Here is a 144,179-nt window from a genome sequence, read left to right as displayed (position 1 = left end):
AGTATCAATACAGGGGGCCAGTGATATTTAGAAATATCAGGTACATTAAGGTCATCTCTGTGATAGACAATAAAAATGTTTTTAGACAGATGCATGGTGAAAAAGAATTTGGTTTGGCCAAACCACTTAATCCAAAATAAAATGTAGCTCTAACCAACCAAAACACATCCATGTGGCGATTCGGACGTATGTCTTTCATGGAAAACATTCAGAGACACATTCAAACATTGTATAGTCATGTTTTCAAGAGAGATTTGTGAGTTGTCTTAATTATATTATGAATTATATTTGTTTAAAAAAAATAAGTGAATGAACTTACTTTTATAATAATAATTGATTGTTTTTTCTTTTACAATCGTGTATTAACGAAACAGCTGCACTACGAGTCACTTCAAAAGAAAAAATAAATGTTTTAAAAAAAAAAAACGAGGGCCAGTTGACGACCAACTCACCTGTCTCAATCTGAGGAGATCAAGGGTTTTCCACAGATCTAGCCTGTAGTGTCAGTGGCCGTCCTTTGGATTTTGTAAGAAAACAGTCCCCTTGCTGCAGTAGGAGTCATCTACTTTTACAAAGAGGATTTTTCAAAAAGTGAAAGGGTTTGTGATTAGACCAACAAATGCCCACTGACTTTTTCCTTTAATTTTTTGAAAAATGTATCTTTTTTTGGATTAAATTCCTCCTGCTGCTGCTCCCCCTTGTTTCAAATACTTTTCATGCTTCTTTTCTCAGCTACTCCCAACAGTGACTGTGGAGGTACCAGGCACCACAAAACTCAGTCAGACAGGGAAAAACCACAATGAACGGCCTTTTAAAAAAAGGGGGAACTAGCAGCAGCATCGTGAGTTATTCTGTTTTTAAATAAGGTGATTTTACGATAAACGAAAGGAAAAAGTCAGTGGACAGTGACTGATGACCCATGCGCTGCTTCCACCCAAAGAAAAACAAAGCTTTGTCACATATCCAGTCTGTAGCGCGAGTGACCATCCTTCAATGTGGGGGGGAAATAGTGCCCTATCAGCTTCTCCTAACAGCGTCTGCAGAGGTTACACAGTCACACCGCCAGACTCACCCAAGCAGGGAAGAATCATACCACAACAATTAAGGGAATTGGAAAATATTACAACCACAATCACATTTTGGAATTCTTTTTCTACAAAGAGTTTAAAAAAAATACCTAACACACTCAGTTCAGGCAGGATTCACTTGTGTAGTAAACTACCAGACAATGTACTGAGCGTGTGTTGAATCTTACTAAAAAAAAAAAAAAAAAAATAGAGAAAAAAAATATACTTGATTAGTTTTTATCAGGTGTCACTCAACTGAACAAAATGTTATTTAAGGAAACCAAAATTTGTATCACTCATTAGTATGTCATTCATGATATTTTATATTAGATGGGAGAGAAGCATTAATTTTTAACAAGCACATTCAACGCGTATCGGATTTTAATTTTTTTTTTTATTATTCTTAGTGTTAACATTTAAAAATACATTTGCATCTCTCAAATTAGTGTTAATAAAACACTCAAAGATACCTTGGGGAGAATATATTGCAATTATCATATCAGAGAAATAGCACCAATTTCTTCACTGATACATTTCTTCAACCAGGAAACATGTTTGCAATGCTAAAGTCTCTTTTTCATCAATAGTATCCTTTTTTTTTTTTTTCCGAAACAGAGCTGGAAGTAAGCAGATGTTTCCTATTACAGAGCTCAAAATGGTCATCTTTGAGAAAAGATGAATAATATGTTTTGTCTCTCGGCGGTTTGGCATATTATCTCCAACACATAAAGCGATAGACATCAAATACTACAATTGCATAGAAATTAGAGGTAACCAAATGACACATTTTAATAATAAAAAAAGTAAAAGTATTTATCTTGTTATTATTATACGTTTTATCAAGAGGTATATTTTTTAATTATGAGTGCAGTATGTAATATGAAGGACAGCTACACCAACTGCTTGATTAAGAATTCTTATTTTCATATACCCCTCAAGGAGCTTCCACTTTGCAATATGTACTTAATGTTTTTTGGGTCACAGTGTAAGTTCTTGCGGTAGTAAAAGGATCATATATTGGTGGGCCATTTCGCACAGCCACAAATGATCCTGTTTTATGAGGCCCACTGCACTGCATTTGGAAGGTAGCTTAAGTGTAGTGGTTTTGTAATCTCATAGTAGTGCTAAGGTCTTCTCATCCCAGGATTTCCCTTGTTGTTTCCCCATGCATGCTTTATTCAATGCTTCAATACATTGTTTTTAAAAAAAATTACCGGGAATCCCGATGTTGTGTGGGTCAGGGGAGTATTCCGTCCCTCTCAACTAAGTCTCTCCTGTTGTCCCCCTGTGCTGTCATTCGTATGGATTATACCCTTAGGAGGGGGCATGAGATTATTCCCGTCTTATATGAGAGTGGTGTGAATACCTCAAACCTGTGTGCCCTAGAGGATAGCCCCCAGCGTGAGTCCAATGTGTATTTCACCCACGTATCCAGTAATCTAGGCACACGAGGGAAGAGTGAAATATAGTTCCATTTAATTGCCTATTGATATTGGTGTGTTAGTCTTGGCTGAAGGGACAAGAAAGGTGGATGAACAATATTAGGCAAGTACAGTATGTTAGATCTGCTGTAGTTAAGAGGAGGAGAAGAAAGAGGAGAGAAAGAAAGAGGAAGGGGAGAGAGAGGGGAGAAGAAGAGTAGAGAGAAAAAATGGGGCGGGGGATTAAAGTATAAATAAATAATATGTAGGGGAAGGATGAAAGGGAATAGGTTCAGGGCTCGAGTCCTGCAGAAACGCGTGGGAACGGTGTTCCTGCAATTTTTCCACAGCAGGAACGCCGTTCCCATTAGTAGTCCTGCATGAGTCCCCTGAAGGGCCGGTGCTAAGTGCCTTTACAGACCAGTGAGGGAGATCAGAGATGTCCCTCCCCAGTCCACAGGCACTGTGCTGACAGCTGGCGGGAGGGAGAGAGGACCCGGGAGCTCAGCCTGCAGCTCCTCCGGGTCCTCCTCTCGCGAGCACAGAGTGTTGCCACTCTTACCACTGGGACCACCAGGGATTCTCCACCGGACCACCAGGGATTGAGAAAGATCCCCCCTCTCTGGCAAAGGTAAGCAGGGAGGGGGGATCTATAGATGATTTATTTATCTAACGTTATAAATTAGAGACAAGCCCACTTTGACTGTAGTGACTGCCACTCTCATTGAGTGGAATGGGAGTAGCAATGTGCAGCAGTGAATCTTTATATATATAAATTATTCATTCACGGCCTATTTAAGATTTAAATAGCTCATAAAGGGAAAATGTGAACACTTGTATATAATGATGAAGTGTTTGGATATATCTCTTTAACTGCTGATTCTTGAGGCTGGTGAGATACCAATTATATAGATTGTTTGCATTTTGTTAATCCTAAATTATATATATATATATACATATATATATATATATATATATATATATATATATACATATATATATATATATATATATATATATAAATGCATTTTGTTTACAAAATGTTCTTACCAACAAAACCCCAACATATATATATATATTTTAATCTGCCCCACACACTGTACCCCCCCACACACACTGTACCCCCCACACACACTGTACCCCCCACACACACTTTACCCCAACACACATACTGTACCCCCACCACACACACTGTGCCCTCCACACACTGTACCCCCCACACACTGTACCCCCACACACGCACACACACAAAGCACCCCACACACTGTACTCTTCACACACACACACTGCACCCTTCACACACACTGCACCTCTAACATACACAAACTGCACCCCTCACACAAACTGCACCCCTCACACATACTGTATCCCTCAGACACACACACACTGCAACCCTCACACACACACACTGCACCCCTCACACACACACACTGCCCCCTTACACACACGCACACTGCACCCCTCACACACACTGTATCCCCCATACACTGCACCACTCAAACACACACTGCGCCCCTCCATGCATTTTTTGTTGGGAGTAGGTGGATCTTGGGTGAGTTCCCACACTTTTTTCCCCAGGACTTGACCCCTGAATAGGTTTGATTGGTCTCATTCATGCTCAGAGCCAGTGTCTCCCGGTAGGAGACATTTCCATCCTCTTACTCAGTAGGTTGATTATCAGGTTCGCCTCTTGTGCATGGGTAGTACGTCCACGTCTTCCAGATCTCCTCATGTTTCTCCAGTCTTCCACTCAGCGCCGCTATTTCTGCTTCCACCTGCCTGATCTCCTCTACTCTTTGGAGCCAGGCTTGGTATGTTAGCTGCTGTGAGTAGGTGATGAGATATTGTTTTCTTATATGTCGATATGGGTAGGTCTGATCTGTTGAGTAAGACATTTTTTATTTTATACTTTTCAAGTAAGAGGACAGGGGCTGATAGTTTTAACATTAAGTAAAGGGAGTCAAAGGCCAGTGACTATAAAAAATTATCCATTTAATAAATAAAAAGGATTAACAATAGCACAAGTCCATGCCTTTCTGTTCACTCTATAGACCATTAGGTCAAACAGACTGTACATTTTAAAACCAGAAATAGGGATACTCAACATATTATTAATTATTATTATTATTATTATTATTATTATATTATATATGTCAGTGCCTTTTCTGCTTACTTATAATCATTATTGAGACAGGGATGCTGCCCACCATTTGCATTAAAAACCTTTCATTGTAAAATTTTTATTATTTCTACTATTCAATGTCTTTATCATTATCTGTTTGTTTGTTTGTTTGTTTGTTTGTCTTTTTTTTTTTTCAAAGAAACAGAGTATCAAAAATAATTAACACTTAAAACCCAACATAGAAGTCTATTAAAAAAATAAAAATAAAGAAAAACAATGGTCCATAAAATAGACCCCAACCTACCAGGGAACATGCAAGATTATACATCTTCTGTTTGGTCCTACCCTGCATAGTGATTGGCTAGATGAACATCAAGTCAATTATAGCATTGAGCATATTACACAAGGATTCCTGCCTGCACTCATTAAATTTTAGCTAGTTAGAAGAGGTTTTTCCCAGTGGAGCAATTTGCAGACAATAAGAAAAGTGTGGAAGATTGTATACATTGCTTCTCTGTATTTCAATTTTGTGAGTTGACTTTTTCAATATTGCATCTAGGTGATTTTGCACCGTCAGTGACATTGTGGAACAGTACATTAATAATCATTAGATTTGTATATAGCTGAAAAATTTGGTTTGTCCGAGTTGATCCATCTGAAAAACAAAATGTTTCAAAGGATTTGGATTTGGATTTCGTACTTGTGGCATTTTGATTCAGCTGAAGTTTGTATGCAATTGTTTCTGGACAAACCAAAATGGCACAAAAAATGCAAATATTGAGGGGCGGGGCCGGACCGCCAAGCAGAGTAGATGCATGGTACTCTAGCTCCTGCAATTTACAGGCAATTTGGTCCCAAAACGCAATTTCTGGCGCTGAGACACGCAAGGCAACTGCACTATGAGGTGCTAGCTCTGAAGATCAGCCAGTAACTCGATTCTTGACCCTTTTAGGGGAGAAAACTGAGCTCCGTGACCAAGGCCTAGTCAAGCCTACCTAGGTGGTGAGTAGGGTGGACGGCCGCCGCCCTGCTATCCTGCCTGACTGCAAAATGGGGGTCCCCTAATACAATGGGGTGATGGCCCTGCTTCCCCCCCTCTGGGCCGGTGGGGGTCATCCCGGCCTACCCTGGTGCTCTACTCTGATCGGAGACGTCGCCTAACCTATAAGATGGCGGCTGAGCCTGACCGGCACTCTGTGGAGAAGGTGACCAACCCCCTCTCAGGGCTCTTGGCGCTCACAGCGGGCAACTCTGGAAGAAATCGTCTGAGCAACTTACCTATCCTGAGACCCGGCCTGGGGTGCTACCAATCGACACTGAGTACCCTGTGCGGAGATCATCTGACTGACAGCTGGTACGGACCCACGATGCCGAGATACACAACCGATAGCTGCCTCTGCACATATCCAGTTCCCAACCGCAAACGGCTGATACCACCTGACAAGCTATACCACGGCATCAGGGAACCACTCGCAGATGGAGCCGAGAAGCGAATGACTGTGGCCTGCCAGTGATGGGAGCTAGCTGCTCTCTGCATGAGGACTGGGGTTGCCTACTCTCTGACTCCTGAGTAGTAATTATCAGGGTCACATTCACCTTCCCACTGCGAAGAGAGTCTCTGTTCAGGGGCCCAGGGGTCTTTAATCACTGTGGCATGATTTCCTCCATTTTTTTTTTTTTATGCATACACTAGCCATGCCATTTTGCTTAGCACACTTGCCATTCTCACCTAAACTACTTTAACTATGATTTCCTTTTTTTTGTTTTTCATTTCCTTTTCTCATGCCTGCTGTCAGGAAGCAAAGTGCTCATATTGTACCTATATAAAAGTGCACATATTATATAGTTGATTTCCTATTGACAGATGTGATACCTTGTCGTAAGCACCTACTACCAGCCTGCACAGCCACCTACATGCATGTCCTCTTGTCTGTCATTTAACTACCAAGCCTTGGGCAAGGATCATAATAATCTGTCACTGACAGTATAGATTGCACAGTATCTGATCCAGTATAAGCACCCTGACAGATAAGCAAGACCAGCCTGAAATAGCCTGTTTGTTATTCACTGTTTTTATTAAGTTCACTAACTCCGCTAATATAACTAAACGTAATGAACATGTTTACTATAACAAAAATGTGCATTCCAATTTTATGCCATGACAGTGTGTTGATTTAACATGCCTGCAGAGGCCTGATTTTGCTGTTGTGGCAATACAGGTCAGTTTGTATTTTCTTATATGCACCAAAAAGAAAGAATTAAAAAAAAAAAAAAATGCAAATATTAGTGTACTGCAAAATATATACATAATATAATTATTATGTATAAATTTTGAGGAACACAGATTTGGTTCTCAGAGTGGTAAACAAAATCTTTATTTCTATATATATTTATATATTTACATATAGCTATGTAATTATTACATATTTATTTAATAAATATATAATATGTAAAGATGTGAATATATATAATCTGTTTTAACAGGAGAACAAATCGGTGAAAATGGACCAATTAGTGTGCAGCAGAATATATACATAATATAATACAATGTAAATTATTTGTATCACGCTGATAGCTTTTTCCTGCTATTTGGTTCAAAAGTCAACTGAGAAAAAGTAACCAATATAGGTAAAACAGGAGGAACTGTAAAAAAAAATCTATATTTATAGATGTATATATTATATATATTCCTTTCCATTCCTTCAGTGAGCAAGCCTGATCGTCTGCAAAGCCTGATTCCCCAACTTTTCAAGCCCATTCCTTCAGTGAGCAAGCCTGATCGTCTGCAAAGGTAGCCTTCTGGAAGACCACACTAAGACTCTATCCTGCACACCTTCATTTATTTTTAACTTAACCACCCTGTACATTTATTTTATTTTTATTTAATATATCCTGTGTACATTGTATATTTTCTTGTATTTATATCTTGTCTGTTATGCTAAAGTGTAGTTTTGCTATCCCTGTATGTAATTGTTTTATTCACCTATATGCATTCCTCTATTTCCCCTCTGATTTGTGACTGACCTCTGACCCCTCCATGTTCTTATTGATATGTTTGTTTTTATTTGAATATCCATCTCTGTACCTAGATAAATTTCCCCCTCCCTTACCTTTATTGCAAGCTATCTGACCCTCACATCTCTTATTCAACAGCCTGATTCCCCAACTTTGCAAGCCCATTCCTTCAGTGAGCAAGCCTGATCGTCTGCAAAGCCTGGTTCCCCAACTTTGCAAGACCATTCCTTCAGTGAGCAAGCCTGATAGTCTGCAAAGCCTGATTCCCCAACTTTGCAAGCCCAATCCTTCAGTGAGCAAGCCTGTTGCTCACCCACCCCATGCTCATTATTACATTTATAGATTGTCTGTCACACCTACATTTTAGTTAGGTTACAAAAGAAACCCCCCAAAAACCTGACTTTTATTAGTACACTCCTGCACTTTTTTTTAACCCATAAAACATATTTTTCCTACCTTCACCTACTCTTGATATTCCAATTATCTCCAATTTTTATTTTTCACAGTTTAGCAATGATCTGTTTTCTCCTCCTCTTTATTTCCTCCTTCTCCCTCAGTATAAAAATCTCTCCTTACACCCACTTCACTCATCCCCCATCCACATTTACATATGCCCTTCACTCCCCCCATCTCTCATCTCATGCCTTACACTCATTTTTCTACTCTCTCACTCCGACCCACAATCGATCTCATCCTAGACCACATGCATACAAAACCCATTCACACCTCCTGTCACTTTCTCTCCTCCTGCTTCTAGCAGCTGGTGATGTCTCTCCCAATCCAGGGCCCTTCCCCTTCTCTACACACACTAAGACAACCAGAAACCCCACAAACCTCATCACAATACCCTGCCCTTTACCCTCACTTACCAAAATTCATTGCGCACTCTGGAATGCCCGCTCCATCTGCAGTAATTTAAAATCAACAACCATACACAACTTTTTCATCTCAAACTCACTCACACTGCTTGCACTTACAGAGACCTGGCTGTCCTCCTCTGATAGCGCTACTCCTGCCTCTTTATGTTTTGGTGGGCTACAATTCTCTCACACTCCCTGTCACGATACCTTACCTGACTTCCTCGGACCCACGCAGCACAGCGCCCTCCTTCACTGAGCGGCACGGCACTTCTGACGCCAGCCGCTCGATCAGCTCGGAATTTCTAGGTTCGGCGCATGCGCGCCACTGCCGTCGGCTTGAAGCCGACAAGGTCCTGACGTGGCCACGCCCCCGGACCTTTTGGGGGCGTGGTTTTAAGGCTACACACACCACACTATAAAAGGGCTGCCCTGACAGCAGTAAGACGCCCTAGTGTGGTTCTTGCTGGTTCCCCTAGTGCTAGTTTCTGTGATATTTGTATTCTACCCTGGTATTTGACTTTTGGCTTCTCTATTCGACTACTCTACTCTCTGGTTCCCTGTACTTTGGCTTGCTTATCGTTATCCCGTCTTCTGTTATCCCTTGACCTCTGGCTATCCCATTTGACTACTCTAACGTGAGTCCGGCCATTCTAAGGTCCGGTAAACGTTCTATAGTTAGGTTACACTCTGCGAGAAGGGGTCACTGTCGTGACATTACACTAGGGCCATGGACCCTGCAGGTGTTAACCCTCTTGGGCTTGGTACTGACAATAGGTTTGAGGAACTGGACCATCGTATGGACCAGATCGCTCTCGCCGTACAGACGTTAATTAACCGTACTGCTTATCTCCAGCCGGAGGAGCAGACTCCTAGTCAGAGACCCCAGCAACATCCCATGGAAGTGCTACCTACAGGCACTTCCAATCAGGCTACAGCGCCTCTCAGGTATGGGGGTGATCCTAAGGGATGCAGGGGGTTCTTGAATCAGATAAGCATCTATTTTGAACTCCATCCTAGAGCATACCCTACCGATAGGGCTAAGATTGGGTATGTTATCACCCTGTTAGTAGATAGGGCCTTAACCTGGGCTAATCCCTTGTGGGAAAATGACAACCCAATTGTCTTTAATTATATAAACTTTGTTGCAACTTTCAGGAGAACTTTTGATCCCCCAGGCAGAAAGACTAACGCTGCCAAATCCTTGTTACGTTTAAGACAAGGTACCCGTTCTCTAGTAGACTATGCTTTGGAGTTCCGTACTTTAGCTGCAGAAGTCAGATGGAACGAACAAGCTTTCGTGGATGTGTTCCTGAATGGAGTGTCTGACAGAATCTTAGATGAAGTGGCCACAAGAGATTTACCAAACACTCTAGAGGAATTGATAACATATTTGGCTGATATTGACGAACGCCTTAGGTATAGGCAGAATACCAGAGAGAGACCTAGGAGGGTACCGGAACGTCTTGCTCTGACTTATCCCTCGTCAGAAGCCCCAACAGTTACCCCTCCAGAACCCATGCAATTAGGGGCTACAAGATTGTCTGAGACAGAGAGACAATACCGTAGGAGGGAAGGTTTATGTTTATATTGTGTCAGGAAGGGACATACACGAGTGAATTGTCCTAGCCGGCCGGAAAACTCTCGCACCTAAGTCCACAGGGGGGACAGGCCTTGGGTGTTATGTGTATGTCCTCCTTCAATGATAAAAAAGATCTCCGGCTTCTTCTACCTATTACTCTAGAATGGGAGGGAAAGAAAGTATCCACCCTTGCTTTAATTGATTCTGGGGCTGCCGAGAATTTTGTGGATCACTTGTTTGGGCAGAAAAATACTCTCCCATTCCCCAAAAAATCTGCACCCTTGGCCATTGAGGCCATAGATGGTAGACCACTGTCGATACCTCTTATTACCCAGGAAACCATTCCCCTAGTATTATCTACAGGTCTCCTTCATAGGGAGGTTATCACCCTGCAACAGATAACATCCCCTATTTTTCCTGTAATACTTGGGTTTCCTTGGTTAGCCCAGCATAATCCTTCGATTGACTGGGAGAAGAGGGAGATTCTTAAATGGGGAGAATCTTGTCACAGTAAATGCATTACTCCTATCAAACCAGTGGGGTTGATCAATATACCTACTATGGAACCATTGGCCACCCAAATACCCAACCAATATATTGATCTTAAAGATGTCTTTGAACCTAAAGAGGCAGAAAGATTACCTCCTCATCGTCCCTATGATTGTTCTATTGAATTGTTGCCCGGCACTATGCCTCCACGAGGTACAGTTTATCCCCTGTCGATAGCCGAGAATAAAGTATTAGAAGAATACATTGCTGAGAACTTAAAGAAGGGGTTTATCACTAAATCTTCATCGCCTGCGGGCGCTGGGTTTTTCTTTGTATCTAAGAAAGAGGGGGATTTAAGACCCTGTATTGATTACAGAGGGTTAAATAAGATTACTATACGTAATGCTTATCCTATCCCCTTAGTGACTGAACTATTTGACAGGTTGAAAGGAGCTACTGTCTTTTCTAAACTGGATTTGCGGGGAGCATATAATTTAATCAGAATAAAAGAAGGGCATGAATGGAAGACTGCTTTTAATACTCGTTATGGTCATTATGAGTATCGAGTTATGCCCTTCGGGTTATGCAACGCCCCAGCAGTCTTCCAGGACTTCATTAACAATGTGTTACGAGACTTTTTACAAATGTTTGTAATAGTATACTTGGATGATATCCTGATTTACTCTAAAAACATGAACGAACACTATGAACATGTCAGATTGGTTCTTTCAAAGTTATTAGAGAATGGTCTCTATTGTAAATTGGAGAAATGTTTGTTCCACAAGGAAGAAGTGCATTTCCTGAGATACATCATTTCTAGTACGGGTTTCCAAATGGATCCGAAAAAGTTAGAGGCCATTCAGCAATGGCCCTTACCAGTTGGACTTAAAGCAATCCAACGCTTCTTGGGGTTTGCCAATTACTATAGGAAATTCATTAAAGGATTTTCTTCAATAACAGCCCCTATTACTGCGATGACTAAGAAGGGAAGGAATCACAGGGAATGGTGTCCAGAAGCTAAGAGAGCTTTTGATTCATTAAAAGAAGCCTTTTCTTCAGCGCCAGTATTACGGCATCCTGATCCTTCCCGTCCTTTTATACTGGAGGTAGATGCATCCGAGTCAGGGATAGGAGCGATACTATCTGAAAGACCTTCGGATGATCAACCATTGCACCCATGTGGGTTTTTCTCTAAGAAATTAACAGAAACTGAGAAAAGATACGATATAGGGGAGAGAGAGTTGTTGGCAATTATTTCTGCCCTTAAAGAATGGCGATTCTTGCTTGAAGGGTCACCCATCCCTGTTACCATTTTTACAGACCATAAAAACCTCTCTTACTTGTCTGACAGACAAGTACGTTGGTCTCTATATCTCAATCGTTTAAATTATATTGTTACATATAGGCCGGGGTAAAAAAATATTAAGGCTGATGCCCTATCCCGCCAATATGAACCTTTTACATCCTCCAACGAAGTTATGTCCTCTTTAATCCCTAAGAATCGTATTGTCGCCACTGTCTATGCTAGAGTCTCATCAGGATTAATAGAGGAACTCTCTACGTTCCAAGATCGCACTACCTTGACTTTTCCACAAGGAAAACTATATGTGCCATTGGCCTATTGGGACAGAGTACTATCCCTCATGCATGATTCCAAAATGGCAGGGCATCAAGGGATACATAAAACCACATCATTGCTGGTGGAACGGTTCTGGTGGCCTTCCTCCAAGAAGGATGTTCGTGAGTTTGTCCTTGCTTGTGGTATTTGTTCCGCTACTAAATCCCCTAAGGGTCGTCCTTTAGGTCTCCTCATGCCCTTGCCTATTCCGGAGACTCCGTGGTCGAGTATTGCCATGGATTTTGTAGTAGACCTACCTCCTTCTAAGAACCACACTGTCATATTAACGATAATTGACAGATTCTCCAAGATGTCTCATTTGGTCCCTCTTTATAAATTACCTACATCTTCTGAACTGGCTTCTATATTTATAAGGGAGGTGGTCCGTTTACATGATATTGTCTCTGATAGGGGACCTCAATTTATTTCTCGTTTCTGGAAAGCGTTTTGTGGACAGTTGGGTATCAACCTTATCCTTTCCTCTTCTTATCATCCCCAATCAAATGGTGTTACGGAAAGGATGAACCAATGCCTGGAACAATACATCCGCTGTTTCACTTCGGTTCATCAAGATGACTGGGCGGAGTTGTTATCATGGGCAGAATTTGCTCACAACCATCATGTCCATGAATCCACTTTACACAGCCCCTTTTTTTTATCAATTATGGGTTTAACCCTACGACTCTACCAAGTTCCGTCCCTTCTACGGGAGTGCCAAGTGTGGATGACACGTCCGGAATATGAGGGAGACTTGGCTAGGGGTTAAACAAATCTTGACTCAAAGGGCTAGTGTGTACAAAGTTAATGCGGACAGGCATCGGAGACCTGCTCCCACGTTCATGATCGGGGATAAAGTGTGGTTAAGTACCCGTAACATTAAACTTAAGGTCCCGTCTATGAAATTTGCTCCCAGATTCATTGGCCCATTTCAGGTCCTCAAACGTGTCAACCCTGTTTGTTACAGTCTTCGTTTACCCTCTAATATGAAAATACCGAATTCGTTTCATGTCTCACTTCTCAAGCCATTAATCTGTAATCGGTTTACTCGTAGTACCCCTCCTCCTCTTCCTGAAGTTGTGGAGGGACAAAACGAATATGAAGTGAAGTCTATTTTGGGTTCTCGTTTTTCTAGGGGTAAACTTCAATACCTTTTAGACTGGAAGGGTTATGGTCCTGAAGATCGTTCGTGGGTGGACGCTTCTGATGTTCACGCCCCTCGCCTGGTTCGTTTATTTGAAAGGAGGCGTTCTAACCGCCCAGGGGGTGGTCCTTGTGGGGGGGGTACTGTCACGATACCTTACCTGACTTCCTCGGACCCACGCAGCACAGCGCCCTCCTTCACTGAGCGGCACGGCACTTCTGACGCCAGCCGCTCGATCAGCTCGGAATTTCTAGGTTCGGCGCATGCGCGCCACTGCCGTCGGCTTGAAGCCGACAAGGTCCTGACGCGGCCACGCCCCCGGACCTTTTGGGGGCGTGGTTTTAAGGCTACACACACCACACTATAAAAGGGCTGCCCTGACAGCAGTAAGACGCCCTAGTGTAGTTCTTGCTGGTTCCCCTAGTGCTAGTTTCTGTGATATTTGTATTCTACCCTGGTATTTGACTTTTGGCTTCTCTATTCGACTACTCTACTCTCTGGTTCCCTGTACTTTGGCTTGCTTATCGTTATCCCGTCTTCTGTTATCCCTTGACCTCTGGCTATCCCATTTGACTACTCTAACGTGAGTCCGGCCATTCTAAGGTCCGGTAAACGTTCTATAGTTAGGTTACACTCTGCGAGAAGGGGTCACTGTCGTGACACTCCCAGACTCAACAGTAAAGGAGGCGGCGTAGGCATGCTTCTCCCCCCCCCCCCTCAATGTTCCTTTCAACCAATCATAACTCTGTCAGGATCGGGACAGGGATCCAACACGCAGAGTACAAACAGTAGCCAGATACGTATACCGGGCCTTAGAATGGCCGGACTAACGTAAGTAGTACCGTATAGAATGGTCAAAGACAAGCCGAGGTCGAGGGTAACAGAAGACAGGTAAGCGAGAGACAAGCCGAATCAAGGGTAACAGAGATAAGCAGAGTAAGGTAAACAAGCCGGGTCAAAACCAAAAGGGATAATAGAATACACAAGCACTGAGTGACTAGAACAAGCTAGAACCACGACAGGGCAATGAGCTAATGAAGGAAGCTCTGTTAAATACCCTGTTCAGAGCAGTAACCACACCTCCGAGACGTCCTGATTGGTCCTGCAGCAATTGACTGACAGGTCGATCCGGGGGAGTGTCCTGATGATGACTTCCTGCCTAGATGGTGTAAAAGGCAGTCACTCCCTCGCGGCCAGCCTTGCATGACCGGATAGACCGCTGGGAAGGGAGTCATCAGACCGTCTGGATGGTGGAACAGCTAAGTCTCTACCTCTTTTGGAGGTAGAGACCACAGGTACCCTGACAAACTCCCCCTGCCCTATCCTTTTCTTCTTTTGACGTTCACACTGTCCGCCTATTTAAACCCACTCCTTTAGGAATTGCTATCATCTACCGCCCCCTCTGGTTATCCTAGACTATTCATTGAGCACTTTTCTTCCTGGCTTCCCCACTTCCTCTCATCTAGCACTCCTTCCATTATACTTGGGGATTTCAATATTCCAATCAATAACCCCAATTGCACTGATGCCTCTCGTCTGCTCTCTGTAACCTCCTTCTTTGGCCTTACGCAGTGGTCCAAATTAGCAACCCATACAGCAGGAAACACTCTTGATCTTGCCTTCACCAACCTCTCTACTGCCTCTAATCTCTCCAATATTCCTTTTCCTCTATCTAACCACCATCTGCTGACTTTTGACATTGGCATACCTAAGACCCAATTGACACCACTGTCTGAACATCACTCTCACAGAAACCTCCAATGTCTTGACCTAGAGCATTTAATACTAATCTCCAAACTCTCCTTTTACCTATCTCAAACCTCACCTGTCCTAGTTCTGCAACCTCCTTCTACAATTCCACCCTCTCCTCTCAACTAGACATCATGGCACCTTGTACATTTAAACACCGCAGGCGCCCCCAACAACGACCCTGGCACACCAAGCTTACTCAATACCTCCAAAAATGCTCCAGAACTACTGAACGCTGTTGGAGAAAGTCTCACTGTGCATCTGACTTTCTCCACTATAAATGTATGCTGAGCTCATTCAGCCTGGCTCTTTCATCTGCAAAAGTTAATTACTTCAATACCCTCATAACCACACTCTCGCGCGAACCCAAACGACTATTTCAAACATTTAACTCTCTTCTTCGCCCTGCTGTTCCTCCTCCACCTACTAACTTGACCGCCTCAGACTTTGCAACTCACTTCCCTGACAAGATCTCTACAATCAGAGAAGAGATCTCTCATCTTTCTTCTTCTCCTTACAATACTTCCCCTAACGTCACTCCTTCTACTGTTCTATGTTCATTCGCACCCGCTACATTGGAAGAGGTTTCTGCTCTGCTCCAGTACTCCCGCCCCACCACCTGCTCCCTAGATCCAATTCCCTTGCATCTCATCCGTACTCTGTCTTCTTCTCTTTCTCCACCTCTCACTAAAATTCTCAATCTCTTTCTCTCCTCTGGTATATTTCCATCACCCTTCAAGCATGCAACTGTAACGATTCTAAAGAAGCCCAATATTGACCCTAACTCCCCATCCAACTATCGTCCTATCCTGCTACTGCCTTTTGCATCCAAGATCCTTGAAAGAATTGTGTATGCGAGATTGACAGACTTCCTCAAGTCCAACTCTCTGCTAGACCCGCTTCAGTCTGGTTTCCGCGCTAAGCACTTTGTGGAAACGGCACTGACCAAAGTATCTACTCTATCCTAATTCGTCTTAACCTGTCTGCAGCTTTTGACACTGTTGATCATCAACAGCTTCTTCTCATCCTCCGCAATATCGGTGTACAAGATATTGCTCTCTCCTGGTGCTCCTCCTACCTTTCAGTGTTTCTTTCTCCGGCTCTGCTTCTTCTCCCCAACTCCTCTCTGTTGGTGTCCCCCAAGGTTCAGTCCTTGGTCCCCTACTGTTCTCCATCTATACTGCCTCCCTTGGTAAACTAATTTGCTCCTTTGGCTTCTAATATCATTTCTATGCAAATGACACGCAAATCTACCTGTCCTCTCCTGATCTCTCCCCGTCCCTCTTGACTAGTGTCTCTGACTGCCTCTCTGCTGTTTCCAACTGGATGGCTGCCCACTTCCTTAAACTAAACTTGACCAAAACTGAAATTCTGGTCTTTCCTCCCCAAGTGTTGTTACTCCTGTGTCTGTCTCCCTCCAAGTCAACGGTGCTACCATCAGCTCAACCCCGCAGGCTCGCTGCCTAGGTGTTCTCTTTGACTCCGACCTCTCCTTCAAGCCTCATGTTCAATCTATCGCCAAATCCTGTAATTTCCATCTCAAAAACATTGCGCGCATCCGACCCTACTTAACGCCTGATGCGACTAAGGTGTTGGTCCATTCCACTGTCCTTTCTCGCCTTGACTACTGTAATCTGCTTCTCAGTGGTCTTACGTGCTCTCAACTTGTGCCGTTATAGTCCACAATGAATGCGGCGGTGAGGCTCATCTTCCTGTCTGCCCGCACCTCCCATACCTCACCCTTTTGTCAGTCCCTACATTGACTTCCTATAAAATATAAAGCTCAATTAAAAATTCTGGTTCTTGCTTTCAAATCTCTACATAATGTTGCTCCCACCTATCTATCCTCCCTTAAACACAAGTATGTCCCGTCAAGGCCCTTACGTCTATCTTCTGTCCGTACTCCCACCTCTGATGCTCGCCTTCAAGATTTCTCAAGGGCTGCACCATTCTTGTGGAACTCACTTCCCTCCTCCGTTAGATGCTCACCCAGTCTCCACTCCTTCAAAAAATCATTAAAAACCCACTTCTTCATAAAAGCGTATCAATTAAACTGTTAATAGCTCCCGACTGATTCCTCTTCTGCAACTGTCACTAGTCTAATACTATCCTTACCTTTTTGTGTCATTTTACCCCACTCCCTCTAGCATGTAAGCTCATTGAGCAGGGCCCTCAACCCCTCTGTTAATGTGTGTCCAACTTGTCTGGTTACAACTACATGTCTGTTCGTCCACCCATTGTAAAGCGCTGTGGAATTTGACGGCGCTATCTAAATAATAATAATATATTTATTAAATATATAATATAGAAATATAGAGTTTTTTACTACTCGTGTTTTTCCCTTTACTGGTCACTTCTCACTTGGTCTGTGAATAAAATTAAAAATCATCTTTATTTCTATCAATCATCTTTTTTTTCTGGGGGTTCTGGACAGAACGTCGAATCAAAAGAACAAACAAAGCAGCTCTTTTATTTTCACTTTATTTGTTTTGTGATTTGGTTATATGGCAATGCAGAGCTATGGAAACTGTGATTTGTTTTACATGAAATACACAAGTCTAATAATCATGACATGCATCATACGTAATAAAATGGAGCTGATAAATTTACCAAATATAACATTTGACTTCAAGGGACATTTTTGCCACGGCCAAAGTTCGGCCACATAGTTCTTGGTTGTGTTCACTGCTCTCAGGTGTCCAGAGTCATTACTTTCTAAACTCTTCATATCCTTAGTTGGTGGAGGCCTGCTTCTGCTGGGCCCACCAGTAGCCGAGAAGTAATTAATCAAAGATTAACTCAGGTAGAGGGTCAACTACCTTAGATTTCAGGAAGACTTCTATGGAAGCATCAAGGTAAAACCACAGCAATGCTTCAACTTGCACCTTAAGAAGGCCAAAACATTTTGCATGTATTTTACCTTGATGATTCAATAAAGGTCTAATTGAAATCTAAGGTAGTTGAGCATCCACCTGAATTAATCTTTGATGAATATGCCGGTTCAGCTGGCCAGAAGTTCTGCATTGAAAACTGATTGCAAAAGGAGCAAACATGGGTCAATCAGTATACTGATAGAGGCATTTTCCTGACATTTAGATCACAGATCAAGTGAGAAAAACAAACCAATATAGGAAAAATATCAGGATTAGTTTTTAATTTAAAGGCAACTTCTGGCTTTGTAATTCAATTTATCAAGATGATGGTGTAAATGTATGCAGAGCATTTGAGAAATAAAGAAAATGTAACTCCAGCAGAGATTGTGAGAGAAGGACTTACGGTGAACTGTGATAGGTTGATATATGTAGCTGATATATTAAGTTCATTAAGATTCATGATTTTTGAAATATAGTCTTTATCAGAATTTCTTTCAGAGTTCCCTTATATTTTTCCTGTTCAGAGTTCTTAAGAAATCTGGGCTCTCTAGTTATTTCAGATAGCTAGTAAAAAGTTCTACCTAGGGAGTATCAGAAGAGACACCTCTCCGTCCAATCAAGGTGGACACCATGGATCATTTCAAGAAAATCTCAACCTCAAATCATTGTTGTATTTGTGCTTTATTCAGTTATTTTTTCATCTCTGCTTGTATTTGCTTGACTTTCCAATGTTTTTTTTTTCTCAGTATAATTTGTATAATGGTGTGTCAAGTACACTCGTTTCATTTTTCCTGGTCCAATGTAGGCCCTGAAATGAAAGAAAGAAAAACAAAAAGGGGTCCAGATTATATAATCTATATACAAGATGAGCATATATTGGAGGGATATTGTCAATCTCTTACTCAGTTTTTTCGTCATCAGGCTTCAAAACAGTGGAGGTAAGTTGTAAACGAACAAAAGGCTACAGTTGCTTTGTGTGAAAAAGTTAAGAATTAGGCATATGCAAAGATTGCTATAAATAATCCAGTATCGCCAAAGGAACTTTCCCCCCAAATCAGACCAGAGCAATAATGTCCACAGGTTGATTCAGCCTCTCATCTGTGTGCACCAGCCCCAATGCCTATGTACTGCTTTTGGAACTTCTTATCCTGGAATAATCCCCACTTAATCATGGTGCATCAAGTAAGGAAGAAAAGGATCCAAACTCAATGATAACATTTTAACAACAATCTCTGCATCTACATTGATAAGTGAAATAGAGGGATACTACGTGCACACTTGTCCTTTCTTGGTTTGGGCCACTTTCAGATAAAAAGTCTGAAAGAAGAGCAATCAGTTTAAGAACCAATATGTTCACAAATTCATTTTTAAAGGCCACTGAGGGTTGTCCAACCCAGGAGCTTTAGAATTTTTGAATGCTTTCAGAGCCATAATCACTTAATCAAATGAAATATTTAGATCTAGGGTTTCAAAAGAGGAGTCAGGAAAGCTTGGCAATTATAGACTCTGCATAATCATTTGATGTGCTTGAGTTATCTGAGGAGTATGCTCAGCTTTCTTACCATCATATAAAGAGGCATAAAAATAGCAAATTCTACAGCCATATCTGAGGTAAGGTGGGGCAACTTACACAAGTGCCCTTAATGCCCACCACAGGTCTATTTTTAAACAGACACTGAAGGCACCCAGAACACGTTATCTCATTGAAGTAGCCTGATGCAGTATCCCATGTCCATGTCCCTTTAACCATGGCAGTGAAAACATTGCAGTTTTAGAGAAAAATGCAGGTTGCCTCTGGTGACTATCTCACAGAAAACCGCTAAAAAGCTTCCTCCAGTTTCACAGAGTCTAACTCCATGAAATTACACTGGACATCCCATGCTTTGCATGAGGATGTCCAGCATCTTGCAAACGCCCATAGGAAAGCATTGATTCAACGCATCCTATGGGGAAGGCCTAAGATGCCAGTCACTCACCGCGCATGCATATTAGGCAGCAATGACTACAGTACACATTAGCCCCAATATATAGTAAAAACCAAAGAAAAACAAGTTACCTGCACTCTCTCCTTAATCCCTATGTATTTTTAAACAAATGGAGGTTTTTTTTGGGGTTTTTTGGAGGTAACTAAAAAACCTCCATTTGTTTAAAAATACATAGGGATTAAGGAGAGAGTGCAGGTAACTTGTTTTTCTTTGGTTTTTACTATATATTGGGGCTAATGTGTACTGTAGTCATTGCTGCCGCCCAGTGATGGGAGTGAGCGCAGGACTTATCTGTCTGCATTTGTATCCATTTTTTGTATCACTCAGCCTTGTTACAATGCAGCTGCCCATCCCATGTGTTCCCTATTAAGGGTTAATATATAGGGGTGTATATAAAAAATACCCCTTTTTGTCTCATTAGAGATCTTTGCCATAAGCTCAAGGAAGCAAGGTGAATGGTTAATTAGGACCCACCCCGGGGGGGTCTGCCTTGACATCGGCAGGTAGACTTATCCTCTCATGGCCATTGGAGGTAACTAAAATACTTCCATTTGTTTAAAAATACATAGGGATTAAGGAGAGAGCACAGGTAACTCATTTTACTTGATGTTTATTGACACCTCTTTGACAACTAACTTTTTCAAGTATCACTTTTTCAGCATGTAGGTTTAAGTTAGAAAATTAATCTTCAAGCTTAGAACATCTGATTTGATGCTATTTTTTTTTACTTAATATTCTTTGAAATAGGCTGGAAAAAAAAATCACATTAATAAATTATTCTCTTTGTCTATTAGTCAGACTTTTCTAACTTTCTGGTTAAATAAGTTTCACCACAGAAGCAAACTTTTTAATTGTGAATTATGGTGAAGTGACAGCTAATTTAGGTCATAATATTCAAGTTAGGAAAATTCCTCAACTCCATCTGTTGTTATTAGTATTTGTAAAAGGCCAGCATTTTCCGCAGCACTGCACAATGTATACATGAGAAAAAGGCTTTTGCATTTTTAGAATATGATGCTATAAGTACCAGTTATGTTGCTAAGTGCTATAATTCTGTTTCATACATTAAAGCCAATAACATTCACCAGTACATAGGACCACGCTGTTTCACATACTCCCGCAGCTATCAAACACTTCAGATAAAAGTGTTTATGAACAAATGTATTTTACGAAGTTCTGTTGGTCATTTTCTGCTCCAGTTAATTTCTTTTTCTTTTTTTATTTAGAAAGTGTTAGATCTGGAATAATATATTCACATTGCTCTCGTTTTAGAGCACTGATTACTACAAACACGGCTATCAAAAGAGTTTATGTATCAATAGAAAAAGACCCTGCGACCAACCCCACCAACTAAACTTTAAAATCTGATAGAAATAGTGTCAAATTTAGATGTTACCTTCATTAATTCATGCACAATAACCACTACCCGTTGATAGGGTTAGATATTATTAGTTCTTAGAACACATGTATCTTTAGTTTAAATTCGGCTAAAGGGAAATCTTCGTACATATTTTATGAATCTTTCATTGTTAAAAAATACATATATATGGAGTTTACTCAATAAACAATACTCAATAGACACCAAACTGTAGTGACATCAAGTGAGCATTGATTACAGCTGGTGAGGGATAATCCTCAATTATAAGTTTTGAGTATAAGATAATTTTAGCACCTTAATATGACTGTGTAATATGCACTTTATTTAATTTATAGGCACTTTGAAACAACTTATATTAAGCACTTTAAGAGCCAATAACATTCTCATTAAAGTAGATGGATCTCAATGTATTCTCCTTGGCGAGCGCCAGGAGGTGATTGTCTTAATCGTTTGCTTACTCTTTCTGAGTTAGAACGCACAGCCATGTTGTACGGGGCAGACAGGAAGTAAGCACTGAGACGCACAGAAGTGCATTTTGGAAATCTTCTAATAAGGACTAATGGGAAATCGATCATGGCTGTAAAGAGGCAGTCGCACTTTACCGGACTGAAGGACACGTCATTTTATTACTTTGAGGACCAATAGAGGAAGAAGAAGAAAGGACGCCCCAACACTCCACCAATGAACTTTTTATGACTAGCCCTATTTAAGGGAAATTGTGGAAGGGAGGCATTAGGTTGTATTTTTTTGGTTCATTATTTATTGTGTTTTAAAATTTGTACCCTGATGAAGTTACATTGCAGGATTGAAACGCATAAGACCATGCCGCTTTTATTATAATTCATTTTATTATGTTATTATTGTTAATGCCAATAAAGCATCTACTATCCACACCCCCATCTGGTTTTCCTAGTTAACAGTGGTGACTACAAAAAGGGCAGAAGTTATTTTATGTTATTTTTTTTTTCTTTAGGTATATCAGCTGTATTCCGGTCTGTTTGTGTATATCTTTACTTGTGTTTAAGATCACCACCTAGGAGGTAATTGTTTGGGGAAGCTGATTGCATTTATCGGATAAAAAATTCATATTTCCACTTCACCTGTGTATATAGTGGTGTAGGTTTGTAGCAAATCCTCAATTTATGCATTGAAGCACTTAGAGGACGTGATCTCAGATCACTTCCTCCCAACACGTTTGAATGGAAATCTGCACTTGAGTAGACCAGCTACCAGCCCAGGAAAGCCAACCAAACTGCTAGATACACACAGTTGCAGAAGACGTCTCTCCCTCATATAAATAGTACAAACAGCCCACACACAAACACACACAGTTACCACAAACACAACACCACTGACAATCCACATAAACGCACAGAGCCCCACAAGCAGCCTCTCACATGCAATACCACAACTAACCCCACACTTATAGACACCACCAAACACACAATATAACATATCATCCATACACACAATTCCCCCATACACATCCCACATTCGTAGGTATCATACACAATACCACAAACTAATCATAAACATATACAATATAACAGCCCACATACGCATAAATACAACTTGCAGCAATCATAAATAACACAAGCACAATACGGTTACATATAAACATTGATTAAAAATAAAATAGGAACAGCACGCCAATTCACTTTAAGATCTTGTTTTGGCACAGTACTATTAAAAGGTTGTCCACCCCTGACATAGAGTGTTTTAAAATGGCCAAACCAGCTCTAGCTCCATAAAGTCTACAAGTAATTTCATTTCACTACAATTCTGTGTTGAGTGAATGAACCATAAATACTTTTTTTTTTTTGTTCTATAAGGGAAAACACAAAAAACAATGTGTTGATAGAAATGCAAACTACAAAAAAAAAAAAAAATCTGAAATTTTTATAGCATCTATTAGTGGGTAACTTATTAACAAATCATAGGATTAGCGAAACATCTTGACCTCAATACAGCGGACTGACATTTTTGTTTTTCCCCGCAGCCTGTCTGCAGCCTCTCTGTAATATTACTACAAATAGATAATGAAAGGCTGATTGGAAATTAGGGGCTGGCAAACTGGCAATATTTAAATTTGCCCAAACTCTGTATCTTGATCCAAAAATAGGTTTCTGTCACCTGAATTTGTAGATTTCGGGACATGTGGATCATTACTTTTTCCAGTTTGAAAGGTTATAATTTAACCATCCGGTAAATCCATCAGCTGTAAAGAATAGAAAAGGAATGCGAATGACAGGCAATAATAATGTAATCAGTAAGTCCCTTATATATGCCCTAATAGTACCATGACATATAATGGAAGTAGAGAGAAGTCAATTAACAATGTCCCCTTTAGAGAATTCAACAGTGCCAGCAGGAAGTGCCTACAATGTGTCACCTATAAAAGAAAAGCCTTTATACACAAAATACACCACCATGAAAAATATCAATCACATGAAACAGAAAGAACCTTGGTAAAATAGCTCGAAAAAGATGAATTCTTTAGAAGTCAAATATTAAACCATATCAATATTTGACTTGGGAAATGTAATTGTAGCAAAATATTATTAAATGAAAATTGCTGCATGTATGGCGTTCTTGCATTTTCTTTTTTTTACCTTTTTTTACTTTTTTTTTACTTTTTAAGCACCTATTAAGTTAGGAATATTATTAGTGTGCATAATTTTTTTTTTTTTTAATTCTTTATTTATAGCGTGCAGGGAATTACAATCGAGCATGGTGTGCCACGATAGCACGAACAAGAATACATATTATAGATTTCCATGGCTATTTGAAACAAGACTGCACATTTTATAGTTAAGATAGACAAGTTAAACTTAGCATTTATCATTTTTAAATGGTACATTAGCTGATGTTGAGTATGTCAGTTTCCGTGAAGTCGTACATTGATTGGGTCGTAGTGATAAGATGCATGAGGTATGCCTAGTCAGGATATGCACTTTAAACGATAAAAGAACAAGAATAAAAAACAGGCTTCCAACATTGTAGTAGGCTTGTGGTATGCACGTGAAGTTATGCTTCAGTGTTAAACTAAAGTGTGTACATATGTTTATATAAAACTACAGCTTGGTTAATAGAGTTGCTTAAATGAGTGATGTGCCACCAGGCGGGTTGTGGCATGCTGGGTATCTTCTGCGCTAATCTGGGTGGTAGGTCTGTCTTGCGCTGTATCTTCAACTGTGGCTTCGGCTGCAGACATGTCCATTAATTGTTAACCACAGCCAAGGTGTCTGCTGTGAAGGCGGTCGGTATGCCTTATATGCCGTCTGTCGTGTGGAGTTGGGGTACCTGTCGCTTTTGGTATCAGGAGTTGTTGGTGAGCGGCATCCCATTCTCCAGCAGAGAAATTACTCTTGGGGCATACCAGAGTCTATAGAGTCCCGAGGACCCACTGCTGGCCCAAGTGTCTGCGCATCTCTGCGATCCCAGTACCCGTCCGGCATGTGAGTATGGGGGTATGGTGCTTTACCGGCCACAGTGACCAGGTGGGGGAACGTGGCGATGAAGTCATCGTTTGGAGGTGACCTTCCCGGGCACTGCTTCAGTGTTGGTCTGTGGGCTGAGAGGTAGGGGACCCCAGCGAGACATTCTCAGCTGAGGCAGGCGCTGGATCAGCTTCTGGGGTTCGCCCTGCAGTGTAAGTGAGCAGCAGAGCCGCTGTTTCCATGTATGGAAGGTGCTTCTCTGTCAGCCATCTTGTTGGAGCCGCATGGCAGTCGGTGACTTTAGGCTGTAAGTCCCCCAGGAGCGCTGCCAATGTGTTGGTTGCCTGGTGGGGACCGGGATAACCCCCGCCGGCCCAGAGGGGGGGTGAACGGGGCCGGGGGCCCCCCGTGTTGCTGTGGTTCTCAGTGTTCGCCGGGCAGAGAGCGAGGCAGCGGCCGTCCGCCCCACTCGCCTCCCGGGTAGGCCTCAGTCCCCCAAGCCCCGGAGCATCTCACCAGGACCCAGTGCACCCGATATCAGGTGCCCCAGCTGCACCGGGACACTCCAGGGCCCTGTATCGCACGCTTCCAGGGGGTTCCAGGCTGATTGTGGTGGGTAAGTACCCATTTTTAGTTGATTTCCCCTGGAGCTGCAATGCCTTGCAGCCTGCTGGCATGGCCGCCCGGCCCCGCCCCCCGTGTGCATAATTTTTAAATGAACTAGATGCATCTTTTACAGATCATATCCCTGTCTAATGTGCACTATATTTATTTATTGTTATTTTAAGCCTTCCTTTACCAGTGATTTTATCAAAAAAATAAATACTAGAGCCTATTTGTGAAGAATAGAGACAGACTATATAGAGATTTATGCAAGGAAATGGTGGGTAACGCTTATAGAATTGATTCAATGGAAGAGGAAACAAAACTAAATCTCAAGATAGTATCTGTCTAAGTGTGAGCAAACAATGTATATTAAGACTTAACTTTTATTTATAGGTTAAAATAAGTGCAGTGAAAAAATAGTTAAAACATATAGTGAAAACGGATTTGTTTTCTCTGTCTATTTATATATGTGCTGGGCAGAGGTTCAAGGTATAGATTCTAAATCATTAGTTAATATTAAGATGAGGATAGGGGTAGCTAGAGTTTCTGTCACTACTTCTGTAAGTGCATTTAAGCTGACACCTATTGTAAACTTGGTGTACTACTGCAACCCCTGTCGGCCTGCAAGAGACATTTAATAGTATAGGTAAGGATATAAAGTAAATGGTTTATAGCAGCCTAATCTAGATAGAAATAGAGGTTACTGTGCCTTCGAGGGCACCTCTTACCCAAAGTTCTACTCTCAAACTAAGCAGAAATATATTTGCCCAGAAGAAATATATATATAGATATATTAGCAATATATTGTTTTGAATGTGTTTACCGTGTTATTTGGTAAGTTTTAATTACTTTTTGGTAACCTAGCTACGAAAGTCTGGAATGTGCATGATACAACAGTAAACATGGAGGTGAATGAATCGTTTCATGAATTATCATTTGATTGAAGAATCGTGCACATCTTATTATGCTCACAATGATTGCTTGAGTTTGTGATTATTGGGGAGTAACCTCTGACTGTTCTTTTTTGTTGTTGTTTTTTATATTTTTTAAGTATTACGTCACAACATAAATGACAAACCCTAGTCCACCTGTAGCGATAATGCTGAACCATTCTTTACTTATGAATATTCAAAAGATAAATTACCATTCACTCCAAGCATACATGCATTTAGTGATATTGGGTTGATATAAAAAAATATATATATAGTTTTTTGTATTTTGAATTGGAAGATAATTGGGATTTAAGGTTAAATCCCAGGAATTAATTTCTGATCTGTTCCAGCATATTTCAGCTCCAAATGAATGTGTTTCTTTTGGCTTTTTTTTAATTACTCTCACTTTATCAATACTGCAATTTTTTTGCTAAAACTAGCAAAGTTAATGTCGCTGAATGTTGGCACCCATGTTTACTTTGCAGCAGATTAAGCCTTTCATGACTAACTGTAATTGTTACGTGATTTAGTGAATAATTCCCAAAGTTGTTTTACTAATTCTTTAAAGAGACATTCCAAGTAACATAACCATAAATGCTGCAGCCCTTGTGATTGTTATGGTGCCAAGAGTGCCCTGCCACCCCCCACCCAATATTAAATAGTCAAACCATTTAAGAATAATGTGACAACTTACCAGGGTCCCCTTTAATGCTCATTGTCTCCTCCCCTTCTGCAATAAGTAGTGTCAGCCAATGAGCTCATCCCAAGCTTCACTCAGTGGCAAGAGCTTCTGGCAGCAAGGGAGACGATGGTGGGTGCCAGGCGGGACAATGTAAGTTGTCAACACATTCTTATATGATATGACTACTTACTCTGGAAGCGCAGCAGCTCAATCCTGGGACCATAGCCATTAGGACAGGCTGTAGTAGTTATGGTGCTTGGTATGCCTTTAATGCTCTCTGTATGTATAAATTATACATCACATATAGCTGTAAATGGGTGATGCAAATACATTTCTACACAGAAAAAATGGGAATGATGTGCCCCCAATTCCCATTTTTTTCTGTGTAGATTTGGAATCCAGACCTGATTCCTATTGGGCTGAGCACCCCACCCGTCCCCTACAGGTGCCCCCTTTGGAGGTGACCACAGGAAAGCTTAAATTGAGAAGTCTCTTGAAGCAGTTTATACTGCAAGTAAGTATTTGCTAAGATAAGTGATTTTAGGTAGCCTTGTTAAATGTAAAGCTGTATTTACCTCAGAGTAATCTGCATGTACCGTTCCTGGTTAAATACTTTGTTGTTATCATTATTATTTTTGTCTGTGTGTACGCTGTTCCTTTAACTGTATTTTGCAAATAAATGTCTAAACACATCACGGTGCTAAACACATGTAATAATGTTTATGGAGCAATGCTATATATTGAGTGCCTTAAACCCATGGATTGTTAACCCCTTAAAACCGGAGGGCGTGCTATTACGCCCTATTCTAAGCAGCTCTAAACGCCGCAGGGCGTAATAGTACGCCCTCACGATTTTTCTTACTTAACCGGTCGCCGGTCCCACGCTGGCGATCGCTGTCGGTGGACTCACCTGGGATCCCAGGGAGTCCCCCGTGGCAGATCCTGCCTCCTCCGGCCCCCCCCCCCCGGCCATGTAAGAGTGAGGTCCTTGCGAGGACCTCACATTCACATGGCTGGGTTAGCTGGCTGCTGCATTGCCAGCAGGGGGACTAACTGTAATGACAGTTATTCCCCCTGCTGGCTGAATTCAAATAAACAAAAGTTAAAATCAGTGTAAAAAAAATAATTATATACTTAGATCATATATATAATATATATATGATCTAAGTATATATATATACACATATACATACACACACATACACTGTCTAGGTGTATTGTACTATTAATATATATATACTTATATATATATATATATATATATATATATTAATATCAAATTACACGTAGACTGATACTGATTAAATATATATAAAAGTATCATTATATATATATTTATATATATTATAAAAAAATATGTAAATACATTAAAAAAGAAAAATAACAAATAATAAAAAATAAATAATAAAAAAAATATAGATATGTGTTATTTCGTTCTAACTGTATTGTGATATTAATATATATATATATTTATATCAAAATACACGTAGAACGAAATAATATATATATATATATATCTATATACATAAATATATACGTATATATCACTATATATACCTATATAAATAAAAATATTGTAAAAAATTATATATATATATATATATATATATATATATACATATATATATACACATACGTATATATATATATACATATATTAATTCTGCATATATATTTATGTAATATTTTTACATAATTATGTATTTTAATTAATTACAATAAGCGGGACCTGCCTGACAACCCATGCTGAAAGTATAGGGAATTTAATTTGCTATATTTAACCCTATAACTTTCCAAGACACCATAAAACCTGTACATGGGGGGTACTGTTTTACTCGGGAGACTTCGCTGAACACAAATATTAGTGTTTCAAAACAGTAAAATGTGTAACAATGATGATATTGCCAGTAAAAGTGATTTTTTTTGAATTTTTCACAAACAAACAGCACTTACACGGACGATATTATTGCTGTGATACTTTTTACTGTTTTGAAACACAAATATTTGTGTTCAGCGAAGTCTCCCGAGTACAACAGTACCCCTCCAGTACAGGTTTTATGGTGTTTTCAAAAGTTAAAGCGTCAAATATAAGGCTTGTGTTTCATTTTTTTCACATTAAAATTCGCCAGACTGGTTACGTTGCCTTTGATACCCTATGGTAGCCCAATGAAAATTGCCGAATGAAAATTACCCCTATGATAGCATACCATTTGCAATAGTAGACGACCCAAGGTATCGCAAACGGGGTATGTCCAGTCCTTTTTAGTAGCCACTTAGTCACAAACACTGGCCAATATTGGTGTTATTTGCATTTTACACACACAAACAAATATTAACGCTAACTTTGGTCAGTGTTTGTGACCAAATGGCTACTAAAAAAGACTGGAAATACCCCATTTGCAATACCTTGGGTTGTCTACTATTGCAAATGGTATGCCATTATGGGTGTAAATTTTATTCCTGGGCTACTATAAAGTCTCAAAGGCAACGTAACCAATATGGCGAATTTCAATTTCAAATGTAACGTGCTATATTTGACCCTGTAACTTCCCACAACACCATAAAACCTGTACATAGGGGGTACTGTTTTACACGTGAGACTTTGCTGAATACAAATATGTGTATTTTATTGCAGTAAAAGCAAACAGTATTATGACATTGACAGTTAAAATGTCATGTAGAACTAAAAAAATAACAAAAAATCTTATTTTCTCCCATTTTTTTCATATTAAATTATGTTTCATAGCTAAATATTTGATATTAAATGAAAGCCCTGTTTCCCCTGAATAGAATGATATATAATAAGGGGGGGTGCATTTCATATGAAAGAGGTGAATTACGGTTGGACAGACATGTAGCGCAAATGCCAGGTTTTGTTTACGTTTTGTTTTGTTCACAACGTGTACATTTGTCTCATTCTTTAAGGGGTTAAGAAAGGACATGAGCAACTTAACAGTGTACTACATGCATCTGGCACTGCTATAGTTAAAATATCTGACAGATTGCAAGTATATTAAACACCAGATGGTCTAAGAATTTTTTGCAGCAAAAAATTAAAAGGCGAGAATTAGACAATTAAAAACATTCTTTCTTAAACTTGTTTCCTTACTGATAATTTGAATGTTTAGATAAATAATTAAACTAGTACATCACCCATATTGCTTATTCAGATACAGTTTGTTAAAAGAAAAGTATTTTTGTGATACTAGCGTAATTTAGACTCTTACAAATATAACTGGATATTTTAGAATGTTATAGTAATTTTAAGAAGTAATTATTACAGTCTTTTACTTTATTTTATACTAATATAAGCTACTAAACAGTATACTACAGCAGTACTTCTCAACCTATTTCTCAGGGTACTAACACCATACAGGGTTTGTCAGAATAAAGCTGACAAAATTCTTCATCCTGTGCTGTTGGTGGACCTTGGGTTGGAAAACACTGGAGTAATATTGACAATGTAACATGTTCTTTTAACATTGTATCAAGTGGTACACTAACATTCCTCCAAAATGTCCATGAATATCACTTGCAATCTTAAGGGATTCTATAGTTTTAAGGACACAAATCTGTATTCCTAACTCTATAGTTCCCTCTAACCCCCACCCCCCCCAGCAGCCCCTCCCTGTCCAAAAAAGTGTTAAAAAAAACTTCAGTCATTTATCAGATTCCAGTGCTGATGTCCCCTGGTGCTCTCAGCATTCCTCCGACATCATCTGATGGGCTGGGGAGACTAATACGCATGTGCAACAGCCACTGCAATCGCATTAGTCTCTCCCCATAGGAAATAATTGCTTCAATGCTTTCCTATTGGGGGACTTACTGATGTGGGATGGCCTCATGCAACCCGTAACGACATCCATCATCAGTTAGGGAAACTAAAGTCCGGAAAAATCCCAGAAGCGTCTCTGGTGGCTGTCTGGTAGACTAGAGGTTTTCTTATTGCTGCAATGTTAACATTGCAGTTTCTCAAATCCTGTAATGTTTTATAACAGTGACAGTGCAACCAAACCACTTCAATACCCCTCTAATTTAAGACTATGTCCCCTTGTTGTGGTAGTTTTTCTTCTTTTATATATAGTCTCCTCCTTTACTGTGTTGATTCCCTTTATGTATTTAAATGTTTCTATCACATCCCCCTGTCTCATCTCTCAGCCAAGCTATACATGTTAAGAGCCTTTAACCTTTCCTTGTAAGTTTTATCCTGAAATCCATGAACCAGTTTAGTAGCCCTTCTCTGAACTCTCTCCAAAGTATCAATATCCTTCTGAAGATACGGTCTCCAGTACTGCGTACAATGCTCCAAGTGAGGTCTTACCAGTATTCTGTACAGTGGTATGAGCACTTTCCTCTTTCTACTGCTAATACCTCTCCATATACAACCTTTCCTCAGATGTTAACTCTATCAAATATTCTGTACTCTGCCCTTGAGTTTTTACACCCAAGATGCATTATCTTGCACTTATCTACATTAAATGTCAGTTGCCACAACTCTGACCATTTTTTCTAGTTTACCTAAGTCATTTGTGATTTGGCTTATCCCTCCTGGAACTTCAATTCTGCTACTTAATTTTTTGCTCTTACTGACAAGCCTAATGCAATTTTCTGTTGCTTTCAGTAGCACAGCTTTTAAATAATCCCATTTCTATTGGACCCCATTTAAACTGCTCCAGTCTGAAAATGACTCCTTTACTCATATTCTAATTTTAGAAAAGTCTGTTTTTCTAAAGTCTAAAACTTTTGTTTTTGTGTGGTGTGACTCAGTCACTGTTCTCATATTAAACTACACTGACTGGTGATAACTGGATCCTAAACTTTCACCTACAGTAATATCTGATACCAAATATCCATTTGTTAACACTAAATATAGTATGGCCTCCATACCAGTTGGCTCCTCCACGACTTGTTTTAGAGACAATTCCAGTTGGGAGTTTAGAATATGTGTACTCCAGGCACATTGTCATTTTAGCGATTTCCTCAACTATTAGATTATCTAACTATTCTATTTGTCCTAGAGTGTCAGGGTACCTGCGGTCTCTGTCTCTGAGAGAGACAGAGACTTAGACGTTTTTCCCTGCAGACAGCATGTTCCTCTCGTTCCTCGAGGTCCCTCCGCTTGTTTACACGCCAGCCGCGAGGGGAGGACGCCGTTTTGTGACGTGACGTTCAATAGTCGACGTCATGACGCAAATCCAGTCCGACATGTCAATCAAACTCCGGAGACGAATCAGCACTCGGCGGAGGCGTGATTACTCACCTATACAGGGTATTTAATGGAGCTTTCAGTATTTGCTCATTGCCCTGTCGTGGTTCTAGCTAGTCTAGTCGCACAGTGCTTTTGTATCCTGATTATCTTCGACAAATTCTTATACATAATTCCGTACTGTACAAAAAACACGCTGATAAACGCAGAAGGGCGGCTCCAAGTTTTGTGCCTGGGGATAGGGTATGGCTGAGCATTAGAAACATTCGTTTGAAGGTACCTTCTATGAAATTCGCTCCTCGCTACATTGGGCCCTACAGGATCCTGACTCGAATTAATCCTGTGGCGTATCGCTTAGCTCTTCCTCCTGCCTTGCGTATCCCTAATTCTTTTCATGTTTCATTGTTGAAACCGTTAATCTGTAACAGATTCTCCTCCAAGGTCTCATCTCCTCGCTCTGTTCAGGTTGAGGGCCAGGAGGAGTACGAGGTCAACTCCATCGTCGACTCTCGTATCTCTCGCGGGAGGATTCAATACCTGGTGGACTGGAAAGGATATGGTCCTGAGGAGAGGACTTGGGTACCTCAGGAGGATGTTCATGCTCCTCGTCTTCGCAGGGCTTTTCACTCCCGCTTTCCATCTCGTCCCGGTTCCTTCCGCCCGGTGGGCTTTTCTGAGAGGGGGGGTACTGTCAGGGTACCTGCGGTCTCTGTCTCTGAGAGAGACAGAGACTTAGACGTTTTTCCCTGCAGACAGCATGTTCCTCTCGTTCCTCGCGGTCCCTCCGCTTGTTTACACGCCAGCCGCGAGGGGAGGACGCCGTTTTGTGACGTGATGTTCAATAGTCGACGTCATGACGCAAATCCAGTCCGACATGTCAATCAAACTCCGGAGACGAATCAGCACTCGGCGGAGGCGTGATTACTCACCTATACAGGGTATTTAATGGAGCTTTCAGTATTTGCTCATTGCCCTGTCGTGGTTCTAGCTAGTCTAGTCGCACAGTGCTTTTGTATCCTGATTATCTTTTGGTTCTGACCCGGCTTGTTGTTACTACTCTGTCTCTCTGTGTTCCTTTGACCCGGCTTGTCTCTCGCTTACCTGTCCTCTCGTTCCCTCGACCTCGGCTTGTCTCTGACCATTCTAATCGTAGTTCTTACGTTAGTCCGGCCATTCTAAGGTCCGGTATATGTATCTATCTACTCTTTGTACTCTGCGTGTTGGATCCCTGTCCCGATCCTGACATAGAGCCCATATATGTGTGATTACCAAATTCTAACGTAACCCAAACTGACTCTATGTTCGCCTCACTAACTTTTATTAGGCTAGATTTTGTGCTACCATACAGGGCCTCCCCCTTTCTTGCCTTCTTTGTCTTTTTCTACATAAAGAGAAAATGTGTGTAGATCATGCCCCTGCAGTTTCACTGCTCAATTCTCTGCTATTTATGAGTATTGAAAATACTTCGGAGTAACCCTGTAATTTTATTTTACCCCAAAACTTTTGATAAAGCACTTATACTGGCACTTAAAACAATGGAATCATATATCAGAGATTCTGTATACATAATGGGTATGTTGAAGGAATTGTCTACCCTGTGGTGGAAACAGTACAAAAAAAAATAGAGACGGAATCTCCAGTCACAAATCCACAATGAGAACTGCCAAGACAGGTTTGCCAGTACCAAAACATTACCTTGAACCTCATCATCACATTGCACATCTACAGTGTCAAGTTATAGAGTAGGTTTCCGTCCCTAGGAGATGGGGTAATGGAATTAAAATATTAGCGAGAAGGGAATTGTTTTGGATGAACGAGTTTAATTTGTTTTAATTTTCCGGCATGAATAGTGATTGTGATTTGAGTATGTTTCGTGAATAGCTTTTTCTCCTTTGTTTATCTTTACAAATTGGACTATCAGGTGTGACACCAGGAAGCCTGGTAATTATGGCTTAACTCTGTGAACCCCTTTTTGTTTAGAGTATAATTTCAAGCACCATATACTCTGCCTTTTGCTTGATCATGTGCAACAGTTTATGTACTTAACAATGTATTGTCTAGCAGTTTTGCACAACTTTGCAATTAGAAATGAATTATATAGTAGTTAGTTTCATACAACATGTATCCGTTTATTAATTGCACAGTTTATATAGCCAGAAATAAATTATACAGCAATTTATTTTTGCACAATTCATAATATACTGTATTTAAATAGCAGTTTTTAAATTGGATGGTTTTTATTATGTGAATATATAAACATAGAAAATTTACATGAAAAAGAATAAGTAATGAACATTAATTATTTTTTATATTATGCACTTTGTTATTTCCCTTTTTTGATGTTGTACTTTATTTATTAATTGGCATTATGTTTATGTTGCCAATTTATACAGTCCACAGGTCTTATCACATGATCTGGCATATAATTGCGTTGCTAATTTTTATCACATGATCTCATGAGCACTTGTATACTTGTTCGTTACGGTAATGTTGAGACTGGTGCTAAATCCATTTGTCAATTAGAGTTCTATTTATCCCTTCACCTTTCAAGTTACCACTGGATTTGAGAAAGGTTGTATGGCCAAAATGTCAAGTGTTTTTTTTCTTTGGTACCTTAATAACGGATCTGTGGACCTACAGGTTTGTACTGAAGATTCTTAGTATTTCCCTTTATTACACCCTACTGCTAATAGTTGTCACTCATGATCACTCGTGACGTAGCTATTCAGAATAATGAATATATCACTGCTACAAAATGTAATTATTACAAATGTGCACAGAAATACTATCTAAAAGAACAATTTTCATACATTTTAACACAGTGTTTGTTTGTTTTTTCTACCCCAGTATCAGGCTTTTAGAAGCGGAATTATTAATTATACTCTTCAGGATATATTTGAACATATTATGTTTCACGTAAAGAAGGGTTCACTGAGCCTTTTTTCCTACCAAAAAGCACAGGTTGCTAAGCATTGATTAATAAAAGGTATTGCATATTTTCAAAGTATAAATATAGTTACTTGTCGTGTGGAGTGGTTCTATTCATGTATTTTCATCAATGAAAATCCTCAAAACCAGTGAAATACATAAACCATAAACCTGTGCTAAGCAGAGGCTTTTAAACTATAGCTATATTGCTACCATTGATAACAATGAGAGGGTCTTGATTTACTAAGAAATCTCTTCCTCTTGAGTTCTGTTTTATTTTATTATTTTTAGTCATTAGTCATTGTGTACAAAATCTTTTTTTATTGTATCTTATTGTATGCATTATCGCCACAACACCTTTGAAAGCGTGGTCCTATCCCGAGACGTCCCTTTAACACAAACGTTTCTGAAGATTCCAACTACCATCTTTTAGTTTAGAATCATGCCATGAAGTCTATTAGCACTTAAAAAAAAAACAGATTTATATCAATATTGAACTTTAACAAAACGAATTGCTGATCCATGCAGACGCACCTCATTTTGGGAAATCCTGGCGACAGATCTTGATAAACTAAGAGGTAAATGTTCCTTTTCATTACATTTATAAAAAGCATTCACTGGTTTGTAACTAATTTCATAATCATTTTGTTTTTCGTAACTCAACATCTCTGGTTCCATTCATTCTGTAGACCTCCTTTGAATAATGACCTCAATGCATAATGTTTTATAGACATAGCAATGAAAACAAATGCATAAAATTCTAAATACTTTTTATCCTAAATATATTTTTGAAATTATAGATCATTGTGCTAAAGCAGAATAATTGTTTCCTCGATGACCTTAATAACTTTGTTTACCCATGCCTGTTATTTATTATCCATTGTATGAACCAAAAAATCTGTTTAACATATGGTCCCTCCTATGTGTATAATACATGCATCTGATTCACTGCACCTTGCCTGAATATACTGTTGATTTATCCTATTAGTTTTTATTTTCATTTTGAACTATGACGTGGACACGGTTATTAACAAGGTTAATTCCTGTAGCTGCATAGGATCAAGATTTTTGAAACACATTTTAGGCCTGTATAGTAATGCATAAAACAGTGATAAATTGCAATGATTTTACTTTTAAATGTGGATTTGATTTAAAATGAGTCATTATGTTTATGGAAATATCATTCCTGCTTAAGTCTTTCATCAAAAGTTAACCAGTAAAATCGGTTCTCATGTGTTCCTAATAAATCATCTCTGGTATAAAAGTACAAACTGGCTGGAGAGACAGATTGATGCAGTATATGGCAAATCGAGTGTACGGACTCAATCGGCAATTATTTGGTTATTTTTTCCTTCAGTATCTACGGTAATCTAAAATAACTGTAACTGGAACACCAAATCACTTCATGTAAATATATATTTAGAAAAATACACTGCAACTCACTGTCCTATGAACCTCCGCTGCCTTGTAATCAATCGATGTATACTCTGTTTTACTCCTGAAGCAAACATTTTTTTTCAGTTACTTGGTTTGATTTGTGAGCAAAACTCAAGTTTCTGATAGATGAAGATAGAAACTCTAGTTCCATAAAATCCCAAACATCTTGGTATGAGTGGTATCTGGAGATGCTGAAAACAATCATGATCTATTGTGGATTCCTTGCTAGGTCACTGGATGTCTACAGGTCAAGCTTAACCCAAAGGCTTGTCAGATCAGTTGGCAGTCCCTGCTCAAAGTAGTTCAGTGGTGATCCAGAGGTCCAGGTTCCTGGTGGTTCTCTGGAAGAATCAATCAAGCAACAGCCATCACAAAACCAATATTGAAAACAAGCAAAATACATACTAAGTGTCCCTTTTTAAAATTGATCTTATTTCATATCCACATTTGGCATCAATTTGGCAAAAAAGTGCATGCTCTGCTTGAACATAAAATATGATAAATTGTTGTTAACTTCTGCAATATGCATGAACAAGCAAACTCGTCTGCACTTTCATTCATAAACCATAGCTATAAAGAACAATTAGACTCTATAAATAATGTTGTATATTGCTTATTTCTTTATCTAAGAAATGGCAGTAAAATGATTTCTAGAACTACTAAAAATAAAATTGATTCATTTTCTCTTTATGTTTCAAAGTTAATCATCTCATTTGTTTGGAAGACTAAATGTGTGTTCCTTCTCTTGAGCTCAGACAGTATTGATTGAATTCTTTGTGCCAAAAATATATTTATTAAATACAGCATCGAAAAATGCTCATCACAAGAAATAGATTTCCTGCTGTTTACTTTCCTGTACCTTAAAAGGTGCATTCATAAAACTGTGCCCTAATGTAAAATATGAACATCTGCCAATTTAAAGGACTGCGTTTTAGTAGTCTAGTGAGGTGAAACATTTTAAAAATTTTAACTTAAATAATGACATTTTCAATTTATAAAAGATCAAACACAGAGAAAATACAATTTTAGCTATTCTTCTTTACTTTCTCTACTCCACATCATTTATTATAAATGTAGTATTTACCAATTTGAAAAATATATAAAGCACAAAAAACAAAAATTAAGGAGTTTGTATGGCTAGTAAGACTTATATGTCATTTGCGTAGGTAGAGGGTAACTGTGTATGGGCATAAACCTTTACCACTAATAAACCGCCCCAACATCTTATTTCCCAAAATGAACCACAACAGACTTGCTTTGGATTAAAATAGGCCACAGCTTTATTAAAATATAAATATATACATCTTTAAACTTCAACTTTATAACATAAAAAACAATATACATAATTACTCAGTAAATAGATGTCACTGAGTACCACCTTGCCAACCAAACATTACTTAGGACAGCTGCCCCTCCCACCTCATTCCAACCAGCACAAGGCCATTTCTTGGGCCTTCCATATCGTAATGCTAACCACTAGCTGCTTATTGGCTCAGTGGGCACGTCCGTTATCCATAACTGTTCCTGAGGTTAGGGGAGGGCCACCCCTACTCATCCACTTTCCGCTGGTCCAACCCCTGGTTGACAAGGGCCATATACTGCCACAAGACCCGCTGGTTTACCCCCTAAATCAGCGGTGCCACCCCAACACCAAAGCCATATCCTCCTCCTACAGTGCATCCTGCAATGCCAAATCAAATTGATACAGTCCTACCTCCATCAGGTTCACCCCCTCACTCTTAAAATAAATTGCTGCATTACGCTTAAAGATGCGGTGATGAACCGTGAGCCCACACATTCCCTTCACAAACCTTGAAACCCACTTATTAAGTTTAATTCTGCTCCTTTCAAGAGCCCTGGGGTCTCTTGCCCCCCTCCAATAGTTCTGAGATAACACCTCTGACCACACTAGATACCCCCTCGGGAATCTGAGCCATAGCTCAGCCAAATCCTTCTGGATCATCTCCCCGCGATCCCACACCGGAATAGTGCCAAGATCGTTCCCCCCACCGAGTAGGCCAGACAAACTGACCAATTCAGGCAACAGGCGCTCCCACCACACCCCCCGGGTACCAAACCAACGGACTTCTGCCACCGCTGGCGTCACGCCCAGTTGTAGTCCCCCAGGATGAATTTCAGCATCCAATGTATATAAGAATGGCCGATGACCAATACTCGCTTTCCGGCACCTACAACAACAAAAGGGGAAATGGAAACAGTCCAGTTGGTCGAACATACAAGTGGAACCTCCCAGATTCCATCTCCCAATCCTCTGGATAACTTCCTCAGCCAACCCCAGGTGAGATACCTCAGTAGCAGCCCCTATCCGAAAGGAGTGTCCCCCAAACTCTGCGCTAGGCAGCCACAAAACCTCCAAAGCCATGCGGAAAACCCTGATAATTTGGAAACAAGATAGAAAACTGGCATCCCCGTGAACCAACAAAAGACCCACGCCCGCTGGGCAAACCTCACAGAAAGCACATGCCAAAGGACAGACCATACAGCCAGGGATTTTTTGTAATGTGACCCAAGTGACCCATCCAAGAACGTCCGTCTTGGATTTGCGAATCAAACACCTCACTGCATCTGCTTTGCTAAAATCATCCCCAAATAATAAACCCCACAGGACTGTTTTGGATAGGGTCACAAGCTCGCCCACCCACATGACCCCGAAAACCACAGAGCAGCTTCTCGAATTCCACCCACTCGCTCCATGTCTTACTATAATGCTGCCAGGTAGACTGCGAGACTGAACCCCAGATCCAAGACATTATTAGTTCAGCCTAACGCCCCACAGATCCGCTGGGCATGGAAAGCCCACCTCATCTGCCCGGGGCGCTGCTGCCCTGAATTCCCGCCACAGAAAACGAGAAAGAGCATCCGCTGTAACATTTGCAACCTCAGGCACATGCACAGTTCTACAATATATATTCAGAAGCAAACAGCTTCAATCTCAATCCCCATTGAAGCTCAGACAAGTGAAAGGACTCACCATCTTGTCTGGGGCAAGCAGGACCCCAAAGAACCAGGAGACCAATTCCAGGGTTCGAAGAAGGTGTGAACACACATTCGAACCAGCAGAACCAAAACAAGTCATCCAAATAATGTACTAAAACATTCGAAATAGAAGCAGGAAATTGAACAACCCATGGGTATACACCGTCCTGGAAGAAACAACCCTACAGGTGATGGCAGTCCTGGTGAACTGGAAGCAGCCGAAAGGCAGTCTCAATATCCGCCTTTGCCATAAGAGCTCCTGGGCCCGCAACCCGGACCATACGAACTGCCATGTCAAAGGGCGCTGAGGAACCAGGCAAGGCCTAGGCAGAACAGGGACATGTGAGTGAGAGGGGAGTGTATACAGAGGAATATGGTTAAGTGATATTAGGATGTGGGTGGAGTAGTATGGGGTAGATGGGTGGGCTAGTATAAGTAAAAACAGGGCCTTTTGTTTGCTGCATTGGTGGATCCAGGGGGGGGCAACGGGGCAATTGCCCCCCCTCCTGTTCCCCCCTGCTGGCTAATGCAGGGCTGGCCGTGTCCAAGTGCCAGCCCTGCAATGTGCCTGCGGACCGGGGGTGAGATCAGTGATCTCCCTCCCCAGTCCGCAGGCACTGTGCTGACAGCCGGCAGGGGAGGGAGAGGGAGGAGAGAGGACCCGGGAGCTCAGCCCGCAGTTCCTCCGGGTCCTCCTCTCGCAAGATTTGTAGCGTTGCCACGGTTACCACGGCAATGCTGCAAATCTCGCGAGAGTGAACTCTAGCCCTGGAGCGCGGGCTATAGTTCACTGTAACCACTGGACCACCAGGGAATCCCCACTGGAACCACCAGGGATGGAAAAATGTCCCCCCTCCTCCTCAATAAAGGTAAGAAGGGAGGGGGGACTTTATTAAATACATTTTTTATTTATTTATTAAAAAGCCTCCCTTCCCTCCTCCCTCACCCCCATACACACACTGCCCCACAAACACTGTCCCCATACACACACTACACACACTTCCCCCTTACACACACTGCCGCCCCCCATACACACACTGCCGCCCCCATACACACACTGCCGCCCCCTATACACACACTGCCCCACATACACACACTGCCCCACAAACACTGCCCCCATACACACACTGCCCCCTATACACACACTGCACACCCATACACGCACTGCCCCACAAACACTGCCCCTATACACACACTGCCCCCCATACACACACTGCCCCACACACACACACTGCCCCCCAAACAGACACTGCACACCCATACACACACTGTCCCACAAACACTGTCCCCATACACACACTGCCCCACAAACACTGTCCTCATACACACACTGCTCCACATACACACACTGCCCCACATACACACACTGCACACCCATACACACACTGCCCCACAAACACTGCCCCCATACACACACTGTCCCACAAACACTGCCCCCATACACACACTGTCCCACAAACACTGTCCCCATACACACACTGCCCCACGAACACTGTCCTCATACACACACTGCCCCACATACACACACTGCCCCACATACACACACTGCACACCCATACACACACTGCCCCACAAACACTGCCCCCATACACACACTGTCCCACAAACACTGCCCCCATACACACACTGCCCCACAAACACTGCCCCCATACACACACTTCCCCCTTACACACACTGCCGCCCCCCATACACACACTGCCGCCCCCATACACACACTGCCGCCCCCTATACACACACTGCCCCACATACACACACTGCCCCACAAACACTGCCCCCATACACACACTGCCCCCTATACACACACTGCACACCCATACACGCACTGCCCCACAAACACTGCCCCTATACACACACTGCCCCCCATACACACACTGCCCCACACACACACACTGCCCCCCAAACAGACACTGCACACCCATACACACACTGTCCCACAAACACTGTCCCCATACACACACTGCCCCACAAACACTGTCCTCATACACACACTGCTCCACATACACACACTGCCCCACATACACACACTGCACACCCATACACACACTGCCCCACAAACACTGCCCCCATACACACACTGTCCCACAAACACTGCCCCCATACACACACTGTCCCACAAACACTGTCCCCATACACACACTGCCCCACGAACACTGTCCTCATACACACACTGCCCCACATACACACACTGCCCCACATACACACACTGCACACCCATACACACACTGCCCCACAAACACTGCCCCCATACACACACTGTCCCACAAACACTGCCCCCATACACACACTGCCCCACAAACACTGCCCCCATACACACACTGGACCCATACAGACACTGCACACCCATACACACACTGCCCCACAATCACTGTCCCCATACACACACTGCCCCCCATACAAACACTGCACACCCACACACACACTGACCCACAAACACTGCCCCCATACACACACTGTCTCACAAACACACATACAGTGCCCCCCATACACACACTGCCACCCTCACACACACACACTGCCCCACACATACACTGCCCCCTAACACACACACTGCAACCCTGACATACACTGCCGCCCTTACGCACTCACACACACACGTCACCGCTCACACACACACTGCACCTTTCACACACACTTCACCCCTAACACACACCACTTCTCCTATGCCCTATATCCCAGCAGACCCCAGGTAAGTTGTCAAACTGTTCTTAAATGGTATGACTACTTACTCTGGGGTGGGATCCTGGCACTACTGGCACCATAACTACTACACTGAGCTGTAGTGGTTATTGTGCCAGGATTATTTATTTAAATAATCTACGAGTGCCCCTCCGGAGATCAGGCTCTGGATCCGCCAATGGTTTGCTGCCTTTGCAAGATCTCCCCTTTGTTCCCCAGCCCAGACTTTCTGTGGCTGTCCAATCACAGACTTCCCAATGCAGCTCAATGAGAAGTCTTTGCAAGGCAGGTGCCCTGAAACAAGGTTTAGTTATAAAAGTGCCAAGTTCTATTGAGAGTTACCAAAAAAGAAAAAAGGGGACACGCTATTACAGCAAACATATAGCATTACAGCAAGCTAAAGTGCTCTAGGGATCCAAAATGTCCCTTTAATAGCTCTTCCTATAATTTCCAAACCACAGATATTATGTTAACAAGTCTGTAGTTTTCAAGTCAAGCTTTTAAACCCTCTTCAAATATATTGCTATTCATCTGCTATTCTCCAATCCACTGGTATGATTCAAGAAAGAAAAGAATCCTGAAATATTTTTCTTTATTTAATTGTTATAGGAGTTAACCAATCACCTGTTCACTGAAAGGTTTTTGTAACAGGGATTTGCAAATCAACAGCCATAGATTCTTCTTCCGTATATACTGAAGAAAAAACATGATTTAGAATTTCTGCCTTGTCATGAGCCTCCATTAAAGGGAAACTCCAGTGCCAGGAAAACGATCCGTTTTCCTGGCACTGGAGGGTCCCTCTCCCTCCCACCCACCAATCCCCAGTTACTGAAGGGGTGAAAACCCCTTCAGTCACTTACCTGAGGCAGCGGCGATGTCCCTCGCCGCTGTCTCCTCCTCCGCGCCGCTCCTCCTACTGGCTCCGTCGGCCGGCGGGCGAGACTGATCCCGCCCACCGGCCGAGGAGACCTAATGCGCATGCGCGGCAATTCCGCGCATGCGCATTAGGTCTCCCCATAGGAAAGCAGGGAAAACAAATTTCAATGCTTTCCTATGGGGATTTGAGCGACGCTGGAAGTCCTCACACAGCGTGAGGACGTCCAGCGACGCTCTAGCACAGGTTTCCTGTGCTATGGACCAGGAAGAGACCTCTAGTGGTTGTCTAGTAGACAGCCACTAGAGGTGGAGTTAACCCTGCAAGGTAATTATTGCAGTTTATAAAAAACGGCAATAATTACACTTACAGGGTTAAGAGTAGTGGGAGTTGGCACCCAGACCACTCCAATGAGCAGAAGTGGTCTGGGTGCCTACAGTGTCCCTTTAATATTATTATTATTATTTATATTGCGTCAACAGATTCCGTAGCGCTTTATAATATTATGAGAGGGGGGATTTAACTATAAATAGGACAATGACAAGAAAACTTACAGGAACGATAGGTTGAAGAGGACCTTGCTCAAACAAGCTTACAGTCTATAGGACTAACACACCTATTTCTGATTCCAATTAACCAACACTATCACTCTTACATTTTCTGTCATTGATGTACCTAAAAAAAACGTTTTTTGGCTAGTTTTGCCCTCTTTGGCTATGAGCTTTTCGTTTTCTAATTTAGCCCATCTACTCAGCCTATTGCAAGACCTACTGGCATGCTTATATCTGTTATTTAATGATATTGACCCATCTGATTTAAATGTTTCAAATGCCCTTTCCTTATAATGTCTTGCTTGACTGGCCATCGTGCTAAACCACATTGGTTTTAATTTGTTTCCTTTATATCTGTTTCCTAATGGTATGTATTGAGAAATGCACTTTTGTAGAATTTGTTTAAAGACCTATTAATTCCTCTGTTCTTTCGCTAGTGAATAATTCCTGTCAGTCAGTTTATTGTAAAGATGTCATTATAATATTGGCTTTTTAAAATGAAAATGAAAAATTGTACAACCCATATATGTTTTGTTTAGTTAATCTCAAATTATACCTTATTATGGCCACTAATGTCCAAGTGCCCCCTAACTTGAATGGGTCACGATTATTAGTTATTACAAGATGCAGACAGATGCAGACAGGCATCTATTGTAGTTGGTGCTTCTATTAATTAGGACATAAAAGTGTAATTTTTAAGGTTCAAAATCATGTTTCCCTTAACTGTTCTGCTACTTGTCCCTCTGGCCCAATCAATGTCTGGATAATTCAAATCTCCAATGAGTAACAAATTACCCAGGTGTGTAGCCTTATTAATTTGAGATAGCAGTAGTTCTTTCCCATCAGAATTAATGTATGGGGGCTTGTAACATATTCTTACTATTAATGAATGGCCCCTTTTGCATTTTATGCATATTTCTACCCAAAATACATCCACATCCTCTCCTGTGCCATCATAATTTTTTTAACATTTGGCTTCAAATCTGTTTTAATTTATAGACAGTGCCCCTTTTTCTATTTTCTATTTTTCAATCCTAAATAATGTATATCCATTTAAATGAATAGTCCAATCAAGTGTTTTATCTCCCAAGTCTTGGTAATCCCAATACTGTCATACTGTTCACTGTATGTCAATATTTCAAGCTCTCCATTTTATTACACAAGCATCTTTCATTAGCAAGCAGATATTTAAAGTTACCATTTGTACAATAATCTTATCACTTGCACCCCACCACCACCATCCTGGACACATTTATCCTTCTGTGTATCCTCCCCTTACTACTAGTTTAAAATCTCCTCCAAGCATCTAGCCATCCTCTGCCCCAGCACAAAATAAACCCTTTTCCATTCAGGTGCAATCCACCAAGGCTACAAAGATTGTAGCCAAGCGCAAAATCATCTCACATGACTTGACCATAAAAATATAAATGTTTATTATAATATATGTCACAAATCTGCATTTACATATACACATGTTACCTGTATGAGTTAGTATTGATGCACATTTTCCCTTTAAGAAAATAAAATATTAATCTCTAATGACTAACACGCCTAAGGACAATAAACCACTTCTCACATTATATCATTGCCCGCTAAAACAATCCATGTACCAGAATCGAAAAATGAATTAAATACTTCTGAGTGCATTAGTGATTGTGCTGTGAGTGGGATCGAGCCTTCCTTTTACATTATTGATTACTGTATACTTAGAGCATCCTGTTGTTGTTTACTGTAGATACATTTACATGCAGTGCTTAGCCACCTCGTGTAAGATTATGCCAAGTTTCAAAGTAACATCTCTCAGAAGTCCTGGGGGGTTTAACTTCTATAACACTGACATGCTACACACTAAGTGTTCCTTGCGCTACTAAAATCAAATATTTTCAGTTATGTCTAAGACTTTCCTAAACCATATTTCCTTGTCATTTAAATTGGCACTATGGGATATATATTTTGAATTCTGAAATATCTTTTACCATTTCACATTGTTTGAGACTCAAAAGTAAAATAAAAAACGCTAACATGAGTATTCACTTGACATGGTTATCATTTATTAAGTGTGAATTGCCATGTATTCAAAGGGAATTGAAAGGCAACCTCAAACGTAAGGTTAAAATAGCAGAAATAAATCCTCCCATTTAGGTATGTATTGAATTTTGGACAAAAAAATAAAATCATTATTGAAATCACTTGAATATTCCCTCTTACAGGGACACTATAGTCACCAGAACAACTACAGCTTATTGAATTTGTTCTGGTCAGTGTAATCATGCCCTTCAGGCTTTTTGCTATAAACACTGTCGTTCCAGAGAAAATGCACTGTTTACATTACAACCTAGTGATAACTACACTGGCCACTCCTCATATGGCTACTAGAGGTGCTTCCTGGGGCAGTGCTGCACAGTGTGACTGACATTCAGTATCTTCACCCTCTGCCTGCCTTAATTCATCTCTGTGAGGAGATGCTGATTGGCTAGGGCTGTGTTTGACTTGTGCTGGCTCTACCCCTGATATGCCGCATGGACAAGCTCAGCCAATCCAATCCATTCCTATGAGAAAGCATTGCAGTTGGCTTTGATAAACACATCTGATGATGTCAGTCAAGCAGGCAGGTCATAGGTAGGATGATTTTTACTATATTTAGAACAAAGGGTCTTTGCTCCTATAGAAAGGAACTACTCCATATTTACAGTTTCTGATAAAAATTCATATATAGATGTAAACGTTTGTGTATAGATGAGTTGGAAGATTCATTGCCAGTGCCTTCTGTCAAACGTTCCAATAAAAAATATTATATATTGTAATTTTACATACAATGAGGTCAGTGCATTGAAAATAATGCATCGGAATGACAGCATAGTTTATAATTGCACAGAGAAGAGATTGGGGGCACACCCGAGAGATGCATTATGCAAGAAAGGTGCTGCCGCAGTGACCAAAATTCATACAGAAAAAAATTGTTACGGCGCACTCAGACTTGTAAAAATTCATAACTAAGAAGGCTACTATAAAACGCCTATCTAAGAGAATAAATATGGGGATTCATATGGCCATATGGTGGAACTAAATCCCCATATTTATTCTCTTAGATAGGCGTTTTATAGTAGCCTTCTTAGTTATGAATTTTTACAAGTCTGAGTGCGCCGTGACTATTTTTTTTTCAACATAGTTTTTAATGGCACTGTGGCTGGTGCTAACACAAGTTATTGGTTACTTTCCATATTTTATTGAATAGTGCAAACGCCAAAGAAGTGGCAGTTTAATTTTAAAGAAAGCTATCATTTTTTTGCATTATTTGAATGCATTATCGTTATACTGTATCAAAAGATAGAGGGTAATATTTCCCTTTAAGCTCTTTTTAAATTCTCTGAAAGCTTGTATGAAAGGATTTGCTTTGGGGCGGAGAGTGTTGGGTCACGGTTTGGGTTATTCATTTATCCTGTGCTAGTGTAATACATAGTCATTTTTTTAACAACTTGTTTCTGGCTTGTCTTAAACTCACAAAGTTCCCAGAAGTTTATTATCTATGATTCCAAAGTACGAGTTAGATCATGTGGTGGGAACATTTAGCAAAAGTCAATTAAGCTGGAAAGTATCTCAGACAGATGAAATACTTTCCATCATATTTCTCATGTGAATTTTGTGAAATGGGTACTGACTGTGCCCACTCCCACTAAATGACACTTCATAGCTCTATCCAAAAGTTTTGTTTAGTAAAGCAATATAATCTCAGGGAAATTCCCAAGTAAATATCATTACAACTCAGTCTAACAGAATATCAGATAACAATCGCACACGTGGAGATACGTTCATAATATGTAAGAAATTAAACTAAATAGTGCCATCATTATTTTATCATTTTTTTTTAAACATTGTTGTATAATTTGTAAAGACTCATTATAAATAAAAAATGGCATAATTAATTTGTCTTATTGTGTGCACTTATTTCTTTAAGGAAGTTTTATCCTGTATGAGTAAAATATACAGAAATGTTTGTGTATTTACAATGTGTATTCTGATTCATGTTTCTAAGTAAGGCTTGCAAATGTTAAAAACATTCTACATCAGTCAACGTAGAAAAAAAATCAAATAGAAACATAGAATGTGACGGCAGATAAGAACCATTCGGCCCATCTAGTCTCCCCATTTTCTAAATACTTTCATTAGTCCCTGGCCTTATCTTATAGTTAGGATAGCCTTATGCCTATCCCACACATGCCTTAACTCCTTCACTGTGTTAACCTCTACCACTTCAGCTGGAAGGCTATTCCATGCATCCACCACCCTCTCAGTAAAGTAATACCTTCTGATATTATTTTTAAACCTTTGTCCCTCTAATGTAAGACTATGTCCTCTTGTTGTGGTAGTTTTTCTTCTTTTAAATATAGTCTCCTCCTTTACTGTGTTGATTCCCTTGTATTTAAATGTTTCTATCATATCCCCCCTGTCTCGTCTTTCCTCCAAGCTATACATGTTAAGATCCTTTAACCTTTCCTGGTAAGATTTATCCTGTAATTCATGAACTAGTTTCGTAGTTCTAGTAGAACTCTCTCCAAAGTATCAATACCCTTCTGGAGATACGGTCTCCAATACTGTGTACAATACTCCAAGTGAGGTCTCACCAGTGTTCTGTACAATGGCATGAGCCCTCATTCTACTGCTAATACCTCTCCCTATACAACCAAGCATTCTGATAGCATTTCCTTTGGCTCTGTTACATTGTCTGCCTACCTTTAAGTCATCAGAAATAATTATCCCTAAATCCCTTTTCTCAGATGCTGAGGTTAGGAGTCTATCAAATATTCTGTACTCTGCCCTTGGGTTTTTAAGTCCAAGTTGCATTATCTTGCACTTATCCACATTAAATGTCAGCTGCCACAACTCTGACCATTGTTCTACCAAAATAATTTGCCATTTGGCTTATCCCTCCTGGAACATTAACTTTGTTACATATCTTAGTATCATCCGCAAAAAGACATACCTTACCATCAAGACCTTCTGCAATATCACTAATAAAAATATTAAAGAGAATGGGTCCAAGCACAGATCCCTGAGGGACCCCACTGGTGACAAGCCCATGCTTCGAATATACTCCATTGACTACAACCCTCTGTTGCCTGTCACTCGGCCACCGCCTTACCCATTCAACATATAACAAGGGTTATTCATTAAACCGACACTCTGCTGCCCATACAAATTAATAAAACTCACCGTTCAATATATATATATATATACCTAGTTCAAATATGCATGCATTTAATTATGCATTTTTGTAATCTAAAAAGCAGCTTGTAAAATCTGCAGATCTCTTGTCTGAAGCCTTTGCAAGCCCTCCCCTTCTAACCTCGCCAAGACATTCTGTGGCTGTCCAAACACAGGCTTCCCAATGCAGCTCAATGAGAAGTCTTTGCAAGGCGGTTGCTCTGGGCACTTGCTGCCTCTGCAGTCCAGTGCAACTCAGCTAATCAAACCAGGAAGTAACCGGACCTCTTGTCTGCTTGAAAATCCAGGAGGAGGTATCGTTGATAAAAATGTAACTTTCTTTTGAAATCTGCACTTTTTGCTAGATGAAAAAAGAGGACAAACTCTTCACACATAAAGCTTTTCAGCAAGCTAAAGTGCTTTGTGGTGTGAAGTGTCCCTTTAAACAGTGAATGGCGTTACATAGATATCTGCATTGTAAAGTTCTGACTGAAACAGTCAGGCTATGACTATAGATGAACTGGGGAATGTTTCCAAACCAGCTATTTAGGACTAAATGTTGCAAGTATATTTTCAGTTCTACAATTATTAAATAAATTGGGATTTTCTAAATTGGAGAAAGTTAAAGTAGGAGGACAGTCAGTGAGAAAACAAACAGATTTATTGTCATTGTATGTATAAACAAAATATACAGCAACCAGAAATAAATGGTGCTTAACTCCCAACGAAAGAGTTGCTTGAAAAAAATGGATTGTATTCAAGAAAAAACTAAACAAAGCAAAGTTAGAAGACGAGAACAACATGCTACCCTGCACCCAATGCTCTCAGACAATCATGGCCGGGTTTGGATGGAATTGGTATTTTTAATGCTTAATTGCAAATTCTAGAATCAATGTAGCTGGAAAAGCAGTGAGCTCAGGAATTAATTTATATCTTATAGGCATTAGACAGAGAATGCAGCGAGTGGAGATGCTGAACCCAGGAAATCCCTCTAGTCACTGGGAAGTGACTAGAGGGACTTCCTGGGTTCAGCATCTCTAGAGGGACTTCCTGGGTTCAGGATCTCCACTCTCTGCATTGCAAGGTTGAATGTTTCCCAAAGAGATGCAATGACATCTATTTGTGGAGATGCTGATTGGCATGTCTGGCTGTAATTTGGCGCACATGCAAAGGAGGAAGCATTGGATTGGCTGAGGTCATCAGGATTAATGATCTCTGCTGGGGTGGGGTGGCAGCATCGAGACTAGCACTGCTAGGGCAGAAAGGTAAGTAAATTGCTGTACTCCTTTAAGTTGTTGTTAAATAGTGATATTAACACACTAGCATTGGGAATACATGTTTGTATTCCTGTCATTGTATTTATTTTTTAAATGTTTGTAATAAAAAGAGGAATGCTTGTTTTATGTTGCTATGCAACAAAGTCTAACATATTAGTGTTCCCTGCTTCTGTCACATGAGTATAGGTAAGAATTGATCAGCCCTGACAAAAAATATGAATGGAAAACTATTTAACATAATTAAATATTTATGTAAAGGTGTAGCTATCCACAAAGCAATAAGTAATATATTCCTAATGTCAGACTCAATAATAACTTAACATCACACTAAACGTCACCAATAAACGTAAATATTAATTCTGGATTCCAAGAATATTTCACATTTTAAACATGGAATACATTTTACATAGTTACATAGTTACAAAGTTACATAGGCTGAAAAGAGACTTGCGTCCATCAAGTTCAGCCTTGCTCACATATGTTTTTGCTGTTGTTCCAAAAGAAGGCAAAAAAAACCCAGTTTGAAGCACTTTCAATTTTGCAACAAACTAGGAAAAAATCCTTCTTGACCCCAGAATGGCAGTCAGATTTATCCTTGGATCAAGCAGTTATTACCCTACATTGAAAAATTATATCCTTGAATATTCTGTTTTTGCAAGTATGCATCTAGTAGCTGTTTGAACATCTGTACAGACTCTGATAAAACCACTTCTTCAGGCAGAGAATTCCGTGTCCTTATAGTTCTTACAGTAAAAAAAAACCTTTCCTTTGCCTTAGACGAAATCTTCTTTCTTCCAGTCTAAACGCATGACCTCGTGTCCTATGTAAAGTCCAGTTTGGGAATAGATTTCCACACAATGGCTTGTATTGGCCCCGGATATATTTGTATAATATTAATAGGTCACGTCTGAGGTGAGGTTTTTCTAAACTAAATAGGTTTAAATTTGTTAACCTTTCTTTATAGCTGAAATGTTCCATTCCTTTTATTAATTTTGTAGCCTGTCTCTGCACTTTTTCTAGTGCCATAATATCCTTCTTTTAATAGTTCATTAAGATAAACAGAATAACTGCTTGGTACAGTGTCAGCATGTTTATTATTTGTGATTTACAAAATGTATACCTTCTTTGGATGACTCAGTTCTTAATTTGATTAATTAGTTGTAATCCGTATTACATTGATCATTACTGTTATTTACATTGTTTTGTCACATTAATGTAATGTTTTCTCATCAACTCAATTTAACATCTTGTCATTGCTTTATCTGCCTGCCTCTTAATAAGCTGTAAGCATTACATGTAATCATTGTCTAAATAAGCATGACATACCTGTTTGCTCTAGTGTTTGATGGTAAATGTGTGAGTTCAACTGGAATCAGAACAGATATCTTTTATTTTTGCAAAATTAATTTGAATTTCCCATTTAAAAAAGAAAAGTCTGATTCTGCTCATTTTTAATGATATACATGTGAGGTGAACTCATCAATATAGATTATTTTTCTGAAGAACACATACACATTTCCAGTTGTTTTTCTGAGGTTAGGGAACTTCATCTTGTGCATTACACTTGAACAGTGAGAAAAGAAACATGGGTAAGATTTAGCTTTAGGTTAAATGGTTACTCTAACCGTTTTGTGAAGGGAGGCTTTGTGACAGACCTCTCTGTCTTTGAATTAGTTGGAGTTAACCTTGGTTCAGTTATTGCCACTTGTCCGTACGGCCCTACGTTTATTCCCCTTTTCATGAAAGAACTACCGAATGGCAGGCCATCCAGCAGGGAAGTGTGCTGCTTTTTAACCTTTCTGCCCTCATTAACGTTGTGGTTAACCGCAGACACTTTTAACTCCCGAATGGTCGGCTGGTTGGTCGGCGTTCATATGAACGAACACATGGCGGCGGCCATCTTGGACATTTGAATGCCCAGTGGTGTTCGTCAACAAATTCATGGAACTAAGATTGGAAGCTATTTTCATACGAACACCGCTGAAGCCGCTGACCCTCCTTCATCCTGTTCCCGGTTGATACGAATGCCGTGTCATTCGGTATATTGACTATGCGAGCAGAACCACCCCAGATAGCCATCCCATGGAGCCCATTCATTTGAGGAATACACTATGTGCAAGACTTTAGCTCCATGGCGATTGAACTGTGTATATGGCATGAGCGCTATTCGGTGATATTGTGCGCTCAGATCTAAGCTATATGGGGATATGTTGAATGTGGGGATTCTGTTCGGTAGTTTGGGAATTATATATTTTTATTGTATTTCACTGTTCATATAAAATAGAGGTAATGCTCTATCCCTGGAGGTAATTGAGTTACTTCTAGCACTTAACCCAATTATCTCCAGGATAGTGGGAGTGTTTATCCATGTGTATGCTTTTGCTAGGTTACTGTAAAAACTTGTCCCAGTCTTCCCCCAGGTCCCTATGGGAGTGTCCCTGAGTGGAAGACCTGCATAAAAGACGGGCATGTAGCCCACATTAAACAAATCCTATTGGTTGGATTTAGCCCAATACTGATTAAGGAACCGAATCAAGACAGGAGGACAACCCAAAAAAAATGTCTAAATTGAGCCACATAGTGTACATGGAAGGTTGTTAGTCAGAAACTATCTTTTTTTTCACATCAATCATTTATTTTTTTAACAACACTGGCGGAATTTAGAATATTGATACACACACCACCGAACATATGCTGCATTTGGCATGTCGGTTTGTCCATATTCCTGCTCGAAATTCAGAAATTCTGCAGAACACCCGGTCAGTCAATCTACATTTCATTTTTTTTTTTTTTTTTTTATAGTGTCTAATTCTGGTGTTTATGTTGCCAGTAGTCCTCTCTGATTGCAATAGTAAGTTGTAAAAACATTATGAATGGTTTGAAACTTACCTGGCTCTGTTAGGTGCCCTAGGACCTTAAATTTTGTAGTAATGTGCTGAAACATGAGTTTAGCTTGATAAAGACCCCAGTATGGTCAAAACGTTGCTGCTTTTGCCCCAATAAAGCTGCTATTTTTTTTTAGCCCAGAGTGCCTGAATCATTATTTAATCTGCATATCTTGGAAAGGAGGCCTGGCCAGCCCTGGCTTCAGAGCACCTCGGTTATTTGGTGACACTTCCAGCCAGTGAATCATGTCCAAAATGCAGAAAATTAATATTGCTGAAGAATAAACTTCTGCAGTAATGTTCAGACCAGAAGGACATTTAGACATCCAAAAGAGATCTGGTAAGTGCAGCTACCATGGGAAGACACTAAGGAATTCCTGTCATCATAGCCAATACAGTGTACTGCAGTGGTTATTGTATTATAAAGTGGTTATGTTTTTTTGTATTTTGAGTATCCCTTACTGAACCAAGCAGTTCTTTCCAGGCAACCCATGTTTTGTTGTTAGTGTCAGACATATTCTATATTGTATTGTTCGCACCAAAATCCATTCCCCTGTTATTTGAAGAAACTCCTATTTTTCTTCTAATCCCATCCCATCGTTCATTAGATTTAAAAGTGGTTGACTGTATTGAACTATATCTGTTTACCATATTTCAGTCTATTATGTACATGAAACATCAATACACAATTTTAAAATTCTCACACTGCTCATCGTCTTTGATGAAACATTTGACTGAGCGATGCATTGGCTTTTAAGGTGAACAAATGTCAGATCAATAGTTTGCTGGATCTTCAACAACCAAAAGTGTTCTCTTTCGGGCAAAGGGGGGTCTGGAATTGAACATTAAAGTGTTATAAAGTCTGTGAAGTAGATTTTAGTAGTGGTCATACTCTGCGTTTTAAATGTTGCTTTTTGTTAGCTAAATCAGACAGCGTGGTAGGAAAAAAAAAAAAAAAACACATCCGAAAGAAGTGAGAAAGATTTCATACACCTACTAGGTGGTAACCCTGGAGCTAAGAAATAAAAAAAAGATTCTTTTAGTAACCACGGAACACTTGTTAGTACTTTAAAAGATTGTAGCAACATCAGGAAAAGAACATTTTATCTGGCTAGTTGAAAAAGGAACAGAAAAGAGCATGACATGACATCTGATCATTTTGATCATGAAGGATTCTGAAGTAAAATAGGATAAATGTGGAAAATCATTTTTTAGAGAAGAAGTATTTTATAGCCAAGGGGGAAATAATGTTTCCAAGAGTTTTATGTGTTGCACGATAATATATATCGTATGTATACATCTGTATTTAATATGATACAAGAATGTAACTTGACATATTTCATTTAACAAAATGCCGGGTGTCTTGTAGTAGGTTCTAGTGTTTGGTTAAAATTACTGAAATGGGTACAACATTTGCCTTTTATGATGTGCAATACTATATTTACACTAATCACGTGACCAGATTAATTGGAGGCATGTATTCTCTGAAATCTTAATGGGTTCTAAGCCTGACTGCTGCTAGCATGACAGCCTATCACAGGTTACTGAAGATAATTATAGTATTTGTCTAGTTGCAAGTCCTGTAATACATTGACATGCAAAAGCCTTTAGACCCCCGATGTACGATCAATTTACAGATTGTAAAATTTTGTTCTGTAATGTATTTTATGTTTGTGTTAGTATGCTGGAATTCCAAATAAATTATTTCAAGTTGACATTGGTAATATGTTGTATTACTCCATTTAAAAAAAAACACAAAAAAAAATGAAATATATCAATGCCAGAGTATTTAAACTTTGTTCTGTTGAAGCTCCGACTTGACTTGTTTTATTACAAACTGCAATTCGTCCGAATTCCTCAACTCCGAGCCGAAATGTAGCCATATCACAAGCCAAACAAATAGCCCAGTAAATGAGCATGTTCATTTTGATTCATGATTCGGAATTCTGCCTGTGGTGTCAAGAATAGAGGTGATTGATGAGGAAAAAAAAAAGATGATTGATGGCTAGGGACAGCAAATAGATGTTGATTTTAAACACAGATCAAGTGAGAAGTGACTAAAAAAGGAAAATGTGGAGCAGTAAAAGAATGTATATTTATATATTACAGTTAGGTCTGGAAATATTTGGACATTGATACAAGTTTTGATATTTTGGCTGTTTACCAAAATAAATTCAAGTTGCAGTTAAATAATGGATATTGGCTTAAAGTGCAGCCTTTCATCTTTAACTTGGATATTCACATCCAAATTGGAGGAAGGGTTTATGAATTATACAATGCCTTGCAAAAGTATTCACCCCCTTGACTTTTTACCTATTTTGTTACATTACAGCCTTAAATTCAATGTTTTATTAATCTGAATGTGATGTGATGGATCAGAACACAATAGTCTAAGTTGGTGAAGTGAAATAAAGTGAAAAAATATATACATAAAACTATTTTTTTGAAATAGAAAACAGAAAATTGGCATGTGCGTATGTATTCACCCCCTTTGTTATGAAGCCCATAAAAAGCTCTGGTGCAACCAATTACCTTCGGAAGTCACATAATTAGTGAAATGATGTCCACCTGTGTGCAATCTAAGTGTCACATGATATGTCATTACATATAGACACCTTTTTTTGAAAGGCCCCAGAGGCTGCAACACCTAAGCAAGAGGCACCACTAACCAAACACTGCCATGAAGACCAAAGAACTCTCCAAACAAGTAAGGGACAATGTTGTTGAGAAGTACAAGTCAGGGTTAGGTTATAAAAAAATATCCAAATCTTTGATGATCCCCAGGAGCACCATCAAATATATCATAACCAAATGGAAAGAACATGGCACAACAACAAACCTGCCAAGAGACGGCCGCCCACCAAAACTCACAGACCGGGCAAGGAGGGCATGAATCAGAGAGGCAGCACAGGGACCTAAGGTAACCCTGGAGGAGCTGCAGAGTTCCACAGCAGAGACTGGAGTATCTGTACATAGGGTGACAATAAGCCATACACTCCATAGAGTTGGGCTTTATGGCAGAGTGGCCAGAAGAAAGCCATTACTTTCAGCCAAAAACAAAATGACATGTTTTGAGTTTGTGAAAAGGCATGTGGGAGATTCCCAAAATGTATGGAGGAAGGTGCTCTGGTCTGATGAGACTAAACTTGAACTTTTCGGCTATCAAAGAAGACGCTATGTCTGGCGCAAACCCCACACATCACACCACCCAAAGAACACCATCCCCATAGTGAAACATGGTGGTGGCAGCATCCTGCTGTGGGGATGTTTTTCAACAGCCGGGACTGGGAAACTGGTCAGAGTTGAGGGAAAGATGGATGGTGCTAAATACAGGTATATGCTTGAGCAAAACCTGTACCACTCTGCGCATGATTTGAGGCTAGGACGGAGGTTCACCTTCCAGCAGGACAATGACCCCAAACACACTGCTAAAGCAACACTTGAGTGGTTTAAGGGGAAACATATAAATGTGTTGGAATGGCCTAGTCAAAGCCCAGACCTCAATCCAATAGAAAATCTGTGGTCAGACTTAAAGATTGCTGTTCACAAGCGAAAACCATCCAACTTGAAGGAGCTGGAGCAGTTTTGCAAGGAGGAATGGGCAAAAATCCCAGTGGTCAGATGTGGCAAGCTCATAGGGACTTCTCCAAAATGACTTGGAGCTGTGATTGCCGCAAAAGGTGGCTCTACAAAGTATTGACTTTAGGGGGGTGAATAGTTATGCACATTGACTTTTTCTGTTATTTTGTCCTACTTGTTGTTTGCTTCACAATAATAAAAAATAAATCATCAAAGTTGTGGGCATGTTCTGTAAATTAAATGATGCAAATCCTCAAACAATCCATGTTAATTCCAGGTTGTGAGGCAACAAAACATGAAAAGTGGGTGGGTGAATACTTTTGCAAGGCACTGTAGTTCTTTACTATGTTGCCCCCTCTTTTTCAAGGGAACAATTGACTCAAAAGCTGTTTCATGGACAGGTGTGGACTATCTATCTTTTATTTCTTCATTAATTAGGCAGGTAAAAGGTCTGGAGTTGATTCCAGGTGTGGCATTTGCATTTGGAAGCAGTTGCTGTGAACCTGTAACATGCGGTCAAAAGAGCTTTCAATGCAAGTGAGACAGGCCATCCTTAGCCTTCAAAAAAATGTAAAAGCTTCATCAGAGACATAGCAGGAACATTAGGAGTGGCCAAATCAACCATTTGGTATATTCGGAGAAAAAAGAAATGCATTATTGAGCTCTGCAACACAAAAGGCCTGGACGTCCACCAAAAACAACAGTGGTGGATAATCGTAGGATACTTTCTATGGTAAAGAAAAACCCCTTCATAACATCCAGAAAAGTGAAGAACACTCTCCAGGAAGTAAGAATATCATTATCCAAGTCTATCACAAAGAGAAGACTTCACAAGAGAAAATACAGAAGGTTCACCATAAGTCTCAAGAATAGAAAAGCCAGATTAGACTTAAACATGTCAAAAAACATGGAACAGCATTCTTTGGACAATGAAACTAATATCAGCCTGTACCAAGAAAAGAAAAAAGAGAGTATTTTTATAGATAAGTATTTTTTGTAATACTCAAACCACCACATTCAGTACCAACAATCATTCACCCAAACAATATCAGTTCACATTTTTTCCCCAGTCTCACGTTTGTTTTAAACATCCGTTGAACATCATGACGAGGTTTGCATGCTGTTATGCTTTGAGTTTCTTGCATAAGAATTGCTGATTAGATATTTGCATTCAAAAGCAGGTGTATGGACGTACATAGCAAAGTGGCCACACAATGTGTCAGTGTGTGTGTGTGTATATATATATATATATATATATATATATTATTGTCTATACAGTTTTAAAGGACTATGAAAATATAATGCTATCATGCTATTTTTATTTATTTTTTTATTTATATATTTCATGCCATTTCCACATATGTTTACCGCATAATTACATCATGTCCTGTTTTTCAGTTGCCACCATTCTGCCCTGGGCTGTACAAATAAGACAGTAATTAGTTATGAGTCAATTAAAATGAAGTCTTTACTGGGAAAAGTGTCATGGTGGACTCTACATTAAAAGTCGTGTTATGACAAGCAAAACAGTCATTTTTTAGTTAATGTGTTGACTAATTACTGTTAGAAAGCCCGCATTGATTGCAATATGTTATCACATTTACATTGTGTATAGCATTTTCCTTTTAGCACATATTTATTCTATGGAATATTGTGTTTCATTAATTTACACTTTTTTTTTTACTGGTTTTTCATCTACTAAATCACAAACCTTCATAGAAAGTCCTTCTTAATATGCAGGTTACAGGCCAGAGGTCTGTGTATGTTACATGGTACTTGGGACAGAATTGTGCAGTTCATCAGAACAACAACCCCGAAGCTATAGATTTTTTTAAATGTATTTATTTTTTATTATCACTCTGCCATCTTTGGTCTGCTACATTTGACTCAAGAACTTTAAGTTCATGAATGTATCCCTGGTACAAAATATTTTTTTACTTAAATTATGATTGAAGATGCTATTTAACTTCAGATTGTATATGACTCTGCATGAACTACACTCTGAGCAAGGTATAACTATGAAAGGGTAATATAGCTGTGCTCACTACAATGCTGGACAAAAGAAAATAAGGAACTTCCCTGACATACCCTGAATAACGCTAAGTTATATCGAGGACCCCAATACCTGTAGTACACTATCACCTCCTTCTATGTCAAACTAGCCCCGGCTGTTAATCCTGCAGCCTCTTGGGGTGTTACTGAGAGCAAATGTTTTAATAACAAATGAGAAATTCAAGCTTGATAAATAGCCGGTGGGGTCGAAACGTTGCTGGCTTTGCCCCAATAAAGCTGCTATTTTTTGTTATCCGTGAGTGCTTGAACGTGATTTTATTCTGCATATCTTGGAAGGGAGGCCTGGCCAGCCCTGGCTTCAGAGTACCTGGGTTACTTGGTGAGTGCGATATCGAGTACGTCTAGTACTAATATATTCCCAAACACATATTCGAAAAAAAACCTTGTTATTGAAACTAGTTGCATTGACTTTTTATTTTTTCTAAAAACGGACTTCAACCTTAGTTGAACTGAGGACAGGTAAGCAATTAATTATGCAGATTTGGCCCCACATGCCATTGAACTTGTGACTGCTGAGGTTAAATAGTTCTTAACATTTAATCCAAATATGTCTAAAATCTTTATGTGGATTGGAAAACAAAAAGCACATGCTATAGCTAGTATGATAAATACATTTAATTATGCTAAAAGCTGCGACAGGTCCACTTTAAGTGTTTTAAATGAGGGAGATTACTTAGGGAACTCTGCGTGAACATGCAACAATTAGCAAAATTACCGTTCCAAGGAAAAGCAGTGAGACAAGAAAATAGGCTAACTATACCAGAAGGTATCAATCTGTATCACGTATCCATACAATGTATAGAAGGTAGATACGTATTCAAAGAGATCTTCGACCTAAATGCTGATTTAAAAGTATATACATGTTTGAAACACTCAGTTTTCACATACACTATATGGATGTGTTAAAAAAATAATCAACGTAACACCCACCTATTGAAAACCGTGTAAGACAAATACAATTAGTAATGAAATAAAATATTACTTATTTTGTCTTTGGTAGAATAAAGGTCAGACAAAGAAAAACAAAAGAAAAGTGAAAATTCCAATTTATTTACCTAGTGTGTGTGATATATTGACCTTTATATTAAAAAGATGGTTTATCCATCTACCTTTTCCCATCTCATCAGTTTTTGTAAACTGGTCTCTAACAGAAACTCTCTTCTTGTCTACCAAGACAACTTAAAATTAAAGACCAAAAGGCCTAAATTTGCTAAGCGACAATAATACACTCATTCTAATATAAGTAAAAAAATAAAAAGGCAGGAGTAAAAAGAAAAACGTCAAACAACGTTCAGAACCTCAACTAAATCACATACATTGGAATATGTAATAATGTAATAGGACACCTCTTATCCACCACCCTCTGACCTTTACAGCAACCTTTTAGTAATTACATAATAATGAAATGATGAACAACTACAGACTTATTAAAAAGAAAAACACACACACACAAAAACAGGCAACACTCGCCAATCTTTTGGATATGGCATTCTTACTAAAACCCTTATTAATACAGGTTAACAAAAGAGAACAGTATCTCCAAATTGCCAATAACCTGATCAGCTCTCGATCTCTCATGAAACGGATACCATCAATTCCAAGCATCTACATAAAGAGTTCATATATCAGGTGCAAGAGCCTTCATAAGAAGCTGCCGAGATCCTGCCAAATGAATCACCTTAGGTAGGCATTCTGGTAAACCCACTCCTAATTCTTCTGCACTGGGACTAAACTTATGAAATTGGTTATCTGAAAACGAGAGACTGAATCAGCAACATCATTCATGTGTCCTGGAATATGCAGAGCACATAGCCAAATGTTAAACATCAAATTCCTTAAAAGATTAATAACAAACACACATTTAGAATGCATGGAATTGGTCACCTGCACCAGTGACTTACTGTCAAAATAATTTGAATTTGCAAATCAGCACCCCAAATCCCCTCCACCATTGGAAAAAGCTCCAACAACGTAAAATTCTCAGTTAAACTTCGCTAAGGGCTTTTGTCTAGTTACTGGGCAAAAGCTCATCTTTTTTCCCAAAATATTCCAAAACCAACAGAAACTAGAAGCATCTACAAATAACTGCAAATAATCCGTCTTTAAAATCTAAGTACAACAAAGAAATCCTAATACATTGCTCAGAAAAATGATTCCAAAATCTAACATCTATATATTTAGATACTGTAACCCTTGCAAAGCAAAACTGAGTTTTCTTTTTTTTTTTTTTTTTATACCTGCACAAATTAATGGCATCCATCTACAAAACAATCTCTGCCAACTAGCATAATACATACTGCAAATGCAAGCAAGCTCAGTAATGAATGAAACTGTTTTACTGCAGCTTTATTTAAAGTTAATAACAAGGAAATTTCACCTGCAGCCTCACAAATTTTTATAAAGGCAACTCATTCAAAAGCCAGGGAATCAATAGTAATCCCCAAAAATGATGTGCAAGTTACTGGACCTATTACCTTTCCTCGCACCACTGGGGCATGCAAAAAAACATGCTGGCTTGCAAAACAATGGTAGTTACCCCATGAAATCAGCACCAGAATTGGATCCCTCAAATTAAAAATCATCCAGGCAGTGAACGAATAACTGCAAACTGGATTTACACTTATGGCCAAAAAAGCCAAACCGAAAACTAAATAGACTTGGAGAATTTTTTAAATCTGGCTGTTTTGGCATCAATTTTGAAATTTACTTAGAATTCAGTTTGAATTCCTGTTGATTCTGATTTTAGTAAATAACCCTGTAAGAGACACCGGCTAAGAACTTATAAACATTTAATTTAAACTGAGTTGGTCAGGAACCTCATCTGAAAAAAATAAAATCAGTACCAATTACTGGTGTAGCAATAAAGTCTATACCTTTACCCCAGATGCTTCAAAGCTAAATGCAACCTTGCTGATAAAATATTTGAATAATGTTATTCATCCGATCCCAAAAAAGTATATGAATTTTCTAATGGGAGAAACTCGTTCGTGGTATACATGCATGCATGCATTTGAAAATTGTATAATTTGTCCATTTTGAAGGCATTCCCATCTATTTTCTAGCATTAAGACCGTTATTGGGATCCAGTCTAAATAGAGAGTTCTTAACTTTCACATAGTGAGAATGTTTCATGCAGTTAACTGCATGAACATAATAACTATAACTGTATTATATAACTATAACTATGTTTGTGAATGTAATGTGACAAGTCAGTGGATCTGACCTGTAGCCTACTCTCATCTGAGCTGTGAGCTAATTACTTTAATTATGTTCTTTCATTCCTCGAGTTATGCATCTTTCACTTTGCTTATACAGTAAGCATCCTCACTTTGAAACTGATTATAAACTGATCTACTAATTTCTGAGGAGTTAATTAGTAAGTTACAAAGAAATATCAAAATGGTAAAATTTGTATATCATAATGAAATGGGTGGCACTCAATTTAGATACTTACTAAAGGTAAGTCTAAAATTAATTGCCTTCCTGTCAATTTGGTGCATTAAAAAAAAAAATCAGCATTCCAAGCAAACTACAGGAATTTAAATAAAAAAACAGGGGAAGAAAAAACAGCATTTTTCTTATACGTGTGAACCAAGGCGCTTAGTTCTTTTACTATAATATCAAGTTAAGCAGCTGTTGCACTCTTAGGGTCCTCCTACTAACCCAGGAAAAACAGATATATATATAACCACCACTTTGAGTGAAAACTAAGTTTAGATAATAATCCCCTTAATGTGCACACAGTGGAATAGTACAGCGCTAGACAAAATTCTTACCCATACAATATAGGGCGTTTCTCATCGCCCTATCGAAAAACAAAAGGTAGAGAAATACGTGATAGTGCAATATTGTTATAGACAATTGATATACACACTGAAAACTAGAGAAATTTATGCTCACAAATCAAGAGCCTTTTAGATGCTATGGCTCTGAACGTATGTGCTTTCTGTGCCTTTAAGGTAGTGACAGTAACCTTTTTGTTTGCCTCCTTCACTGGTTCAGGTGGAATAGGTGTACATGGAAGACATAAACAGGCGGCAAGACGTAGTGCAGATAGTAATAAAATTTGTGGATTACCACTTGAAGGAAAAGAATGAAAGTTGCTCACCTGATTCTGGAGCCCATAAATGACTGGCTCCAAGTTTGTGCACTTACTTGTCAATATAAGGAGCGACAAGGAACCCCCTTTAAATCAGCATGGAACAGATGGTCCAAGAGGGTAGTTGTTATAGCAAAAACGTTTTATTACCGAAAAATATAAAAATGCCCCAAGATGGAGATAAAAGCAATTAGCTACATAAAAAGTGTATAAATATACAATAGTTCCTCTAGGCATCTGAGATGCGTTTTGCCTGCTGTGCAGGCTTTCTCAATCGGCATACTGTGTCCATCTTTAGTTCCACGTTTATAGGGCAAACCCAGCGTCTGTTTATCCAATCGGCAATCCGTTCGGCAAAGTGTGTGATGTCTCCTCAGCTGATTCGTGTTGTCATTCATTAATACGGATGCCGAGATTTTCCATACTTGTTTAAAACGCAAAGCACTTCCTATTCGCCTGCACGAACAGCATGGGGGGATAACCCAAACGCACATGTGTCCCTCTGTTCGTATAGACGGAATGGACTGCCCTTCTCATCACTACATGTGCTCTTATGTGCTGTAATCCTATTTACAATCTATGCACAATGATAAACATAAATCTGACACCATAATAATAATAAAGAACTGTTTGTGTATGGCTATATACAGTACATGCTGAATTCTCTAGTTTTCAGTGTGTATATCAATTGTCTATAACAATATTGCACAATCACGTATTTCTCTACCTTTTGTTTTTTCCGGTTACATATGAGAAACGCCCTATATTGTATGGGTAAGAATTTTGTCTAGCGCTGCACTATTCCACTGTGTGCACACAAAGGGGATTATTATCTAAACTTAGTTTTCACACAAAGTGGTGGTTATATATATATAGGAATTTAAATAAAGTTGGAGATTTGAGATTGTGGTCATATGTATATAATAATTCGTAATGCATTGAGATGTCTGAAAGTCCAGGTACAGTGTGCCCTGAATGTATTGTAGGGTAATCTTTAAGGGGATAAAAAGATGAAAAAATTAACTACACAGTCAAAACTGGCCCTTTGACAAATTGTTAGTGCCTTATACCAATGTTATTAAAAGTCTTATTATGAAAACAACACAACACTACACTGTGTGCAGAATTATTAGGCAAATGAGTATTTTGACCACATCATCCTCTTTATGCATGTTGTCTTACTCCAAGCTGTATAGGCTCGAAAGCCTACTACCAATTAAGCATATTAGGTGATGTGCATCTCTGTAATGAGAAGGAGTGTGGTCTAATGACACCAACACCCTATATCAGGTGTGCATAATTATTAGGCAACTTCCTTTCCTTTGGCAAAATGGGTCAAAAGAAGGACTTGACAGGCTCAGAAAAGTCAAAAATAGTGAGATATCTTGCAGAGGGATGCAGCACTCTTAAAATTGCAAAGCTTCTGAAGCGTGATCATCGAACAATCAAGCGTTTCATTCAAAATAGTCAACAGGGTCGCAAGAAGCGTGTGGAGAAACCAAGGCGCAAAATAACTGCCCATGAACTGAGAAAAGTCAAGCGTGCAGCTGCCAAGATGCCACTTGCCACCAGTTTGGACATATTTCAGAGCTGCAACATCACTGGAGTGCCCGAAAGCACAAGGTGTGCAATACTCAGAGACATGGCCAAGGTAAAAAAGGCTGAAAGACGACCACCACTGAACAAGACACACAAGCTGAAATGTCAAGACTGGGCCAAGAAATATCTCAAGACTGATTTTTCTAAGGTTTTATGGACTGATGAAATGAGAGTGAGTCTTGATGGGCCAGATGGATGGATTGGTAAAGGGCAGAGAGCTCCAGTCCGACTCAGACGCCAGCAAGGTGGAGGTGGAGTACTGGTTTGGGCTGGTATCATCAAAGATGAGCTTGTGGGGCCTTTTCGGGTTGAGGATGGAGTCAAGCTCAACTCCCTGTGGTCCATCATCAAATGAGAACCTGTGGTCCATCATCAAATGTGAGATTTACAAGGAGGGAAAACAGTACACCTCTCTGAACAGTGTCTGGGAGGCTGTGGTTGCTGCTGCACGCAATGTTGATGGTGAACAGATCAAAACACTGACAGAATCCATGGATGGCAGGCTTTTGAGTGTCCTTGCAAAGAAAGGTGGCTATATTGGTCACTGATTTGTTTTTGTTTTGTTTTTGAATGTCAGAAATGTATATTTGTGAATGTTGAGATGTTATATTGCTTTCACTGGTAAAAATAAATAATTGTAATGGGTATATATTTGTTTTTTGTTAAGTTGCCTAATAATTATGCACAGTAATAGTCACCTGCACACACAGATATCCCCCTAAAATAGCTATAACTAAAAACAAACTAAAAACTACTTCCAAAAATATTCAGCTTTGATATTAATGAGTTTTTTGGGTTCATTGAGAACATGGTTGTTGTTCAATAATAAAATTAATCCTCAAAAATACAACTTGCCTAATAATTCTGCACTCCCTGTAAGTGTAATATCGAATGTAAATGATAAGATTATTTGCTTCTATGTTTAATCATTAATGATTGAACTTCGCATGTGAAGGATTGGGTAGTCCCAAATAATCCAAAAGAATAAATATTAGCAGACTTATTGTTAATAATCATTCACATTGCATATTCATTGGTAAAAAAAAAAAAAAAAAAGGGGCAATGGATTTATACATTGTGCATGTTCATGACCTCTAAATCATTTAATAACATTTGGGATCGTTGGCTAAATGGGAAGCTTCCGTAGACTTTCATTTATTGCCTACTGGCTTATGAGACACTCTTTACTTTATTTTAGTCTGTTTTCCTGTTTCTCCTGCAGAGCCGGGCACTGCTCTCTTTTCTGGACTCTTTTTCTCTACTTTTCCCCTCTCTTGAGCTTACTCCCCCTCCAACTTTTTTCACTAGCTTTCTCATTTTCTCTTTCTCCTTCTTGTACATAGTTCCTATGCCCTTCATTCACCTCCCTTTGTCCCCTTACCGCTACTAATGCCTGTTCCATTTTTGCTCCTACTAGCTCATACCTTTACACAGAGAAGGGGCTTCCTTTGGGCCACACGCTTTTTCCTTATTCTTTGCCTTGATATCTTGCCCAGCCTTTTGGAGGCTCTACAACCATTAGGAGTGCCCCTGCCTTTCCTGCTCTCCCATCCCAGTCTTCCCCATGACCCTTGTCTTCACCTGGTGTATTTGAAAGGGCAAGAACATTTAATGGCATGTACATGATCATGCAAGATAATTAAGGGGCAATTGATGATCTTTTATTGTAAATTTACCTGCACCTGGTGTTTTCCTAGGTTATTTTCAAGTTTTGTTTTTGACTTTATTTGTATTTGCTTTACTTTTGACATTGTACTTTAAATATAAAAATAAAGAATTGAAAAAAAACAACTAAAACTAATTTAATAGTTACAAGTGCTTAAACATCAAATTAATATGTGTATGGCTACTGTAACCACAAAAGGTATATCAATGAGAAATCCCTGCAAATTTGAGTCAGAAAATGCTTCTTCCTAGCTTCGGTTATTGCAAATGACACCGACCATATTACAGGGGGCTACATTTCATTATCCCTGAAAGAATTAAGTGTTAAATCACAATGACTTTAGCTATGGATATGAGATTTATGGGTGTTTGTTTGTGTGTGTATATATATATATTTATTTATGTTAGCGTTTTTGAGTGTGTATCAATCCTTTTACATGTATCATTAGTATCGACTGTATTCCCCCGTTCCAAGCCATGCAGTTTTGCGTAAGAGCAATTGAATGCTGATGTATTTTAGATATGTGACTCGTTTCATGATAACCCCTTGAAGAAAGAGATATGAAGGGGACAGAAATAGGAATAAAGTTACAAATAAAATACCATAGAGACAGGGGTAGTAGAGGGGGCAAGTGTAGGGGTGGGGGGATGTACCTAACCAATTATTTATTTATTTAGAATTGTATCATATCTGGTAGTCGGCCAGTATGTTATTTCTTTTCCTCCTTGTGTATGATCTTAATTACATATGTTCATACCTTAGTTATGCCCAGCCTTGCCATTGTATTTCAAATCTTTTACAGGAATCATGTTGTTTAGTTAGAACTGTTTTGAATTGGAATGTGTTTTCAACTCTGTTAAGTACGTCTTTAGTGGAGGGGATTTTGTTGCCTTTCCACAAAGCACCACAACATTTTTATTATCATGGGCTGGAACCATTAAATTTGAAATCAGCTGGAATTTACCCATACAAAAAAAAAGCAGAAACCAGAAATGACCATCAGGAAAATGAGAACCAGAAGGAGAGGCTGCTGAACATATTATTATACCTGTCATTGTACAGAACATGAGAATAAGTGGCCATCAAACATCTACACTAAACTTAGTAAGTACAGAAATATTCTGTTTTACAGGTTATGGGTTTCTGAGGACTCCGATATGAGTATTTTAACATCTACCTATTAGTCTGTTTCTTTTTAAACTCCTTCACTATGTGCTTGAGAATTCCTATGGTATTATGCCCAAATTTACAACCTTCCATGGGCAGTTAAGCTTGGTTCAATTTAGAATTTAGTTTTGTCAATTCAGATAACAGCAAATAAAGTATGTTTTTTTAGAATTAGAAGTCTGTGGACAGAGTTGATGTATCCTACATTATATTAAATTAATATCTTATCCACACACCCTGCCAATCACCAGTTATTATATGCACAGAATTTTGCTATGTGTTATTCCGTTCTTGTAATAAATACCTCCCCCCCACCCCCGCATTAAAACCTATGGGGGTCACTATGATCCCCATACTAATATAAAGGAAGTTAAATCCTCCCGCATGCCCCTACTCGCGGTATGCCGCGAGCAGGGGCATGTCGCCTAAAACAGTAGGCAACCAGTGGCTGCTTGCTGTCACTAAAAACTACTAGTGACTGGTCAGAGTGACCCCATACTGATTTATATTAAGTTTAATGGACGAAAAGTACCGTATATACTCGAGTATAAGCCGACCCGAATATAAGCCGAGGCCCCTAATTTTACCCCAAAAAACTGGGAAAACGTATTGACTCGAGTATAAGACTAGGGTGGGAAATGCAGCAGCTACTGGTAAATTTCTAAATAAAATTAGATCCTAAAACAATTATATTAATTGAATATTTATTTACAGTGTGTGTATATAATGAATGCAGTGTGTGCGTATGAATGGAGTGTGTGCGTATGAGTGCAGTGCGCGTATGAGTGCAGTGCGTGTATGAGTGCAGTGCGTGTATGAGTGCAGTGCGTGTGTGTATGAGTGCAGTGCGTGTGTGTATGAGTGCAGTGCGTGTGTGTATGAGTGCAGTGTGTGTGCGTATATATTAATTGAATATTTATTTCCAGTGTGTGTATATAATGAATGCAGTGTGTGCGTATGAATGGAGTGTGTGCGTATGAGTGCAGTGTGCGTATGAGTGCAGTGCGTGTATGAGTGCAGTGCGTGTGTGTATGAGTGCAGTGTGAGTGCAGTGTGTGTGTGTATGAGTGCAGTGTGTGTGAGTGCAGTGTGTGTGTGAGTGCAGTGTGTGTGAGTGCAGTGTGTGTATATGAATGAAGTGTGAGTGTGTGTGATGCAGTGTGTGTGATGCAGTGTGTGTTTGTGTATGTGTTGGTGGGGGTGGGCATTTAATATATTATTAATTATTATTTTTTTTATATTACTTTTTTTCTTTGTATTATTATTTATTATTTAATTATATATATATATATTTTTTTATTATATTTTTTTTTCGTCCCCCCTCCCTGCTTGATACATAGCAGGGAGGGGGGCTCCTTCCCTGGTGGTCCAGTGTCATTGGTAGTTCAGTGGGGGGGAGAGGGGTGCTGGCAGAGCTGTACTTACCTTTCCTGCAGCTCCTGTCAGCTCCCTCCTCCTCCGCGCGGTCTGTGCAGCTCCCTCTGTCAGCTCCCAGTGTAAGTCTCGCGAGAGCCGCGGCTCTCGCGAGACTTACACTGGGAGCTGACCGAGGTGCTGAACGGACGGCGCGGAGGAGGAGAGAGCTGACAGGAGCTGCAGGAAAGGTAAGTACAGCTCTGCCAGCACCCCTCTCCCCCGGTCTGTATTATGGCAATGTAAATTGCCATAATACAGACTATGACTCGAGTATAAGCCGAGTTGGGGTTTTTCAGCACAAAAAATGTGCTGAAAAACTCGGCTTATACTCGAGTATATACGGTAATTATTTTCTAACGAATTTCTTTAGAAAACTAATGGTTTGCGGATGAAATTCAGGATTGACTAATGAATTTTTTTTTTTGTACGAAATAATTCGTACGAAACAAAAATGTCACTGGTGCACATGTCTAAGATATATTTTCAGTTGCCAAATAAAAATCTGTATTACCATAAACTGCCTAATGTACAATAGGTGCCATATGTCATATGGATACAACACAGTAACATATTAACATGCCTATTACTTTAGAACGAATGACTGACACATTATTCTAGAATACCATATGGCATGCAATGTCTGCCTCCTGGAATATGATAACATGTATTAAGCCATGAGATAAGTTATTATACAGTTTTAATTTCTATTGCATAATTATTGACATTGCTAACAGTTGTTTTTTTCACAATAGACTAAAGTATTGTTAAGTATTCAAACACCGCAGGGAGTTAAAAAAGAACACCTTTGATTTAATAGAGCGATGTATTTAGTTTAGTTAATGTCTTTCAACGGCTACGATATCAACACAAGGCAAACAAGTCTGAAATGCTTAAATAAAAATTCTTACTGGCTACTGTGTAACAAAAAGAGAGAGAGAGAGACTTTAAGGACCTGGACCTGTCTGCTCAAAAGCACTTTCAAATCAAAGATATTTCAAGAATAGTAAAAATGTCTTTCCTCAGATCTAAAACTGCTGATGTATAGTAACCGTTTTTCTGTGTCTTTGTAATGCTACTCCCTCTGAAGAGGCCCCGTAGCCCTCACAGTGATGTCAAGGGAGTACTGATGTGAGAAAAAACGTTGACTTAGAAGTCAAGTACATCTGAATCTGCTTTTTTATTTTTTGTTCTTCGATGTCCAATTCTGGTGAGTTTCAAAAACAAATTGCACAAAACACGAAGACATGTAGTGTATGTTCAATTTCTTTCATCGAAGAAACACAAAATATTTCTCCTTACTATGAAGGATTTTATTTTATAATGTTGTACTTTAGCTCTACGCTCGGTCCCGCTGTTGATTTGACATATGTGACAATGAAACTATTAGAGCCCTCTCTAGACCTACGTATAAAAACATTTCTTTTTAATTAGTTTACCAGGAATATTCCCTATATTTCAACTTTATTTAAAGTCATTGAACAATATTAGATTCTTGTCCGTGACAGAACATTCTATAAAACAGATTTAGAAAAAAAGAATTCGATAAATACAAGGAGAGCATTACACACGTTACTGGAAAATTGAACTTTTCAACTTGAGTCCAACTCATCCGTTGAAACGCTTTTACAGAATGCATCAGGACATTTTATTTTGTCTTTTTGTTTTGTTTTTTTAATTAATTCTTTAACCCGTTCAATATCAAAATTGTATATTAATATTTTTCACTTTTGCTTTGCATTAAAATTAAGTTTAGACCAATGAAGCCACATGAAATTCATCTTTGTCCAAAATTCTATTTCTGTTTATAGAGAAACAAATTCCTTTTGAATTTTTCTTTCATTGTGTAGAATTATAGGCAGTTCCGAAGATTGCCAAAAAAAAGACATGCTAACTTACATTTTGGTGTTAAAAGACATTTTAAGCACTCTTTGTGTTGTCTAAACAAAACTACTAAAACAGCCTGGAAAAAAAAAAAACATACACATAACTAGAGACCTTTGTAGTGTATTAGTTGAGTAACTCTAGCTAATATATGTAGACATTATACCTACATAAAAATATTATTTTATACAGTCTCTCTGTAGTTTTATGAGACTAAAATGAACACTATAGGGTCAGGCACACATGCACGAATTCCTGATCCTATAGTGATTAAACCACCATCTAGTCCACGTCACCCCCCCCCCCTTGCCCCCTCTAAATATAGTAAAATCTTACTTGTATTGAAGTCAGGAGCTGCTGTGTCTGACCCTGATCTACCTGCGGTCTGCTAACATCATCAGAAGTGGTGGTCTGAGCCAATCACAATGCTTTCCCATAGGATTGATTGAGACTGTCAAGGAGGCAGATCAGGGGTAGAGACAGCACAAGTCAAACACAGCCCTGGCCAATCAGCATCTCCTCATAGAGATGCATTGTATCAACTATGAGGAACGTTCAGTGTCTCCATGCAGAGGGAGGAGACACTGAATGGCAGTGCTGCACAATGTGCACCACTGCCCCAGAAAGCACCTCTAGCAGACATCTGAGGAGTGGCTTGTGGAGTTATCACTAGGCTGTAATGTAAACACTGCATTTTCTCTGAAAAGACAGTGTTTACAGCAAAAAGCCTGAATGGAATGATTCTATTCACCAGAACAAATACAATAAGCTGTAGTTGTTCTGGTGACTATAATGTCCCTTTAACTGCTGAATTGCCAAAAATGCCCTCAGACTTCTCACAAATATCAATAAACAGTTTATATTAAAGAGGGTATGCTATTATGGATAAATTGTTATTTTAAGTTAGCTATCATTGTCACATCTACTGTGTGTAGACAACAAATATTTTCCTACTTCTATTCAAATCTTTTCAGATGTCGTCTGAAGTGTTGCACGAAAGATATATTCTCTAAACATGTATCCCTCTGATATTTCTTTAAGGGATAAAAAAAGACAATAAAGTTATACAAATTAGCTTTTTAAAGGGACACTCTAAGCATGAAAAATACTACAGCTTGATCTAATGCTGTCCCTGCAGCCTCAGCAATAAAACACTACTTTTCCTGATAAAAGGCTGTGTTTACATTACATTATAAGACCACTGTATCTCACGCAGACAACTGGTAGACAAGCTTCCAGGAGCGGCCCTGCAATGTTTGCAGATCCAACATTCGGCGTCTTCACGCTCTGGAAAACGCAACCCATAGAGATGATTTAGGACAATGCTAATTTAAAAAGCACAGCATTTGAATTGCATGCATGCTAGCCTGATTACTTATGGGGGGAAGTGGTATTGACCAAGATCATCTATAATAATATGGCATGAGTGGGGGCCACAGGAAGACTGGCACACCGGGACACTAAAGATATTTAAAACACGTTTCTTTAACTATTTAAGAGAGGATCATTCTAATGTTAGAAATACATTACTGTATTCCTCATGTTACAGTGTTCGTTTAAGTTTTATTTATCATTATGTAAATTGAGTTTTTATCGTATATGCATGTGCTAACTATGTAACTATGCAGCCCACGTGTCAAATACAGTTTATGCTTATATTAAAACCAAACAAGTGCCACTCGCTGCCAAACACATCATTTTACAAGTCTACAGGTATAAATTATGGATACCTTAATTGAGCTTTTAAAAATCTACACTTTTCTACATATCCCGACTCTAACCGCAACCATCTAACATTACATTCACACATATTTAGAAAATGATACCACCTATATTATTCTAGATTCTCACATAATCTGAGAGAGATAATTGTTATCTCTAGGGACATTGTCCTCTACAATTGTCCCAACATATTTGGACAGATGGCGATAACAACTCCAACATTTCATAGTTAAAGTCCCACAACCATATTTACTATGTGGATTGACTTTAAGAATTCATATCCTTCTAATTTCCCTACTGGAGTCCCATCTGCTGACTTAGAAGTGAACTCGTTTTGCATCACATATCCTCAGTGATTTATGATACAATGATGGACATGTGACGCTACTCTAGCTAACTATACTCATCTTCAGAAATATTGGGGGAATATTTGGGGGAGAGATACAGACGATACTAACTAGTGCCCATCAGTTGTTGAAGTTCCACACCAAATAGACAAATCAATTAAAAGATATGAACATATTCTATTTAGACATTTGATTAATGCTACTAAGTTACTAATATCTTATTATTGGACATGAAATGAATTACCATCTCTACAGGAATGGCTAAGCAAGGTAAAGGAGATTAGATTCATAGAAATGTTACTTGCTGACCATAACGGTATAGTGGATAAAGTGGCCGAGTGTGGCATATATTTTAATTGAAACAATTTAAGCTTCTAAGTTTAAATATCTTGACCACAGGATAGATGAACACTTTTGTATTTATATCTCTTATCTGTCATTGATTTTCTTAGAGTTCCAACAATTTTCATTGCCAAATGTTAGTAGTTTGATCTGCTCCTAACATTCTTCGACTTCTCATTCAATAACGATATAGCCACTGATTATTATTTGAGACATATCAATTCATCATCTTGTGTAAAATTGGTCTCAACATGCAACTTAACTCCCCCCCTTTTTTTACTTTCAATTTTTCTTACCAGTGTATTTTTAGAAATGTTAACGTACACGATTCGCACCACGCTGTTTCCAATGTTCGACTTGTGGATTTGATGCAAAACTAAATTGGTGAATTGGTCGCAATAAATCTTTTGCTCTTTGAAATAAACTGATATTTAAAGTTATCTGTACTATTTTTCTGCTAAATTCAAATTAAAAAAATAAATAAGACAAATGCATTTCACGAGATACAATATGTATGTAAAGTGCACTTTGATACATGTGCAACCAAGCACATATGTTAAAAAAACATGTTTATTAATTATGCACGTGTACATGTCCCACTGCAAAAAGGAAGAAAAATATTTTTTTTATACACATACATACAAATGAGACAAAATTCATGTTTATTTTAAATTTTTACCAATCATATGAAAATATATCACAAAGGTTAACCAATGTAATACCACCAGTTGCATAAAAAAGAGAACATAAAAAAGAGAACAATTATCTGTTCAACCTTAATTTTTTGCCTATTATTATATATATTGACCATCTATGGGTGCTCTCTTAATAATTAAGCACATTTGTTAAGACTCCTTATCATTTCAGAAAAGGCTTACACATCCTAACACCTTCCAATAGTTTCAAATAGTTTTTGTAAGATTAATTGATCATATCAAAAATAAATGTATAGTTTACATCAAAAAAGGGTATGTTGTTCTGTCTTATATCTGCGCGGAAAAAAAGTCTGTTAAAGTTGCACTGTGAGAGTGTCATTATGTACAATTTATCTGATACATTTGTGCTATTTAATTGTTTAAGTGCAGGTTTTCAAATATATATAGACGACCTGTACACAATCAGATAAAACTCTACAAAAAAAATGAGAAATAAAATTATTTCGTAGCCAATATTCCATATAGATTTGATACTTATCAATAAAAAAATTAGAAACTGCTATGCTCTTAGGTATCTTTTACGTTAACTATTATATTCGACTAGGCATCTTTTCTTAAACTTGAATATTGGAGCTTTGTACAGCTAATTTAACTGCGGCAAATGACAGATGTACTGTATATTCGGCAGGACGTCTCACCAGCAGGCTATATGCATTTTCATATACGTTTGTAACAGTTATTATGCAGATTTTCTGTATTTCGTATTAGTCTTTTGAATTTATTAAAGCAGACTAATAGTTCCCCCTTCTGGAAAACAGTATTAATCGCTTGACTTATTTGAACACAGAAAATTATAGAGAAGAAGAATTTAATTCCTAAAGGATAGATAGAATAAGATGTCTAACATATAATATAATATGTGATATTGGTTATTTGTATTCGCTATTTAAGATGATTTTACAATGCTTGTGGGGGGGGGGGGGACTCATAAATCAAGCTCAGCTCATCATCGTTATAATCAATAAAAAGTTGATATTTTTTTTCCTTTTCATGAATTCACTGTTTCTCAATATAGATTATATAATAATATATAATAAACTACATTTTCCAGCTCCTTTGCACGCTCTGTGCTGATGCTGGAGCCGGGATGTGACATATCCTCAAACACAACAACAGTGCAGAGCTGCACAGAGCTGAGCAGTAATCAGTACTAAAGAGAGCAAACAGCTCCCTACTGGACACAAGGGATGAGGTTCCATTATATATCCCTTTAAAATTAATAAAAAGGAGGAGGGGGAGGACCTCAGTGTAAAAAAAAAAAAATAATAATAATATAAAATAAAATAAATTATTGTGTGCATGGCTATAAATATCTGTATATATATATATATGAGTCTGTGGGTGTATTTATGAATGCATGAGTTTATGATTCTGTGTAAGTATGTATAAGCCTGTGCACATGAATGTGTGTTTGTGTACATAACTGTGTGTAAATTAGTCTTCATGTGTATATCCGTTTGTGTGTATTTGAAAGTGTTTGTATGCGAATCTATGTGTATAGGAATGTCTGTATGTAAGAGCCTGTTTGTGTATGTATGAGTCGGTGAAGGTGTGTTTGCATACGTGATTGTGTGTGCATGAGTCAGTTTGTATATGCATTTGTGTACATGAATGTGTGTTTATGAGTCTCTGTCTGCATATGAAAATATGTATATGAGTTTGTGTGTGCATGAATGTGTCTATGTGTATGAGACTGTATATGTTTGTGTATAGTTATGTGTATGCATGTTTGCTGTATGTCAACATGTGTAGATTTGTATATGTGTCTATCTGTGTATATATGAATTTATTTGTGTGCATGAATATAAGTATGTTTGAATAGGAATGTGTATGTATATGACTATATATGGATATTTAAATTTTCCTATGTGCTTGTAAATAAGATAGAAAATAAGGATAGGGTGGTGCATATTTTGTTTTTAAAGTTTGACAGTTGCCAAAATACATTTCCAATTTAGGGGTCATGTAATCTAGGTGCACCTCTGTAAAACACCACCAATACTAGTTTTTTTTATTTTTTTTATTCTATATTTTTGCATATGATCGCTGAAATAGAGTGTGGCATGAAAGGCATTTAGTAACAAGCATGATACAGTAATAAGGTTTTTAGATCTCGTAGCTTAAATCCACACATTTTTTATTTTTGTGGCTAAGGTCCCCTCTCTTGTCAATGCACATTTAAGTGGTATGTATCTAAGAAGGTTGCTGGTATAGGGCTTATAGCACCTTATAGCTTGCTTTTGCAGCATTGTTAATCGTGGTCTTAGCTAAGGCACCTTAGGTGTGTATAATAGGCTTTCTAGGCATCATTAGCTGTGGAATACCGCCTGAGTAACAGTTACGTGTTCTGAAGGCCTAGGTCATGGGCCGAGCATCTCCAACAAAAGGAGAAAAAAAAAATACGTTCTTTTAAAAAGGGGAGGAGGGGAGGAAGAACTGAAAACTGGGCTTGACCAGCGGCTTACGCCAGTATATTATATGGAATATTATAGGAGAATACTCAGTGGGTGGTATGCCTCATACAACATTGTAAACTAAAAACAGTGCTAGCTAATGAGACAGATAGGTCTAGACTTCAGGTGAGTGAGATGCTTGTTTCACGTCCACCACTCCTGGGTACAAATGATGTCCATCCCTCCTGGATACAAATGGAGTCATTTATGCAACAGTCTAGGACGGGCGATCCATCTGTAATGTCTTCTCTGCCGTTATGCCCAGGGACAGGAAGGAAGCAGGTGCATCAGAAAGGTGTGTCAGAAAGTGTGACTTGCCAGCCTTGTCAATCAGCATTCGGTTTGGACCCCACTTGTAGGGGACAGAGTGCTCCTGCAGTAGCTGGGTGACTTGCTTGAAGGATCTTCACCATGTTAAGGTATGTCCTGAAAAGTCCTGGAAAAACATCAGCTGTGCCTCCTCAAACGACACCGTGGGAGAGCCTCTCACTGCCCCCATGATTGCTCTGTGGTCAGAGTCCAGATTGAATTTCAGCAGGATGTCTCTGGGTGCGTCTTGAGCTGTGTTGGACGATTTGGTAAGTAAGAAACAAGAGTCGACCACTATTTGTTTTGCCTGTTTGGGCATTAGCAGTGTGGCTATGAGCCTGCAACAGTAGTGAGGGAGTTCCGCTCCTGCTATCGTTTCCGCTACTCCTTGAATTCTTAAATTTGGTGCTCTGGCCCTGTCCCCCATGGTAGCTATCTGTGTTTGCTGGTCTGCACATTGCTTCTGTAGTGCTCCTACAGCAGCATCAGTGGCCAATTGTGCCAATAAAGCTGTGAATCAATCAGCACAAGCTGGGCAGCCGCAAGCTGTTTGAACTGTGTGACGAACTGTACCTCATCACAGGTTTTTGGAGGGGCCTGCTGGCCAGCCTCTTTCATCAGGACTATGGGCCCTGTAATATACCTTGCCCAATGCACTTTAAAAGGCTCTGTTCATAAGGTATGTACTTTTGTACTCCAGACAGAAAGACCGACAGTTAGCCCTAATTCACTGGAACTGTTTTGGGTATGGGAGCAAAATTAATACTTCCAGGAAATTCCTGAACCCCTGAACTGATTTTGGTGATTTTTGGATATGTTGGTCACTCAGATCATGGATATCAGGGGTGTTTGGGATAAAGTGTGTTTTTCTTTGCTTGGAGATAATTGGATTAGATTAGTACAGTTCCTGATTCCATTATCTCCCAGGCACAGAGGAGGGATTATCTGATTTTGTATGGGAGTATCCTGGACCTGGGAGCCAATGTGATTGTGTATTTATTTCTACTGTGGTTTATTTTCAGGTCATTGGGGGAGTGCCCCTTGAATGGGGACTGTCATAAAGGGTCAGTTGTGGCTACCATTAAACTGGAGAGCTATATTCACACTCTGTGGATTGCTATAATCACTATACTTCCTTGGATCACAACACCTGATCTTTTAAGAGCAGCCTGCTTCACTCTCTGGACTAGGAGAGGTCTACCCACTGGAAGCTGGACCCTGATCTTGGTCCAGGGTGGGTGGAGGACAGCAAGACTCCAACCAAGCTGCGGCGGTTTGTGGGGCTTACGGTGGTTATGGTGTTCCAGTGCAGTGCTCATGGTGTTCGCAAGTACTAGGAAGCAGCGGTTGACGGAGGTACCCGGTCGGGGTGCCAGGCAGTCCATCACATGCTGGCAATAAAGTTTCAAGGGTCATGTGGTTTGTTGAGTGTGGTGGATCTCCTGTACTCCGAGAACCTCTGACAAGTCTGCTTTTAAAAACCTCATTCTCTTCCCTATTTCCTTCTTATATTTCTTATATTTCTTTATCCTTTTCTTTCTTTAATCCCTTCTTATTGTTATGTATTTCCTCCTGTAATAGGTTCGCTGTGGAGATTCTCATATTACCACTAGAGGTCAAACCAAGAGGGGAATTATGCAGGTCACAGTTATAGCTTGATTAATAGTGATGTACGGCCTTATCAAGCTTATTGCAGCCACCACCAAAAATTCTTAAAAAAATGTACACTGCTCAGGGGAGGTAAGGGTGAAGTTAAGGTGAGGACCTAATGTAAACAAACTCAGTCCTTATATATGCTGCTAACGCTTAAAGATCTCTTTAAGTACTCCTCCGGCCACACTTCTTATATTATATAGATGGTGAGTAAACTGCTAAAGGACGGCCTGACAGCAACACTGTGTTTATGTCCGGCCCTCACCCCTTCGTATCCGTGTAGCCGCTTGTTTGTACACTTGTATACGCGAAGCCGTGTACACCATGTATCCTTGTAGCCGCCCATCAGGTTGCTTTAATTTTTAGTCGTGGGACCTTTTCAGAATATAATACAGCATTCCACCTCTTTACCTCCCTCTTTACCTCTATATCTCTCGGCTAAATTCCAACACCCTTTTTTGTGCTTAAGGGTTCAGCATCCCATGTGTTCCCTATTAAGGGTTAATAAGTATATAGGAGTGTATATAAAAAATACCCCTCTCTGTCTCATTAGAGATATCTTTTCCAGAAGCTCAAGGAAGCAGGCTGAAGGGTCAGTGTTAGGACCCGCTTAGGGGGGTCTGCCTTGACGTTGGCAGGCGGGCATTCCCACCAATGGCCATTGGAGCAACTAAATGACCTCCATTTGTCTAAATATACATAGGGATTAAAGAGGGAGCGCAGGTAACTTTTTCTTTTCTTTGGTTTTTACTATATATTGGGGCTGATGTGTATTGTAGTCCTTGCTGCTGGCCCAGTAGTGATGGGAGTGAGCGCAGGACTTCTCTTTTTGTATTTGTATTTACTTTGTATCACACAGCCTGGTTACAATGCTGCCGCCCATCCCATGTGTTCCCTATTAAGGGTTAACAAGTATATAGGGGTGTATATAAAAAATACCCCTCTCTGTCTCATTAGAGATATCTTTGCCAGAAGCTCAAGGAAGCAGGCTGAAGGGTCAGTGTTAGGACCTGCTTAGGGGTGTCTGCCTTGACGTTGGCAGGCGGGCATTCCCGCCAATGGCCATTGGAGCAACTAAAGGACCTCCATTTGTCTAAATATACATAGGGATTAAAGAGGGAGCGCAGGTAACCTTTTCTTTTCTTTGGTTTTTACTATATATTGGGGCTGATGTGTACTGTGGTCCTTGCTGCCGGCCCAGTAGTTATGGGAGTGAGTGCAGGACTTCTCTTTTTGTATTTGTATTTACTTTGTATCACACAGCCTGGTTACAATGCTGCTGCCCATCCCATGTGTTCCCTATTAAGGGTTAATAAGTATATAGGGGTGTATATAAAAAAAAACCTCTCTGTCTCATTAGAGATATCTTTGCCAGAAGCTCAAGGAAGCAGGCTGAAGGGTCAGTGTTAGGACCCGCTTAGGGGGGACTGCCTTGATGTTGGCAGACGGGCATTCCCTCCAATGGCCATTGGAGCAACTAAATGACCTCCATTTGTCTAAATATACATAGGGATTAAGGAGAGAGCACAGGTAACTTTTTATTTTCTTTGGTTTTTACTATATATTGGGGCTGATGTGTACTGTGGTCCTTGCTGCCGGCCCAGTAGTGATGGGAGTGAGCGCAGGACTTCTCATTTTGTATTTGTATTCCTATTGGCATGCCTTTTGTCTTGCCCATGGACTACCTCTGCACCTCACTTCCGGCGGTGAACGTGCGTACTGCGTGCTACATCATCTCTCTGCGTCTGATGTTGTGCCCCTGACACAAAGTATTTTTTAAGGTCTTATCCCTGTAAAAGGAACACAAATCTGTTGGTGTCACCATTCCTTTCTGTCCTTCACAATGTCATTTTTGTGAAATGATTTCAGAGGATATACTCTGAGGACCTTAGAACAAGCTGCGGATACTCAGTGCAAGAGACTATAAAACCATGCTTAAACCTTTGTTCTCAATTTATCCATAATTACACTGATTTACTGACAGTGTACAAATTGTTACCTTTCATAATAAACATAATGATTACAAGCAGCATTTATGTCTTTTATTATCTAATATAAGAGGAAACCTCTGATCTTTAACAATTGTATTAATGCATCTCTCTGGTTTGCCAAAAACAACCAGAAAACTACAGAAAAACAGTAGGGTACGAAAAAAGCACTTCATCGTAGAAAAATAACCATGTTCGAAACAAGTATTGTAAGAAGAGTCTGTTTTATAACCTTTAGACCAAGGGTGACCAATGGGTAGCTCCCCAGATGTTTTAAAATTACAGCTTCCATGATGCTTTGCCATTCTAAAGGCATTCCAAAGGCATGCAAATCATCATGGGAGCTGTAGTTCTACAACATCTACCTTTTGGACGCCCTGGCTTTAGACCAAAATGGCTTGCAATCTTAAAGAAAAATATTCAAAATTTTACTAGAAAATTCTACAGGATCATATCAGTGTCCTCAATGAGGTGAGGTTTAACACAATGTATGGCCAGTAATAGATTGATTGGAAGCCCCCCTCCATAAGATCTCTTTGACTTCCAATCTCAGTGTTTCTATTCTGTGATTGCCATCTGGTGCAGAAATACATGCATGAGTCATGGATCACTAATTCTGCAATCCAGCAATAGCTCTTAATGGGCTTCCAGGCTACCTGTCACTGTGCACTAGACTTGTGCAGGGTGCAATAATGTTTGTTCTTCCAATATATTTTGGCAAAAAAAATATAAAAATTCAGTCACTAGAATTTAGTTCACTGCAGTGGCGTAGCGTGGGTTGTCAGCACCCGGGGCAAGGCAAGTAATTTGCGCCCCCTAACCCGTGGAGTGAGGGGGTGATTAGTGACAGAGTGAGGGAGGGAATGGGTGACACAGTTACAGAGGGAGGGGGTGAATAGTGACAGAGTGCGGCAGTGGGTGACTAGTGACAGAGGGAGGGGGTGACACAGTGACAGAGTGAGGGAGATGGTGACTAGTGACAGAGTGAGGGAGGTGGTAACTGTCACTAGTCACCCCCTCACTCTGTCACTAGTCACCCACTCCCGAGCTCTGTTACTAGTCACCCCCTCCCTCTGTCACTGTGTCACCCATTCCCTCCCTCACTCTGTGTCCCTCACGCTAGTCACCCATTCCCTCCCTTACTCTGTCACTAGTCACCCCCTCCCTCACTCTGTCACTAGTCACTCCCTCCTTAACTCTGTCACTAGTCACCCCCTCCCTCTGTCACTGTGTCACCCATTCCCTCCCTCACTCTGTGTCCCTCACGCTAGTCTCCCCTTCCCTCCCTTTCTCTGTCACTAGTCACCCCCTCCCTCTGTCACTAGTCACTCCCTCCTTAACTCTGTCACTAGTCATCCCCTCCCTCACTCTGTCACTAGAGTGAGTGGGTGACTAGTGACAGAGTGAGGGAGGGGATGACTAGTGACAGAGTGAGGGAGGGGGTGACTAGTGACAGAGTGAGGGAGGGGGTGACACAGTGACAGAGTGAGGGAGGGGGTGACACAGTGACAGAGTGAGGGAGGGGGTGACACAGTGACAGAGTGAGGGAGGACGTGACACAGTGACAGAGTGAGGGGGGGTGACATGGTGACAGAGGGAGGACGTGACTAGTGACAGAGGGAGACTAGTGACAGAGGGAGGGAGGAGTGACTAGTGACAGAGGGTGGGGGTGACACAGTGACAGAGGGAGGAAGGGGTGACTAGTGACAGAGGGCGGGTGGGGGTGACATAGTGACAGAGGGAGGGAGGGGGTGACAGTTATGGAGGGAGTAACTAGTGACAGAGGGAGGGGTGACTAGTGACACAGTGAGGGAGGGGGTGACTAGTGACAGAGGGAGGGTGACTAGTGAATGAAGTGACAAGTGACACAGAGTGAGGGGGTGACTAGTGACACAGTGAGGGAGGGTGACTAGTGACACAGTGGGGGGGTGACTAGTGACAGTAAAGGGGGTGACTAGTGACACAGTGAGGGGGGTGACTAGTGACACAGTGAGGGGGGTGACTAGTGACAGGGGGGTGACTAGTGACACGGGGGGTGACTAGTGACACAGGGGGGGTGACTAGTGACAGGGGGGTTGACTAGTGACAGGGAGGGATGACTAGTGACACGGGGGGGTGACTTGTGATACGGGGGGTTGACTAGTGACACAGGGGGGGTGACTAGTGACACAGGGGGGATGACTAGTGACAGGGGGGTGACTAGTGACACAGGGGGAGTGAGTAGTGACAGAGGGGGCGTGACTAGTGACAGAGGGGGGTGACTATTGACAGGGGGGTGACTGGTGACACGGGGGGTGACTAGTGACGGGGGGGACTAGTGACACAGGGGGAGTGAGTAGTGACAGAGGGGGGTGACTAGTGACAGGGGGGTGACTAGTGACAGGGGGGTGACTATTGACAGGGGGGTGACTGGTGACACAGGGGGGGTGACTAGTGACAGGGGGGGACTAGTGACACAGGGGGAGTGAGTAGTGACAGAGGGGGGTGACTAGTGACAGGGGGGTGACTAGTGACAGGGGGGTGACTAGTGACAGGGGGGTGACTGGTGACACGGGGGGTGACTGGTGACACGGGGGGTGACTGGTGACACGGGGGGTGACTAGTGACAGGGGGGTGACTAGTGACACAGGGGGGGTGACTAGTGACACGGGGGGTGACTAGTGACAGGGGGGTTGACTAGTGACAGGGAGGGATGACTAGTGACACAGGGGGTGACTTGTGACAGGGGGGGTGACTAGTGACAGGGGGGGTGACTAGTGACACGGGGGGGTGACTAGTGACAGGGGGTGACTAGTGACACAGGGGGAGTGAGTAGTGACAGAGGGGGCGTGACTAGTGACAGAGGGGGCGTGACTAGTGACAGAGGGGGGTGACTATTGACAGGGGGGTGACTGGTGACATGGGGGGTGACTAGTGACAGGGGGGGACTAGTGACACAGGGGGAGTGAGTAGTGACAGAGGGGGGGTGACTAGTGACAGGGGGGGTGACTAGTGACAGGGGGTGACTGGTGACACAGGAGGGTGACTAGTGACAGGGGGGCGTGACTAGTGACAGAGGGGGTGACTATTGACAGGGGGGTGACTGGTTACACGGGGGGGTGACTAGTGACAGGGGGGGGACTAGAGACACAGGGGGAGTGAGTAGTGACAGGGGGGGGTGACTAGTGACAGGGGGGGACTAGTGACACAGGGGGAGTGAGTAGTGACAGAGGGGGGGTGACTAGTGACGGGGGGGTGACTATTGACAGGGGGTGACTAGTGACAGGGGGGGGACTAGAGACACAGGGGGAGTGAGTAGTGACAGAGGGGGGGTGACTAGTGACAGGGGGGGACTAGTGACACAGGGGGAGTGAGTAGTGACAGGGGGGGTGACTAGTGACGGGGGGGTGACTATTGACAGGGGGTGACTGGTGACACAGGGGGGTGACTAGTGACAGGGGGGTGACTAGTGACACAGGGGGAGTGAGTAGTGACAGAGGGGGCGTGACTAGTGACAGAGGGGGTGACTATTGACAGGGGGGTGACTGGTGACACGGGGGGGTGACTAGTGACAGGGGGGGTACTAGAGACACAGGGGGAGTGACTAGTGACAGGTGGGTGACTATTGACAGGGGGGTGACTGGTGACACAGGGGGGGTGACTGGTGACACAGGGGGGGTGACTAGTGACAGGGGGGGACTAGTGACACAGGGGGAGTGAGTAGTGACAGAGGGGGGGTGACTAGTGACAGAGGGGGGTGACTATTGACAGGGGGGTGACTGGTGACACGGGGGGGTGACTAGTGACAGGGGGGAATAGTGACACAGGGGGAGTGAGTAGTGACGGGGGGGTGACTAGTGACAGGGGGGGTGACTATTGAAAGGGGGTGACTGGTGACACAGGGTGGTGACTAGTGACAGGGGGGGACTAGTGACACAGGGGGAGTGAGTAGTGACAGAGGGGGGTGACTAGTGACAGGGGGGTGACTAGTGACAGGGGGGTGACTAGTGACACGGGGGGGTGACTAGTGACACGGGGGGGTGACTAGTGACACGGGGGTGACTAGTGACAAAGGGGGGTGAGTAGTGACAGGAGGGGTGACTAGTGACAGGGAAGGGTGACTAGTGACAGGGGGGGGTTATTAGGGACACAGTGGGAGGGGGGAAGGGTGAGCAGTTCCTACCTTTCTCTCGGCTTCCTCTTCTCTCCCAGGTTGATCGGGCTCTGTGTGAGAGGAGTAAACAGGAAGTGATGTCACTTCCTGTCCCGCCTCTCCCATCACACAGAGCCGCGAGGGACAGGAGAAGGAGACCTGGCAGAGAGGAGGCGAAGCTGCCAGGTCTCATTTGAGGATGGGGGGGTGACATGCAGAGCGGTAGCTTGTGGGGCCCTGCACTCCATCAGGGGCCCCACAACCTATCAATGAAATAGTTTTATTTTTTGCCGTTCCAGTTGGAGAGATCTCTGATCTCTCCAGCTGGAGCATGGCTGTGCGAGTGCGAGCGCGCCCCCCCAGATGTTGCGCCCGGTGCGACCGGCCCCCCCTGCACCCCCCACGCTACGCCTCTGGTTCACTGCGGCCTAATTTCGGTCATAGAAAATTCTCAGAAAGACCATACGGAAAGCCAGAAAGAAAAGGGGACTCTGACTGGGCTGACATGCCAAAACAGCGACAATTTTTTTTTTTTTTGCAAAGCAATAGCAGCCATTTGTGATTATTATATGTCTGGATTACAAAACAAGTAGGAAATGAGAGAATGATCAATTGTAATCTTTTTCCTTTTTTTAAATCCAAAAAGTAACAGGAAAATGTCAGTGTGAATTTTACCACAGACTCACACTGATAAGAACAAAGTTTTACCGCATATCCAGTCTATAGCGTCAGTGATCGTCCTTCAGTTAAAAAAAAAAAACAGCTTTGCCCTAGCAGCAGCAGGAGTTACTTAATTTAACAAAATGAAATGAGTGAAATGGGTGAGTGGATCATCAAATGCCTATTCATTTTTTGTTTTTTGAAAAATCACATTTTCAAATAAAATGACTCATTTTTTTCAAATGTTTTTCATTGTTGTGTTTTAGCCCTGCCTGGCTGAGTCTATCTGCACAGATACAGTTGATAGAAGTAATGGTAGGGCACTGTTGTTCCCACAGTATAAGACAGTCAGTCATGCTACAGACTGGATGTGTGGGAAAACTTTGTCCTTTTAGAGTGGGTTGTCAATTGCCCATGCCCACTTATGCTTTTCTTAAAAGAAGAACTGACCCTTCTTCAATGTGGAAATAGCAGTGCCCTATTAGCTTCTCCAAACAGGTAACAGTCACCACAAAACTCAGTCAGGCAGGGCAAAACCACAATGAAAGGCATTTTAAAAAGGGTGAGCAGGAGTAGTTAAAGGGACACTATAGCCACTAAAACAACTTCAGGTTAATGGAGCAATTTTGGTGTTAGATCATGGCCCTGCAGTCTTACTGCTCAATTCTCTGCCATTTAGCAGTTAAACCACTTTGTTTATACAGCCCTAGTCCCACCTCCCTGCATGTGACTTACACAGCCTTCCTGAACACTTCCTGTGAAGCGAAATCTAATGTTTACACTTTCTCTATTGCAAATTCTGTTTAATTTAGAAAGTTGTATTCTTGCTCTGTTAATAGCTTGCTGGATCCTGCAGTAGCCTCATATGGGCGTTTTAAGTTCAATTTACAGAGCAGGATATAAAAACTTCTAAAGTAAGTTAAGATCTAATTGACAATGAAACTTTTTTTTTTTATTCAGGCTGTGAGTCACTTCCAGAGGAGGTGTGGGTAAGAATGCATAAACAGTAACAAGAGTGATGAAACTCCTAAATGGTAGAGAATTGAGCAGTGAGACTGCAAGGGCACAATCTATACATCAAAACGGCTTCATTAAGTAGTTTTGATGCCTATAATATCTCTTTCATTTTAATGTTAACTATTTTTTTTTATTAGAAGGGGGAATATAGAGATGATCAACAGCGCTATCACTATATGTTAGAATATACTACAAAGAGTTTTAAAAAAGTCCTGCAAAAGTTAACTGCAGCCACACACTGTGTATATTTACGGGGAAAGAAGCTTGTGATTTCCAAAGCATAAACAGTGGCACAGAAGCACACTGCAAATTAAATAATATGTCTCCTACTAGAAATAAAACAAAAAAATCATCCAAAAGTATTAAAACAATTATAAATCAGTGGCTCAGAGTGTGTGGCAGTAGCAGGTAGACAAGAGGAACTTTAATTTTTTTTTCATATTTTGTGACTGTTCCTGTCCAGACTGCCTCTGTTCTGTCAACTGCTGGCACTATCTTAATTGTCCCCTCTGCTCTGCCTATAGGTAGTGGTAGTAATATTGGAGGAGGTTCCCCTGGTGGTAGGTAGTGACAACTGCACAGAATCAGATACAGTAATGGTGAACCTGTTGCCTGACCTAGTAGTAGAAGTTTCTTGTTCTCAATCTTCTCACAGTTATAGAGACTAGTGGTAGATTTGTAGATGTGGCTTTAAACTAGAACTAGGATTTGCATGACTTGCAGTGGAAACTGCTGCAAAATCAGATTGAACACTATCACTTGGTTGATTAATGCTAATGGAAATGTCAGTGGTGCTGGTACAGGGAATTGATGATGGCGGTTTTGGTGGTGGTGGCAGTAATGGTGGGGATGGAAATGGTGTCCATTATAGGTGCAGGGTGTGGATAATGTATTGTTCATTATTATAGTTTTGTGTGATCTCCTTTCCTGTTGATTGATTTGGTTGTGGACCCTGTACAGCAAAATCTGTTGGTTGCATAGATCTTAAAACAGCTACATGCACTACCTAAATAGAAAGGCTTTTTAATTTGCATATTCAGGTAGATTTGCATATTATGACTTCTGCAGGCAGGAGAGATAGTTTGAGTTTTTATCTTCACCACCCCTTTATAAATACGACATTATGAGTTGCTGTATGTTTTCCCATATGATTTTATTATTTGTATTTTATTGAAGTTGTCATCGTAAGTGGAATGCAATTTGCATATGATCTAGACCTGAGTGAAAAATAAAGCAGTGTGTGTTAGGCCAATTTGAAAATTAGTGTCTTGCTGGCTTTGTTCAGGGATCCCCGTTACAACATCTTTTAGCCTTGGAGAGTTCAAAAAGAACTGAAAAGGCCTGAGAGTCACAAGTGCATTTATAAAGACAGCATAGGCGTGCGCACGACTATGGAATGAGTCCTGCAGGAACCGAGTTCCTGCACTTTCTTTTGAGCAGGAACACCGTTTCTGCAGGCACTCTGCCGCCCCCAAATGACCCCCTTTCTCCCCCGTGTTACCCCTGTCATGGGGGGCAAAGAGGTGATGGACCCCCTTGGGTGCCTGTCTCCATATCAGGCGCGGCGAGGGAGCTGTGTGCTCTCTGCTCCCTCTCGCTGCGCGCCATTTGCTGATGCCGGGAGCCAGAATATGACGTCATATTCCGGCTCCCAGCTACTGTAGACAGCCCGCGCGGCGAGAGGGAGCAGAGAGCACAAAGCTCCCTCGCCGCGTCTGATATGGAGACAGGCGCCCGACCCACTGGACCACAGGGACATGTCCACGCCAGCTCTCCAGGTAGGGAGGCTGGGTGGACATTTTTTAATTAAAAAATAATAATTTGTAAGTGTGTGTGTGTCTGTGAGTGTATGTGTATGTGTGTGGCAATGCTCAGATCTCGCGAGAGTTAACTCTAGCCCCGCAGGACCACTGGACCTCCACTGGAATCTCCACTGGACCTCCAGGGAGGGCACATGGCAGCAAGGACCCCTCCTCCCTACATAAGATAAGAAGGGAGGGGGGATATTTACTAATCTGCACATACAGCACCCACACACACACACAGCACCTACACACACACAGCACCCTCACACAAACAGCACACACACAGCACCCTCACACACACAGCACCCTCATACACAGCACCCTCACACACACAGTACACTAACCGCACCCTCACAAACACACGCAGCACATTTACAAACACACAACATCCTCACACACAGCACACTAACAGCACCCTCACAAACACACACACACACACAAACAGCACCCTCACAAATACACAACACCCACACACATCACACAAACAGCACCCTCACACACACAGCACCATCACACACACACATCACACAAACAGCACCCTCACACACACAGCACCCTCACACAGCGCACTAACAGGACCCTAACAAACACACACAAACACCATCGCACACTACCAGCACCCTCACACACAAACAGCACCCTCAAAAACACACAAACACCCTCACCCTCATAGCACACTACCAGCACCCTCACACACACATCACACTAACAGCACCCTCAAACACCCAGCACCCTTACACATACTTCTCCTTCACACCACCCTCACACAGCACACTAACAGCACACACACACACACACACACAGCAGTGTATGTATGTGTGTATGTGTATATATGTGTGTGTGTATATATATATATATGTATATATATATATATACACACACACACATACATATACATGCAAGGTGTGTTTGTGCTTTAGGGTGCACACCCTAATGCAATAGGCTGCGCACGCCTATGAAAGACAGGAGTCAATCTGCAGCCCCGCTCCAAACATGCACCTTGAGGAGGACACGACCCCAACCTTGGCATACTAAATCAGCATGCTATTTGCAGAGTTGCTCCCATTGTGCTGAACGCTCCTGGAGGAAGTCCCGCACCCAGGCAGACTTTCTCCATTATAGATTCATGTTGCGTTCATACAGCGCAGCCCTTGCCCTCGCCAAGCAGTCATACTTTTCCTCTCTCATTAGTTCATGCTCCCACAATCCCAGACGTCTCTTTGACACCTTTAATTCCCTTCTCCGCCCTGCTGTGGCCACCCCCCAAACTAACCTTACAGCTGATAGCTTTGCATGCTACTTTACCAACAAGATTGAACAGCTAAGGAAACAATTCTCCCCTCCTTGACGTTCTCTTTCTCAACCACACATAAATCATGCATTCCCTACCCTTCAGACTTTCTCCCCGGCTACTGAACAAGAGGTGGCTATGTTTCTCCATTTCTCTCACTCCACCACTTGCCCTACTCGATCTTGTCCCATCTCACCTTGTCTTGTGCCTACCCTAATACACATCTTTAACTGCTCTCTCTCTTCTGGCATTGTTCCTGCTGACCTTAAACATGCCACTGTAGTATTTATCCTGAAAAAACATCTCTTGATCCATCCTCCCCTTCTAACTATCGTCCCATATCCCTGCTCCCTTTCTCATCAAAGCTTTTGTAAAGACTTGTCTTTACCAGTGTGTCTCGCTTCCTCAATTCCAACTCTTTCCTTGGCCCTCTTCAGTATGGCTTCCGCCCTCTCCACTCTACTGAGATTGCTCTTATCAAAGTTCCTAATGACCTAATCGCAGCTAAATCCAAAGGTCACTACTCCATATTAATTCTCCTTGACCTCTCTGCTGCCTTTGACATCGTTGATCATGCTCTCCTCTTTCAAACTCTTCAATCATCTCTGTGACTCTGTCCGCTATTGGTTTTCCTCCTATCTCTCCCAAGGCTCATTCAGTGTCTCCTTTTCCTAGGATACCTCCTCCCCTCATCCTGTCTAAGTTGGAGTTCCCCAAGGCTCTGTCCTTAGTCTCCTTCTATTTTCTCTTTATACTTCCTCTCTTGGCAAACGTATTGCCTCTTTTGGATTCCACTACCACCTGTACGCTGATGACACTTAGATATACCTCTCCTTCTCAGACCTCTCCCCTGGCGTCCTGCAATGTGTCACTGCTTGCCTTTCTTCCATCTCTAACTGGATGTCCTCACGCTTTCTGGAACTCAATCTCTCTAAAACTGAGCTCCTTGTCTTTCCTCCTCCTAATACTGATCCTCCTCTCTCGCTCTCCCTTCAAGTCAGTGATATCCACAAGTCCATCCTTGCAAGCACACTGTCTTGGCATCATACTTTACTCTGGCCTCACCTTTGAGCCTCACATCCAGTTTGTTGCCAAATCATGTAGGTTCCAACTCAAAAATATAGCCCGCATCCACCCCTTTCTTACACAAGATGCTACCAAGGAGCTTGTCTATGCTCTAGTAATTTCCCGCATGGATTACTGTAACAGTCTCCTGATTGGTCTCCCCAAAAGTCGTATTGCCCCACTACGGTCTGTAATGAATGCTGCAGCTAGACTGATTTTCCTCTCTAGTCTGTCCTCTCACACCTCACCCCTCTGCCAGTCCTTACATTGGCTCCCTGTATCCTATAGGAGTCAATTTAAAGTGCTAACCCATACATTTAAAGCACTGAACAATTCTAGCCCCTCTTATATCTCTTCACTGATCCATAGGTATGCCCCTCTTCGTTCCCTCCGCTCTGTCCGTGACCACCTCCTGACCGCTGCTCGTACCCGTACGGCCAACTCGCGATTGCAGGAGCTCTCGCGGGCTGCTACTTTCCTATGGAATAGCCTGCCTACCGCCATCAGACCCTCCCCTAGTCTTCAATCATTTAAGAAGGGCCTTAAAACCCATCTCTTCAGGAAAGCTTATGGCCACCCAGAGTAACCTCTACCTTACATACCTGTCTCTTGCTCTCTCCTATAGGGCAGTGCTTTACTCTCTCCTCCAGCTCTGATTCACTCCCACCCTATTTGATTGATATTTCCTGTCCTAAAGTGTCTTATACCCCACCTCCTATAGACTGTAAGCTTGTTTGAGCAGGGTCCTCTTCAACTTATTGTTCCTGTAAGTTTTCTTGTAATTTTCCTATTTATAGTTACACCCCCCCACCCATTATAATATTGTAAAGCACTACGTAATCTGTTGGAGCTATATAAATGGCAATAATAATAATAATAATGTGGTGTCGAGGAGGCAGTAGTAAGCCAAATGCGAGGTACCAAATAGGGATGAGACAATCTCATAGTCAGGGAAAGCCAAGGTCTGGGGCAGGCAGCATAAGTTCGCACTGATGTAAGGGTAGACTGTAATTATATAGGGGAGAGATATCCACCATTCACATACTATTGGCTGAAAGTGATAAGTCCCTTCAAAAGATTTCAGGTGTTCTGCCCCTTTAAGAGCTGTTGTTTGGGCACGTGTGCCTAGGGTCTTATGGAGTTCACACGTGGGTTCAGCTGGTACTTCCCGTGGCGTGATGGGGATGAGCTGCGACACCGCGTCCATGTGCCACAGGGATGTTGGCTGCTTATCCCTGCAGCTGAGCCCTTTGGAGTCCTTGGCTTGTACTGAAGTGGAGCCATTTCAGCCATAGACCGAGACGTGGCGAGGGACCCTCGGATAAGTGTCATTGTGACAGTGCAGGCAGAGGGGTGAATACCTCTCTGGAAAGAAAAGCTGCAGAGGAATAGGTACAGGGGATGATACCGGCCTGAAAGCTGCAGCCTGGTCAGGTGGAAGAGCTCCAAAGGAACCCCAGTAAAGCTTCGGCAGCTGGAGTTGAAGAGTTCCAGGGTCCCCAAAAGCAGAAAGGAAGCAGACTGGGCACAGGTACTAAGTCAGAGTATGGGAGCTCCGTCACAAAGTTAAATATTGAACAACATATAGACTTATCTGCATTCCTCTAAGGCTCCTGAAGGATCCAGCAAGTTATTGACAGAGCAAGAGATGAGAAATGCTAAATTAAACAAAATTTGAAATAAAGGAAGTGTAAACATTAGATGACTCTTTACAGGAAGTGTTTAAGAAGACTATGAAAATCACATGCAGGGAGGAGTGATTGTAGAAACAATTTGATTTAACTCCTAAATGGCAGAAAATTGAGCAGTGAGGCTGAAGAGGCATGGTCTATACACCAAAACTGCTTCATTAATCTAAAGTTGTTTTGGTTACTATAGTGTCCCTTTAATGCCTTTTTTAAACCTGGATCACTGCATCCTCTTTGTGGATAATAGATGCTCCATTCTACACAACTTATTTCCTAGTGGGCTTAAGCAACTTTACTTCCTCGTATTTATGCAATTGGTCGCCATAACACCTTTGATCTCAGAACTCCTTCCTAGATAACCCAGTGGGAACCGATTGGTGTTAGAAATGGTGAGTAAACATCCTCTATAAATTAAAACAAATACAAAAAATATATATATGCTATCATATCTTAATAATGTATTTATCGTCAACACAAGTCTTCTTACACTACCATATACAATATTCTGTAAACTGTGTCCCTTCCTCAAACTGCCTCAATCTGGAAGAAAGGAAAGAACTTTTTAATATACAATTAAGTCAGCCAGTTAGATGTGCTGCTGTTAAGCTGTCAAAACTAATATGTAATTAATAGGAGAAAAACATGAAAAAAAGCAATATTGTTCTTGGCAGTGCACTGTCAGAATTATACACAGGGAACATAATGTGCTAGATTTATCATGACGGGATGGTTTTCTATGTTCTTTGAATGCATTTGCAAGCACAGCCGTTCGGCTGAATTATTTATCTAGGGTTAAAATGAAAAGAAGAGAAAGGGATTAAAAGATGATTTAATATAATTGCATTGTAAACAATTTAGGGGTTCTCCTTTGCCCTCTTTGCATAATTGTTTTCCTAAATTTCAAGTTCTCCCAAAAATTCTGTGAGAAAAATATGTTTCGGATTAGTGCTGTGTATTCATGGTTATTTTCATGGGCAATCATAAATTATTAAAATTTATTATGTGTGAAACAGCTACTACAAAGTATCTTCTTAATGCCTTAAACTGCTCTATTGCCACTTAATAATGATCTCTTGTTTTAAACCTCCATGTGCAAAATAGATGGTGGAAAATAACATTTTACTTAACCCTTGCAGTCAAAATTACTTGATTGTCAACTTATTTCTTGGTGTGACAGGAGTGAGACGGGATGTTTAAGCACGGATTTAAACCCTTAGATGAATCACACAATGCTATTTATTTAACCCCTTAAGGACCAAACTTCTGGAATAAAAGGGAATCATGACATGTCCCACATGCCATGTGTCCTTAAGGGGTTAAACTTCTGTGACATGTGAGTTTTAAACCATGTTTTTATTGTATAAGATCAATGTGATTAGCTAGAATAGCCCAGTCAATAACATTGGCCTTGCGGTTAAATTGTTGGATTTTAAAGGAATGCCCTAAGCACCATAACCACTACAGTGGTTATGTTGCCAGAAGTGCCCTGGTGCCCTCCAACAGTAAGTATCCCAAATTTTTACAAACAGTTTGACAACTTACCTGGATCCCACTCGGTGCCCACCACTGCCTCCTCTCATTCCAGAAGCCCCTGCCACTGAGCTCTCTGTCTGAGCACCAATTTCAAATAGTAGGGTTTTATGTATAAGGAATTTCAACTAGTAGATTACAACACTCTGCTCAAAAACAAAGTATAACAAATAATTTGTCAAATAAAATTTTAACTCATAAACACGTTCAACAAGCATTCATTGTTTGTTGAAAAAAAAATAACAATTAAAAGTTCACGCTTAATAATATTTTAATGAGGACACCCAGTAAAACAAAGAAAGCATGATTTGATTTTGTTTGATAAAGTGATCAATTTGTCCATAGTTCAATTAAGTAATTAAATCAAATCCTACTTTTTTTTTAAATAAAAAAAAATGTAATATTTCACAAACAGCAATATGTTTAATTCCGGAGTATTGCATATTTTTTTCACAATTACCATAAGCAAAAACAAGAAAATTTTGTTCTCAAGCTGTGAGGTTGTTGATTTTCTCATACTAAGACGTTTAATTCCTGGGGAAGGTTGAGTTGATTACCCTGTCTCATGAAAAGACCTTTTAAACTGACGACAAGCGCAAATCACATGAAAAGACTTAATGCCCTCGGCATGGTTCCACCAAATTAAAATGCCTTCAAATGTTTTTACCCCAGAAGTACATTACTATCAGTTCTATTATATTACATGTCCTAATCATGTTTAAAGGATAACTACACTGGTAGGCTTACTCTATTCAACAAAAGAAGAATAAAAAAAAAAAAAAAACATTTGTTTTTAAGTGAATATTGAAGCCTGTTCTCATGAGTCCACTCTGTAAAATGTTTACAAACATAACCGACCTACGGGCAATCAAAAAGTTGTAGGATCAATGCTAACATGGTCAGACAGAAAAATGCACACAGTACACTGAAAGTCTAAGATCCAAAATACAAAAAAATAAATTCAGTCGTAATGAAAGGCGTCTTGTCACTATGTGTACTTAATATGAAGAACGTCATGCAGTTAGCTGTGCCTGGGTACTTACATAGTCAATGTACTTACATTGTTATAAATTACTGTTTCAAGAATGTTGTAATTATGTTTCCCAGGATTAACTTATATACATTATATACCCAGGAAACCTCTGTTTTTATAGAAGTTAGGCAAAACTGAAAAATGCATAGAAAAGGCAGCTGTGCCCTATTGAGAAGAGAAACACCGTACTGTCATTGGGCATTGCTAGGGGCTAGAGCCCAAAGGAAAACTCAATAAACCTTGCACTACCAGAGAGGTGGGGCTAAGTCATTAAAACATACATTCTATGTCATGTTCTCTCTAGCTAAAGAACATGGTGCTGAATGCTGGTTCTCTCTTAAATCTCAATGAGAGCATAGATGGAAACAACCACATGGGGCACATACGGCTATTTATTGTGATCCCTGCACACTAACTAACTACTAGAGGGGTGCAGCAAAGCTCTGTTTTCCAGCGCCCCCTCCTGACAGTTACCTGGGGGCACAACACACTCCACCTAAGTGGCTTGGTGGAGCACTGTCGTACTGATTTTTCTTTTTATAATAGGTGGCACCTTTGAGAAGTGACTAGTTGATGTAAAATGTAAAATAAAAAGTAGCACTAATATTCTCCTTTATCCACAGTAGAGAACTGGAGCCAAAGAGCCCCAAATAGAGGGATTGAGCCCCGAAAGTGCCCCGATAGCAACACCTATTCTTACTGCTAAGTCTGTGGAAAAACATCTACAAAACATGACTGTGTCCCTTATAAAGAAGTTGGCGACAGAGACCTTTAGCTGAGACACCAAAAAGTTAAGAATGCAATAAGTAACCTCTGTGGTTAAAGACAATGGTTTTATGTAGACCAAGAATAAAGCAGATCATGTTAATACAAGTTGGTAAACAGCGCTTTGGTCACTAATTTATTTATTTTTTTTGCTTAAAAATAAATAAGAAAAAAATCAGATAAGCATTTACAATGAACGGCTACCATATATCAGGTATGCTGGAAGTGTGCTCAAGTACAGAATCATTTCAGTTATGCTTTATCACAGAATATGGAAATACAGGTGTATTCATTATGAACTGTTGGCAGTTGAAGATACATTTTAATTGATTTTTAAATTTTAGGTCACATTAGTAAAACTGGAAAAATTCTCCAAGTGAGATTTACTCGCAGTTTGACTATTTTAGTCTAAAATCTGAAATTCACTTTGAATTCATGACAATTCAAACTTTCGCAAATAATCCTGACATAGTTCGAGCATCAATAATTGGTTTCCTAAATCAAGGACTTGGCATGTCACTGTTTAATATGTATCCAATTTACATGCAATACAGTACAATCACACTCACATAGAAATACTAAAGATTAAAAAGCAGAAAACAAACAGTGTCACGGTTTTCAAAGGTGAGAAAGTTTCCCAACCTTTAACAATACAGTAATATGAGTAATTCCAAATAGACTAATCACCCATGAATTTTTGAATGCATTTTTCATTTAATGTGCACTTGGGATGTGAATAAATGCAGTTCGAGTTACAGCAAGCGATAAGTAATCAGAGACACACTAGGAAAGTGGTCATATGCTGCGTGACTTACATTCTCAGATATAGCTGTATAGCTTAGCTTGTCACCACCTGTGGATCTGAAAGTACACAAAATACATGTCAAAGCAAGCATTTAAAGAAAATCATAAAAATGCATTTCGGTTTGTGTGTTGTGAGCAATTGCCCAAGAGAGATAGATAGATAGATAGATAGATAGATAGATAGGAAGACAGACAAACAGCTGTGCCAGGCTATTTATTAAACAATACATTATGGTTAAAAAAAAAAAAACATGTATTGAGCTATGTTCTAAATACCATCACTCTTCGATGGCTGTATTGGGTGCAGTATTCGGCCTCAATGTTTAAGCACAATTAAACAAAAGGTACTCCACACTATCCAACACAAGATTTTTTTTATTGTATAATTTTGATTAATTTCACAGAAGTTTGGTACATCACACAATAAGACCAGACAGTATATTGAACAGTGTATAACATCAATACATTGTAACAGGTAAATTGTGTCATCCTTAAACAAGCTTGCTTAACCATTAGTGCATGTACCACTTATGGTGATGTTTATGCTTCACTTCTTGGAACTAATTAAACTAGAAAAGGTAGGTGGGAGAGGAGTGGAGTTCAGCAGAGATACTTGTTTGATGTAGACATGCCATGATGCCCATACCTGTTAAAACCGGGAGTTTGCGGTCAACATTTGGAGTCTGTGCGACATCTTCTCAAAGTATCGGGTGGCTGAGAGCAAGGCAGTCATCATTTGGAGTCTGTGCAACATCTTCTTAAAGTATCGGGTGGCTGAAAGCAAGGCAATCATCATTTGGAGTCTGTGCGACACCTTCTCAAAGTAACGAGTGTCAGAGAGCAAGGTAGTAATCATTTGGAGTCTGTGCGACATCTTCTCACAGTATCTGATGGCAGAGAACAAAGCAGTCATCATTTCGAGTCTGTGCGACATCTTCTCAAAGTATCGGGAGGCTGAGAGGAAGACAATCATTTGGAGTCTGTGCGACACCTTCTCAAAGTATTGGGTGGCTGAGAGGAAGACAATCATCATTTGGAGTCTGTACCACATCTTCTCAAAGTAAGAGGAGTCGGAGAGCAAGACAGTCATCATTTGGAGTCTGTGCGACATCTTCTCAAAGTAACGGGTGGCAAAGAGCAAGGCAGTCATCAGTTGGAGTCTGTGCAACATCTTCTCAAAGTATTGGATGGCAGAGAGCAAGGCAGTCATCATTTGGATGGTATAGACTTTGCTTTCCAGTGTTTAGTTATAATGGTGTTTGCAGCAGTAAGGATACACAGGATTAGGTGTTGGATGGGACGTTGAAGGACGGTCGGTAACTGTCTAGGAGAAGACATTGTGGTGTGTGAGGGAAAGACAAGCGAATGACTTGCATAATGAGGGTCACCACAGCTGTACAGAAGGCTTTATAGTGTTCTAGGAGGAGTGTAGAATGGTTATTCTTTTCAAGTTATCTATCTTCAGTAAATGTCAGACGTGGGGGTATAAATGCGATCCAGGCTAGCTGCACTATGTACCAGTGAAAGAGCACTTTCCTGCTGGTCTCCCAGTGGGAAGTGCATCTTGAAACTCCTTGAATGTTGGTGGCTGCTCTTAACCAGTCTTGTGATTGTATCTTTAATTGGAGATCTCTCTCCTGTTTTGCTATGTATTTTGGAGAAGCAGAGTTGGCCACATTGGAGATTGATGAAAAGCAGAGGGAGAGAAACAGATTTCAGTAAGGCTTTTGACACTGTTGCACATAGAAGGCTCATCGTTTTAGGTGGACCAGCTCCTGGAACATTTACACCAACTTAGGTTGTTATTTTCACTATTGCACATTATTAAGTTATGGTTGCTTTAGGGAGGGAAGCCACATAAGATCCCTAACAGAATATGGAGAGAGGTAACAAGCTCCTGGGGAGGCTTACCATAAGGGCTTGGGTTTTGGAGCTATTTTTTTTTTTTTTTTGTAGTAGGGTACTGTCCCATAAGATTCCAGTAGGATCTGCAGGACTGGAAGGAATTAGTAAGTGTGAGTAGTACAAACAAGGACACCATGTGTTGTTGATGAGACAAGGCTCAGAGAGAAAGGCAAAAGTTAAAACCATATAAAGGCTAGATATGGTAGTTTTAAATGATGAGGGGATTCAGAATTCTGTTAGTGTGGTTGTGTCATGCCTTAACTAGGGTATCCTCGTACTTCCTGGTTCCACGGAGCTTAGCCACACCCCTTTATGACACGGTCTCCCTATTTAATCTGACCGCACCAGCTGATCGAGGCTGGATTATTGAACTACGTTCCGTACTCACGAACCGGCTGCAACATCGTTGTGAAAGCCCTCTGTTACCGGACCGGACTAGAAGACTTCAAGTTCCCTTCACCTCTCCTCTTCCACGACTAAAGCTGAACTCTCTCCTTCCAGTATAACCGCCTCTGAGGAGATCTCGGGAACCAGTGTTCTATGTGCCGGAAGCTAAGTAAAACCTCTGTGATAAGCGTTGCATCTCAAAGCTGTTATTTCCTGTCTCCAAAGTCCTTCGATAAAACAAACCCGTTACAGCTAACTTCAACTCATACTTTATCTCAGTTAGCTGCATCTATATCGCTTCAGTTAAAGTCTATGGAACAGCTATTGTAACTTCTTATCACCTAATTCATTAATACTACTAAGAGACTCTTTTGGATTCAGTGTTTGCTAATTACTACCATTTACTACTTAAAGCTACAGTGCCTGTAATTGTGGACTTCAGTTATCGTTTACTACTTAAAGCTACAGTGTCTGTAATTGTGGACTTCAGTTATCGTTTACTACTTAAAGCTACAGTGCCTGTAATTGTGGACTTCAGTTATCGTTTACTACTTAAAGCTACAGTGCCTGTAATTGTGGACTTCAGTTATCGTTTATTAATTAAAGCTACAGTACCTGTAATTGGACTTAAAGTCAATGCCTTTTACTTTTGATAATAAATATTCAAACTATAAGAAATCTGCAGTTGTGTTCCTTCATAACAAATGTTTAAACGTGACAGAATAATCCAGCCATTGTAATGGATCCAGCAGATTTCGATTCCACGATAACTACGCTGAATCAAAGAGTTAATACACTAGCCCAAGGTGTGCAAGACCTGCAAGTTACTAATGAAAGAATTCTCACTTATGTCAGAGACTTAAAAACTCATACTCCTCATACTGTTCTGCACTCGGCTAGTGATCCTGCTGTATGTAACCCTGAAAAGTTCTCTGGAGATCGTTCCAAATATAGGGAGTTCCTCAACTCTTGCAAACTATTAATTGCTTTGAAACCTAGATCTTATCCTACAGAAAGAACTAAAGTTTGTTCGGTTATTTCCTTTCTAAGAGGTGAACTTATGTCATGGGCCCATTCCTTTCTGGAAAACGATGACCCCAGCTTAGACTCACTGGATGAATTTTTTGAAGCCATGTCTCTTCTCTATGAAGATCCTAACAAACAAGCAACAGCTGATTTAACAATCAGAACACTACAGCAAAGACATAGACCCGTTGAAGATTATATTGCTGAGTTTAAAAGATGGGCAGTAGAAACGCAGTGGAATGACATCACATTGCGCAACCAATTTCGAATTGGTTTATCTGAAGCTGTAAAAGACGAACTATCTAGAACAGAACTCCCTACTACTTTGAACGCTCTAATACACTTATCAATCAGCATTGACAGAAGATTAAGAGAAAGAAAGGCCGAAAAAGTCCTTTTACATTCTAAAGACCGCAAACCTTTCACTCCCTCAAAAGCTCCAGAAAAGACTTCCTTACCAAGTGAACCTATGGAAATAGGGGTAATAAGAAGTCCTCTCACTCCTGAAGAGAAGAACCGAAGACGTCAATTAAACCTATGCATGTATTGTGCCTCTCAAGATCATTTGGTTTCTGATTGTCCCTTATTAAAACGGACAAAGACCGGTAGGCAAGCCTATACCCCTGCGATCTTCAGTGCGCTCCCTTCTACACCAACCACTCCGTTCACTCCTATATCTCTTATACTACAATGGGACAAGGTGAGAATTGTGACTGAAGCTATCATCGATTCTGGTGCAAATGGAGTATTCATCGATTCAACCTTTGTAACAAAGAATAAAATTCCTTGGGTTCGAAAAACCATTTCTGTTCCTATTAAAGTGATTGACGGCTCCCTTATATCCTCGGGACCGATTCTTCATGAAACCATCCCTCTAAAGGTAACCACCAATCATATTCATACTGAATTTCTAGTATTTGATGTTATTCCATCACCTCTCTATTCCGTTGTAATAGGGATCAACTGGTTAAGGAACCACAACCCTCAAATTTCATGGTCTCCTTTCTCTCTCACCTTTAACTCACATTATTGTAAAGAAACATGTTTACAGCAATTTCCTATTCTTCAGATCTCCAAAGAACCAACTATACCTTCTTGTTATTCAGACTTTTCAGACGTATTCAGTAAAAAAGAAGCTGAAACGCTCCCACCTCATCGTTCCTACGATTGTCCTGTAGACCTCATACCTGGTGACCCTATGGATAATTCAAAAGTCGATTGTATCATCAACTGGCCTGTTCCCTCTACAGTAAAAGAATTACAGCGATTTCTAGGGTTCGCCAACTTCTACAGAAAATGTATTAAAAACTACTCTGAGATAGCTCACCCACTCAATCAACTTAACAGTAAAAAACATCCCTTCAATTGGAACGAGAAGGCTCAAACTGCCTTCAATGAATTAAAGAGAAAGTTCACAACAGCTCCTGTTCTTCAACTTCCAAATCCTTCATATCTTTATGTCCTTGAAACGGATGCTTCGGAATTTGCAATTGGAGCTGTCCTTTCTCAACACAAAACTCCTCAAGAACCTCTTCATCCTGTCGCCTTCTTCTCACGATCATTATCTCCTGCCGAAAAGAATTATCCTACAGGGGAAAAAGAATTATTAAGTATCAAAGTGGCTTTAGAAACCTGGAGACACCTTCTTGAAGGTGCTCAGAACTCTTTAATCATATATACTGACCATAAAAATCTCGAATATCTTCACTCCAATAAAACACTGTCTGCTCGACAAGTAAGATGGAATCTCTTTTTCTCCCGGTTCAACTTCCAAATAGTCTTTAGACCTGTGTCTAGAAACAAAAAGGCTGATGCCCTTTCCAGGATCCATAAAGACACTAAAATTGAACCTCCTCCATCTACAGTCATTGGAATCTTATCTTCTCTTATTGACGACATTAAAGATCTCAGTGAAGATGCTCTTGAACTTCCTGAATCAATTAAATTATCCAAGAAAAACGGTCTCTACTATTTTAAAGACCGGATTTACGTACCTCCCTCTTTCAGAATTAAAGTACTCGAATTTATTCATGATTCTCCTCTGGCAGGTCATCCAGGTATAAAAAAGACCCTTGAATTGTCTAAAAGATACTATTGGTGGCCTCGTCAAGACCAAACTATTGAATCTTATGTCAAATCTTGTTCTGAATGCCAAAGATCCAAACATGTCCATCAACAACCATTCGGTCAATTATTAAATTTACCGATTCCTGAACGACCTTGGCAATCCATTTCTATGGACTTCATGGTGGAATTACCTCCTTCTCATCATCATACCAGCAGCAAAATGACTCCATCTCTATCCATTATGGATTTCATCCTTCCTCATTTCCTGCTCAGACAGTTTCTTCATCTAATCTCTCCGATTCGAATCAAAACTCTCATATGTCCTCTTTATTCAAGAAATTACATGAAAATCTAGAATCGGTCTCCTCCAATCAAAAGAAGTTTTTTGATACCAAAAGACAACCTTCACCCTCTTATGAAATCGGTGATCTTGTCTGGCTTTCCTCAAAGAACATCTCTACAAACCGTCCATCAAAGAAGTTAAGTTCCCTTTTTCTTGGTCCTTTTCCAATACTATCGGTCATCAACCGTAATGTTGTTAAATTGAAACTTCCACCTACTTTGAAGCTACATCCTGTTTTTCATGTGTCCTTACTGAAGCCTCATCATCCTGACCCTTTTCAAAGAAATGTCACTACTTCTCCTGATCCCATATTGGTCCAGGGCGAAGAAGAATACGAAATTCAAAGTATACTGGATTCAAGGATCCATCGTGGCTCTTTACAATACCTCATCAGATGGAAAGGATATGGAATTGATGAAGATACATGGGAAAACTCCTCTGTCGTTCATGCTGACAAATTGATTTCCAAGTTCCACAAGCGTTACCCTTCTAAACCAAGTCAATAGCACCCAGAGGTTGCTCATTAAGGAGGGGGTACTGTCATGCCTTAACTATGGTATCCTCGTACTTCCTGGTTCCACGGAGCTTAGCCACACCCCTTTATGACACGGTCTCCCTATTTAATCTGACCGCACCAGCTGATCGAGGCTGGATTATTGAACTACGTTCCGTACTCACGAACCGGCTGCAACATCGTTGTGAAAGCCCTCTGTTACCGGACCGGACTAGAAGACTTCAAGTTCCCTTCACCTCTCCTCTTCCACGACTAAAGCTGAACTCTCTCCTTCCAGTATAACCGCCTCTGAGGAGATCTCGGGAACCAGTGTTCTATGTGCCGGAAGCTAAGTAAAACCTCTGTGATAAGCGTTGCATCTCAAAGCTGTTATTTCCTGTCTCCAAAGTCCTTCGATAAAACAAACCCGTTACAGCTAACTTCAACTCATACTTTATCTCAGTTAGCTGCATCTATATCGCTTCAGTTAAAGTCTATGGAACAGCTATTGTAACTTCTTATCACCTAATTCATTAATACTACTAAGAGACTCTTTTGGATTCAGTGTTTGCTAATTACTACCATTTACTACTTAAAGCTACAGTGCCTGTAATTGTGGACTTCAGTTATCGTTTACTACTTAAAGCTACAGTGTCTGTAATTGTGGACTTCAGTTATCGTTTACTACTTAAAGCTACAGTGCCTGTAATTGTGGACTTCAGTTATCGTTTATTAATTAAAGCTACAGTACCTGTAATTGGACTTAAAGTCAATGCCTTTTACTTTTGATAATAAATATTCAAACTATAAGAAATCTGCAGTTGTGTTCCTTCATAACAAATGTTTAAACGTGACAGGTTGACATGCAGGACCAATTAAGCCTGTCAAAAGATTTTTCAGCATCAACAAGAAGCAATAAGCTACGGATATATTGGCGATTGGCCACCTCAGTGAGATCAATCACTTAACTTATTTTGTCCAACAGTTGCCTGTCTGGGACAATAACCTGCCTGTTCTGGGCAGGTAAAAGAAGGGAAGAGTTAGTTTAGAAGGATTGGCTATGATTTTAGGGTATATATTTACCGTAAGTACCTGTATAAGAGGTACCTTTAATTGTTGGTAGAAGGAGCCCACACTGTTATGGACATCAAATATGAGTAACATTGTAATACTATTTGTTCTTTTGGGCTCATAACTCGCTAAGTCATGGACTCTGAGCTTCACCATTTAGCAAATATTAACTGGATAAGTGACAGTTTTCAACACTCAATGGGTTAGTATCAGACAAATTAATTGCTCCTCTAGTCCTGATAATTGATGCTATACTGTTCTAACAAATTAGTTTACTCTTGAAACCCTGGAAAACTGAGTTACTCTTGAAGTCCTGGTAACTAGCAATATGCAGCTAACCCAGTTTAACTGTTTTTGAAATGAATGCTTTTGGAGGAGAATATGCAATTTAGTGGGCAGGCAATTGTTTATTTAATTCCAGGATCTAGCCTGTAAGATAGTGTTATCTTGGAGGAGAAGAAAGAGTGAGAGACACACATTAAAGCTACAAGAATAATGAACTGCTTTTCCCTCCTGTTCTCATGTGTTCTAGCATCATCACCGTAAGAAAGCCTGGGATTGGAGAAGTATTAAAACTTTAGCATTTCTGATATTTTTTATACTTTAACTTATTCACTCAGCTAAATATCTGCTATTTATTTATTGTAGTACATATATTAATTCAGTAGTAATGCTCTGTCTGTATTTAGTTACAATGTTTATTTTAATTTCTTATACCTTTTAACATTTTTTTATTAAACATTATTACCTGTGCCAGTTTCCAAGTGATTGTTATAATTAGGGGTTAACTGCTAGGATATAACTCTGCCAAAATCAATTACAATTAATTCTGTTTGCTTTGTTGTGCTTTAGGGTTAAAGTAACTCTGTTAGCTAATGTAATTGGGGTTGTACAACACCATATTGTTGGGGGGAGATTCCTGTTATACCAAATTTATAAGTAGCATATTGGTCTGCGGCCATCTTGGTATTCCCAAAACACTTGGTCTGCAAGTATTCTTGGAAGCAAACACATTCTTTGGTATAGTGAACCTAAACAGACACATAGTAATGCACAACCCACTGCAATTTAGACACTTTCATAGGGGCTGAATGTGGAGACAGAGTCTTAGGCATTCACGATAGGTACTGGTGTAATTGGTGAGAGGAGAATCAGAGTCAGTCAATGCAGGCAAAGGTAAGCACAGATCGTAAGAAGATTCAGAGTCTGAAAAATTAGGTCAGGGCTAGGCAGTGCAATTTCAGTGTTATTTGCTAAGGTGAGAATTAAAAATATATTTCAAATTTCAGGCCAGTATAGATGAACCGAAAGTATAGCTTATTTAGAGAATTTTTTAAGTTTGGCTACTTTGACCTTAAATTTAAAATGCACGTTGAATTCACCTTGAATTCCCACGTTAGTGAATAACACTGTCAGAGTCAATATTCATAATTAATAGGTTAGCACAGACAATAAATGTTCACAAAGTGGAAGCAGGAGAGGACTGGCAAGAGGGGCAGGGCGACCACTGGTACAGAGAGGATTGTAGGTTGCTACCTCACACTATGATGCTAAATAATATTGTGCAACAATGTTGCATAATTATTATTTTATTTTAGTTCTTGCAGCATTAGTATGAAACTTTCAATAAACAAAATATAAAACAAATAGAGTGGAGTGTACTGGTTTGGTACCAAATTGTGATATTCATTTGAAGTTGTCCCCAGTGCAAATATAGCCAGACCTCCCCTATCTGAAAGTCAAGAGATGTAAGAAACTGTAACCTTAAGTGTGCCTATGGATATGTGTGTAGAACAGAAAGTAGAGCCACGTGACAGCTGAAGAACAAGCAGTTTGTCTGGTGTGTTGTATAGTAGAAGGTACAGGAACAACACGGAACTATGGCACAACTGCAACATTTGTAAAGTTAATAACCAAACTGAGACATAATTCAATATGACCTACAATCAAGAGTTGCTGCAAGTGCGCTGTAACAGACTTGTGCCACATTAGTTACAGAATTGCATTTTCCAAACAACCAACCACTTCCTGGCATCACACCACGAGATCACCATTAGGCATGCTTGCACTGTGCAGTGAGCTCTAAGACCATGCAGAGAGCCCTTCACCAGCACTCTCTGCATGATTTTTTGCCAGACTTGATGCCAGACTGACATGCCCCTTCAGTTGGCACAGCCATCATCTTATTTGGTTGATCTGGCATTGCCAGTAATGAGAGTTACAACACTGACAATAGCACCCAGAACCCACCCATCTATGTCCCAATCCGATATCTCCAAATGTTGGGAGGTATGTATATGAGCAGTATGGAGAAAAGGAAAAAAAAAACATTTGCTGGGACCTCTTTGCAGTAGGAAGATGGGGTCTGAGAGCAGAGTCTTATAAGAGTTTTTATCATTCACAGGTTGCATCCAAAGATGTTGACACCTGCTGAGACATTGATGATGGCCAACACATCCACAGCAAATTATAAATCCAGACTGGGAATAGATAGCTACACAGGTGCAGGATATGCTGAAACTGCAGACAGTATAGTAGTCACAGACAGACTGGTCGGTAAAATGTGGATAGAGACAAGTTAAAAATAATGGGTGTGACGGTAGTCACCATCACTGGGGATGGAAGACAGACACTATGGGTGGGCTCCCAAATTCCTTTTGTGTTTTGTCACATTGTGCCTATTATTTGTGCAGGGTATAGTTACATAGTTACATAGCTGAAAAGAGACTTGCGTCCATCAAGTTCAGCCAGGGCCGGTGCAAGGATTTTTGCCGCCCTAGGCAAAAAAATTTTGCCGCCCCCCCATATGTCCAGCCCACCATGTGACATCACAATGCCCCGCCCATATGCTCTGCCATATGGGCCAACGCCAGTCTTCACAAAGTGTCTTATCTGAAAAGACAGTGTGTTTACATTAGAAAGCCTACAGGCACAGGCTATAGACACCAGAACCACTACATTATGCTGTAGTGCTTCTGGTGACTATAGTATCCATTTAATGTGAGGTAAATTAGAGATTAGTGCCACTAATAATATATTGGATTGCCTACTTACCACCAGATGAGGACAAGAGGCTGATGATGGGCTCAGTCTGGCTCCACAGGTCTGGTGTAGAAGAGGCTCTCTAGAGACTGTTTTTAACAGTGCTCACAACAATTAACGAACAGGAAGCAGCTCCATTTTTTAGGGCCCCTTACACAGCTCAAGGTCTGGGCCCCCAGGGGGCATACGCCTACAATGCCCACCCATAAATCCACCTACATGGCCCATCCGTGAGTTGGGGATGTTTTATGTGTGCAATTTGTGTAAGGGATGTAGTGTGTTTATAGGGGGTGTAGTGTGTTTTTGCTTGTAAGGAATGCATTGTATGTTTCTGTGTGTGTGTGTGTGTGTGTGTGTGTAAGGGGTGCAAGGTTTGTTTCTGTGTATGTAATTGAATGCAGTGTGTGTCTGTAAGGGGTGCATTAATTATGTAAGAGAACGTAAGGGATGAATTGTGTGTTTCGGGTGTGTCTGTGTGTGAGTAGGAATGCATTGTTTGTTTCTGTGTGTGTGGGAGGGATGCATTGTGTAGTGGTCCTTATCCCAACCATCCCTCCCCTAGTGGTCCTTATACCCCCCCATCCCTCCCCTAGTGGTCCTTATACCCCCCCTCCCCTAGTGGTCCTTATACCCCCCCCCTCCCCTAGTGGTCCTTATACCCCCCCCTCCCCTAGTGGTCCTTATACCCCCCCTCCCCTAGTGGTCCTTATACCCCCCCTCCCTTAGTGGTCCTTATACCCCCCCTCCCTTAGTGGTCCTTATACCCCCCCTCCCTTAGTGGTCCTTATACCCCCCTCCCTTAGTGGTCCTTATACCCCCCCTCCCTTAGTGGTCCTTATACCCTCCCCCCCTCCCTTAGTGGTCCTTATACCCCCCCTCCCTTAGTGGTCCTTATACCCCCCCTCCCTTAGTGGTCCTTATACCCCCCCTTAGTGGTCCTTATACCCTCCCCCCCTCCCTTAGTGGTCCTTATACCCCCCTCCCTTAGTGGTCCTTATACCCCCCTCCCTTAGTGGTCCTTATACCCCCCCCTCCCTTAGTGGTCCTTATACCCCCCCTCCCTTAGTGGTCCTTATACCCCCCCCTCCCTTAGTGGTCCTTATACACCTCCCCCTCCCTTAGTGGTCCTTATACCCTCCCCCCTCCCTTAGTGGTCCTTATACCCTCCCCCCTCCCTTAGTGGTCCTTAAACCCTCCCTCCCTCCCTTAGTGGTCCTTAACACCCCCCCCCCCTTAGTAGTCCTTAACACCCCCCCCCCCCCTTAGTGGTCCTTACCCTCCCCTCCTGCCCATGTAGCGTGGCCGGGCGGCGCGGAACGCGGGACAGGAACCATTGTTTCCTGTACCCGGCCGCCGGCGGAATGACAGGAAATGCTCACTGAGTGAGCACTTCCTGTCATTCCGCCGGCGGCCGGGTACAGGAAACAAAGGTTCCTGTCCCCGTTCCGCGCTGCCCGGCCACGCTACATGGAGACCGGCAGGAGGGAGCGCTCTGCGCTTCCCTCCTGCCGGTCACTCAAACCCGGCCGCCCTCACACAGCAGTGCTGCGCCGCCTGGGGCTTGCTAAAGCGCTCAGGCGGCGCAGCATGAAGAGGCGCACCGGGGACAGGGATCCGGCGCCCCCTAGTAAGTTGCGCCCTAGGCGGCTGCCTAGGTCGCCTTACAGGTGGCGCCGGCCCTGAGTTCAGCCTTCCTCACATATGCTTTTGCTGTTGATCCAAAAGAAGGCAAAAAACCGAGTCTGAAGCGCTTTCCAATTTTGCAACAAACTAGGAAAAAATTCCTTCTTGACCCTAAAATAGCAGTCAGATGTCTCCTTGGATCAAGCAGCTATTACCCCACTAATTAGAAATGATATCCCTGTATGTTATGTTTTTGCAAGTATTTATCCAATTGCAGTTTAAACATCTGTATAGACTCTGACAAAACCACCTCTTCAGGCGATGAATTCCATATCCTTATTGCTCTTACTGTAAAAAAACCTTTTCTTTGCCTTAGATGAAATCTCCCTTCTTCAAGCCTAAATGTGTGACCTTGTGTCCTATGTATAGCCCTGTTTATGAATAGATTTCCAGATAATTGTTTGTACTGGCCCCGAATATATTTGTATAATGTTATCATATCCCCTCTAAGGCGCCATTTTTCCAAACTGAAGAGATTTAAATGTTTTAAGCTTTCTTCATAACTAAAATGCTCCATTCCTTTTATCAATTTTGTAGCTCGTCTCTGCACTTTTTCTAGTGCCATGATATCTTTCTTTAGAACAGGTGCCCAAAATTGCACAGCATATTCAAGGTGTGGTCTTACCAGCGATTTATAAAGAGGCAATATTTTCATCTCGAGAATTTATGCCCCTATTTATACATGACAAAACCTTACTGGCCTTAGCAACGGCAGATTGACATTGCATATTGATGCCTAATTTATTGTCTATAACAATTCCCAAATCCTTCTCGTGTGTGGTTATCCCTAGTTCACTACCATTTAGGGTGTAAATTGCTTGTGCATTCTTAACCCCGAAAAGCATAACTTTGCATTTTTCTACGTTAAATTTCATCTGCCATTTTAGTGCCCAGTCCCCCAATCTATCCAAATCCCTCTGCAGCAAGGCAATATCCTGCTCACATTTTATTACTTTACAAAGTTTTGTGTCATCTGCAAACACTGATACATGGCTTTCAATGCCCATTTCAAGATCATTTATAAATATGTTAAATAGAAGCGGTCCCAAAACATAACCCTGAGGGACACCACTTACCACTTTTGTCCAGCTTGAAAATTTAACATTTATGACAACTCATTGTACTCTATCCTTAAGCCAATGTTCTACCCAAGAACAAGAATATTCATCTAGACCAATTTCTTTTAGTTTGAAGACTAACCTATTGTGAGGAACCGTATCAAATGCCTTGGCAAAATCCAAGTAGAGCACATCCACTGCAACACCCTGATCTATATTTCTACTTACTTCTTCGTAGAATGCAATTAGGTTAGTTTGACATGACCTATGTTTCATAAAACCATGTGTATGTTGAATGTATTGCTGGTTTGTGCATCTCCCCCTCCCCCTTTTTTCTGTCCGATTGTTTCCCCAGCAGGGCGTTGTCCCAGGGACACTGCCAGACCAAACTAGCTGTTCTGTCCCTCCTCAATCTCCCATCAGCCCTTGCTATTGTCTGACCCCACCCTTCCTGGTATTATAGTAATCTATGTAACCTATTGTATGTAAATGAGGCTATTGGGGGCTTAAACTATGTGTGCTGTATTCATTAAAGAGTTGCTGTTTAACCTTCACCAGGGCCGGCCTTAGGCATTTAGACGCCCTGTGCGAAAAATCTTCACAGTGCCCCGCCCCCCCCCGTCATCCATGTATGCTGTTATGTTTGTGTTGTCTGTGTATGTAATAGTACGTGTGATGACTGTGTGTGATATGTATGCTATGTGTGATATTTGTAATGGGTGTATTAACAGTGTGTGATATGCGTGTATTGGTTGTATGTGACAGACACACACACACACACAGAGTCAGACGGCCATACACACACACAGGAAGACATCCACACACACACAAGCAGACAGTCATACACACACACACACACAGGCAGACAGTCATACACACACACACAGACACACAAAGGCAGACAGTCACACACACACACAGACACACACAGACAGTAATACACACAGACACACACAGAGGCAGACAGTAATACACACAGACACACACACACAGTCATACACACAGACACACACAGAGGCAGACAGTCATACACACACACACACACACAGACAGTCATACACACAGACACACACAGAGTCAGACGGCCATACACACACACAGGAAGACATCCACACACACACAAGCAGACAGTCATAAACACACACACAGGCAGACAGTCATACACACACACACAGACACACAAAGGCAGACAGTCACACACACACACAGACACACACAGACAGTAATACACACAGACACACACAGAGGCAGACAGTAATACACACAGACACACACACACAGTCATACACACAGACACACACAGAGGCAGACAGTCATACACACACACACACACACACACACAGACAGTCATACACACAGACACACACAGAGTCAGACGGCCATACACACACACAGGAAGACATCCACACACACACAAGCAGACAGTCATAAACACACACACAGGCAGACAGTCATACACACACACACAGACACACAAAGGCAGACAGTCACACACACACACAGACACACACAGACAGTAATACACACAGACACACACAGAGGCAGACAGTAATACACACAGACACACACACACAGTCATACACACAGACACACACAGAGGCAGTCATACACACACACACACACAGACAGTCATACACACAGACACACACAGGCAGACAGTCATACACACAGACACACACAGGCAGACAGTCATACACACAGAGGCAGTCATACACACAGAGGCAGTCATACACAGTCACACACACAGAGGCAGACAGTAATACACACAGACAAACACACAGAGGCAGACAGTAATACACACAGACAAACAGTGGCAGACAGTCATATACACACACACACACACACACACGCAGACAGTCATACACACACACACACACACAGACACACACATGCAGATAGTCATACACACAGAGGCAGACAGTCATACACACAGACACACACAGACAGTAATACACACAGACACACACAGAGGCAGACAGTCATACACACACACACAGACAGTCATACACACAGACACACACAGGCAGACAGTCATACACACAGACACACACAGGCAGACAGTCATACACACAGAGGCAGACAGTCATACACACAGAGGCAGTCATACATACAGAGGCAGTCATACACAGTCACACACACAGAGGCAGACAGTAATACACAGACAAACACACAGAGGCAGACAGTAATACACACAGACATACAGTGGCAGACAGGCATACACACACACACACACACACACACAGACAGTCATACACACACACACACACACAGGCAGATAGTCATACACACAGAGGCAGACAGTCATACACACAGACACACACAGAGGCAGACAGTAATACACACAGACACAGTGGCAGACAGTCATATACACACACACACACACAGGCAGACAGTCACACACACACACACACACACACACAGACACACACAGGCAGACAGTCATACACACAGACACACACAGGCAGACAGTCATACACACAGACATACAGAGGCAGACAGTCATACACACACACACACACAGACAGTAACACACACACACAGGCAGACAGTCATACACACACACACACACACACAGAGACACACACAGGCAGACAGTCATACACACAGACACACAGGCAGACAGTCATACACACACACACAGACAGTAACACACACACACACACACAGGCAGACAGTCATACACACAGACACACAGAGGCAGACATTCATACACACACACACACACACACAGAGACAGTAATACACACAGGCAGAGTCACACTCACCTGACAATCACACAGTTACCTGTGGAGTTCATTGTGGAGGCAGTGCAGCTCCTGGTGACTGTTTGGTGGGGAAGCAGGGACTCCTTCCTGCTTCCCCTGCAGCGGTTTTCCGGCGCTTTTAGCTCCGCCCCCGCCGCACGTAAGCTCCACCCCCGCCGCACGTACGCTCCGCCCCCGCCGCAAAAAAGGGGTTTTTTTTGTTTTTTTTAATCCTGGCCGGCTGTGCGGCCGCACGGCGCCCCCTGCTTCATGGCGCCCTGTGCGGCCGCACAGCTCGCACACCCCTAAGGCCGGCCCTGACCTTCACCATGTGTCGTCTGGTGTTTGGTCCAGGGTGGAAAAGGCCCTAAGTGAACCCAGTCAAGCCTCGGCGTCTGGGTCTGAAGTGTTTCAGGGTCCCTGATAGCTACAAGGAAGCAGACAATGGGTTCACACAAAAAAATCTAAAATCAGGCTGTAGACATTATTAGGAACATGTTGGGAATACAACACTATCACTCAAGGACACGATCGGAATAAACTGGAAACTCTCAGAAACTGGGCAACTCTGCAAAAGGATAGATACATGGGCAGGAACGGGTAGACAGGATACCAGATAGGATAAAATGTATCCTGTTCAATTACCTGATTATAGACTATGAGCTCTACCAACAACTTCTATAATACAACTAAAAGACCCAGCAGTATTGCATTTTTCATCTTAGAAAGTGCATGATTTAACCTTGGGTTCAGTAAGGGCTCATAATGCAGAAAGAAGGGAATACTTAAACAATCATACATTAGGGATAGTGTAGAAATCCAATCATCTCTACAATGTTTATTCAATTTTAAGACTAAAGTAAATGGCCAATTCTAGATCTAAGAATACACCCCAATATTTGTTTAGAATGCCGGATGTAGTAGCACATATAAATGCAAATAAACTATAGATCCATTTTTTTTTTAATAATTACTTGTGTGAGACTCTTTTACATTTGGTTTTGACAAGTGAAATTCCCTGAGTGACAAGAAAGTAAAACAAACAGCGACACGCTATAATTTCATACATTGCCTGGCACCCAGTGGGTTAATTGTATTGTCATATTTCTGAAATTATCCTAAAAAGCATTATGATGCAACTTAAATTATACACCGTGAGCTCTTGCAATTTTGTTTTCTAAATATAATTTGTACAGATTCCCAGTGTATATTTTACAGTAATTGATATAAAGCCGCAAAACATAGACTAAAAATACACTCACAATGCTATATTTAAAGTTATCATAGACCACAAAAACACAACATAAAATTTGAAATCCATTCATTTGTTTGCATATTACAGTGAAAGAGAAAAAAAAAAAGAAACAAGCATGCCCTCTTTTCTACTTACTTTAAAAAAACACATTCACCTGTAATTTTCCACACTATGTATAAATAAGTCATTTTTCAATTCCCTAGTTTTGTACAGCTGTAAAACTTGTTCTGCTAAAATCAGTACTTATTGTCCAAAACAAAACACATTTTACCATTTGCAATATTCTCAGCTTTGCAGCTTGGCAGTTCCATTAGAGAATGACTTATACCATCTAAATATGGAACACAGATGACATTAGCAAAACTTAGAGAAGAACTGCTACATAACAAAAGTACATGCGTAGTGTGTATAAATAATTATGTATAAAGAGAAGAAGGTTGTGTAATACCATGGGTTATGACTGTATTAGATATTTAATTAGTCGAAGTTATAAATTCTTAGAGTGCGTAGGTGCCGACGATGCTAACTATGACGATGCAAACTAGACTAAGTGACTTGTTTGCAATATAACATGTTTCTTGTAACTCACATCAATCTACAAACTGAATATCAAGTTGAAAAACAAAACTAGCAAAGCAGTGGAAGATATGTTAGTCACTGACACAAATAGAACCAGAGAGACAAAGTGTAAGAAATGACAGGAACAAATGTATCACTAGAATCTAGAAGGAGCAAGCAAAGTACAATAGTACAACAGTACGGAACATTTTACATTAGTTATCAGCCATTCCTCTTTAGCCCATGTAGTATAAAGGGGATGGACTGCTGGGGACACTCTTCTAGCATTAAAATATGTATAACTTTTTAAAGCTCAATGGAAGAACGGTGCCACATGACTCCAGACACTATAAGCACTTCAATGAGATGATGCGGTTACAGTGGTTTCTATGACAAACATCAAGGTGTAAAGAGGGAGAATTAATTAAACTTATAGTTGAACAACATTCTCCTGCTCCCTTATTAGAGTCGCTACCCCCACTACAGCCCCTCTCCCCACAATTGCAGCCCATATCCCCTACTACATTTCCTAACACCCCATTTACAGTCCTTAGTCCCCCACTACAGCCCCTATCCCCCTAATACAGTCCCTGTCCCCCTGTAGAGCTCCTAGCCCCTAACTCATCAATTACAGCCCCTATCACCCCATTACAGCCCACTACCAGTGCCCCTCCTGAGATTAGGCTCTGGATCTGCCCCTGTTTCCGTGCCTAAAGATTTGGTAAAACTCCATTCAAGATTTATCCCATTATTTGCTCTGGTCTGTAAAGTGAAAATCCAACACATTTCATTCGTTAGTAGAATTTTCTGTAAACTTTATCCCATGGGACCAAACCTACAGCTCTTTATACCCTGAAAGGAGAAAATTAAACATCTCCCCCCAATAAGTCTCAAAATGTCACAATACTGCTATTTATTTGGCAGTTGTTGACTTAAAACTATGCTTATGTTCCACTAATTGTTATCTTAATTTACATTTTACTAACATATTGTTGTGAACACTGTCATCGGGTCAATAATTAGATCACTCCTTCTGTGGAACAACTAATGAATTCCCCTATTTCAAATTCCTTACCTGTAACTGTAGATCTAAATTTGTTACAGTAAGTTATGTATTTACAGCAGGTACATCTGCTTCTCCTACATTAAACATCCCCTTATCGCTTTGCTAAGATCTTTTTTGTTGCTGTTTATTGGACTTAATGAGAGCTGGCGATCAAGGGATCTAGCCATAAACGCAATATTTTAACATTTCTTCTCACACTACTCCCTACAAAAATCATCTGATCTCAGCACTGGAAGGTGTCTACATATAGTGTTCACTATTGTATTGATTACTTAACTTTGAAAAGAAAATTGGTAATTTTCTGGTCATCCTTTTTAGAATGTAAGTCCACCTCCTGTGATGCTAAATTTTTTCACCGCTTTTGTATTTCCCTTCATGTTTTCAAAATTTATTTTGGTCTTATAACACATTTCTTACCTTCTTTCTAGCCAATTAATTTCCTCTATTTATTTTTTTTGTTAGTGTTATTATTATTATTATTTATATAGCACTAAAAAATTCCTCAGCACTGCACAATGGGTGGACTAGTAGGCACATATTTGTAACCAGACGAGTTGGACACACAGGAACAGAGGGGTTGAGGGCCCTGCTCACTAAGCTTACATGCTAGAGGGAGTTGGGCATAGTGACGCAAAACATAAGGGTAGGCTAGAAAAGTAGGTTGTTAGGATAGTATTCACTGAGGGCTTATTGTTTTGTTTTGATGACAGTTAAAGGAGATGAATCAGGGAGTTGAGATGTAAAGCTGTTGACGGTTTAATTTATATGTTTTCCTGGAGAAGTGAGTTTTCAATAATATTTTGAAGGAGTGGAGATTAGGTTAAAGTCTAACAGAGAGGGGAATGGTGCAGCCCTAGATAAGTCTTTATAGAGATCATCAGAGGTGGAAGTACGGGCACAGGTTAGACGTAGGTCTTCAACAGAGCGTAGGGGCCTAGACAAAACATATTTGTGTATTAGTATTCACAAAAGGTTGGTCAAAGGTAGGTCAGAGCAGCATTGTGTAGAGATTTGTAAGCAAGTACCCGGATCTTAAATTGAGTACTGTATCCTACGGGAAGCCAATGTAGGGGCTGAGAGGGGGAGGCGCGGGCGGGCAGGAAGATGAGCCTCACCACCCATTCTTTGTTCTCTTTGTTGAAGTCTTTCCTTTAAGTCTTTTGATTGTTCCTTTAAAACGTTCCATAGTAGCCCAATTTCTTTTGAACTTAGTAAACTCATCTACAGGAATTGCCCTAAAAGTATGATGGGGATGACAGCTATTTGTTTGTAAAAAAAAAAAAAAAAAAAAGCTTTACCTGCTGTGCTTTTCCTATATCCTATATTGTTTAACACTTCCTTTACTTTGATCACCTCTAGGGCACAGATTCAGGAAATTAATTTCATCATTACTGATGACCTTTGTGAAAGAAAAGTACCACAAGTGTTTGCTTTGTTCAGGTGTATGAGGACTCATCTTTTTTCATTTTGTACTATTTGTCACTTACACAAATGTAGTCTGTATGTTCTCTTTTATGCAATAAATTGTCACCTTGATAGAAAGGTCTCTGTTATAACTTTTTGGTGGCTTCAAGAGATTGCATAATGCAGATATATTACCTGCATTGTTTTATTGCTGGTTAATCGGACCAAGCAAGCCTGTCTAACCCCTGGGCTCCAGACGGTCACCTTCGGTCGCCTTGAGGTTAACCCTATTCTGCTTGACGGTCCCTCTGCAGCCATATAGAAGCCTTTCCCTTGGGCACTGGTGATAGACTGAGAAAGTCAGCCAACACTCACAGATTATTAGTGGCCACCCATTGAGAAATATTGAGAAATATACAAACCTTTCTAAATTACCTCTCTCAAATTGAGAGACACTGGAATTGTTATGGTGTATGAAGTGGTCCTTTAACCCTTTCAGTACTGCAGTGTAGAGCAGCATGATGTGCTGTTCTCCCCTTGACACTGATGGTGAAAGTAATATTGTTCAATACTGCCGTGCCCTAACATTACTAAGGACCTGCCTGGTATGCTTCACAAAGACCTTTGTGTAGTAGGTAACATTACAGATACCGTGTGCGCACCTAGGCATGTGCCAACTTGGCATTAATGTAGCAAACAAAAAAAAGACATTGCTATTTAGGAGTAAATTAAAATAAATAACATGTTTTTGCAGTGCAAAGTAAATCTCCTGTTTTCAGGTAACCAAAATGAAGTTTGTTTTATGTTTAAATATCTTCTAAACGAATAAATCTTAAAACATTTAACTGCAGATAATAATGCTCAATCTCTGAAACCAAGTATTCTAATGACAGATTATCTGCTAAATAACTTTTATTTATTGCTTTTTCTATTGAAATTTTTAGGAAATGTATGAAATGTCAACATAGTCATTTTTAGGTGGCATCATACTTTCCAAGTGTCTTGAATCTGAGAAGACAGTCATGACTTTTGACTCCTGTCCTGTAGTTCTGGTTTATACCACTGTAGTCCAGCGTCTCGAGGATATAAGGAAAAATCCCACAAAAACACAGCAAGTATAAAAGCACTGAGAATAATCATGGCTGGATGAGAACAGTAGCTGATGTGATTCAATGTTTTACTGGCTTTACCCCATTTAGCCACTACAGTCCTAATTTTGTAGGGACAACATTTCCTGTCCTATTTATATTTTAACATAGCTTAAGTTTCCAGGAGTTTCATTTAAAAATAATGCTTCTTTTCTAAAAGGATGCCTGCTTCAAGGTAATATTAAGCAACGAGTTCAGACAAACTTACACTTGATATATTTTCTGCACTTAGATTAACCAAGTTAAAATTGTTTTAACAAATTCTCACATTCTTCTCAAATCCAGGAGAAATTATTCACATGCCGTTGTGTTTAATCATGCGACTTAGAACTTGGCACAATTAAAATTATCCTTTTTGCTAAAAGACAAAGAATATTGCATCAAAGGTCTGGTTTAAGAAAAAGCAGCAATCTCGTCTACCTGTAGGGCATACTAACAGCTGGATTCACACGTATGTGAGCTCCAAAAGCTATAAAACAAAAAAAACACAAAAAACTGCTGTAGTTTGTGACAAATCTCAGATCAGAATTTCAAGTCACATTACACTCCAAGTGGAAGGTTCTTATTTCAACCAGAGGAGTATTTTTCCCCATTTAAGTGATCATGTGAATCTCCTGTGTGACATTCTGGCTCATATGATGCACATGAAGTGCATGTTTTAAGTCAAAATAGCAGAGCTTCAAAAATATAATTAAACATTTTCCAATTTGACTAATTTAGCTTGAAATATTTCTACACTTTCTGGAGACATCTCCCTTGTGCCCCCAAAAGCAAGACTCCAGCGGGCAAATCTGGGACAGTGGGACAAGACAGTGAAATGCGTACTGTCCCACCATATTCCGGACAACTGAAAGGCCTGTGACCTCATATTCTTTCTTTTTGCCTTAATGCATTAACTTGGCTCACCCCAAGTTAAAAGAGAAATCCAGACATGGACCCCATGCTGCCTAGACAGGTACCAGCTACACCTCAGTGACTAGGCTCAAAAGAAGGCCTAAACGATCATCTGGAGTTGCTCTCTCATGCAGAGGAAACTTGCTAGCTAGTGATGTCCCGAACGGTTCGCTGGCTAATAGTACCTGGCGAACATAGGTTTTTCGCTTTTGCCACGGATGGCGAACATATGCGATGTTCGGTCGGCCCCTATTCATCATCATTGAGTAAACTTTGACCCTGTACCTCACAGTCAGCAGACACATTCCAGCCAATCAGCAGCAGACCCTCCCTCCCAGACCCTTCCACCTCCTAGACAGCATACAATTTAGATTAATTCTGAAGCTGCATTCTTTTTTTTTTATTATTATTTTTTTTTTAGACAGAAATGTGTTATATTTGAGCATGCTAGGCTGAACGTGCGTATATCATGGCTAGTTGCACTGAGGGTATGAGTATATAGCAGTACATTGTTGTGAAAGATGGCTGTCATGTTTAGGGTGTAGCTTGCACGTTATCAGCTGTGTATTTATATCAGCAGCTCCACCACTAGTTATAAATCAAGTGTGAGTCGCCCCATGAGATGAGACTAGTGAATAACATAATACATGAATGGTTAAGGTAAAGGCATGTAAGGAATTATGACAATAAACTCTTTAGGAGGTGAAATAATGACATGTTTAAACGCTTGATACTTTACGATTAGTTAATGTGCAGAGAGCAGTTCATGTGATCAAAGGCATGGTGTGGAGGATCGGCTATAGTGGGACATGCTTGGCAGGCTGCTGTTTACTGCTTGTGCTCATCCGATCCCTTCTGGGCGCCAGGTGCAGACCCTGGGAGTCCCTGATACCTGGAACAACAAAGGCAAGTCTCTGGCTGAGTGCCAGGTTCGCGGCTTGAGGTGGTGGAAGCTTGTTTTGTCGGGTGGTCGGATCTGTCCCGGTGGTGCTTCACGTCCGGTGCCGGATTGTGGTGGCTTAAGGTGGAGGCGAGTGCTTGACGTGTGGCAGGCTCTGCATTTCTGTTTGTGCCTCTGGTCCCGTGTTCGACGCCTTTTGCGTTGGTGGATTTTAACGGGGACTGCTTCGCTTAGCTGTGGTGGAGCTTGTTGGGGCTGTGGTGGAGCTTGTTGGGGCTTCCTGCTTGTTATTTGCTTCCAAAATTGAGTCCAGCTTAGACTCAATATCCTGCCATGCTTTGCTGGTACCAGGAGAACACGCGGCTGCCGCCATATTGGGAGAGTCGCAGATGAGTATGTCAGCCTGGGCGGCTGTGCTCTGTGCATCCATTAGCTCCAGACAGCCTCTCAGGGGTGGACCGGGATAACCCCCACCGGTCCGAGGGGGGGTAACGGAGCTCCTGCCGGGAAGTAGCTGCTCCTGGGCATCCCAGGATCGGGAGATCGGCCGCCTCCCCACCCGGTGAGCACCAGGCCACACTTGCCACGCGGAGGTAAGTAAGACTCTGTCGAGTTTCTGACCGCTATTAAGCATGTCGGATCGGTCATGTAGGAGCGACATTGCTGGGTCATCCCCTTCTGGGGTGAAATTCGCTTGTTGATAGCTGCTTAAAGTGAGATATTGAGGGAGCTCACACGAAGTGCGTCTTTCCTCCATGACAGCTAGGCCCCGCCCCCGGAAGCTGCAGTCTTAGTAAAAGGAGGGACAGTGTAGCTGCTGCTGATTTAATAGGGAAATCGATAGCTAGGCTAGTGTATTCAGTGTCCACTACAGTCCTGAAGGACTCATCTGATCTCTGCTGTAAGGACAGCACCCCAAAAAGCCCTTTTTAGGGCTAGAACATCAGTCTGCTTTTTTTTTTTTTCTGTGTAATCTAATTGCAGTTGCCTGCCTGCCAGCGTGTGTGTCAGGCTCACAGCGTACACTGTGCCCACTTGCCCAGTGCCACCACTCATATCTGGTGTCATAATAGCTTGCATTTAAAAAAAACAAAACTTTTTTGACTGTAATATAATAGCAGTCAGTTTCCTTCACACGTGTGCGTTTCAGGGCCTGCCAGGGCACAGTGTCACACCAGTGCAACTCATATCTGGTGTAACAGTAGTGTACATTTAAAAGAAAATACAGGGGGCTTGTTGTCACCTTTCGGGGACCATTGGTGTTGTACGTGGCTGGGTGGAGGAAGAGACCTTCAATGACATCAGTGACGACAAGGAACGGGACATGGCTAACTTGGTATCCAACCTTGTGCAAGTGGGGAGTTTGCGGTTGTGCAAATGGACTGTTTGCGGTTGGTTGCGGTGCGTTAATTGGGGAGTTTGGTCTGTCACTGTGAAGCGGGCGTAACCCTTACACTACCTGATCGATACAACATCATACCTGATGTTTTAAAGCACGTTATTCCAAACTATTTAGGAATGTTAGGTGATTTATGGCCTTTATGGATTAAAACCAGACTCTGCATCAACTATGTAATTTTCCATGGGAGTTTTGCCATGGATCCCCCTCCGGCATGCCACAGTCCAGGTGTTAGTCCCCTTGAAACAACTTTTCCATCACTATTGTTGCCAGAAAGAGTCCCTGTGGGTTTTAAAATTTGCCTGCCTATTGAAGTCTATGGCGGTTCGCCCGGTTCGCCCGTTCGCCAAAAATTGCCGTAAGTTCGCGTTCGCCATTCGCGAATGGAAAATGTTATGTTCGCGACACAACTAATTGCTAATTTTTCTTTCTTTACAACCATTCCTTCCAGCCAGCTCCTATTAGCTCAGTTTTACTTTTCCACACCCTCTATATCTGCTGAGCCGTTCTGGCTCTATTTATGGGCTTCTGTGTGGTTTGTTTGTTATGTGTGTTATGTATGTCCTCTTGCTTACAATTCTAAATAAATGAGTGGTTTTATTACTTTACATTTAGAAGGGACCTTTTGTGTCCTCTGGACTCTAAGTCCAGTGGACATTTATGTGTTTAGTTTTATATGATTCTCTAGGGTTACCCCCTTCCAGGTTCCCTTTACATACTAATTATTCCCCTTTAGGGACTCTCTTTTTCTTTGAATAGGTGTTCGTCAGTGTAACGAACCCTGAAGTGGTAGCTAGTGGTTCGTATGATTTGAGCCGAACGGCCGAGAGCCAGAGTGAGTATAGCTCGCCGTTCGGTTCTTTATTTGTCAGTTAAATCCCAAAGACACAAAATCCTCTAGTACAGTTCTCCCAAGTATCAATCAGGTACCCAAACACCAGCCGAAACATGATGAAGGGTGTAACAAGAATGGTGTTTATTGAGACCACACAGGCTTTTATGGAGGTCCCCCTGCAAGAGGACCTCCCAGAATACACAAGCAAAATAACATTGTACAGTTACAATAAAACACTCCCTCTCTCTGCCTGGGAGATAATGAGATAAGCTAAGGGATAACCCAATTATCTGCAGGTAAAGGGAACACATTTTCCCCAAAACTCAGAACACCCCTGTAACTTTAAGGTATCCCTAAATATGCCATATCCCCTGATAGCCCCTATCTGGGAGACCAACATATTCAAATTTCATCCAGATTGGTTCAGGGTTTTTTTTAAAGTGTGGAAGTCGGTTCACCGACCGCACACGAGGCTCCTGCCGAAAATAGTTCCACGAATTCAGTGTGTGTGGTCGGTCAATTTCGAAAATGTCAAAAAAAATGAAATAATCCACGAATGGAGCCTCCTAGCTCATAGGAGCGATTGTTCCCCTAGTTCGTGGGAACTGAACTACCGAATGGTGCTCTCATAGCTCTTTGGCAACAAAAGGAAAAAAGGAAGCAGGTGTTCGTATACTTTCAGCGGTGTTCAGGAAGTCGAGTGTCCGATTTTAGTTCCAGACACTCGACGACCAAGTTCCGCTGCCTCCTTTCGTGCAAACAAGATGGCCGCCGTTTTCTCTGCCACGTGGCGTTCGGCTATACGGACGGCGGCCACCCTGAGAGAGCGCTCAATTGACAGTTCCCCTTTGAAGTTAATGAGGTTGGTGTTCGGTAGTTTTAATCTACTGAACCAATAATGCTTAAAATAGACGAATTAAGTAAAAATAAACGAATAACCAGAGAAAACCTTGAAATCCCTGCTGGTTTTCTCACAGTCAGAATTCCCAAATTCCAAGCACAAATATACCTCAATTATGGACTACAAAAAGTGTGAAGCAGATTAATATTTTAAATTCTCCACATGGCGGCAAAAAAATTGATTGGTATTGGTATTGGTATTGGAGAGTTATGAAATCTTGATTTTATTCGCAGATCAAGTGAGAAGTGAGCAATACACGTATAAACAGGAGGAACAGTAACAAAAAAATCTATGTTTCTATATTATATACCGTATATACTCGAGTGTAAGCCGAGTTTTTCAGCACATTTTTTGTGCTGAAAAACCGGAACTCGGCTTATACTCGAGTCAATAGTCTGTATTATGGCAATTTGCATTGCCATAACACAGACTGGGGGAGAGGGGGGCTGTCAGAGCTGTAACTTACCTTCACAGCAGCTCCTGTCAGCTCTCTCCTCCTCTGCGCCGTCCGTTCAGCACCTCGGTCAGCTCCCAGTGTAAATCTCGACTTACAGTGTGAGCTGACAGAGGGAGCTGCACGGACGGCGCGGAGGAGGAGAGAGCTGACAGGAGCTGCTGTGAAGGTAAGTTACAGCTCTGCCAGCCCCCCTCTCCCCCCACTGAACTGCCAATGCCACTAGACCACCAGGGAAGGAGCCCCCCTCCCTGGCCAGCTAGCAAGCAGGGAGGGGGGACGAAAATAATAATAGAGATATTAATAATAATAATAAAAATTTAATAAAAGTATTAATAATAATAATAATAATGAACAAAATATTAAAAAATAATAAAAAAAATAATAATAATTTAAAAAAAAATAATATAACAAAAAAACCAATTAGTATTAAAATAATAAAAAAAATAATAAAAAATGCCCACCCCCACCAAGGCTCTGCATCACACACTCAAACACTGCATTCATACACACTGCACTAATACACACAAGCACACTGCACTCATACACACACACTGCACTCATACACACACACACTGCACTCATACACACACACTGCACTCATACACACACACTGCACTCATACACACACACACTGCACTCATACACACACACACACTGCACTCATACACACACACACACACTGCACTCATACACTGCACTCATACACACTGCACTCTTACACACACACTGCACTCTTACACACACACTGCACTCATATACACACACTGCACTCATATACACACACCGCATTCATACACACACACTGCACTCATATATACACACACTGCACTCATACACACACACACTGCACTCATATATACACACACTGCACTCATACACACACACACTGCATTCATACACACACACACTGCACTCATATATACACACACTGCACTCATACACACACACACTGCATTCATACACACACACTGCATTCATACACACACACACTGCATTCATACACAAACACACTGCATTCATACACACACACACACTGCATTCATACACACACACACTGCATTCATACACACACTGCAAATAAATATTCAATTAATATAATTTTTTTAGGATCTAATTTTATTTAGAGATTTACCAGTAGCTGCTGCATTTTCCACCCTAGTCTTATACTCGAGTCAATAAGTTTTCCCATTTTTTTGGGGTAAAATTAGGGGCCTCGGCTTATATTCGGGTCGGCTTATACTCGAGTATATACGGTAGTTGACAAAAATGTAAATATATATTTAGTTTTTTTTTGTTTTGTTTTTACTGCTTCCCCTGTTTCTCCATCTATTGGCTACTTTTATTGGTTAATGTGTGAACCAAATGGAATGTAAATGCTCCTATCAGTGCACTTTCACATATACAAACTGCACAATGCTTGGCCAATTTTTGCACCTGTTTGGTTTGCTCTTTGGTTTTGGTTTCCAAACTGACATTGTGTATCACAGAACATGTTCGATCTGTGTATAAAATGATTCAGCAGAACTGAGATTTCTTGCCGTGCACATCGTTGCTGTCGTTGCACTTTGGGCAAATAGTTACAATGGAATTGTAGTTGCCTGAATGAATGGAGAGTTGAATGTAGCATATAAACCTCCATTCAAGTGTAACTTGTATGTGTATATATACATAGCTGCCAATGTTCGCTGCCCACTTTCCTGGACAAACTTGGGCAGGAAAGAGAGCAGACATGAAATGGCAGGAATGCCCATCAAAGGGGCGGGCCAACATGTCAACTGGTCGGCCTGTCCCTAAAGAGGCAGGCAAAGAGGATTTAGCCTGCCCCATCAAGGCAGACCATGTACGGAGCAAAGAAGTGCTCTGTGCATGGGCCTATTGCCCTCTCCCCTCCAGCATTCTGCCAGCAGGATGCATACAACATATTTGTGGGGGAACAATACCCCAAAATGTTGGACTGTCCCCAAATTATATATATATATATTCTTACATGTTCTTTTTGCGGTCTAAATTCTGTCTTGTATCATTCTACCCATCTTGTCTCTTTGCCTATTGCCATTTTGCTACTTTGTCTCTGTATCTAAGTTTACACATCTATCGGTCTCTGACTTTATCCTCATCTTATATTTCTCTTAACAGTCTACTTCCGTCTTCTATCGATCTTTGCTTCACACCGCATTATTTTGGATGGGATTGACAGCATCTTCGACAGGTCAAATACAGCAGCAGAAAGTATGCATAGACTCCCGTAACTAACGGCAGCAGTCATCATTATAGTTCACCTTCTAAAGTGAAGAAAACTCTTTATTTGTATTTTAGTTGATAAATAATTATTGTAAAGTACAGTCAGTAATTATTGAGAATTTTAAAGGTTGGATGACAGATAGTATTTGTACTATCAGGGAATTTTTTTACACTCCAAAAAAAAAAACATTCACACTCCAAAAAAACGGTCTCTAATTGCACATCTGGAAATCTTTTAACAGTGTTTATATGTTACAAATAACATTTTTAGTGTTGGATAATATCCTGAAATGTAGGGTTTTTTTTTTTTTTTTTTCATGAAACTCCAGCCATTCATAAAACAATTGCAAATTTTAGGCTGAAATAGCCAGACTGGAGAAATAGCTGATCATTTTTCCTCTTGACCTATTTTGGCTTCTAACTCTTTTATCAGTTCTCGGCCCTTCCAGTTTCTGTGAATAAAACCCAGTGCGTTGGGGAAAGTTAACAAACGACTTGCAATATTTAAGATTGAAATAGCTGAGCTAGGAATAATTTTATGAATGTATCGATATTGTTGTGCCCTAAATGTCGCAAATCAGTTCTCAACTCGCTGTTAAATGGATAAACTACTCAAATATGCATTCTACAAATTAGTAAATATTTCCCTAAAGGTTATTAAACAACACGTTACAGATACATTCTAATTTAGTTTGATTAAATGAAAGTCATGGCACATGCATTCCAGTGGGAATAACACATTGGATTTATGCAATTAGAATATACTGAAGCATGAGACATCGTCCATATTACACAACACATGAATTACATTTCCTGGACTAGCAAGGCTGCTCTGTTCAAGCAAAAAGTCAATTAATGCAAACAGAGTCTAATCTTAACTTATCTTACCTTAAAAAGTACTTAATTTTTTTTTAAATGAATACTGTGCAAGCCATGCTACTTTTGAAATGTATATATTAATTGACTAAGGAATTTAAAGTGTAATGCCGAAAAAATGGCGAAAAAATCCAACCAACTAAAATATTCAAGAACTTTTCCAATTTGGATATCTTGGTCTATGATCTGCAATTCCCTTCCTTATTCTCCATAATTCCTGTTTTATTGAATAATCCCAAACATATATTACAGTGTTTCTGATTTACTCTAAACGACCTTGCTGCATATCATACATAGCACTATAAAATAACACAACACTTTTATTTATGTATTTATTATTACTTATTTTCATTGCTATCCATTTCTTGATATCTTGCTCATTTTTTTTTAAATTACATATTCACTTTTTAGGCCAAAATAACTGAACTACACTGACAAAATTTTTGCCCTAATTTTTCATGAGCTGAACTCAAAGATCTAAGACTTTTTCTATGTACACAAAAGGCATATTTCTCTCAAATATTGTTCACAAATCTGTCTAAATCTGTGTTAGTGAGCACTTCTCCTTTGCCATAATCCATCCACCTCACAGGTGTGGCATATCAAGATGCTGATTAGACAGCATGATTATTGCACAGGTGTGCCTTAGGCTGGCCACAATAAAATGCCACTCTAAAATGTGCAGTTTTATCGCACAGCACAATGCCACAGATGTTGCAAGTTTTGAGGGAGCGTGCAATTTGCATGCAGACTGCAGGAATGCCCACCAGAGCTGTTGCCCGTGAATTGAATGTTCATTTCTCTACCATAAGCCGTCTCCAAAGGCGTTTCAGATAATTTGGCAGTACGTCCAACCGGCCTCGCAACTGCAGACCACGTGTAACCACACCAGCAGAGGATCTTCACATCCAGCATCTTCACCTCCAAGATCGCTTGAGACCAGCCACCTGGACAGCTGCTGCAACAATCAGTTTGCATAATCAAAGAATTTCTGCACAAACTGTGAGAAACCATCTCAGGGAACTCATCTGCATGCTCATCGTCCTCACGGGGGTCTCGACCTGACTGCAGTTCGTTGTTGTATATGACTTGAGTGGGCAAATGCTCACATTCGATGGCGTCTGGCACTTTGGAGAGGTGTTCTCTTCACGGATGAATCCCAGTTTTCACTGTACAGGGCAGATGGCAGACAGCATGTATGGCATTGTGTGGGTGAGTGGTTTGCTGATGTCAACATTGTAGATCGCGTGGTCCATGGTAGCGGTGGGGTTATGGTATAGGCAGGCGTATGTTATGGACAACGAACACAGGTGCATTTTATTGATGGCATTTTGAATGCACAGAGATACCGTGACAAGATCCTGAGGTCCATTGTTGTGCCTTTCATCCACGACCATCACCTCATGTTGCAGCATGATAATGCACGGCCCCATGTTGCAAGGATCTGTACACAATTTCTGGAAGCTAAAAACATCACAGTTCTTGCATGACCAGCATACTCACCGGACATGTCACCCATTAATCATGTTTGGGATGCTCTGGATCGGCGTATACGACAGCATGTTCCAGGTTCTACCAATATCCAGCAACTTCACACAGCATTGAAGATGAGTGGACCAACATTCCACAGGCCAGAATCAACAACCTGATCAACTCTATGTGACAGAGATGCGTTGCACTGCTTGAGGCAAATGGTAGTCACACCAGATACTGACTGGTTTTTGGACCCCCAACGTGACCCCCCAATACAGTCAAACTGCACATTTTAGAGTGGCCATTTATTGTGGCCAGTCTAAGGCACACCTGTGCAATAATCATGCTGTCTAACAGCATCTTGATATGCCACACCTGTGAGGTGGATGGATTATCCCGGAAAAGGAGAAGTGCTCACTAACACAAATTTAGACAGATTTGTGAACAATATTTGAGAGAAATACGCCTTTTGTGTACATAGAAAAAGTCTTAGATCTTTGAGTTCAGCTCATGAAAAATGGGGGTAAAAACAAAAGTGTTGCGTTTATAATTTTGTTCAGTGTAGAAACGTGTCTGTTTTTTTCCCACTTCAGCTTTGTTTTTAAGCATTAGATTGCGTATTTCTTACCTTTCCTTCAACCCTAACCATCAATCATCTTGTTTTTGGTGTCATGGACAGAGCGCCAAAAGACGAAACAAACAAACCTATTCAGTCATTGTTCATTTTTTCGCGATCATATGGTACTTGGGAGTTAGAGAATTCAGACGACCCAGTATCATCCAAAATTCAGACAAATTGCACTTTATAGCTACATAGTTATATAGGTTTAAAACAGACATGAGTCCATCAAGTTTAGCCTTTCTTAAATCTGTCTTTTTCTGTTGATCCAAAATAAGGCAAAACATCCAGTTTGAAGTGCTTTCCAATTTTATAACAAACTAGGGAAAATTCCTTCTTGATCTCAGAATGGCACTCAGATCTCTTCTTGGATCAAGAAGCTCTTACTCCACATATTAATTACATCACTGAATATTATATTTTTGCAAGCATCCATCCAGTTGCTGTTTAAACATCTATACAGACTCTGATAAAACCAATTTTTCAGTCAGAGAATAGCACATCCTTATTGTTCTTACTGAAAAAGACCCTCTTTGCCTCAGACTAAATCTCCTTTCTTCTAATCTAAATGTGTGACCTTGTGTCCTATGTATAGTCCTGTTTATGAATGAATATCCAGACAATACTGGCCCCAGAATATATTTGTATATTTCTATCACATTCCATCTGAGTTGCCATATTTCAAAACTAAACAGTTTTACATTTGTTAACCATTCTTCATAACTAAAATGCTCCATTCCTTTTATTAATTCCATAGCCTGCCTTCGCACTTTTTCTACTGCCTTAATTAGTAATAGTGATTTTCAGCTAATATACCCCTATTATACATGACAATACCTGACTAGACTTAGCAACTGCTGATTGATGCACATTGTTGCCTAGTTTGTTGTCTTTCACAATTCCCATACCTTCTTGTGTGTTGTTATCCCTAATTCACTACCATTTAGGGTGTATGTTGCTTGTGCATACTTTACCACAAAGTAAAGTGGTGTCCACTTACCACTTTTGTCTAGCATGACAATTAGCCATTAATGACAATTCGTTGTACTCTATCCTTAATGCCTTGGCAAAATCCAAGTAGATCACATCCACTGCAACACCCTTATCTATACTTCTACTTACTTCTTCATAGAATGCAATTAAATTAGTTTGACATGGGGGCAGGGCCGGTCCGCCAAGCTGAAGGGTCGCATAGACAATTGGCTTCGCTGTTTTGGGGCAATAAATTGCAAAACCAATGACTAACCTGCTTACATGCAGCCTAAAAGCAGTGGTCCAATGTACACAACAGTGCTGAAACTGAAGCAACACTCTCACAACAAATTCTGGCACTTAGGAGGGCTTTTCACTGTGACAGTAGAGGCCTAGCTGGGTGGTGAGTGGGATGGACGGCCACCGCCCTGCTATCCTGCCTTGCCACTCTACGACAAGCGTGTGATACCTTGTGATCCCGGTCTCGTTCACCCCCCCCCCCCCCACTCTGGACCAGTGGGGGTGATCCTGGTCCTCACCCTGAGGACCCGCCTGTGCTTAAAAAAGCTGTTACATCCCAGCAATGAACAGAAACCCTCTCTCTAAAATGGCAGATGCCTCATGTCTAGCAGACTGCAGCAGAGAGCTTACCTGCAAAATCGAGCGGCTCTTCATGGACTTCTTGGACATGCTGGACCGATGTCTGCAACAGCTTGTCAGACGGGGAGGAATACATACCCTCCCCAGAGCTCACTGTCAACTCTGGTGAAAGAGAATTGTGAAAAGTGCCAGCTGAAGGGACAGCATGAATATGCAGTGTATCACACACAGAGAGGCTGCGGCCCTCGCGGACCTGCTGGAGTTGTAGCCCGGAACACGGACACACAGCAAGAGCTACTAAAACCATCACCAGGCCTAAATGACTGCGAAGCCTGGAGACCTCCACTGGAGTCATGGAGCATACCGGCAGTCAGATGACATCAGGACTGTCTTATACCTTTAAAGGGGTTTGGCTTACTCTTAACTCTTGCCGATTATGATGCCATGCCTTAACCAAGTTCCCATTTTTACCATATGATACACCACTTTTAGTTTTCTTTCTATTTTTCTTTATCTAATCCTGTTGACTAATATTATCACTGGGGTTATTGGTCATTAAGAGCTGGGGTCCCCGGGGGCAATATCATTTTAATTTTTAGTTAAGCACCCAGCTCTCTATTACAATTTCTTTTAGTGTGACCTCCCATTAGTTGAGCTGGAATATGATTTCTCTTGGACACTTATTAATTCCACTGTTGTGCAACCAGTGCTTCAAGCCTGCATTTCACCTTGTTCACCCTCTTGTTATCTCATAGTAGCACTGTGTTTTGGCAGCTTGGCTAATATGTACAATGGTGCAGTCTCTGTCATGATGTCTCTTATACTCTTGTATACGTCATCTTTGTCATTTTCAATATCGAACAAATTGTTATGGTGCAACAATGCACAACAAAAATAAAGAATTAGAAACAAAAATTAGTTTGACATGATCTATGTTTCATAAAACACATGCTGATTTTTGATAATAACAATGTTCTTCCTAATGAATTCCTGAAAAGTATCTCTTAATAACCCTTCAAAAACTTTCCCAGCCACAGAAGTTAAGCTCACTTCATTAGAAACGGATCTCACAATTCTAATAATTAGAACAATGCGTTATATAAAGCACAACAATGTCATAGTCTGTGAATTGTTTGGATTCACAAGGGAATTATACATTAGGAGCCAAATAACAGAACGAGACAGAAAGCTGGGTTTTATAACTTTTCCAGTTAAACTTTTTGGACCTAAAGTTTGCCATTCTCTGCTTAATTACCAACAACTTCTGAATTAGTAAATAAGACCTTTCATTTTTGCATTCATTTTCAGTAGTGGAGATTGCAATCAAATTTTTGAAAAACATTTTTTTATACATTATGAGCAAGAGTATATTGCCACAAATTGTGACTTCATTGAGTGAAGCATGGGCTTCCAGTGCCTCAGGGACAGCTTAAATGGTTTTACCATGAGCCCAGGGATGGTGCCCACAACCTAATGGCACCTTAACAATTACAACAGCATGCAGTACCTATGGGGCCTAGGCGTATGCTTTAAGCAACCATCTTGTCAATGTGATTCTACAAGTGGGAGGCTTAGGTGGAATGGAGTAGACATCAACATGGAGAGGCATGTGGCATCAACTAGGCTGTTCCCTTTATCATTTCCATTCACCATCCACCAAATTCAGCACTCTTTTTATTATGATGTATTTGTTATGTAGTGTAGTATTCATTCCAGAACTGCGGTACAGAATAGTCAGTCATGAATTTTATCAGCATCATTGAAAGTGTCAGAGTGGTGAGAATATAGGTATATAGTATAGTATGGAATATGAATATATATATACACACACACACACACACACACACACACACACACACTGTATTTGAGACCTCTTTTACAGTGTATGGCAGATACATGATGTTGTCCTATGGGTAGAGCTTTTCTAGAGGATTAGCATATTAAAGGAATTCTGGATTGTCATTGATTTGTTTTGTAGCAGGGTTGTTTGGAATAAACAATGTCTCTCTTTTTTTTTTTTTATAGAAAATAAAAATAACCAATAAAAACTGATTGCCCTCTGAATTATTAGCAAAATAATATTCTGTTCCCAGGAAAACGCACAAAAAATATTGTTACCATATTTTCAAAAAGTTAATTTTGGCTCAAGGTAAAAACAACATATTTTGAAGCTTAGGCACCATAAAGAAAATTAAACTGTGGCAAAGTTTTCCACTCCTAAATAATATGTATCATTACTTATTATTTGCATATAATTATACACATTACATGGATTTGTGTTTTGAAGAGCAACAAGCAGCAATAAATCTATGGAGAAATGTATTCTTGAAACTATGTGCTCTCTGTGACATGACTGATCCCTGGAGAAATTATCTAAACTATCATATCCTCAAGTGACCTGTTCCTTACAATTTCATTTGCAGTTTTACATATTTGAAGTGTAAGATCACATTAATTTACTTTGGCACAATTCTTTTTTTCCCTTACATTTTCCCTGATATCCCCCCCAAAAAAATTTTACTGAAAGAAATAACTTTGAATATTGGTTTATTTAGAATAAAACATTTATTTTAATTCATATTAAAGAATAAGCAAATTGCATTATAATCCTGTTCGGAGAAAGAAAAAGCCAGGGCAAAAACTACAAATGAAGAGGAAAAATAAAAACATTGTGTAACACCTCTTCTTCTCTGTATTGTTTTTCTAAGATGGCTGCCAGGTGCAAAAAAACTAAACAAAAAAAACTTATAGACAGGGAGCTAAAATGGAGGCGCCCAGTTGCAGGGTAATTGACAGTTCCTCTTATGGAACTCCAAGAGAATAGGACATAGGGGCAAGCAAGCACATGGAATGCAGGGGCAATAATGGCTTCCACTTATAACATCTATGAAGGGGAGGGTTTGGGCTTCTAACTGCAATAATTAGCAGCAAAAAGAAATTAAATATCATGCAGCAAGAATCTAATGCATGGGTTGTTAACCTGGCCCCTACCGCCCACTAGTGGGCGTTTCAGGATTCCAGGTGGGCGGTAGGGATTTCGGTGGTTAAATCCTCTTTTTGAGAGGATTTCTCCTTTTTAAAGTGGGCGGGTGCAAGCGGCTTGGGGGCGCAAGATTTCAGTGACCGGCAGGAGGGAAGCGCTCCCTCCTGCAAGGCCACCTTCTGGACCCCCCGTCGCGGCAGAGTTCTAATCCGAGGCGGTGAGGGAGCTCTAACCTCTCTGCTCTGCTCCCTCGTGCGATGTTTGCTGATGCCGCGGGAGCTGGAATATGATGTCATATTCCGGCTCCTGGCATCAGTAGACAGCTAGAGAGGTTAGAGCTCCCTCGCCACCTCGGATTAGAGCTCTGCCGCCCGCCGAAGTGAAGCCCCACTGGACATCAGGGACAGATCCACACAAGCTCTCCAGGCAGTGTATGTGTTTGTCTGTGAGTGTGTGTCTGTAAGTGTATGTGTGAGTGTGTATGTGTGTGTGTCTGTAAGTGTATGTGTGAGTGTGTTTGTCTGTGAGTATGTGTGTCTGTTTCTCTGTGAGTGTGTGAGTGTCTGTAAGTGTATGTGTGAGTGTGTGTGTCTGTAAGTGTATGTGTGAGTGTGTGTATGTGTTTGTCTGTGAGCAGAGTACTTGTAGAATAGAAGAAAGAAGGAGCAGAGTATTTGTAGAATAGAAGAAAGAAAGAGCAGAGTACTTGTAAAAAGGAGTAAGAAGGAGCAGAGTACTTGTAAAAAAGGAGAAAGAAGGAAAAGGAGGGAATTGTAGTTGGCTAATAATAGTAAGTGGGCTACCTAGCTCAGCCTTCCTGCTGGGCATTGCTATAATGAAGGTTAAAAAATAGAAAAAAGGGGGGAAAAAAGGTGGGGAGGGGAATTGAGGAGGGAGAGGAGGGGAGCTGATGCACAGATGAGAAATCATATTATGAGCAAACAGAGAAGTCGTCTGAATATCACCGAAAGAGGAGACCTTCGTTTGTTCCTTACGAAAATCAAACCAGATATCAAATATTTATTCTCGCAGCATCAACCTCAAGGATCTCATTAATCACTAGTAAAGGTAATTTCAATTTACTTTGCTTAAAACATTATAAACATGCATAAAGTAAAATAAAAAGATAAATGTATGTACATTTATTTTTTTTAAAAACACCCTCCTTTCTAAAAAATATTCTGCACTTGCGCGAAAACTGGTGTGTGGTAAGGAAATTTTTCCATCAAGTAAGATGCATTAGTGGGCGGTAGGTAGAAAAAGGTTGACTACCACTGATCTAATGCAATGATTTACTCTGATTTTATTTGCTATTCAAATTGCCTTCTACATTCATGAAGTGTTTATAGCGGATAATTTAGCTCTGAATCACAGCAAATTGACATAAATAGAGGTATATAACATGGATCTGTCTTGATTTGCATTGAACCCATCTTGGTGTGGAGCACAAAATACCGTTTCAGGGAAAATGCGTTATTACAACAAAAAAACTCTGTTGTGAAAAAAGTAATACATACATGGACATAAACATATAATAAACCAAAATCTGACTGTGGAAGTTCCACTATAAAATGCTCTACTCATCTGACTTGATAAATTATCTGCTATAAATCGTGATGTAGTGCACCTGTAGTGTAGTGCACCTGTAGTGTAGTGCACCTGGGGATATTTAAAGGAACACTATAGTCACCTAAATTACTTTAGCTCAATAAAGCAGTTTTAGTGTATCGATAATTCCCCTGCAATTTCACTGCTCAATTCACTGTAATTTAGGAGTTAAATCACTTTGTTTCTGTTCATGCAGCCCTAGCCACACCTCCCCTGGCTATGATTGACAGAGCCTGCATGAAAAAAAAAACTGGTTTCACTTTCAAACAGATGTAATTTACCTTAAATAATTGTATCTCAATCTCTAAATTGAACTTGAATCACATACAGGAGGCTCTTGCTGGGTCTAGCAAGCTATTAACATAGCAGGGGATAAGAAAATCTTAATTAAACAGAACTTGCAATAAAGAAAGCCCAAAAAGTGCTCTCTTTACAGGAAGTGTTTATGGAAGGCTGTGCAAGTCACATGCTGGGAGGTGTGACTAGGGTTCATAAACAAAGGGATCTAACTCCTAAATGGCAGAGGATTGAACAGTGAGGCTGCAGGGGCATGTTCTATACACCAAAACTGCTTCATTAAGCTAACGTTGTTCAGGTGACTATAGTGTCCCTTTAAGAGATCCATTTATAATAGAAGACTCAGCACTGAAACATTAAATAACCGATCACCAAGCTCCAGATGTATGTCTATGCAGTGATAGCCCCTTTCCAGTAGGTCCAAGCAACTGATTACATTTTAAATGTAATCCTAAAGGATAAATAAAGCCAATGCAATGACTGAAAATAAAGTAACAAGGTGTAAAAAGGCAGCTAAAAAAGGGTTTGGTAGCAGTATGCATTATGAATATTAGGGGGTATTGTGAATACCAGTCCTATGAAAATCGGTATATTAGCTGAGAAATTAGATGTGTTTGTGAACAAGATCTTTGGTTGCATCTTGTTTTAGAAAGTGGTGAAGAAGAATTGGTGAAAAGTCTGTTTAGCATGCAGCTATCAGTTAGATAGGACCAGCATTGATCTAAATGGAGGCCACAAGAAGTGGGGTAGGTCTCAGATAAAGAGGAATTTTCACAGAGACAGAGCAGAAGCAATCAGGGATATAATGCAAGAGGTAAAGATACAGGTCAGATAAGAAAGGTATAATAAGAATACATATATTTTCTAGTAGGATAACCACAAAAAAAATTGACTGGAGGGGGTGTAATCCTTGGTGGTTCAGTGATGGAAATCTTTGCAGGGTCATTGGTGGTCCAGTGGATGCAAGGGTTCCTGGTAGTCCCATGGAGAAAAATTGTGATCTGCAACAATATCAGGTGCAGATCACTTTAAGATCTTCCTCATGGTCCAGAGCTCAGTCAATGACTCTGGCACTGACTGCGGTGCTCTGAAACAATGAGAAGCACCAGAGAACTGTGATGGGGTTTTTAAAGTGATCTCCACCCAAGAGAGGTAAAGACCACAAAGATCCCGCATGTAGGTAAGAGGGCACAGGGCTGCACATAGATATCTATTAATCTCCCTGCCAGCTTAAGGAGAGCCCACTCACAGCCAGAGCCAGAGCCCCAGGTGTCTGAATATACTGCCTAATTGGTAATCAAGTTCTGCTCACAAGACAATCTCTCATCTAAGGAGTGTCCAATGACAGGTTGTGATGGTGAAGTGGAAGATTTAGTAGGTGATTTTTTTATTGGGTAGATAGACAGACAAAAAGAGCAGAAGATAAGAAATTCTAAACTAAACACAATGTGCAATAAGGGAAGCTAACATTTCCAGACTTTTTTTCATGAATTGTCTAGGGAGACTATGTGATTCTCAGCCCCCTCCCCCCCCCTCCTCCCCCCCCCACCAGGGTTTTATCGTAAAGTGTATTGTAACATATTAAAGTGGTCAGTACACAGTCTCCTGTAAACTCATAATTTTTATTATAAACCAGCTTTGTTACCAAGTATACAAAAGAATACAATAAATCAAAATAAACAAATGTTAAAAACACAAAGAAAATCATGAAAAATGTTTGACAATTATATTTATTACTAGTTATAACAAAAGCAGTGATTGACAGCTACGTTAAAGTTGTCTTACAAACTTCTCCCTTTATTAATTACTAAAATGTTTTAATAATCAGTGACAATGTTAAATACAAAAAAAATCATTATTGGGAATTCATATTACATTTCATATTTTCAGTCAAAATGATGTAACTGAAAATATTGTCAACTTGTTAAGAGTTTTTTTCAATTTCAACTTCTGTGACCCACAATCTAGAATTCACATTTAATTCCTAAAAATGTACACTTTAGTTATTAACTTTGTTGGAAGTGTTAAGTGAATAAAATCATAAATACATGACTATATTGACGTGGTAACATCGCAACCACATAAGTGAGGACCGGGGTAGACACTTTACTACTGCATGTCTCTGTGATCATATGCCTTCCACGACTAATGTATTTCTGTATTTGGTCTGTCGTTGATTTGCTATTGTACCTATGCCGAATTCCATGTATGATTTACATTTTAATTTAATGTCATGACCAAAATAAAGAATTACAAAAAAATAAATAAAAAGAAGTGTTAAGTGAGTAACCTATTTTCTAAAATTAGGCCTAAGTTGACTTTTTGGGTTAAAATACATTCAAATACTTTACATTCCTAAGAATATTTTCAAAAAATAAATTATATGTTTAGAAGTGCAAAATTAAACTTGTTACTCTTAACACTGCCCAATGTTATTATATACTGTATCTTTATATAAAATATATAGGAACTGTTGCACTCCTGCCTCTAGCCAATGATACCGGGTGCTCAGCCACACTGTGATACAGGAAACAAACAATTGCCAGCACTCCTGGATTTCCAATATCAAAATACTTTATTGACAATAAAGTAGTTTGATATTGGAAATCCAGGAGTGCTGGCAATTGTTTGTTTCCTATATATATATATATATTCACAATCGCATATTAAATATCAACGTTTCAGCCGAAAACCAGCCTTTATCAAGATCTTGATAAAGGCCGGTTGTCGTCCGAAATGTAGAGATATAGAGATAGAGATAGATATGTATCTTAATGACCACTAATATTTTTGGTGCAAGAAATATGTAAGGTGATTTTATGTACTCAAGTCTGCCACCTCTGCTTTGTACACATAACGAGGAAGTTTCTATTCTTCATTAACTGTAAAAAAAATATTTGTGATGGTAATCAGTATTTGGCCATGCGGAATCGCCTCTTACCCCCTTGGAGCCACTAAACTGACACAAACTAGTGAATCCTTTAACTTTTTAATATTACGATCAATTGAACAGCTTCCATTATATTTTTTTATTTTTGTGTGATGACTGACATCTAGTGTTCATTTAGCATATTACAACATGCTTTCTAGGCCATTGTTAAATTGAATTACTACACAGCACAACTATATTCTTCAACATACGTTGAACTGGTAACACCACATTCATGCCAGAGGTTCGTTGTACATTGCATTGAATTTCTTGGATTCATCTATGAGATGTTCTAATATTTAAAAAAGAAATGTGAAGCATGAAAACATTGTCTTCAATTCCCTATATTAAAAATGGGATTCAGTGAACCTTTAATAAAATGCCAAAATTCACACTCACAAGCAGAATTATTTTTAAAAATCACAATGTTAAAGAAGTGGGTCAATGATAAAAGTGACTGTCAGCTCACTTCACTGGATTCTATCGATGAATTAACCGGCATTGCAGTAATGTTTCTAGAATGTACCGGCTGGCATAACTTTGCCACAATGACAGATAATAAAATGTTTCAGCCTGAATAACATAGCATTATAGGAAAACCACAGAAACTGCAAAAACATTTCCTTTTTCAATACATGATATTGCAGGTTCTAGGACCTAAAAAGTCAATGTTTTGACACAAACGCTACCGTTAATGATACCAGGCATAAGGAGTCACTAGGGGAGCAGCACCAGTCCAATTAAACCATTCAGTGTTGCACTCTCCTCTGTGGCACTGAAAGGGGAAGCAAAATGTATATTTTATCTAAGAATAATGCTCGCATTCCGTTGCAAATTTATATTAAATTGTTGAAGCATACAGAGGATTTCAAGCTGAATACCTTATATGTATAATATCATGTTCTGTACTGATTAACTCTTCTGCCCTTTCCCTCCATGGTTGGTAGACTGCATGAATAAAACTTTAATTCAAATGTGCTTACTGTATGGAAGGGTAGAAGGGGAGCTTGTCATTTCCAAATATTTATTATTGTAGGCATTCTACCGGCTATCAAAGAGTAAGCTCACTTGACACAGTCAAGGTAAACCTCTCAGATGAACACGATGCCAACCGTTGCTCTGATTGTGTTCGTATAAAAAAAAAACACATTTATTGAGACAGAAGTGGGTTTTCATGTATAACCCTACACAAATCAAAACGCATGGAGAGTGGATGACTACACTGTAAAATGGCTGTGAAATACAAAAGAAAAAAAATCACAGTTCTGTGAACCAGCTAATCTATAAAAAAAAAAGTGTGTGTTTTTTTTTTTAAATAAAGTCCTTTGGCCCTTTAATTAATATAAATAATTGTGCATTTAGCAAAAGTATTTCCCCAACACTTATACATAGATAAAATACAAAAAGTGCAAAAAACACCCAAAGTGGGCATACATAAACAGATACTTAGTTTGATGGAGAATTCCAAAATTGTGGTCCTATGGTATCTAGGTCAAAAACCTCATACCTTAAAGGAGCACTATAGAGTCAGGAACAGAAACATGTATTCTATCCTATAGTGTTAAAACCACCATCTGCCTCCCCTTGCCTCCATAAATATAGTAAAACTTACTTGAATTCGAGTCTGCAGCTGCTGGCTCTGCCCCTGTCTGCTGACATCATCAGAAGTGATTCTGTGAGCCAATCACAATGCTTCCCCATAGGATTGGCTGAGAATGTCAAGTAAACAGATCAGGGGCAGATCCAGCACAATTCAAACACAGCCCTGGTTAATCAGCATCTCCTCCAAGAGATCCATTGAATCAATGCATCTCAATGAGGAAAGCTCAGTGTCTGCATGCTGAGGGTGGAGATACTGAATGTCACACTGTGCAGCACTGCCCCAGGAAGCACCTCTAGTAGCCATCTGAGGAGTGGCCAGTGGAGTTATCACTAGGCTGTAATGTAAACACGGCATTTACTCCAAATCCTCACGTGTTCACCGGCATCTTCTTGCACTTTCTAGTTCCTGTTACTTTGGGCATGTCGCATCACATACTGATGACGTGATTTCCTGCTAGCGGCTGCTATTCTTTCCTTAGTAATCTCTTAACACCATATTAAGTAAGAGCACGAGTCTCCATCGGCAGTCCACATAAAATGCAGTGTCTAATAACAAGAAAAAATTCCAGAATAAATCATATACAAACAATTATCGTATCTCAAAGAAAGGATACCTTGATTCTAAAAACGAGAGAGAGAGAGGTGACTATAGATGCATAAATCTCATATAGAGATTGTACATCAAAAAAACAAACAAAATACAAATATGTATGAATACTACGTCAAATTAATAAAAATGCATAAACACTTAAAAGTACGTATAAGAAGAATTGACAAAAATAGAGAGAAGAGAAAAAAAAAGTATACAAAAATGAGAAAAAAAGTATTACAAAAAATGTTTAATATCAGTGCTTGTTCCTCAAATTCTTTTGCGTCACTACAGTTCGTAAAAATTGTCCCTTGGGTAAATTCTGAAGCCAAAGACCAAAATGACAACTGGTTGTGTCAGTGTAACTATTGGCATCAAAGGTTTTAAAGTAAGTCCTGGTGTTCAACTGATGTCCTTCTGCATACCTATGTAAATCTAGAGGCTGAATATGGAAGTGACTATAATCATTGGATAAATAAATATCCTTTCCGTTACTGTATAAGTGACCAAGAAATTGGATACAGGAGTCCTAATTTCCCATGTTGTCGATGTAGATTGAGAACCAAATTCACAAACCAGCTAGAATCATGGGAAAGGAAAGATTCTTCCCAATGAGACATTAATAAGGTAGCATAGCTGGGTGCTAAATTGGAAAAATGTAACAAAAAAATTAACCAGCAAACCAGAAAAATGTTAGTTAGTATCTCAGTATCAATTTAATACTATCCATAATAAAATCTATTTGTTATTCTCTCACATAATAGTGTTCAACGGTCTGACATCATAGGTTAAGGAAGCCTACTGGTGAAATTCATATCTGGAAGCTTAGAATATATTGCATATGTTTAGTTTTTAGTTTAGATTAATTTTAATGTTTAAACAAAGTGTATATTTTTATATCATTGGTCATACAGTTCCTCTACAACCAAAACAGGTGTTACAATCCTGCAGACAAGGCAAGGAATGACAGGGTTAGAACCACTCTGAAGAGAATAGGATCTTGCTTTGGCTCAGAGGCAGGATATTAGGCCCAGGACACCAAAGAACCACAATTTAGAGTCACCTGGGAAGTGACCATGCCTGGCTGGCTGTCTGGATAGTACGAGGATTACCTTGACAGTACAACATCTGATTTATACATTGTGTGGTTTTAAAATCAATATTGCACTATATACTTTGTCTTCTAAGATTAGATATCTCCTGTGTACCTGCAAAGAATTGAGGAGTCTCTCTAAGAGACCCAAAATCTTCTACAACCAGAGCTAGGTTTCATAGCTCTGGAATATGAGTGTTCCATTGTAGATTTTTCTATACTATATTATATAAAGGTTCTACATGATTTTGTATATTTATTGTGTTTTAAAGGTGCACACACAGGACTATTCAAAAAAATATTTTTATATTTATTATATCATTTTTAGAAGTGACATGACAATAGCGCTTTACAATATTATGAGAGGGGATTTAACTATAAATAGGACAATTACAAATAAACGTACAGGAACAATAGGTTGAAGAGGACCCTGCTCAATCGAGCTTACATTCTATAGGAGGTAGGGTGTAAAACACATTAGGACAGGAATTTGCAATCAAATAAGGTGGGCTGCCCTTTAGGAGAGGGCAAGAGACAGGTATGTGAGGTAGGGGTTATTCTTGGAGGCCATAAGCTTTCCTAAAGAGATGGGTTTTAAGGCACTTCTTAAAAGATGCAAGACATGGGGAGAGTCTGATGGCGGTAGGCAGGCTATTCCATAGGAAGGGAGCCGCCCGCGAGAAGTCCTGCAAGCGCGAGTTGGCCGTACGGGTGCGGACAACGGACAGGAGGTGGTCACGGGCAGAGCGGAGAGACCGAGAAGGGACATACCTATGGATCTGTGAGGAGATATAAGAGGGGCTAGAGTTGTTCAGTGCTTTATAGGTGTGAGTTAGTACCTTGAATTGACTCCTATAGCATACAGGAAGCCAATGTAAGGACTGGCAGAGGGGTGAGGTGTGAGAGAAACGACTAGAGAGGAAAATCAATCTAGCAGCAGCGTTCATTACGGACTGTAGGGGTATATAGTACTCTACTGTGTATGTTTTACACACTTATATAAACTTTATTTGTATATAGTACTCTACTGTGTATGTTTTTCAGCTATATAATTTAAGTATAGCAAATAACTTGTGAATAGTTTGTATTTTATTTAACTTACTTCATCATTGTCTGACTGGTGACCTCACTGTTTTTTGCCAGACACATTAAGGGTGCTTGATGACTTGCTTGCAATGTTTGACAAGGAAGGGGCAGCTTCACTTCAGGTCAGTAAAAATACATCACACTCTCTCTATCTATATACCTGCAAACCATATGACCTTGTGTATACAGACTGTTTTTGTTTGTTTCTTTTTTGTAGACGCATTAGTGAATGAGCTTGGTAACACTGGAAATTGAGGAAAAATAGGAGAGAACTGACCAAGAAATGTTTAAATTTAGACCAAACATGTGTATTGAAAACTATCCAGTTTAGTTGTTTTTCCAACCATTTCTGTCTGAATTTTCGTTAGTTCTAATTCACAATTACATATCTTCTGTAGTTTAGATCAGATCGCTTGACATAGACAGATCTAATTTAAAAATGGTTGTTAAATAGTTAAATGTTACAATGATACTGTGTATGATCACACTCTCACTAAACTGGTGCATTGAAAAGGATGCATGTGGTACAGTTTTGCATCCTATGATATAAGTTTTGGGAAAACTTATGGTGAGGGTGGCTGGGCTGGGAATCATGGTAATTACATTTCACAGAACCTTGAAGTCAGGTAACAGAGTCTTAAGCCCCCTAAACATTAAGCCCATACTAACTTCAAAAGCCTATACCAACCAGGGTGTAGCTAACCAGGTAAAATGCCTGACACATACAGACGTAAAGCCCACAAGGCATGTCCTAAACCTCAAAGAATATGACATCCAACCTACAAAGGGAATCTTGACTCAACCAACATGTGTGGGACCTCTCAGTCTAGACAGAAGAAACCGGTTATGGCTTCCATGATATGGGCTCTAATACTGGGTCCAACTTTAGAAAAACCACAATAACAGACAAGATGAGCCAAAAACATTTCCTCCCCCTTACAAACAAGAACTGGACCATATGAGGGAGAACACATATCACGGAATCAACGGGAACCTCACTGCAAGCATGTTTGTGCTACATACAGTTGAATTAATCTTAAAGTGACTTTTTGCATATGTTTGCTTACAGAACAATACTGTTACCTGCTACAACTCCCATTAACGTGAGGTTATTAAATCTATTTTTACAAGTTAGGGCATCAATGTGCTGTAGTACCTATACTAAAAAAACCATCCCTCGACCCATCCACCCCCTCTAACTACCGTCCCATATCCCTGCTCCCTTTTTCCTCAAAGCTTCTGGAAAGACTTGTCTTTACCCGTGTGTCTCATTTCCTCAATTCCAACTCTCTCCTTGACCCTCTTCAATCTGGCTTCCGCCCTCTCCACTCTACAGAGACTGCCCTTATCAAAGTTACTAACGACCTAATCGCAGCTAAATCCAAAGGCCACTACTCCATACTAATTCTTCTTGACCTCTCAGCGGCCTTTGACACCGTTGATCATGCTCTCCTTCTTCAAACTCTTCAATCGCTTGGTCTCTGTGACTCTGTCCTCTCATGGTTTTCCTCTTATCTCTCCCAACGCTCATTCAGTGTCTCCTTTTCTAATGATACCTCCTCCCCTTGCCCTGTCTCAGTTGGAGTTCCCCAAGGCTCTGTCCTTGGTCCCCTTCTATTTTCTCTTTATACTGCCTCTCTTGGCAAACTTATTACCTCTTTTGGATTTCACTACCACCTGTACGCTGATGACACCCAGCTATATCTCTCCTCCCCGGACCTCTCCCCTGCCGTCCTGCAACGTGTCACTGCTTGCCTTTCTTCCATCTCTGACTGGATGTCCTCCCGCTTTCTGAAACTCAATCTCTCAAAAACTGAGCTCCTTGTCTTTCCTCCTCCTAATACTGATCCTCCTCTTTCGCTCTCCCTCCAAGTTTGTGGTACCAACATCAGTCCATCCTTGCAAGCGTGCTGTCTTGGCGTCATACTTGACTCTGGTCTCACCTTTGAGCCTTACATCCAGCATGTTGCCAAATCCTGTAGATTCCATCTTAAAAACATAGCCCGCATCCGCCCCTTTCTTGCACCAGATACTACCAAGGAGCTTGTCCATGCTCTAGTAATTTCCCGCATGGATTATTGTAACCCTCTCCTGATTGGTCTCCCCAATAGCCGTACTGCACCCTTACAGTCCGTAATGAATGCTGCTGCTAGATTGATTTTCCTCTCTAGTCGTTTCTCTCACACCTCACCCCTCTGCCAGTCCTTACATTGGCTTCCTGTATGCTATAGGAGTCAATTCAAGGTACTAACTCACACCTATAAAGCACTGAACAACTCTAGCCCCTCTTATATCTCCTCACAGATCCATAGGTATGTCCCTTCTCGGTCTCTCCGTTCTGCCCGTGACCACCTCCTGTCCGTTGTCCGCACTCGTACGGCCAACTCGCGCTTGCAGGACTTCTCGCGGGCGGCTCCCTTCCTATGGAATAGCCTGCCTACCGCCATCAGACTCTCCCCTAGTCTTGCATCTTTTAAGAAGTGCCTTAAAACACATCTCTTTAGGAAAGCTTATGGCCTCCAAGACTAACCCTTACCTCACATACCTGTCTCTTGCCCTCTCCTAAAGGGCAGCCCACCTTATTTGATTGTAAATTCCTGTCCTAATGTGTTTTACACCCCACCTCCTATAGAATGTAAGCTCGTTTGAGCAGGGTCCTCTTCAACCTATTGTTCCTGTAAGTTTATTTGTAATTGTCCTATTTATAGTTAAATCCCCCTCTCATAATATTGTAAAGCGCTACGGAATCTGTTGGCGCTATATAAATGGCAATAATAAATAAAT

This window comes from Pelobates fuscus, chromosome 5 (genome assembly GCF_036172605.1).
Source record: "Pelobates fuscus isolate aPelFus1 chromosome 5, aPelFus1.pri, whole genome shotgun sequence".
Lineage (NCBI taxonomy): Eukaryota > Metazoa > Chordata > Amphibia > Anura > Pelobatidae > Pelobates > Pelobates fuscus.
This window is presented reverse-complemented; position numbering follows the sequence as displayed.